General features: G+C 38.6%; 5 protein-coding genes and 1 long non-coding RNA gene across 7 annotated transcripts in view; 3 read left to right on the top strand and 3 right to left on the bottom strand.

Moving 5' to 3' along the window:
• Positions 1 to 396: 396 nt before the first annotated feature.
• rasl11a (RAS-like, family 11, member A) lies at positions 397 to 5,012 on the top strand. 2 transcript variants are annotated; one of them, XM_082162665.1, is made up of 4 exons: positions 397 to 909; positions 1,228 to 1,284; positions 1,574 to 1,656; positions 3,336 to 5,012. In XM_082162665.1, exons 1-4 carry the CDS (start codon positions 759 to 761, stop codon positions 3,819 to 3,821), a joined length of 777 nt encoding a protein of 258 aa, XP_082018791.1. In that variant the 5' UTR covers positions 397 to 758; the 3' UTR covers positions 3,822 to 5,012. The 2 variants fall into 2 exon arrangements, with proteins under 2 accessions (XP_082018791.1, XP_082018792.1); XM_082162666.1 differs by having other exon boundaries at positions 398 to 909; positions 3,351 to 5,012.
• Positions 5,013 to 12,047: 7,035 nt separating this feature from the next.
• gc2 (guanylyl cyclase 2) lies at positions 12,048 to 29,341 on the top strand (the record flags this gene model as incomplete). Its single annotated transcript, XM_082162547.1, has 18 exons — positions 12,048 to 12,801; positions 13,856 to 14,160; positions 14,242 to 14,590; positions 14,683 to 14,767; positions 14,876 to 14,972; positions 15,054 to 15,179; positions 15,973 to 16,053; positions 16,183 to 16,359; positions 17,051 to 17,207; positions 17,315 to 17,464; positions 17,805 to 17,953; positions 18,832 to 18,995; positions 19,136 to 19,328; positions 19,495 to 19,669; positions 19,756 to 19,854; positions 25,000 to 25,094; positions 26,450 to 26,535; positions 28,126 to 29,341. 18 exons carry the CDS (start codon positions 12,048 to 12,050, stop codon positions 28,244 to 28,246), a joined length of 3,363 nt encoding a protein of 1,120 aa, XP_082018673.1. The 3' UTR covers positions 28,247 to 29,341.
• Positions 29,342 to 31,327: 1,986 nt separating this feature from the next.
• Positions 31,328 to 66,623, top strand: irs4b (insulin receptor substrate 4b). The gene is made up of 2 exons (XM_082162287.1): positions 31,328 to 35,091; positions 64,273 to 66,623. The coding sequence occupies exons 1-2, from the start codon at positions 31,614 to 31,616 to the stop codon at positions 64,275 to 64,277; spliced, it is 3,483 nt and encodes a 1,160-aa protein (XP_082018413.1). The 5' UTR covers positions 31,328 to 31,613; the 3' UTR covers positions 64,278 to 66,623.
• On the bottom strand, positions 50,702 to 52,833 carry LOC309493142. The gene is made up of 2 exons (XR_014203815.1): positions 52,473 to 52,833; positions 50,702 to 51,408 (listed from the first exon to the last, which is right to left on the bottom strand). It is a non-coding gene; the product is annotated as an uncharacterized lncRNA (long non-coding RNA).
• A 9,461-nt stretch (positions 66,624 to 76,084) lies between the features above and the next one.
• Positions 76,085 to 130,484, bottom strand: part of col4a5 (collagen, type IV, alpha 5 (Alport syndrome)) — an 82,267-nt gene continuing 27,867 nt past the window's right edge. The window contains exons 2-49 of the mRNA XM_082162643.1: positions 128,537 to 128,596; positions 123,707 to 123,796; positions 123,537 to 123,581; positions 123,415 to 123,459; positions 120,615 to 120,677; positions 120,450 to 120,503; positions 120,311 to 120,337; positions 120,128 to 120,208; positions 118,666 to 118,728; positions 118,446 to 118,481; positions 118,316 to 118,357; positions 118,143 to 118,235; positions 117,491 to 117,544; positions 116,041 to 116,097; positions 115,893 to 115,937; positions 115,757 to 115,810; positions 115,221 to 115,265; positions 115,011 to 115,104; positions 114,294 to 114,329; positions 113,894 to 114,145; positions 113,695 to 113,784; positions 113,257 to 113,327; positions 112,922 to 113,113; positions 109,886 to 110,054; positions 90,781 to 90,873; positions 90,565 to 90,669; positions 90,176 to 90,273; positions 89,167 to 89,317; positions 88,910 to 89,023; positions 88,353 to 88,520; positions 88,139 to 88,228; positions 87,897 to 88,043; positions 87,271 to 87,369; positions 87,037 to 87,126; positions 86,796 to 86,935; positions 86,405 to 86,711; positions 86,257 to 86,307; positions 85,951 to 86,136; positions 83,036 to 83,169; positions 82,578 to 82,650; positions 81,465 to 81,536; positions 81,247 to 81,375; positions 81,021 to 81,119; positions 79,978 to 80,190; positions 79,696 to 79,873; positions 78,570 to 78,684; positions 77,538 to 77,710; positions 76,085 to 77,435 (exon numbers count right to left, since the gene is read on the bottom strand). Coding sequence (XP_082018769.1) covers positions 77,354 to 77,435; positions 77,538 to 77,710; positions 78,570 to 78,684; positions 79,696 to 79,873; positions 79,978 to 80,190; positions 81,021 to 81,119; positions 81,247 to 81,375; positions 81,465 to 81,536; positions 82,578 to 82,650; positions 83,036 to 83,169; positions 85,951 to 86,136; positions 86,257 to 86,307; positions 86,405 to 86,711; positions 86,796 to 86,935; positions 87,037 to 87,126; positions 87,271 to 87,369; positions 87,897 to 88,043; positions 88,139 to 88,228; positions 88,353 to 88,520; positions 88,910 to 89,023; positions 89,167 to 89,317; positions 90,176 to 90,273; positions 90,565 to 90,669; positions 90,781 to 90,873; positions 109,886 to 110,054; positions 112,922 to 113,113; positions 113,257 to 113,327; positions 113,695 to 113,784; positions 113,894 to 114,145; positions 114,294 to 114,329; positions 115,011 to 115,104; positions 115,221 to 115,265; positions 115,757 to 115,810; positions 115,893 to 115,937; positions 116,041 to 116,097; positions 117,491 to 117,544; positions 118,143 to 118,235; positions 118,316 to 118,357; positions 118,446 to 118,481; positions 118,666 to 118,728; positions 120,128 to 120,208; positions 120,311 to 120,337; positions 120,450 to 120,503; positions 120,615 to 120,677; positions 123,415 to 123,459; positions 123,537 to 123,581; positions 123,707 to 123,796; positions 128,537 to 128,596 — 4,965 coding nt within the window. The 3' untranslated portion in view covers positions 76,085 to 77,353. The remainder of the gene's footprint in view (positions 77,436 to 77,537; positions 77,711 to 78,569; positions 78,685 to 79,695; positions 79,874 to 79,977; positions 80,191 to 81,020; positions 81,120 to 81,246; positions 81,376 to 81,464; positions 81,537 to 82,577; positions 82,651 to 83,035; positions 83,170 to 85,950; positions 86,137 to 86,256; positions 86,308 to 86,404; positions 86,712 to 86,795; positions 86,936 to 87,036; positions 87,127 to 87,270; positions 87,370 to 87,896; positions 88,044 to 88,138; positions 88,229 to 88,352; positions 88,521 to 88,909; positions 89,024 to 89,166; positions 89,318 to 90,175; positions 90,274 to 90,564; positions 90,670 to 90,780; positions 90,874 to 109,885; positions 110,055 to 112,921; positions 113,114 to 113,256; positions 113,328 to 113,694; positions 113,785 to 113,893; positions 114,146 to 114,293; positions 114,330 to 115,010; positions 115,105 to 115,220; positions 115,266 to 115,756; positions 115,811 to 115,892; positions 115,938 to 116,040; positions 116,098 to 117,490; positions 117,545 to 118,142; positions 118,236 to 118,315; positions 118,358 to 118,445; positions 118,482 to 118,665; positions 118,729 to 120,127; positions 120,209 to 120,310; positions 120,338 to 120,449; positions 120,504 to 120,614; positions 120,678 to 123,414; positions 123,460 to 123,536; positions 123,582 to 123,706; positions 123,797 to 128,536; positions 128,597 to 130,484) is intronic.
• Positions 105,137 to 108,094, bottom strand: LOC309492914 (uncharacterized protein; the record flags this gene model as incomplete). The annotated part of the gene is made up of 4 exons (XM_082161954.1): positions 105,137 to 105,797; positions 105,876 to 106,235; positions 106,319 to 106,360; positions 108,085 to 108,094. 4 exons carry the CDS (start codon positions 108,092 to 108,094, stop codon positions 105,169 to 105,171), a joined length of 1,041 nt encoding a protein of 346 aa, XP_082018080.1. The 3' UTR covers positions 105,137 to 105,168.

Genomic DNA, 130,484 nt, shown 5'->3' with positions numbered 1-130,484 from the left:
CATTCAAATAACTAAAAAAGTTTTTCAATAATTCGCAAATTCTTTTAAATTATAGAACATAATAATAATAATCATAAGCATATCTATTGAGGCTCATTTCCACAACTGAATAAAACAATTTAAAAGATAATTGCGACATTTTTTTAAATCTCAGTAGCGTACTGACTCCCCCCCCCCCCCCCCCCCCCCGCAATTTCCTTTATTTTTTTATTTTTTATTCTGTGGCGGAAAGCTTCCATCAACGTTTTACTTTACTTTTATTATTATAGGCTACATTTAATTCACAAATTTTATCCAATCCCATTGATCTTAAAAAGTAGATTGAGTGAGTAACACTGGTTTATTCACGCCCCTCCTCGGCTTTCTTCTTTTTTTCTATTCTTTTCTTTTTTTTTTTTTTTTTTTTTTTGTGGCTGAAGGCGCAGTTGAGGTCTGTGTAAGGGATCTGGCGATCAGGATCTTCGGGATGTGAACTGTACAAATTTAGCCTACTTCATTAGACTTTATTGGTTACTTCATTAGAGGGCCGTTATGCAGAATTAACATTCATGTCGTGCAGAAGCAGAGCGAGCGTTTGGGGTGCACTGGATGTCTGCACTTATTTAAAGCGGTCGATCAAGACCTCTGTCTGCCGAAGTAACGGAGGACTTCTTGCGTTATGAGGAGGACAGCTAACGTGTGGAACGGGCTCGTGTAGCGTGAGAAAGCGGAAGAAAAGAGATGCATTTCTAAACAGCCTAATAGTTACAGCTTTCTAAATGCGTCTTCTTATCGAGCAGCCAAGAACAATGAGCAGTGGCTCTAGCAACTTTTTGCTAGTTCCTATACCGGAGTACCCTGTAATAGACTGCGTGCCTAACAAAAACGTCAAAATAGTTGTTCTTGGGGCAAGCAATGTCGGAAAAACAGGTAAATGTACCAAATTATGTGGCTTTTAAGATATAACCTATATTTAAAACAGTTTTGTTATTTATTCCATCATGCATATCATATTTTTATGTCATAGAACTCATTCTAATATGACTCGTTGATTTAATGTATATGCATTCATTGTGTATAAAGTCTGAATGGTATGCATTTTTCTAATCCTGAAAAATGATGCTGATAATATTTTAGCCATTATAACGCCAGGGTGCGACATACACTGACTTATGCACGAGCTATGTGACATTGTTATGCTTGCTTGTAATGCTGATGCAAAAGTTTCCATTTGGTTTCTATTTTCAGCCCTGATTGTAAGATTTCTTACTAAGAGATTCATTGGAGACTATGAAGCCAACACAGGTAAACATTATAATGAAATAAAGCTAAAAATCCTATACTGAACTATAACAATGTCATCATATTTTACTCGTCACAATCATTTCTGTTATTTGTACTCAATCTTATAAGTTTTGAGACTTTCAGCACGGTTTTCTTCATCAGTAGCCTAATTAAAATGAATTAAAATGGCTGAAAAGTGTCATTAACTATAGCCTACTCAGAGCTTTAAGCAAATATTTAAGCAAATACACGTAAGTTTATAATTTTACTTGGTGATTTTTTCTTTTTTTTTCTTGTTCAACATTTCTAGGAGCCTTGTATTCAAGGAAGATTAATTTGGATGGGGAGCAAGTTTCTTTGCAAGTGCAGGACACTCCATGTGTCTCATTGCAGGTACCTTCAAATCACACTATACCAATGCTTTCTTCCATCTTTAAGCTAAACCTCCATCAAAAGTAGTGTGCCCATGCTGTATTATCACAGTCATTTAGATCACTCAGTCATTGCCAATGGGATTCCTGCATGCTTCAGATGAACTGTGGGGAATATTAGTTCAAACATTTGGCCTGTAAACAAAGTATGCAGTGCAGAGGAGATAAAAAGGGTGTGTTCAGCCATAAGCTCATTAGTCTGACTCATGTGTACTAAAGGGCTCTCTTCAACTGAATGAATCTGATCCTGGCTCAAGCACAGTGTATTTATAGGTGTTATGATGATTGAGAATTTACTTCTTATAGCTGTCATAACTCATTGGTAGTCAGTTCCATTATTGGTGAAAAATATTAAACATATTATAATTGCAGCAATCAGTAAAATAATAATATTATGGTTATTTTAATTGCTCAATTGAATAAATAGATGAATAATGTTTTGAACACTGATTCTCGTTTTTATTTACATTAAAATGATCAGTTCACTTCCAAAATGATACTGTATATAAATATAGTACAATTTTTTTATCTTTTTGAAAGAAGTCCTTTATCCTCTCCAAGGCTGCATTTATTTGATCAACTATACATTAAAACAGTAATATTGTGAAATGTTTTCTGTTTTGAATAAGCCTATATTTAAAAATTTTAAGCAGCAAAACTGTCTTCAATATTGATAATAATAAGAAGTGTTTCTTGAGCGGCAAATCAGCATATTAGAATGATTTATGAAGGATCATGTGACACTGAAGACTGCTAAAAATTCAGCTTTGCCATCACAGGAATAAATCATATTTTAAAACAGTAAAATAGAAAACAGTTGTTTAAATATTTCACAACATTACTGTTTTTACTGTTTGTTGATCAAACACATGCAGCCTTGGAGAGCAGAAGTGACTTCTTTCAAAAACATAAAAAAATTTCAAAATTTTGTACTGCATATACACACATAATACACTGACTATATATACATTAAAGGACAAGTTCGGTATTTTACACTTAAAGCCCTGTTTACAGATTGTATCTGATGAAATTTGGACACATGCTGCTGTCCCGAGAATTTTAGGTTTATTTCGCTTCACCCCCCCACCCCCACAATGGTTGTCTATGTGCACTGGAAGATTCCGACCTAAAAACACATTAAACTTTCGTTTACAAAGACGTGAAACTCACCGAGTGGTCAGGGGTGTTCACTGATATGTTCCCTCAAAAATCGCTGAAAAAGATGCATTCCAACAGGTTTTATCGTAGTTTTTGTCCAACTCCATTGACTTAATAGGACGTGCTGTGAGACCGCAGCACCTTTACGGTATTACTTTATTACACCTTTATTATTCTGCTTCTTCTGTGTATTCAATGAAATGCCCGTGGTTTGCTTGCAATTGGCAAAGGTGCATTATCGCCACCAACTGGGCTGGAGTGTCTATTATTCAAGCTCTCAACGGAAGAATCACGGGTGTGACGCGTTTGGCAAAATAGGTCCACAAAAGCGAAATAAACCTAAAATTCTCGGGACAGCAGCATGTGTCCAAATTTTAATCTTAACCGTTCTATTTCATCAGATACGATCTGTAAACAGGGCTTTAAGTGTAAAATACCGAACTTGTCCTTTAAGTACATATATAATTGGAATAAAAACAACAGTTTTCTCAATTCCAGGATGATGCAGAGGGTCTTTACTGTCAGGAGCAGATCAACCGCTCCATTTACTGGGCAGATGGTTATGTGCTGGTCTTCTCCATCACTGACCTCAACAGCTACCGTACTATCCAGCCTCTCTACCAACACGTGCGCCGAATCCATCCCAGCGGCAACATCCCCGTCATCATCGTGGGAAACAAGAGCGACCTGCTGCGCGCCCGGCAGGTCCCGGATCATGAGGGTAAGGCGCTGGCTGATGAATTGGGAGGGCCCTACTTTGAGGCTTCGGCCAGGGAGAACCATGAGAGCGTCCAGGCTGCTTTTCTGCACTTATGTCAGGAGATGAGCCGAGCGCTGGGAGGAGGAAATGGGGAGAAGAGAAAAGGTGGACTACACCTTGCCAGGCCAAAGAGCCCGAACATGCAAGAGTTGAAGAGAAGGTTCCGACAAGTGCTGTCATCCAAGGTCAAGTCAGCTACGGCACTATGATGATGAAATGATTGACAAATGTGACCGTGGAGGATTTAGAAGGTGTTGACAACATACTGTTGCTTAAGTGATTGTGAAACACAAGGCAAAACTATGAAACTTGTCAGTTGTTTTTGCAAGTAGATGAGTGATGATATCACTGCTCTCTGGGTGAACTGTAACATGTGACTCCCGGCACTGAACTTTAAATCTAATGGTTTTAAGGTCATCAAGTCTGTTTTTGTTTATTTGTTTTAGCTGCTGTCATGCAAATATTTCCTGGTTTTCCAGGATTATAATGACTTTCTCTAATTAAATTCCTAAATAATGATTTTCTTGTATTATAAATGTATTTCCTTAATCTCTTTTGATGTGAAGCAAGGATAAACTGATTATTTTTGACCAAGGCCATTTATTATACTGAAAGTAGCAAAATAAAACAAACATATCGAAGGGCCGTTAAGTGGACATTGCAGTCGATTCCTAAGATTCACATGTGACTGCGGGCAGTTTTGCAAAATGCTATTCTAGGATTATCCCAACTTTTCCTGACATTGAGATCATTTAATCCAGCTATGTTGTTTATAATCGTGGGAGGAAGAGGTTGTTGACTGGTGGTTCCCATGACCTTTGACCTACTTACACTGTGTCAAGGATTTGATTGTAGGCCTACTGTGGAGGTTCATAGAGGGGCTCTTTGGCATGCTTCTTCCAGATGTCCCATTCGCCCACTCGAATATAATGTTTGTATATCTTTCAGCACAGATGAAGTACCAGTCCTCTGATGCAGGTCTGGAGATTCCTACACTGAACTATTGCATCTACAGTCATTGACCTCTCTAACCTTTCACCTCTGATATTTTCTTCTCTTCACCCAATTGCCTAATGAAAAGCAGATTCAGAATGTGACCAGCCTTCCATGCTCTCAGAAAGTGAGAGTATGTCCCATTTCATTATACCTAGACAAAGTAAAAGACTAGTAAAATATACTGTATGCTTTGGTGATTTAAATTCTTTCTCAACAAGCCTTTGCTCTATCTCTATCTTCCTCTTGCTTTTACACCAAATACTTTTTTGTGTCAACATCACCATTACATTTCAACTGAAATTTTATCATATCATTACAATCTAGAGAACTCAAAACTTTTTGGTCGATCACCAGAAGTCCCCTAAACCATTACCAGATTTTGAATAAACATTAGCCTAGTTTTTTTTGACTCCCTTGTTACTTATAAATGTGCAAATGTAATTCAGCTGTGGTATATCCCTGAGGACTAAATGTTCCACAATTATAGTAGTTTCAAAAGTATTTCTGATCAAGAAAGGTTTTAAAATAAACTTAAATATGCTCTTATATATATATTTGAGTGACATTCAGGGGTCATTCACACAGAAAGTGTTTTTCCATTCCACTGCGCTACTTATTTTTCAATGCAAACACACGATACAGACAGACATAACCATTGCACATACAAGTTAGTTCTTGTATGCAATGCAATGTTAAACAGAGCATATTTCATGTGTTATATTTTAAATACACAATGGAGTTAGTTCTGTTGTGTGCATTGCAATGAGTGAAGAATTCGTACTAAGTGAGAATATGTATTGCATTTTAAGTTAGTTCTTGTATGCAATGCAATGAAACAATGATCTTCTGTGCACAAGTCAATAAGTCAGGTCTTATGAAATGCAATGCAAAAACACAAAGTTATGTGTTATCTCTCAAAGAAATAAGTAAGATATTTTATGCAAATGCAACAGCACATGTATTATGTGATATCTGTTCAACGCACAGCTGAATAAGTCAGGTCTTGTATTCGATGCATTTAAAAAGCACCTGTGTTATATAATGCACAATGGAAGTTAGTTCTTGTATGCAATCTAAATGAAAAATACCATATTTGATGTGTTATTCTTAAATCAATAAGTCAGTGGAATGCAATGCGAAAGCACATATGTGTTGTTTCTTAAATGCAAGACGCAATGAGTCACTTGTATGCAATGCAGTGGGCTACAACAGCACCTCTGTTATGTGTTTCTTTTGCATCGTCTCGTGCATGACACGGGAAGGTAAAAGACGTTCAACCTTAAAAAAACGCGTCTTTCAACTTTGCGTTGTTTGTCGTTCCACTGATCTGCGTTGCATTTTTGCTGTCAGAAATTAGCGCACTTGTTAAATACCCATCAAGCGCATGTTTACATTGAAAAACAATGGAATAGTAGCGCAGTGTAATGGAAAAAAACTCACTCTGTATGAACGTTTCCCATTCCAATGCACTTTTCCATTGTTTTTCTATGTAAACACACACTATACGGACGTGTATAACTATTGTGCTTGTGTCTTGCCTTGCGCATGACACAGCGTTCAAAAAAAGTGGCGCTCAATTTAAAATCAGTTCAACTTTTAAAAAACGCACCTCGAGACCTTGCATTTGCCCCCATTCCACTGCCCGAGTGCCTGCGTTCTGTGTGAACGACCACGAATGAAGGAAAAACGCAAGGTCGTGAGACGCGTTATTTAAAAAGTTGAACTGATTGTATAGCGGAGGATCTTTCCAAATTTTAGATAAGACCCGCCCTCTCCACTTTTTGAAAAGTTTGATTGATTCACCAGAATGATTGACAATTAGGAGGACCAACAGTATAGGTTACCCACCAGGAAGTAAAACATCCTCCGCTATACCTTAAGTGTTGCGTTTTTAGATCGCCGCGTCTTGCACGAGATGCTTCAAAAGAAGCTAAATGTCCGTCTAGCGCGTTTACATCGAAAAACAATGGAAAAGTAGCACAGTGGAATGGAAAAACGTGTTCTGCCTGAATGGCCCAAAATGGAAATAGTTCCATTTTAGGCTACTTGATAAAACAACACACAGACCTATTTTAGCCTGTCATTTTAGACAGCAAAAATACACATAAACATACCAAATGTAGTCTGTTTCTCTAAAAACATTTTCTCATCAGGAACCCATCTAAGAAAAATATGTTCTAAGAACATTTTGCTAATGTTCCCACTAAGTTCCCATTAAATTATTTCTGAATGTTCTCAGAATGTTCAAAGTATCCAAACGTTTTTTTTTTTTTTTTTAGTCAAATGAATGTAAATGAAAACATGAAGGGAATGTAGGCCTACACCTTTTTTCTACTGACTTCCATTTCATGGCATGTGAATGAGAGAGACCGGAAATGCAAAACTCATGCAAAGAAATTTCTCTGGAATATTTGATTCCAGATGGGGGGTAAGGTTGCGGGTTTCGATTCTCAATACTGGCAGGAAATGACCCCCAATCGCTCCCTGGGTGCAGCAGTGCTGCGTGTGTGTGTGTGTGTGTGTGTGTGTGTGTGTGTGTGTGTGTTTTATAGTGTAACTTTTAAGAGAATATACAGGTAGAATTATAAAATATTTAAACTAAAATAAATATTTTGCACATATTTATTTGGTAAGTAGCCATGTAATAAACTTACCAGTGCTGCACATTCATGCATGAGTGGATAAAAAAAAAAAAACTTCAGTGTGAGTAAAGGTTTTGTGAGTGTGTAAGTGTGAGTCACTCTATTTTAATGCCTGTAATCTGGCCTGACCTTAACATTTAAGTACAATTATAAAAATCTGAGGCTTCTGCTGATGGATTAGACCATAAGTCTGAATCAGTGGCGCCTCTACTCTAGTTTGCATAAGACAGATTTAATAAACCATCTCTCTGACATTACAATTATAAATGGCTTCCTGTTTGCTAGTATGGTCTGCTAAACTGAGAAAGACAGGAGTACTTATTTTGCCCTCTGACTCATGAAGACTGTGGAGTATAAACTGATGTTTGTCCAGATTACGGTTCATTTGGGAAAGCTGGTCAAAGAAGTTTGAATTCTCAGCAGAGTATTATTAGAGGAGAAACAGCTGTGATGTGAAATGGCTAGAAACTTTTTCTCCATCTGAGCTCATTACGTTATCACAGCCACAGGAAGCATGACCAAGACAATTCCCCAAAGAGAATGGGGGTGGAAGACAGAAAGAGAGGGAGGGAATGCAGCAAGTCAGGAAGTTAGAGGGACAGAAAGGAGAGATATTAATGAGATCAAAAATGAGGAGGATAAGTCAATAAAGAAAGATGTTTTACAGTAAAAGGCTTAGACATTATGCGTTTTGCTAACGTTCCCATTAAGTTATGAAAACGTTATTTCTGAAAGTTCTCTTAATGTTCAAAACATAGTTTTTTTTCTGTTATGTGAAGATTAAGGGAACATTCCATTTGATAATTTTGCAAACATTATATGAATGTTACCCTTAAATGTTCTGAAACATAAAAACAAAAAAATTTATGTTAGATTAAATATTCAGTTTTGGATGGAAGACCAGTGGCGTTGTGGTTTATAATCCGTGTGCATGCGCTAACTACTTTGAAAGATTCACCCTATTAATCTTTGATTTAGTCGCTGAGAAATCTCTCTAAACTTTCTGTTCACCATGTAACTGTTTCTGTCCTGTTATGTTTAAGTCATGGCTTTTTCTTGATGGTTTAAAAAATGTCCAGCTCACAACAGAGGTGAAAATTCTAACTCAAGATTCAGACATGTTTCAGTTCAGTGATGGGGAGTCCGCAGAAGCTATTTTACCACAGGACGCACCTGGACAAATAAAATGGTCTCGTATATATTCCTGCATATACCATCATGCAAAGCGGTCATCATCAGCCCTAATGGCTCCCCCGATAAGGCTATCCATACCATTACAGATCACCCACTATGTTTAACAACTGTCTATACAGGTGTCCTTTTTCAAACATGAACCATCTGGATTTAGACCACATTACGTTTTCCTATTGGTCCAGATTTTGTTCAGTTTATATGAGGGTTATGCTTCATTGCATGTTACATTGCATAATTTTCTCCTAATAGCCTATCAGCCAAGCAGTTCTGTGAAATTAACGCAGAGTTCGTAGAGACTAGGTCAGAGAGGTTCCGATTCAGTTTTGGATTTTTTTCCAAATTACTCTGGAAGTCAATGGAGACCCATCAACTGTCCGGTCGACCTTCTGCAAAATATCTTCTTTTGTGTTCAGCAGAAGAAAAAAACTCATAGGTTTGAAACAACTTGAGGTTGAATAAATGATGACAGAATTTTCATGTTTGGGTGAATTATCACTTTAATAAAAACTCACCTCATTCACCATTTGTAATTGTGCTCTAGTTTCTTCAAATGTGATGTAGTTTCTACACACACACACACACACACACACACACACACACACACACACACACACACACACACACACACACACACACACACACACACACACACACACACACACACACACACACACACACACACACAGAACTGGATCACTGGGAAATGTCTAGAGTTGTCTACTGGTTACTACAACAACAAAGATTCATAGCATATCATTGAACTCCATCTGTTTTACTTCTAAACTATATGTGGCATCCAAGTATTATAAGCCTCATCTTAATTCTAGAATCTGGAAGTCTGGAATGATTATATTGGTTTTATTTGCTATTCTAGAAGGCATGTAGATAAAAAAAAGAACTTTTTTTTTTATCCAAATCAAAATATCTTGAATTTTAACTAAGTAGATCTAAATGCCACATCAAGACCTGCAACTTCTCTAGTCTGTCACCAGAGGTCATGCTTTCCACAATATTATGAATCATTTTCATCACGACTGGCTCACATGGAAGCTCCTCTGTCTGAAGGTTTGGGTGGCAGCGAGGGAATGTTGTGAGGCAGATCTGCCACAGTCTTTCCATATTCCACAGCACAAACTCTGACATGAGTGTGACACATTTCTCGTTGCCTTTCCCTTATTGAAATGTCCTCTGGATGACCGCAGTGATGCTAGGTCATGTCATGGTGAGTGAATTATGAGAATTATGGATGAGGACAAAATTTGCTTTGATTGTGAGCACATAAAACATAGAAAAATGGCACATGGGAAGTTTTTAAGACAAGGCTTTACTAAAACATTCTGATTGGTCCAGGATTTCATCTCGTTCACTCACTGCATAAGAAAGCAATTATCTGGAAAGGGAAAGTATTTGTTTAGGATTGCAGAGTGGGTGAAGGGGACATATGGAGCAGATGATGAAAGTGAACCGCATTGTAGGCTACAGTATGCCACTTTTGTTCCTAAAACTTGGCAAACTTTACCAAAATTAAATGTCGATAACAGAGCATACAGGCACTAAGATAATCTCACACAGCTCTAGGTCACAATAATATCCGTCAGGAAGAGACAACTGTTGGGAAAACATACTCATTGGATTCTACTGCCCCCTTTAGTATGTGTGGGTACGGCATCTTCTTGGCTGCATCCGAAATAGCATAGCCTACTTCCCTACTAAATGGGCAAAAAACAGCACGTGACAAAACTTTTGTCACAAAAGAAGTATGTCCGAATTCACAGTAGGCCTACTCATAAAAGAGTAGGCAAGAATTACCTACTTTTTCTGGCGCGACTCTGAAGTGCATACTTTACTATCCCATGAGGCTTCGGGAGAGGATTTATGAAAGTCAGTGAAGCGACACAACGGACGCGGGTCACATGATAATGACGAATGTAGTAGGCTATGCCCAGATTGTATCCATGCTACACACATTTAATACTAGAACATACTTTTTTTCTTAGCGGTCATGAAGAAATTACTTATTCAAAATAAGTACCAACTAAAGACAGAATGCAATTTCATATGCAACCTTTCTTTCTCCTTTGTCGGTGTCCTGACATGAATCCTATTCCTACCATAGACCATCAAAAATTATTCCTACCCGTCAAAGTGCCCTACCAGGGCTTACTGGTAATTACAGAGCGCACATCAATATTTAATATTTATTGAAAAAATATATGCATTGTTTTAAGAGTAGGTTTAGGGAGGTATGGATGTTAATAAAGCCTCAAACCACATACATATGACGCTGGTAGCTCAGCCTTATAGGTAGCATTTTTCTTTGTCGAATTGTGCTACCTATTGTTTTAATGGGAGGTAGCCAAATCTGACAAAGTAGGACAAGTCGATAGAACACCTGCTTGCAGAACTTTGGAGTCCCACAATTACACAAGGATAATGAAGTTATATTGCATTTTTCTAAATCTATCCTATTCATTATATCGACACTTTGTGTAATAATAATAATATGTTTGTTTTTTTTGCAACAATTACCAGCAACTGCTATATTTGGAAGACCATGCACAACACTACAATGTGTCCATCACACAGGCTGAAAATTGGATTGATATAATCTTCAGGTCGTTTACTGAGGTCAGCAGTGGCATGGTGCACAGCAGAAGAGAAGATTATAACTGTAACTCAGTTCTGGATAGGCCTTGATGATCGTACTTGCTGCCCATATTTGGATTTATTTCTAGGCAGATTTGCAAATAACAAGAAATAATTGATCACACTGATTTTTGCATGTGGTTATAGTGTTTCCATCAAGAGGACTTGCAATGAGTTATGGAAATGAGCAATCAGACATCACTTTGCCAGAAAGAGTAGGTAAGTCAAATCCAGTGGTTAGTTAAGTAATTGGTAATGCTAGACTGCGGTTTTTAACACTGACAAAAATAACACTCAAATTGATCGTATATTAGGTACATATACGTTTAAAAAGGTTTGCTTATCTAGATAATGAATGTCATTGGTTGTTGTTTGTAATACTGTCAGCTTTTTTTACTTTTTCACAATTAAATTGGTTTAATTGTTCATTTCTGTATTTCAGCTGTGATGGTCACAGTAAACTCAAGTAGCAGCACAGACATACTTGGATAATCACATTTAAAGTCCCGTAAGTTTCATATGGACTCTCGTTTGATTAAGATACCCAGTATAATGTTGGACATACAGTAATGGTTGTATTTTTGGGTGAACATGATAATAGTAATGTTTTATTTTGATAATGGTGAGGTGACCAGCCTAAGCATTACTGAATTATACTGTAACTCTCTTAACAGGATTTCAGCAATCCTCTCCCTTCAAATCCTACACCACTAATAACTAGCACAAATGTATAGATTTAATCTTATGCACTTTCTTCATTAATGCATTTTTGCTGTTCTGAAAGCATTTTTACCACATACAATGCTAATTAGTTTACACTCAGTTTACCTATGTTTATTTTTCTTAGTTTGCTGTTGCTGATGGAATGATTGACATTAAGGGCATTTCTCATGTGACAGTGAAGGAGCTCCACTGTGTGCCAACTCACCAGTTGCGTGGCTGACCCGTTATTTAGCAATGCAACGGTCATCCAGTGCCTTTCACAGCTTACTTCCAGCATTGGCCACCAGAGGACTCCAAACCCCTGACCGAAGACACCATTTCTCTAATAATCACAAACATACCTATTTATGTTTCTGGCTATTGTGGTCCACTGTAAGCCTTCTGTGCCTCTTCCCTGCCACCTCTGCTGCCACTGTAAGGATTGGGGTGGTGGGGCCTTGGTCATGTGACCCCCTCTTCACCAAAGCCCAGCCCGGCGTGGCTGCGCGGTTAGCTGTGGAGCACATCAACAAGGACCCCTTCCTCTCACAGGGCATCACGTTCGATTATGTCATCCTGGAGGAGGACTGTGAGACATCTCAGTCTTTTGCCCGTTTTCTTGGTTACTATAAACGTGCATCTGGGTTTATAGGTCCAGTTAACCCAGGCTACTGTGAAGCTGCCTCTCTCTTAGGAAAGAGTTGGAATAAGGCAGTGTTTTCCTGGTCTTGTATTGGAAATGAGCTGGAAGACACCCGCAGTCACCCTACGTTCGCCCGAACCATGCCCCTCCCCTCCCTTGTGCTGCTGAGCTTCATGCGCCACTTTAGTTGGGCACATGTTGGCATCATTTCATCAGCTGAGGATGTCTGGGTGGAGGCGGGTTTAAGGCTGGCCAATGCCCTGCGTGGTCATGGAATGCCTGTTGGCATTGTGGCATCTGTTCGTAATGACCACACCAGCGTGCGTAATACCCTGGTCAAGGTCAAGAAAGTGGCAGAGCTTCGTTGTGAGTTTAAAACACTGCTAATGTCAGATGATAATGTATCTGCTCTCATGTTAAACAAACTGTATCATTTACTATTGTTTTGGACACACTAGTTCCATGTTATTCCCTAATTTACACTCCAAATGAGTTTACTTCAAAACTTTGCTTTGATACTGATACTTTCTCAGTATTTAAACTACTTTCCAAAAGGTACGTCGGTAAGATTTTTTTAATGTGTTTGAAAGAAGTCTCTTATGTTCACCAAGACGGCATTTATTTGATCAGAAATACAGTAAAAACATTAATACTGTGAAACATTGTAGTTTTCTATTTTTACATATTTTAAAATGTAATATATTCCAGTAATGGTAAAGCTGAATTTTCAGCATCATTACTCCAGTCTTCAGTGCCACATTATCCTTCAGAAATCATTCTAATATGCTGATTTGCTGCTCAAGAATTTTATTTTTTTCAGGATTCTTTTAATGAATAGAAAGTTCAAAAGAACAACATTTTATACATTTGAAATAGAAATCTGTAACATTATAAATGTATATAATATCACTTTTGATCAATTTAATGCGTCTTTGCTGAATAAAATGATACATTTCTTAAAAAATGAATTAAAAAAAGAATCTTACTGACCCCAAACTTTTGAATGGTAGTGTAAAGTGAGATCCAAATGTCTAAGACCACTAGTGAAAGGCTTCTATTAATTAATTAATTAATTTAATATAAAACTTTTAACTACAAATTATATTTGAATTTGATTTACACAATTATAGATTAGAATTATATATATATATATATATATATATTTTTTTTTTTGTCAGTAGTTTTACTGAAAAGAAGTTCACATGAAAAATTTGCTTCTGTCTTGATTAGCATTACCCTAAAAACAGTTTATCATAAAAGTCTTTGGGGGAAAAACATATATTCAGTGTCATCTCAGACAGTTGGATCCCACTGTATTTAATATAATGATATAAAATAATATACAATAAGATATTACAAATGATTGCTGGTTTTCCACTGTGATTTGCTGATCTCTTCTTCTCAATGCTTTTGTTTGCAGTGGTCATCCTCGTTATGCACTCGGTGTTGATTGGTGGAGGAGCCCAGAAGATGCTATTGGAGACAGCTCATGACATGCGGATGACCGACGGCTCGTTGGTGTTTATATCTTACGATACTCTCTTTTACAGACTGCCCTACCATCACATTACCCAGCCATCCCTGCGCTACAACAGCAAACTGCTACGAGCCTACGATGCCGTGCTCACCATCACTATTGAGTCCCCAAAGGAACAGTCTTTCTACCAAGTTTTTGAAAAGGCCCAGGAGCAAGGAGAGCTGCCCAGGCACCTTAAACCACAGCAGGTACAAAGATGCTTTACAATGGGGCGTTAAATGGTTTCAAAACTATGCTAATAACTAATGCAAAACCTTCACATTCTACAGGTGTCCCCATTGTTTGGCACCATCTACTCCTCCATCATGTTCATGGCTCATGCTGTGCAAAGTGTCAGGGCTTCCGGTCAATGGATGTCTGGGGGGAACATCGCCCAAAATGCCCGAAACCTGCTATTCAAAGGTGTTAGCCTACAAGCAAACTCTTCTGACTTTGGCATGCTGGACTATGTGGTGCTGGACACAGATGGCTTTTCTTGGGAGTTGAAGCCTACATATCGTATAGAGATGCAGACAGATATGGTGCGCTTTCTGGGTCGGCCGATTCATTTTCCTCATGCGGGGCCACCGAAAACTGATTCCAGCTGCTGGTTTACACGTGGGATCATCTGCCGTGGAGGTGAGTGTGTATGTACATGATACCGTGTTCACTAACACATCGAAATGCATGCATTTTAATGTCATATGTAACAATCACCCTTTGTGTTACAGGTGTGAATCTTTTCAATATAGTTTTAATCTTCCTGTCTGGTTTTCTGTTCTTCTTCTTCTCGATTGGCTGTTCTTACTGCATCAGGTAGCCCTGTTCATCAACAAATTATAACCTAAATTTATCATAAAGTTTGTTTTCAGAGTGTATAGACTGCAACAGTTTCTTTACAATATTTCGAAACTTTCTCTATAGGCGTAAAATTAATAAGATCCGACTGGTGCGGGGACCGAACAAAATTTTACTGACTTTAAATGACCTCACTTTCATCAACCCCTCCCTGAGCAATAAGGTCAGTAACACGCACATGTGCACACACACAAACAAACATTCACATGCTCTGATAATTAATATTTTAACCCAAAAAAAACAGAAGCTGAGCTTGGATGACAGCAAGGCCGGTGACACGAGAATGAGCAATTCAGAGCGAAGCCTCAAGTCTCCGTTCTCTAGCCAATCGCCAGCCACCCATGAAAATTCAAATATCGTCATTTATGAGGTAAAAGAACAACTCAATATGTTATCCAAAATGGCAGATTTTCCTTCTTACTTTAAAATGAGTTCAAGATAGAGTGTTGATTTAACATTCTCAACCGAAATATCCCTCCCCAGTCCATATAGACCATTTATGAAAACAAAGCTGCAAATACGAGTCGACGTCATTAGAAAGTGTCATGGTTACGATCGATGTTGTAACCATTAACCGTGACCGCCCACAGTTACATATCAATGTGATTTCAGTATTCAGCAGCTTGAACAACCTTGTTGAACAACAGTGTGAACTACACTACCTTTTAAAAGTTAACTTTAGGGTCAGTAAAATGATTTAAAAAAATTAATTAATCCTTTTTTTCAGCATTAAATTGTTTAAAAGTGACAGTAAAGGCATTTACATTGTTACAAAAGATTGATGATAATAATAAAGAAATGCTTCTTGTGCACCAGCATATTAGAATGATTTTTAAAGGATCATGTGACACCGAAGACTGGAGAAAATTCAGCTTTGCCATCATAGGAATAAATTACATTTTAGAATATATAAAAATGGAAGAAAAAAAACGTACCGACCCCAAAGTTTTGAACAGTATTATGCATGTAGATTAGTCAATCACAAAAGAGGTCATTTACATATAGAAATCTTAAAAATCAAAACAGCATTTTTTTCTAAGGGCCATATGATTGGTTAAAAATGGTCATGTAAAACATGCTAAAGTAGACTTCATATAAAAATGTGTGGAATACTTCTTTAATGTATACTACTTTGAACATTTACAATGTTTCTCATCTGGCAGGGTGATTGGGCATGGCTGAAACGGCTTCCGTATGGAAACTTCCGGAGCATCACTCCTAATACCTGCGATGTTTTTGAACTGGTTGGTTTTGCCACTGATTTTACGTAGTCAAACTTTAGGTGTAGTACTCCTTCTGTTGGTAGAACCACATTCTGTGTTCTCTGTTATTGGTTATTACAAATAATCCTACAATTGTTCTTTATACTCCAGATGAAAGATTTGAGGCACGAGAATATTAACACCTTTCTAGGCTTCTTCCACGACTGCGGAGTCTTTGCCATAGTAACAGAGTACTGTTCGCGTGGCAGCTTGGAAGATCTGCTGGTCAACGACGATGTCAAACTGGACTGGATGTTCAAGTCCTCTCTCATTCTGGACCTCATCAAGGTACTCTTGCTAAGAATGTGATTAGTTGAATTTTTTAATTAAGAATGCCTTGTAAAATATATCAACATTGAAATAAAGCAAGAACACATTTATAATGTCTTCTGAATTTATACATAAATCATGTCACAAAAAGAGACAATGAATTATAATATGAATATATATATATATATAGATATTTTTGCAGTGTTTCGTCAGCAGAACAGTCCAGAAACACTCTATGTCTATAGAATGTCTATCCCTCACAGCCTCGCTTTCATTCCCGTTAGAAATCAAAAATGGCACTGCTGTGAATAAGGTCTATAACGTCTGACAGGAGAGGAAAGTTTGTTTTTCTGAGATGAGAGACTTTTTATTTCGTTACAAGTTACGAAAATAACATTAGAATAATGGCACTGACATATAGCCTGACAACATCTCATCTGACCGCTGATACTGAATCAGGACAATGCGTTTTTCTCAGGCACACTCTGCTTAAACTGAGTCAACAGCTTTCATGCACGTCTTTCAAAATAAAAGTCTTGATTCAGAAAAAAATATGTTGTTTCTTTGACTGAACACTCCACGACCCACTTTTAGCTCACGACCCACCAGTTGAGATACACTGCTCTAGTGTGTACATTTTTGTTACATAAATTAATTTGCAGTTACATAACTTGCATGCTTTGTGTGTGTGTTTATGACTTGCATGCAGGGTATGAAATACCTACACCATAGGGACATTTGTCATGGAAGGCTTAAATCCAGGAACTGTGTGGTTGATGGGCGTTTTGTGCTCAAAATCACAGACTATGGCTACAATGAGGTGTTGGAATCTCAAAAGTTTCCTTATGTTGAACCGCCAGCTGAAGGTAAGGTTTATTGTGAGTCTTTTCTTATTATTTATATGCATTTCCATATTCTTTTTCTTCTACATAGCATGTTCATGTTTTTTGTTTTGTTTTTTTTACCCCAATAGACCTGCTGTGGACCTCCCCTGAGATACTGAGAGGGTCCCACCCTGGTTTGTATGGCACTCACCATGGTGATGTGTACAGTTTCTCAATCATCATGCAAGAGGTGGTTATGCGAGGGCCTCCGTTCTGTATGCTGGAGCAGTCTTGTGATGGTAAAGTCACATGACCCCACCATCTATATTAAATGTCTTTTATTTTTTTTAACTTTTTGATGACACAGACACACAAATATGATGATCCCCTTTCAAGGACCCCCTTCCTTAAATCTAAAAGCTGATGTATGTTATCATGCATAAATATATTATAAATGTTTGTAAAATATCTGTAAAATATTTGCTTTCAAATAATTTAACACTGTATTAATGTACAAGTTATAGTAATACTGTATCTGTACTGTAACAATTATTTGACTATATTGCTAGATTGTTGCGTGAACAAGTTATTATAGTTATTTTACAATGTGTAAGTCTTTAATATATCTGGATCATGCAGAAATCATCCAGAAGGTCCGGAAGCCTCCTCCAGTGTGCCGGCCCATCGTGTCTGCGGACCACGCTCCGATGGAGTGTATTCAGCTCATGAAGAATTGCTGGAACGAACAGCCAGAGAAAAGACCCACATTTGAAGAAATCTTTGACCAGGTGAACATCCGCAACACTGCCAGACCATCACCGTAAAGTCACATGATATTATTACTATTCTCTCACAAAAATCAACAGTTCTGTAAAAAATAAATCCAGAAATTCATTGTATTGTATGGCCTGTATATTTTACAACTAATCATATATTTCATTAAGTGACATCATGTCAATACTCTAACCTACTTACCAGAATCTCTTTCTTTTTTTTCTTTTTTTTAAATGTACTGATAACCACCATTAGTTATACAGGTGGTAAAATAGAATCAGAGTTCATCATAAGTGGTCTGTCCATAAAATACTCATACAACATCAGGGTAACACACAACACTTAACCATAAGACTTTACACTTAACCAAGGCCATAAACATTAACTAAACAACATGAAATATAACACAAATCACCCTATAATGTATTGTACACGATTCATAACAAAAATGAGAAGAAACATCTTTTCTTAAATAAAATGTAATAATATATGTAATATCACGTAGGAACTTCTGGGAATATCCTTTTGTTTTTAACTGTAAAATGACATGGTAATTCATAGTTTTTACTTCCAAAAACAATAAATTTGACAGTATTTCACAGTAAAATTACATATGATGCAATGTTCAACATTTTAAATTTTTTATATGGTAAGTTAACTTCCAGTAACAGTTTTTTACTGTAGCATTTTTCTATAAAATTACAGATATTTTTACAGAGCAATTATTAAAGGTTATAAGATTCAAAACAGAGATTACTGACATAGGTTCCTGAATAACTACAATGCAATGGAGACAAATTGCAGAATGCTTTGGTAAGCTGTTGGGATCACTTTAGAGCTCAGTATTCTTATATTCTCTGCCTTTCTCTGTATCCCTCTTATCTCTCTACAGTTCAAGAATGTTAATAAAGGGAAAAAGACCAACATCATAGACTCCATGTTGCGAATGTTGGAGCAGTATTCCTCCAACCTGGAGGAGTTGATCAGGGAAAGGACAGAGGAGCTGGAAATAGAGAAACAAAAGACTGAGAAACTCCTCACACAAATGTTGCCCCCGTAAGCGACCCATACACAGTCACAGTAATGACTTTACCATCACACTAAGAAATAATTAGGGAACGACTTTCATTCCCTTATTTGAGTAAACTTGTGCAGTTTTAAAGTGTCTTTTGTTCTCGTTACCTAATCCTCTGTAGGTCAGTGGCAGAGGCTCTGAAGCTGGGCACTACAGTTGAACCCGAGCATTTTGACAGTGTCAGTCTCTATTTCAGTGATATTGTTGGCTTCACCACAATCTCAGCCAACAGTGAGCCTATTGAGGTGGTTGACCTCCTCAATGACCTTTACACAACATTTGACGCTGTAATCGGCAATCATGATGTCTATAAGGTAACTTGCATTTATTAAATAGCTTTTTTTAATTGTTTAATCACTGTATAAGCAAATGTGTTTGCTTCCACAGAGATTTCCTTTGTTTTGTTGTAACCATGTAACATTGTTGTCATGAATATCATAATCTTTCAATTTACTATATCTCTGTCTCCATTGCGTGCAGGTGGAGACCATCGGTGATGCTTACATGGTGGCATCAGGTGTGCCCGTGCCCAATGGAAACCGGCATGCAGCCGAGATTGCAAACATGGCCCTGGACATCCTGAGTGCTGTTGGTACCTTCAAAATGAGGCATATGCCTGATGTACCGGTCCGCATCCGAATAGGACTTCACTCAGGTCAGGCGGATCCATGCCATTTGGTTTAAGATGAAATGTAAAAAATGTTGAACATTTCATTTACGTTATGTATGCTTTCTTATTAGGTCCCTGTGTGGCTGGTGTAGTGGGTTTGACCATGCCGCGGTACTGTCTGTTCGGGGACACGGTTACCACTGCTTCTAGAATGGAGTCTACTGGATTGCGTAAGCATGTGACACTTAGGGCCCTATCTTGCACCCAGCGCAATTGACTTTGTACACCGACGCATGTATCATTCCTATTTTGCACCCGCGCAATGCGGACTTTTCCCTCCACAGAAGCACGTCGGTTAACTAAGAAATACACTTGCGCTTCCGGGGGCGGTTCAGCGCAAAGAGGAGGCGTGTTCCGGCGCAAACCTTCCTTCATGCTATTTTGCAGGTTTAGAAAACAATTGCGCCACTAACCAGGAAAAAATAGTTTAAAGTCAGTGGTGTGTTGCGCATGTTATTCATATGCTATTTTAAGGGCGCATGCTTGGCCATAATCAATGTAGCCTGTGCACAACGCGCATACACTTTGATTCTCTCATCTACACAGAAGCAGCAGTTTTCATTTTTGCAAATCATACATTATTACGATAGATAGATAGATAGATAGATAGATAGATAGATAGATAGATAGATAGATAGATAGATAGATAGACAGACAATTTATTATAAAAGCATTCATCTAACTTACACATTTACCCAAATTATCATACGCCTGTTTAACCGAAGTTAATTTGGGTGTGTTTCTCCCATCCCCAATGTCACTTCTCTGTGTTCTACGGCCCTGACGAGAACGTCGGTCTCCTCGGCTGTGAACCGCTGCCGGCGCGCGCCTGGCAAATCCGCCGTTATAATAGCAAACCGCCATGGAACAAGCGTGCCTGCTCTTAAAGGGAATGTGAGATGTCGCTCTGATTGGTTTATTTCACGTCCAAACCACACCTATGAATAATGAAGCTACTTCAGACCAACCCCTTTTAGATTTGCGCCGGGCACAAGAGGCATTTTTCCCGCCGGGAAAATAGCAACAGCGCCCGAGACTCGCCCACAAAGTTACTTGTGCTTTGCGCTTGACACTTGCGTTTCAGATCGTTAAAATAGGGCCCTTAGACTGTTTCTAATTTCTAAGTACGCAAAGATCGGACTTGCGTTCTCGCGGAGACCAGTCTTGCCAGGCTAGCTTAAAAGAACGAGCTCGGGAGGACACAAGGACACAGAACGCATCTTTGTGAGAATTGAGATGCGCTGTGATCTTGTTGCTCATCTGACTGTTCAGCAGTGGGACAGCACCATCCAATGCAAACTAAATAAAACATAACATCACAGATGTCATAACCTATTAAAATATGTACTTACATTATTGTTGTTTGACATTTTTTTTAATTTACATTAGTATTTGTGTAAATGAGTATGTATATTTAATGTTACGCTTTGTCAACTTTAAGATTCTTTTAAATATGCCAATTAAAAAGTAATACAGGCTTTCTCTAGGTATTCGTAACTTTATTAAAATGATGCCAGATAAAACGACAAATGTTTACTTTCACGAGCCATCACGTATTTGCAAGCTTTCAGCAGGAAACTCTTAAGTGAGAACCATGAGAACAAGCTTACCGGCTTCCGTACGTCGTCCGCCCACAATGACTTCTGGGATTTTAAATTGTTCGATTCTCTTAAGTCTGCACTCATTGCATCCTCGATATCAAGAACACGTCTGGGTACTTTCATGCATTCTCTGTTCTTGCATTCTTGAGTATTGGAATTTAACTTTGACACTTGATGATGATGTAGTACAAGAACATAAGGATGCAAGATATATTATCTTACACTTATAGGGTTAGTTCCCCCAAAAATGACATTTTTGTCATTAATTACTCACCCTCATGTCGTTTCAAACCCTTAAGACCTTCGCTCATCTTCGGAACACAAATTAAGATATTTTTTATGAAATCCGAGAGCTTTCTGAAATTACATTAGGGAGCAACGTCATTGGAACTTTCAAGGCCCAGAAAGGTAGTAAAGACATCGTTAAAATAGTCCATGTGACACAGTGGTTCAACCTTAATGTTATGAAGCGACATCAGAACAGTAGGGGTGGGGGAAAAATCGATTCTTAGATGCATCGCGATGCGGACGATTCTGAATCGATTCACAAATGTCAAAAATCGATTTTCTAAATGTTTTTTTTTTCTCTAATAACGTAATATTGACGGAACGCAAAAGGCGGAACTCAGAAGCTCGGACGGGCGATGCCCGGTCAGTCTGTTGCGTGCACATAATAGAGACGTATGATGGTGGCTGAGCGCGAAATTCGAACGGCACCATCTTCGTTAAAAGCTAACGTATGGAAAATTAGCAATTTCATTGTGACCTATTTTATATTTTTTGTATGAGAGCTGCTTTCTGTATTATTTAGTTTTCACATCAATATGCTGTAAACCGATCTGTTATACGTACATTATACGTAGGTTTACTGTACTGCCCTCCAGTCACAGTGTGTATCATTGCAATGCCAGTCACAAAAAGTTACATTTTGACTGATGTTCATTCACTTTTTTTGTATAAGCTGTTTTTGATTGTGGTATACAGTAAAAATCTCAAGTCATAACTCTTATTATTTAGTTGTGTATAAGAGCGGCTTTGTATGTTACTAATTATTCAGAATAGTCCACAAGCATTATTTTTGAATGAGAGCTGCTGGTACATAATTCTATATTTTTTAACGAAAGCTGATTTTGATTTTGCTACAGCAAAATGTTTATTTATTTTTTTGTCTGAAGGATTATATTGCTCTTTGCACATAACAGGAGGATGTTGTTTATAAGTCTATTATTAAATGCTAGAGATTCAGAATATGCTGAAGTTTGTATTCATTTACTACAAGTATACTAGTAGTACAGGCACACATTTATTTTCCTGTTGGTTCTTTGCAATGTTGGGACATATGCTGGCAAATGTAACCTTACAGTTGACTTGCCAAATCACTTCCATTTGTTTTATTAATAAAATTAATATAGAAAGTATTGGAAGTAAATTCTTTATGGGTCTTCATAAATACTTTGCTTTAAAAGTACCAAGTGGTCACCACTAGTGGCGGATTTAGCAAATCGGGGGCCCAAGGCGAAGGTAGGTAGGCTATGGGCCCCTCCCCATCCAATCTTTAAAAGAGAACGAAAAAAATATGTACCGACTGAATGGTGGATAGGCAGGTAAAGCTAATCTACGGGGAAGTAAAGGTTAGAGAGGAGAAAAAAAACGCCCCCTTTAAATCCTGCATACACTTCTTTACTCCTAAACAGAAACATGTTACAATGTTTACATGGTACAATTTCTGGTAGGCTAAGCTATGTTTTTTGTTTGTTTTTTTGCTTTACAAATTTCACCATTTCGATTCAATTCTTGTGATTTGATTCAATATTGACTCATTTGGATAAATATTAGGTAACGTTTCACAAGATAGGCATGACTTTTTCTCAAGAAAAAAAGCCCTATCAGCTGGTATAATTTAAGGTTAAAATAAGTAATATAGTACACATATTTAGCCAAATACTCTCTATAGCTCTTTTTTTTCTAGCCAATTAAATGGCTTTCCTGAGGTAAATGTTATGTGACGATTGTTCTCCAGCTGTTTTACTTCTTTCCGCGGTTGAAAAACACTTTGATTGATATTATGAATGAGGAATATACATTTCGGTAAGTTATACTGTATCTTTCAACATTGTTAATTCGTGTTTATTTACTATTAGCTAGAGATGATCAGTTCACGTGCCGCTATAGGAATCTGTCACGTCACATTAAAACGGCAAAAACGGTATTTATTGTTTGAATTTCGTAATAGAATTGACAGAATCTGAGAGCTGAGATTTTTTTTAAACATCATGATTCAATTAAACTGCTCAGTTTTGTCTGTCGATCTCCGTGTCCTCTTTGCTTCACGATTTTTCTGTGCATTGGACGTTGTTGTTCCTGATCTGTATCCCCAACAGTAGCCGTAAAAAAGTTTGTCATTTTTGGCAGCGTTCCCAAATAACGTTACTTATCAGCGTCTTTTCACTTTTTTCTTTTATTTGAGCCGCTTGGGTAACTTCGAAACTTAAAATTTTCGCGTTTAGACTCGTCTTGCTCTGTTTGTGTATTTCCCAGTCCTCCTGTTACTGCGTGTTGTTTATCTTTCGCGCCGCACACCTTTACAGACTTTTTGCTTTCCTCCCGCTTCCTCCTTTTTTCAGCACCGCTTGGATAGCTAGCCTCGCTTCATTTTTACTCTGTCTACTACTCTGTCTGTCAATCACTTCTTTTTCTCCATCAGTTTTTTGGCACAGCCTTGTCACTTTCGCAGATGCGCAGTAAGTGAGATAATGGAATAGTCCAATGTAGTGAGGCGGGGGGCCCCCTCCTGTCTGCGACACTAATGATTTGATGCCATTTTTCGCAAATGGAGTTTTAGAAATATATAATAAAAAAATTAAAACCTTAAGCATAAGTTAATAGGGCATTTTGGGGGCCCCAAGGTAGCTCGGGGCCCAAGGCAATTGCCGACCTTTGCCTAATGGTAAAGTCCGCCCCTGGTGGTCACACAAAAAAAAGGTGCATCGATAATCGTTTTAGCATTGCATCGCAGCCCTCTGAATCATAATCGAATCGAATCGCGAGGTGCCTAGAGATTCCCACCCCTACAGAACAGCGGCTCATTATTGGCTGGCTCCTGCGTCGGCATCACACATATGTGTCGTGGTGCTCACGTGAAAAGCGTCGGCCAATAGTGAGGCGGTATTCTGACGTAGAACCCGGAAGCGCTGCACTGTGTTTACTACGTGATCAGCGTAGCAGACTGACATGGAGGAGAAGAGATTGTTGAATAAAGTCGTTATTTTTGTTTGTTTTTTTACATACAAAAAGTATTCTCGTCGCTTCATAACGTTAAGGTTGAACCACTGTAGTCACATGGACCATTTTAACGATGTCTTTACTATCTTTCTGGGCCTTGAAAGTTGCAATGTCGTTGCCGCCTATGGCTGGTTCAGAAACCTCACGGATTTCATCAAAAAATATCTTCATTTGTGTTCTGAAGATAAACTAAGGTCTGATTTAACCTTTCAAAAACAGCCTTAGTTTCACCATGAACAATTCTGTTTCTGTATTTCAAAGATCAATCATGTATGTCTCATTAAATTAAAGTGATTAAAATAATTAACATCTCTATAATCAATGAAATTCAGTGACTGTCTTCAATTGTATAATTTGCTTTGACTGGCAAGGAAATTGTTCTAAAAGTGCTACTTAAATAAAAGAAGACACTTAAAGTTTGTGTGTTTGCAGCGTACAGAATCCATGTCCATTCCAGTACAGTGAAGATCCTGATGGAGATGAAATTGGGGTACAAAGTAGAGCTGAGAGCCAGAACAGAACTCAAGGTGAGTTCATCTGTAGGACAAACCAAAACATTTCATATAATTTGTCTCACAATTACTTGTTTATACACTACTTCAAAAATTTGGGGTCAGTTTAAAAAAATAAATATATATATATATATATATATATATATATATATATTATATATATATATATATATATATATATATATATATATATATATATATTTTTTTTTTATTTAGCAAGGACACATTAAATTGATCAATTGACAGTAAAGACATTTGCAATGTTACAAAAGATTTTTATTTTAAATAAATGCTGTTCTTTTGAACTTTCTATTTATCAAAGAGGCCTGAAAATGTTTTCTCGCAGCAGCACAACAAGCTTTCAGCATTGATTAGAAATGTTTCTTGAGGATCAAATCACCATATCGTTAGCCTCATAGCATAATTGCCTAAGTCATATTTCAATGTTTTTGGAAAACAAGAAAAAAACACAAAATGACTTAAGCAATTATGCTATGAGGCTAACGATATTAGAATGAATATCTGAAGAATCATGTGACACTGAAGACTGGAGTAATGATGCTGAAAATACAGCTTTGCCATCACAGGAATAAATTACATTTTAAAATATAGTGAAATAGAAAATGGCTATTTTAAATTGTAATAATATTTCACAGTATTACTGTTTTTACTGTGCTTTTATCAAATAACTGCAGCCTTAGTGAGCATAGGATACTTCTTTCAAGAACATTTAAAAAAATCGGTAACACTTTACAATAAGGTTCATTAGTTAACATTAACTAATAATGAACTACACTTATACAGCATTTGTTCATCTTTGTTAATGTTAATTTTAACATTTACTAATACTTTATTAAAATCTTGTTAACATTAGTTAATGCACTGTGAACTTACATGAACAAACAATGAACAGCTTTATTTTTATTAACTAACATTAACAAAGATTAACAAAAACAGTAACAAATGTATTGCTTATTGTTAATTCATGTTAGTTAATACATTAACACATTTTTAATAAAGGAACCTTATTGTAAAGTGTTACCAAAAAATCTTACTAACCCCAAACTTTTTTAATGGTAGTGTATGTTATGGTACTTTATATACTACAATGGTTCGGTGATGGTAAAACCATGTAATATGTAGTTGTTGTAAATCAGGCATGAATTAAATGATGTATTTTTCCCAAAATGGCAGCTGTATGGTATAATGTGCCAGTAACTAATTAGTGATATTAAGGTTTGTATCCAAATGCGGTAAATTCTCTTTTACTAGTGCAATCCAAAAAGTAAAAATAATTCTTGAGTGATCCAGTTGATGGGTTTAGATCGACAGGTCATCTGAATGGATTGGATTTGCTCTGTTCTCCACAGGGCAAGGGCATAGAAGAAACCTACTGGCTCACCGGGAGGGAAAGCTTCACCAAACCGCTCCCTGTGCCGCCCGTACTCAAGTCAGGGTAAGCGGAGGCCTTTCCGTGGCCTGTGTCCTGCAGTCTGTGTGTGTGTGTCTTCTGTTTATTTTCTCCAATGTATTTTTCAGGCAAATGGCTCATGGCTTGCAGATGGAGGAGATAGCCGCATACAAGAAGCGGAAAGCAGAAGCACAGCTTGCAAAGAAGAAAAACTGAGGTAATGTTATGCATGGAGAATGTATAACATTACTCAATGTGGCACAGGGAGTTGAGGGAGGTGGGGAGGACGAAAGGACAGGGGGTAAAGAGTCACTGCGGGAAGCTACTGCCAATTTTTCCCATTTTGGTTGGGTTCATTCTCCAATCATACACAAGACTCAGTTCTTCTACTTTCAAGTAATGTTTCTCAGATGATACTACATTATCCTACTGCTTTATCTTTCCACTATTTCAATTTTTTTCTGTTCATTTCTACAATTGTCAGTTTATACATTTGTACATGAAGTTTTTTTAATGTAAAGTTTACTTTTAATGTAGTAGATTTTTACTAAAGTAACCCCTAAATCAAAATGAAATTGTCTGTGTGTGTGATTTGGTGATGTCATCATTTCTGGTAACTTTGTACACCCTCATAGATATTTTTGGTCTTAAAGATTCATGACTTGCCTAAGATAGTGGTTATTAAAGCTCTCTCCTTCCAGATTGGATGGCACTCTTCAGATATGGATAGCCGGCTTTTCAAAATGGATCGTCGGCTATGTTTGGCATGCTGTTATGTTTCTGTTTGTGTGTTCTGTCATGCTCTGAATGTCTTGTGTGTTCTCAGTGTTTCATCTAACATGTTTTAACATAGACCAAAACAAAGTATATATATATTCACAAGTTACAGTGTTTACAGTGCTTTTTCAAGTGATAAGTTGAAAGGTTTTTTTTGTTGTTGCATTATTGTTAATTTGTTAACTAATGTAGATAATCAAAGTCCCCCTGTAGTCAATAATTGTATCACTTAAAACTCATCTTTGATCAACAAAATGCCATATTCTAAGTTTTTTCCTTGAAAAAAAAAAATCTTCATGCCTTAAAATAGCTTGAATGTAACTCTACACCCTTGCCTCATTTAGTATACATGGTTTTATGAATATGCAAATTAGCCCCGCCTCCATTCGCTCACACCAGCTCAGCGATCCACTCGTTGACAATCACACGTTGACGTGATTGGTTACAAGGTAGTTTGTGACGTCAGAAACACCAGCTATTTCAAACTGCATTCTTGAGACTGTCTTTGGCAGTTTTAAGGAGAAAATACTCAGCAATGGTGTTGACTTATGACTTTGCACATGGTTTGTCTCAAAGCATTAAAAACACTACATAGACATATAAACCACTTTAAAAACTTGATTTTCACCACAGGGGGACTTTAATGTTAACAAATTAAACCACCTTTTTATATATATATATAACAGATATATAACAGTTAAATGAAGTTGGTATTAATGTATTCTTAAATATACTTTTCTCTTTCTGCTGTTTTTGTGGAACAAACGTTTTTGACGGACAGTCAAAAACATGTGATGTCATTTGGTGAAGTTTTAGATACACTAAGGTGTGATCCTTCTTTGTTTTTCTATGTTACAGAAATGAATCCAAAGATTTTAAGGTGCTGCTTAAGAAGGCGGTGAAGAAGATCTCCACTGTGCGTCAGGTGGCTCAGCTCACCCTATCCGATGAGGGCAATGTCTTGATCCACCATCACTGATGACCTTTTACCTTTGCCTTTTTGAACCCACACCTGTACGCAGAATGAAATGGAATGTGAAGAAATGGAAAACAAGTTAAAAGAGCACCAAAACATTCTTTGCTTGTTTTCAGTCTGTTTTTCGTTTAAAAACCCCTAATGAAGCAAGCTTGAGTGTACAGTTTACTGAACAGGGACTTCTCTTAGTTATGGTAGAAAGTCAGACTTTTTGGTAAAACCAGTGCCCTAAGTGGGGCGGTGCGCACTATATTTTATTATACTGTACTATATTTTAATCTGTAGCGTACCCTCACTTTTTCTTGCTTACCGGCACTTCTGCCATGTTGGCGTTACTGTGACCGCAATTCCAACCGTTGGGAGTACCTGCACTTTTTTTTCTCTCACTAGAACATTAGAACATTTGCTTTGAAGAAGCTTTCAACATATCGAACCATATGGCTGTTCACCGTCCTGTAAGATAAACCTTTCATTTGGAGTCTTGGTGGTTCACCTCACTTTACATGTACAGCTGTAGGAAACACAAGATACATTTCCATCCCATTTCTTTATTCTCTACATGAACAACCTTTATGAAATGAACCAAAGTCTCACAAGAAGCTAAATTTACCCTGTGGGAATCCACCGCTCAGCGAAAGAATGGCGTCAGGTCCGGCTCAAAGACTTAACACATAACAAATCAATTCACACCATTCACTCTCGGATTATCCCTCTTAGAAAACATGTCTGTGACTGAAGAAAATAGTAAATATAGTATTGAGGGAAACTAGAAAATCCCACATAATTGTGCTACCAGTATTAATATGGTGCATATGGGCCTGTGATGATGATTTGAATATTATAATTTTAGATAGTACAAGTGTTCATGTGTTCCAGTGAATAACTACAGTGGCAATTTAAATGATATGATTTTTATGAGTTTTTGTTTTTTGTTTTTGGAAGTGTTTTCTACATAGATGGTCAGTTAGCAAAATCTATAATAATAGGAAAACTATGAAAACCAGCTGAGACAGAATATCAAAATATGTATTACAATGCATGAATCCATATTGTGGTTTTAGAAGCAGGATTAGTGTATGTATAGTGCAAAAAAGTTTTGTGTTGTTTTTTGAATAAATTTTTGAATAAATAAAATAAATAAAAGTTTTTTGAATAAATAAAAATAGTAATATTAAGAAATATTATAATTATATTACAATTTAAATAACTGTTTTCTGTTTTAAATAATAGTCTTCAGTGTCACATGATCCTTCAGAAATCATTCTAATATGCTGATTTGCTGCGCAAGGAACACTTATTATTATCAATGTTGAAACCAGTTGTGATGCTTAATATTTTTTAGGACATATTTTATTTTCACTTTTCTTTGATGAATACAATGTTAAAAAACTGCATTTATTTGAAATGGAATAATAGTATAGGCTACATATTGTTAGAAAAAAAAAAATTCTGACCCCAAACTTTTGAATGGTAGTGTATATGTGTAGACAAATACTACTATTTCATAAAAAAAAAATATTGAAATAAATTCCACATGTACTGTAAAAATAAAAATAATATCTGAAAATATCAGGTGTCATTTGTTTAAAAATTAGCTATAGTTTAATACTGAATGTGCTAATGTGCATGTACTGTATTATAATGTCTTGAAATACTTTGCAGTCACACTTTAGCCAAAGAAATACAGTATAACAGTGCCCTCTTGTTATGATTTCAGTAAACGCAGCAGATGGCGACCTACATTATCATGCCCTATGTGGATTATCCAGTACATAAGACTGCAGAGCCACTAGGTCACCCCTAACCAGATTACCTTTTTTCAAAACCTGTTCAAAAACTCACAGCAAGATTACCCAATACTTTATAGATAATGATTCTTAATAATTATTAACTGTATCTTTTTATTCTCTCAGTGTATCTCTCGGTTCTCTCAATAATGCATTTTAGTTTTTCCAAAGTCACACTGTTCTTCTGGTGTTTTTCAGAGTCAGTAGAAAGGTCTCTTTAATGTTATTGGACCTGTGACCTTAATTGTCTACGTCCTCTAGTGTCTTAAGGACTGTTGCAAGGTGCATGTGGATATGGTTCATTGATGAAAAACATTGTTCAAACCCTTTTCAATAAAGATATATAAAGCTTATCTGGATTTAAAATTAGCTTGCCCTTAAAAACAATTCATAACTTTTCTTATAAACATGTTTACTCCTAGTCATTGTAAAAAGACGTTTCTTTTTTGCTGAGTCTATATATAAAATAATAATTGTAATTGATAGCAATTTTTAAAGGCAAGTAGAAACTAAGTCAGAATATGAATTCTCCAAACAATGTCATTTATACTAAACAATCTTAGTGATTAGGTATTAATTTTTAGTTATGAAACTTTGCCATCATGAAACTTTACTGTTATTAATCTCTCTGCTTATGACTGACAGTTTTGATTTTTGATATTCAAGATGAAGATGTTACGAGTACATTTCCCACACAAATGTGAAGCAATTTAAATTTACAACAACATTCTTTCAGCACACACTTACAAAACACCTTTAATTGCCAGTAGGTAGTGTAACACGAGTGGCTTGCAAGTTAGTAACGTTACATTACAAATACGGACTTCTTGTGTAGAAAATACCAATCACCGCCAAAATACAATAATAATGGGATAAAAGGATGTATTCATTGGTGTTTGGTAAACACGTAACAAAGGTAATTACACAATCGGCTGCAGTAAGTAGAAAACTAGCAAGTGATACGCAATGCATTACGAAAGGGATAAACAACACCGACGATACGGAACCATGAAAACGCCTGTGATAGGACGGATGACCCTTCAGCCAAACGCTACAGCCAATGAACGCTCGATATCCTATGACGCAAACAGCTTTGCATCAAATCATTGGACACAACTCTATCAATCATCAGACGTCACTTTGCCAGTTCAATGAAACTCCGAGTAAAGCCATTGGTCAGTCACATTGACGTATAACCGAAAAGGTCCAGCGTGATTGGTCTTAGCAGCTTTCAATCACACGTTTCGCTCAATCGGGCGCCTCCTCCCACCCACAAGTGAATGACGCACGAGTCATGTGTTGTTTGTGCTGTGCTCCGTAGTGTACACACAGGGCGCAAGGAGCAGATTGGTAGCCCGCTAGGAGGATCTACCGATAATAGATCGGGTAAATGTGGTCATGTTGCAGTTGCTGGCATTGAGTTCTAGGAGCATTGACTGGGATATTTGCTTTTCATGTGGCGGCCGAGAGAAGCTCAACACTGAAAAGACTTCAGCGCGCCGCTTGAGACACGGTTCCCCCCAAACAAACATGGGGTCTCGGTCTATAAGTATGAGGTAAAGTGACCTTTAATCTCCTATCTGATGGCAAATTTCGCTAACTACCAAGAAGGCAAAGCCGCTATGTTGATGCTGGAAACGCAACAGCGGGCTATCGGGACTAACGTTAGCGGTAAACCTGCAACGGCAAACGGCGACATCTCTGTCGGGGAACCCCCTTCCGTACTGGACGTCGGCGGCGCTGCTTTTCATCAACCGAGTGATCAACATCAACAGCACCTGGAATCACCGGCGAGGAAAGGTTCCACGTCCTCGTCCTCGTTTAACCGGGCGTACGAGGACTCTGCTGCGAGCAACACACACGCTACCTCTGGTTCTCCAGCTGTGAACACCAGCTCTGCTGTGTCTGACGAAATTAGGAAGTGCGGTTATCTGAGAAAGCAGAAACACGGCCATAAGAGGTTTTTCGTCTTGCGGGGGTCGAGTCAACTGGGGCCGAGCAGACTGGAATACTATGACAGCGAGAAGAAATTCCGAAACACCCTGCGCTCGAGCGCCGCCACTGCCGCCGCCTCAGCTGGCGCCTCTCCCCCTAAAAGAGTGATCTATCTCTACCAGTGCTTCACTGTGAATAAAAGGGCAGATTCAAAGAATAAACATCTCATTGCTCTGTATACTAAGGATGAATACTTTGCAATTGTTGCTGAGAATGAGCAGGAGCAGGAGGAGTGGTACCAGGCGCTCAGCGAGCTTATGAGTGAGGGGAAGAGGGGCCACCTGGACGCGGAAGAGATTGACGATGGATACGGTACTGTGACCCCAGGGACTGACTTTAAGGAAGTGTGGCAGGTGAATGTTAAACCAAAGGGCTTGGGCCAGATGAAGAATCTAACTGGTGTGTATAGGCTCTGTCTCTCTGCTAAGAGCATCCACCTGGTGAAGCTGAACTCTGAGACGCCTTGCGTGAACTTGCAGCTGATGAATATCAGACGCTGTGGCCATTCGGAGAGCTTCTTTTTTATTGAGGTTGGCCGCTCTTCTTCTATAGGACCTGGGGAGGTTTGGATGCAGGTGGATGATTCTGTGGTGGCTCAAAACATGCATGAGACCATTTTAGAGACCATGAAGGCGCTGAAGGCATTTACTGAGTTCAGGCCCAGAAGCAAAAGCCAGTCTTCTGGCACCAACCCGATGGGCTTTATCACCACGCGACGACATTTGGGCAATCTGCCGCCCAGCCAGACAGGGCTCCAGCGGCGGTCTCGGACAGAGTCTGTGGTGGGCACTCCATCTAGCAGGAAGAGCAGTGGAGCGAACGGATACCGATTCCGCACCTCCAGCGAGGGAGAGAGCACAATGAACCGTCCCTTTCGCTCTGTGACAGGTAGCCTTATTCATCTCAACACAGCCCGTGCTAACCTGAGCCGGCAGGAAAGTAGCAGTGGGGCCGGGGGCCGCTACATTCGTGCCCCACCAGGCTCCTCTTATCATGCCCGTTCAGCCTCGCTGCCAGTGTCACACTTCCCTTCAACCACCAGTCCGATCAGCATGTCTAGCAGCAGCGGGCATGGCTCTGTGTCAGACACCATCACTCGCCCCTCCAGCGCATCCATTTGTGGATCCCCAAGCGATGGAGGTTTCAACTCATCTGACGAGTATGGCTCCAGCCCTGGAGACTTCCGCTACTTCAGAGTACGCAGCAACACCCCCGACTCCCTTGGAAACACACCACCCATCCGTGAGGAGCACTGCCTCAATGACTACATGGCTATGGGCTGGAATCGTGACGTGTTCGGAACGAGCGGGGCTGAGGCGACCCGAGATGAGAGTGCTGATGAAGATTCACGCCCGGGGTCTTTAAGGAGGCGGACGACCTCCTTCTCCAGGCAGGTTGGGGGTGCAAGTGCTGCTGGAGTAGCTGTTTATCAAAAGATGACCCAGACCACCTTCTCGCTGGACGAGGCTGTGGCTGAGAGTAGCTCTTGGAGTGGCAGTGCCCAGACTGTCTCTACCTCCTCCTCCCTCTGCTCTGACTACAGCTCCAGTTCTGAACACAGCCAGGACCGGCCCCCTAGCCTGCGGCCTGCTAACGCTCCTAAGGATGATGGGTACATGCCCATGATGGCAGGTGTGCTGCCCTCCACTAGTGATGCAGACTACATGCCTATGCAACCAAATATCTTCCTCTCTGCCTCTCCACAAATCCAAAGGTCTGCTTTAAATGTTCCTCAGCACACAGACTCTCAAGGCTATATGATGATGCTCCCAGGTAGGAGTGGGGCTGCTGACTCCCCCCTCCCCTCCAGCCCTGACATTAGCAGACGAGCAGAGGCACAGAGAGCCTCTGACTGCCCCAAGAATGCAGAATACATGGATATGTCTCAGAGCAGCTCCACAGCTAATGCTCAGAAGGTTTCCACAGATAATTATTATGCCTTGACCACTCCTGGTGTCCCCAAGTCCTACAGTCCATATTTCTCTCTCCCTCGCTCATACAAAGCACCATCCAGAGACCAGGTTGAGCATGATGATTATGTCCCTATGAGTTCCCCAGCGAAACCAGTCTACATCTCCCCCACAGCCACCCCAGATCGCAGTAGCAGGTGCCCACCTTCTGAGTCCTCTCAGCATAATAGCTTCACGGACCGCCGTGCCGTTCGGCCGAACCGTCTGCCCCTAGGAAGGCGAAGTCACGGCTCTCTGAGAGCATGTGAAGCTGCAGTGCGGCCTTCCAGCCCTGGAGAATACATGAATATTGAATTTGGGGATCGGCCCACATATACTGCCTGCCCGTTGTCTGCTGAAGGTTCTCCATCAACCCTCAGTATCAACCGGGAGCAGCGTAAGTCCCCTCTGCCGCAGGACTACATGACTGTCGAGGTGGCTGGACTTCCACCTAAGAGTCGGTCCCCTCGGCCCTCTCTGGTTGCCCCCTGGAATCCTCCTTCATATATCCGGCCCTCCTCATCCTCCCACTGCAGCGGGCTCATGGTGGGTAAGCCTGACGACTACACAGAAATGTCCTTTGGGCCTGAGGATGAGTCGAAGAGCCCTACAGCCATGCTTGAGCACCTGTGTGTTCTGGAGCAACAGTTTTTCCCTTTCAGCCCCCCGACTGAGCCCAAAGTTGTCCGTGCTGATCCCCAGGGCAGGCGGAGACACAGTTCAGAGACCTTTGTCACATCTTCGGGAGCGTCAGGGGGAAGTGGCTCAGACACCAATGGCACCGTACCTAGCAATGTTGGGGCTCAGCAGGTGGGCCGCAACAAGGGACAAAATTTTGACTGCGTTTGGATTGATAGCATGACATCCAGTAATGATGTAATGCTGGGAACCACATCAGATAGAGCAAATGCCCCCTCTGTGAGGTCTGCAAGGACTATAACTGTGGAACACCAGAATGGCCTGAACTACATCGCCCTAGACCTGAGAGATGATCTCCGGCCTGGGAATGCTCATGATGCGCTTCCCTTGCCATCCTCCAGCGCTCCTCCCCTAGAGAACGGTGCCTATGCCAGCATAGATTTAATGAAATCTGAGGAGTTTACTGCAGTGTCTAAAGGTTAGCAATCTTTAATTTGACTCTTAATTGTTTTTCTTGACACAGTCATGTCTCTTTAAAATCATGTCTCATTCCTTTATGAACAGACTTTCCATCCATACTGCATTACGATCTCTAAAAAATATTTTTTAGTAAATTAAAAGGGTTAGTTTACCCAAAAACTTGATATGCTTTATTAATTTACTCACTCGTGTGTCGTTCCAAACCTGTATGAGTTTCTTTCTTCGGTGGAACACAAAATATAGTCCATATTCTCCATACAATGAAAGTCCAATGTTGTTTGGACCCTTTTGACTTTAATTGTTGGGGCAAAACTGTCTTCTAAATATCTTTTTTGAGTGTGTAACAGAAGAAAGTAAGGCGTAGAGGTTTGGAATGACATAAGGTTGAGTAAATTACAGAATTTGTCATTTTTGGACAAACTATACAAAACTTTATTGTAATGGCCCCCCTCCTCTTGCCATCTCCTCCTTTTCCAACTCATTTGCCCAAAATGTTTCTTTTTTAAATTTTAATATCCACTTTGTTTAGGGACTGCTATGTACTTGGCTGAGTGTGTGTTGCAGCAGGGGGAGTGAGAGAATGCAGTGAGAAATGCAGTGTTAGTGAGTCAGTGTTCTCAGCAAGCTCTAGATGACTCATTTGTTTATCGTAGTTGAAGCAGAGATAGATGTATGTGTGTGTGAGAGAAAAGGTTGGTTTAAAGCTTCTGATAACTTTCTAGCATCTCACCCTCTCTCTTTTTCTCATACCTTTATTTTTCATTGGCAAACAGCACTTTTGTAGATGCATGACTCAGGTGATGATACACAGGAAACTTTATTTTCATACAGCATTGCCAGCCAACTAGGGCAGCATGATATTGAAAAAAAAACAGACATTGTAATAGTTTGTTTTTCTGTGATATACATTGCGATATGAAAACATTACTTGAATAGCTCTATTTGGGAAGAATTAATCATTCCAGAATGATTGGGTTGACTTTTTTCTTTCTTTTTTTTTGGAGTGAATCTGCATAGAAAATAATTAACAAATTACATGCATAGATAAATACAATAGAACAAAGATACAAAGGAAATAACTGTGCTTTGTTTTTAAGGTAAGTCTAACAGTATTCAGGTACATCAATTGAAAAATCAAATGTAAAATAACACAGCTTATTCTTCACTGTATAAATTAAAAACAATTAATCTTTGTTAAAGCTACAAAAGTGATTTTCTTTGTATTTTGTTGATTGATTTGTTGAACATTGCCACAGACAGCAGCAGGAATATTAGGCACGAATCCTATATAATGATACACATCTGTTTTCTTTCTCAATTGTTTAGTTCACATAAGCTAGGGGTGTCCAAACTCAGTCCTGTAGGGCCACTGTCCTGCCGAGTTTAGCTCCAACTTGCCTCAACAGACACACCTGTCTGGAAGTTTATAGTATACCTAGGAAGAAAGATGGGCATTTTGGTATAATTTGCATGTGTGTCTATTCAAGCACAAATAGACAAGGAGGAGAACAGAATTCAGTGTTTGTATACTGTCTGTGCTGTCTTTGTGTGCCCATAGAAAACAGCGCGCCAGTTCCGAATTGAGTTCTCTTTCATGTCTTCTTACACTCGAAAGGTTTAAAATAAGTTTATCATTTGCACGATCCCTATACTTGACATCACACATCCTGTGATGTGACTATCGCGGATACACACATCGCAATATTGATGCTAAAACCAGATATCATGCAGCCCTACCACCAACCATCTACAGAGACTGCTGGGTTAAGCTGTAACATTAAGCATAAATTGCATGGTATGTCATTGGCTGAAGGATTCGAAATACACTGGCATGATTCTGGGGGCACTGCAGGTAGGCTACTATGCTAATAGTCTCCACTAGTTGTTGCTGGCTAGCTAATTTCACACAAACACCAAATAGGTGTCCATCTGCCATAACTTTAAACAAACAGGTTGTCCCCACCTAAACTCACTCCATCGAGTCAATGTTGAGTAGTGCTCAGACGAAACCCATAAATGTTATACAGGGAGTTTGACATGCTGATGGTTTACTTGCAGTTGTCTCTGCACATCTTGTTGGTATAAATAAATTTACATTGAAACACTTACACACTTCATATATTTTTAATTTAGCTAATGTTGTTTGATATACACTATTAATCTATCCATCTATCCCATTTATTTATAGCTATAATGTGACCATTTATGTTGCCTTTCAAAAGTTAGCATATCATCTCAAAAGTGAACCTCAGTTTCATATAGGCCTATGGATTGCATCATCTCTGTGTGGCCTGTATGTTCATTGTGTCTGTACATGCCTGCCAGCATAAGGCCAGTAACAAACTACATAATTCCAAACCTTCTTACCTGTGTCCATACTACATGTCGGTCTGGGTAGTTACTAGACTTTACTGGATTTTTGTATGATAACAGGACTTGCTGTGATATTGTTTGTATGATTGTTAGTTGATTTTGTCTACTTGCTAGTCATGGATACTTTTTATAGGAGTCATGGATATTACAAAGTATGAGTGAAGCCAGGTGTTGGTACCATGCATGTTGTACAGTTTCATGTTTCAAGCTTGTGCATGTTTTGTTGGCTCATCCACTGGTTTCTTTGATGTGGGCTAATAGTCTCAGCATTTTGCAGCATGGGACATGTGCTGCAGGAAATGCATCAGTGTCGAAAAATGTTGTTCTTAAGCCTGCTGTGTTCATCCACCTGGAGAAACTAGGATTCAGTCCAGCCAGTTGTCTTCCTCTTAATCTCTCTCTCGCTCGTGCGCGCTCTGCTCTTTTTCACCAGTATTATTGAACTCTCTTTCAATATTTTTTTACTTTATTGTACCACAGTAGTGCCATGTTATTCTTTAAAGTACCTTGGAGTACAATGGTATGTGAATGTGGAAATCATTCAGTGCCAAAGTACTATTTTCTCTTTGGGTGCGCAGTGGTGTTCTGAAATGAGGAGGCAAAGTCCACAGTGTTATTTCATGTAAATTCATGTTCCAGTTACACGTAATATTGTCACATTTTCCAGGTTAAATAAATAAACATTACTTACACTATAAAAAAAATCAATACGCTTCTATTTTGCATTAATATTCAACAATACTGTTCCATTTTATAAAACCAAGTTTAAATCTAATCAAGCAATTGCTGCATTGTTAGATTTACTCAAAATTAAAAAGTATAAGAACACAGTATAAGAACAGATGTAATATTTCATATATATTCTATTTGCTGCTTTTTTATTTGTTCTGTTTAATAGTCGGCTTGTTTTTGGATCATCTGTCATCAAAGCTAAACATTTAATTTCACCAAGCTGATTTTGATATCTTAAGCGCGTGAGTATTATACTTTTATTTTACTCTTCCCATTAACAGCATTATTTAACTATTCATTCAGATCGCTTTGTGGATGCAGAACATGCATTAATATGAGAGTCGGGATTTATCATGTAAACAATATAATAGGTCAATCAAAGCATGATGGAGGCATTGCCTCCTCTCACATGACTTAGGGGGTCTGGTAAAGGTGCTGTTTGTAAGTTTATGACTGTACTAAAGCAAAAATACTAGGTCTGGGTATTGACACAAATTTCACAATTCGATTCGATTTCGATTCACAAGCTTGCAATTCGATTTCGATTCAATGTTGATTATTTTGGATATCAGGTACAATACAAATCTCTTAACTAATGCTGTAAACTATGGGAGTCAGTTGTAGGCTAGCCTATAGGCTTCATTAGCCTTCTATAATATTGAAGGTAAACATTAACTGATGTATACAAACACTTAAATTAGACTTTTATTTATTTTTATAATAATAAAGTTATATGAAATATAAACATTTAAATGGTGCTGTCATAAAGACCTGCCAGATTTATTCAAACATGCATTAAAAATGTATGAACATTAAAAATTATAATGAATATGTTATATGGTGCATTTATTTAGCAAAATGCTCCTCTCTAGAGTTAATTTTTCTAGCTGACTAACGAGTTTATGGTCACTGGATATGGTTTTTCTGAGGTACAGTACAGGCCAAAAGTTTGGACACATTACTATTTTTAATGTTTTTGAAAGAAGTTTCTTCTGCTCATCAAGCCTGCATTTATTTGATCAAAAGACAGATTTTTTTAAATATATTGTGATATATTACAATTTAAAATAATTGGTTTTCAATTTATTATACTTTAAATTATCATTTATTTCTGTGATGCAAAGCTGAATTTTCAGGATCATTACTCCAGTCTATCACATGATCCTTTAGAAATCATTCTAATATGATGATTCATTATCAAAGTTGGAAACAGTTCTGCTGCTTAATATTTTTTCATAACCTGTGATACTTTTTAATGATACTTTGATGAATAAAAAAAGAAGCAAATGTTTTAAAAATAGAAATCTTTTGTAACAACAATATACACTACTGGTCAGTAATTTTTTTTCTTTCTTTTTTTGAAATAAATCAATACTTTTATTCAGCAAGGATGTTAAATTGATAAAAAGTGATAGTAAAGAAGATTTATATAATTAGAAAATATTTTTTTATTTTGAATAAATGCAGTTCTTTTTAACCTTTTATTCATCAAATATATTAGGCAGCAGAACTGTTTCCAACACTCATAATAAATCAGAATATTAGAATGATTTCTAAAGGATCATGTGATAGACTGGAGTAATGATCCTGAAAATTCAGCTTTGCATCACAGAAATAAAGGATAATTTGAAGTATAATAAATTGAAAACCAATTATTTTAAATAGTAATAATATATCACAATATTACATTTTTTTTTTCTGTATTTTTTATCAAATAAATGCTGGCTTGATGAGCAGAAGAAACTTCTTTCAAAAACATTAAAAATAGTAATGTGTCCAAACTTTTGGCCTGTACTGTAAATGTGACGTTACATGACATTGTTTACAAGCTGATTTACTGACGTCTTTCCACGGTTGAAACACTGATTGAGCGATTCCATGTCACATGATACGGATTTGGATAAGTTGTACTTGTACTCTACCTTTTAACACACTTTCAGATGCTCATTTCATGTTTATTTAGCTCGGTAACTGGTATTATTAAGGCAGAAGAGAAGATCATGTGCGCTCCGCCCTGCTGCTCTTGAGCTGAGCCGCGCCAGAGCGATCTCACGCCACAGCGCCAAAACGGTATGTGTTTTTGAATTTCGTAAGAAAATGGATGTAATTTGAAATCTGAGACTTTGTTTCATATCAATAGTAACAAAGCACAAAGATCATTGCGATTTATTGGCTGGGATGCGCGCTACAATGTTACATTCATTCATCAACTAAAAACAGGATGACTAATCGATTCTTGGGATTTAAGAATCGATATCGGTTCGTAAAAATGAGAATCGATTAAAATCGAGAAATCAATATTTTTTTTACCCAGCCCTAAAAAATACCATAATATCTGTGCAGATATTTAGGAAACATGCTGAGTTCACGTATTGTTTCTCTAAAAAACACTTCTTACCCGACCTAAAAAGCCTCCGCACCCATCTAAAAATCTCTGAGCGGGAGCATTAAAACGCTATATCAACTCATCATAAATCAATAAATCAACTCATCAACTTAGTATGTAAGTCTCCTCGTATTCCATTGTGTAAATTACGCTCAGTCCTGTTGTGTGTCTTCAATCTGGCAACCCGCGTGAGCGTCGAATCTGAGCAGGAGGGGCCAGGGGAATTTGGACGGCAGTACCCATATCAACCGTGAGCTGTCAATCTCACATACTGCACTCAATGAGCTCAGAGACGCACTGCCTCTCACGGTAACTTTAATTGTTGGTGTTGCTGTTCGACAGTGTCACTTTAGAAAAATTAGTGCTTTTTATATATATATATATATATATATATTAGGGGTGTAACGATACACAAAACTGACGGTTCGGTACGTCCCACGGTTTTGACGTCTCGGTTCGGTTCGGTTCATTTAGGTGGAGTGGGGGGTTTAGAAAACTAAAATTGCTTGTTTTTTTGTTAAACAGTGCTTTAATGAACAAATTGTGTCCTTGTCTTTAAATTAATTCAATTACAAGTAAACGTTTCGCAAGGATAAAAAAAATCATCTGCTAATGCTGTAAACTATATAGGAGCCCTTACTTGCACATTACTATAACATTAAAGCGTAACAACAGAGCCTAGACTTTTAGCCTAAATTCAGTTGCTATTTATTTTTAGATATAATAATAATCAACACTCAAGTAACAAATTGTATGAAAACATGTAAACTGCACATAAGGCAGTTTTTACATTAACATTTTTACTCTAATTTATTATTGAAATATAATAATTTACACAGTTGCTGTCATTTTCATGACAGATATTTTAAACATACATTAAATAATCAAGATGTCATTAACAGGTTAAGTAAAATATAATATATAGGCTAATATAGTGCATTTATTTAGTGAAAGAGTTCATTTCCTTAGCAAACCAATAAGCTGTGGACACTGAATGACTTGCCTGAGGTAAATAAAGCTATGTGAAAAACTAAGCGTTTTATTGACGTATTTCCGCTGTTGAAACACTGACTGAGCGATTACACGAGTTATGATGCCTTTCAGTAAGTATACTGTATCTTTCAACATACCTTCAGGTGTCCATTCATGTTTATTCTGTAACTGAGGAAGAGAATCGCGTTTACTCGCGCTCCGCGCTGCCGCTTTAAATGAGGAGTCACGCCACATCAAAGAGCGCCAAAACGACATTTAATGTTTGAATTTCGTGATCAAATAGACAGAATTTGAAAGATTACACCTGGCTTATTATCGAATGTAACAAAACACTGAGCTTATTGCGATTAAATGTGGTTAATGGTGGTTAGGCAACGCTGTATTCGTTGTGTACACATAAGACATGAGGTGAGGTCCAATGAGCCGGGACAGCAGGGGGCGGGGCGGGCGTGTTCGGTACGCCATGAGAGTATCGCGATTCGTATCGTGGGTGGTGTATCGCGGTTTTTCGGTTCGGTTCGAATATCGTTACACCCCTAATATATATATATTATTTTTTATATATATATATATATTTTCATAATATTTTCAATGTCTTTGTGGATTTTTGTACTGTGGATTTTTTTGAAAGAGTGTGGAAGAGGCACTGCCTACCTTGTCTCGGGGGAAATGCTCCTGATTCTGCTGTATCACGGTCATGACTCTGCGCTTGGGTTAAGAACTCAAAGTTAGCTGAATCTGTTTTTAAACACTGCTGCTCTGAATGATCTCGCCCCACTTCAATTTGTGAGGGAAAACACCAAGTATTTCACTTGCACAGATATCCTTCACTCAAATAATTTTCCACATGTGCAAACCTTTTCACCTTTTCACACAAATGCAAGTGAAGTTCTTATATTGTTGAGCCTTGGCCAGGGTACTTGAGTACTCCAGACTTTCTCTCCTGATTAGTCTTTCTTTCCCCATTTCTATGTCTAGTATTTCTGTCTCTCCATCTCTGTATTTCTTTTATAATTTAGCCACTCCAGTAGTGTTGAGGAATCCTCAACCACAGCAGCACAAGCAGCTCAAATCAGCTTCTGACCAAATCAATTCAAAGACCTTAGCCATCATTCTTATTACTGGTAGTTTTCAAAGGTGCTGTAAGCTGTTTTCAAATGCATTCAATGTCCATACCACCTGACAGATATCTCTGAATGGGCACCTGTCTCTGTGACAGCTCTACACTGGGCAAAGAGGAAGTGGCCTGCCCCTTTTTTGCCAGTAAGAAACACTCTAAAAACATTGTACAAGTTAAGGTTTAACGAGATGTCTTTGCATGTAGAGGTTTTGGAAGGAGTTTGTTAAAGTTATCAAAATGGTGCAACTTGGTGAAATTGCTAAAAGTCTGACCTGTTGTGGGCAGGGTCAACTGAGTGTGGCACTGGTATGTTAATAAGGCAATGTTTTGGCTGTGCTGGTACCGGGGTCTGTCTGAATATGGGGTATGCACGCTCTTTGTAGTGTTGGAATGTAAATGAGCAAATGCATAGCTACACAGGAATGCGTTTTAATCACAACACATAGCGCTTTTCAGAGCTCACTCTTGGACTCACACATCACGAGGTAAACAGCCAAGGTAGCAGAGAACAGGCCCGTTTGTTCTGTACTAAATGGTCAGATCCTCCAATTGAGTGGAGAAATGTTTGAAATGGTTATTTTAGTCTCTGCTGCATATCTAATGTAGTCTTGTCTGATCCTTGTCTGCGTTTCAGTTTAAAGCCTCGTTCTGTTCATTCCCCTTGCAAAGACGTACTGTAATGGTACTAGTGTTGCACGGTGCACCGATACTTCAAAAGTATCGCGATTCTCGGAAATTAAAAACGTCACGATTCCTAAATGTATTAGTATCGATACTTCTAAGAATGACCGCGTTCCAGATTTGTAAGAGATGTAGGCCTATTTCATGTTGGTGTGTGCATGCGCACGCTTCCAGTGCCTCCCTATGGACGTCTGTGTTTTTTCTCCTCACGCACGCAGCAAAGAAGCTACAGCTGTCATGTGACAAACACTACAGCGAGATGGCTGCATGTGCGAGCACAAGTGATGCTGTGGCCGCCGGTCCACGACTGGTAGAAAAAGATGACGCGAGGAGTGAAATATGGAAGTACTTTGTCTACCTTGCTGACAGTGAGGGCTTAGCTACCGATAAGTCGAGACCTGTTTGTCGTCAGTGCTACAAACAAATGCAAACAAAGGGAGCCAACACCTCGAACCTGGCGAAACACTGTTTCTTATGATAACTGTGATAATGCTGCTAAATTTTTTTTTTTTTTTTTACCTTGAATGTCATTGCTCTAATTTATATTTATTTTGATATTTCATATTTTGTTCCAATGTTTAATATATCTGCTGTTCATATGTTCATTTATTAGTGTGTTATATGATTAGAATGTTGTCCCGGTTTTAAAATGAAGCACAGCAATGATATTTGAGAGTGTTTCTCCCTTTTCAGGAAAAGTATCGAAACTTGACTTGGTATCGGTATCGGTATCGAAACAATAATTTTGGTATCGAAACAATAATTTTGGTATCGTGACAACACTAAATGGTACCATGTTACAATGAAGCTATCAGATAATATTGTATCGTATTATATTATTGATGTTATTTATATGATACTTATGAATATTTATATTTATTTATATATTCACTCCCCTCGTATTTATACAGATTATATATATATATATCTGACACGCTGCATATTTCAGAGTAAAGCCAAAGCACCCTGTTAATTTTCAGTTTCGATTTACAGTCAATTTTACTCTGCAAGTGCTGTGTTTGAGTTGATGATAATTTGGATTTGGGAATGCAACATGCGCCAACCATCTTCCAAAATTCGTAAAGAGAATCGTTTATAAACCTGTTGTCAACATAGATCAGGTTTTCCTTCTTTTTTGTCTTTAGCTGATCACATGCCTGCATGATTCTTTGTCTAAAAACATGGAATTACCATAGTAATGTTTTAGTTAGTGTCTGTTTGTGAACCTTTATGAAAATGGCTTTTATTGGCTATATTGCTGCTGGAGCTACAGTCTGATCGATCTCAATGTGCATGTATGGCTGGTAATAAGTGATAGTTACAAGTTCAACACTGTAACTATTATATTTTAGTGTTTACTAGGAATCCATTCTATTTAAATTTTTTTCTCAGTTAGCTGAATTGATCATATTTGGATCAGAATTAGCAGTAGAATTTTATACTCCATTTTGAAAAGCATACTTTATATTTACTCTCTAATAGGACTTAATTACAGGTACAGTATTTTCTTTATTAGGCACAGTTTCAGGTGTCGTTGTTGAAATGTGCTATTAGCGGGTGGCATGATTAGTTTGTCCTGTAAGCGAAAATGTGGATACTAGTGGAGTTACTTGGGAAATCCCCTTATTTAGATAATTATGTGCATATGAACCCCATGAAGTGACGCACTCCATATAGTTTAAAACTGCTTTTATTGCTCCACAATGTCATGGCTATAGTCTTTACCTCATTGAAGTAACCATAGTTTTATTTGAAAGTACTATATTATTTCTTTTTTGTACAAGTTTTTAATATTGGCAAAATTACTTTTGGATGCAAAAAGAGTCTAAAAGTTTCATGTATATAATAAAGTGCGTTTGTGATGGGAGATCTCAGTCCTCTGTTGAGAAATGAGCTGTGCTGGGCTAAAGTCCTGCTCAAGAGGCATCATGTCCTGTACATCACATATGCCTATATTTACAGCGTTATTTTGAGAGCCCACCTTATTTACGACCATGGCATGTGCTGAACAGTATTGCTCTTATTGCAGGAAATGAGGACTGCAGGTAACAGGATTCTTTTCCTGTGTTAAATTCTGTTCAAACACGCACAAACTTGCATATCCCTTTCATGCTTTACAAAGCGAATGAGAACAACTATACACAGACCTTATTGTAGAAAATGACTTTTTATCTTTCTTTTTTTTAAGTCTTTGACACGTTGTATGCAATTGCAATCTGCTATGGCATAAACATAAGAGAAGCTCCCTTGTCAGAATGGGATTTTAACCAGAAAAATTATATAATTATGTATTCCGCAAATGACTTAGACTAACTTAGCATTTAAAAGTTTAGGGTCAGTAAGATTTTTTATTTATTTATTTATTTATTTATTATTAGTAGGCTACTTGTGTCCTTTAAATTATTAAAATGTTATTACATTGATCAAAAGATACATTTATAATGTTAGAGATGCTGTTTATAATGCTGTTCTTTTGAGCTATATTAATTAAAGAATCCTGGTTTCCACAAACATTAAGCAGCATCGCTGTTTTCAACATTACATTGATAATAATAAGAAATGTTTCTTGAGCAGCAAATCAGCATATTAGAATGATTTCTGAAGGATCATGTGACACTGAAGACTGGAGTAATGATGCTGAAAATTCAGCTTTGCCATCACAGGAATAGATTACATATTAACTATATTCAAATGTAAAAGTTTAATAATATTTCTCTATTTTTGTTTTACTGCATTTTTTATCAAATAAATGAAGCCTTGGTGACACTTCTTTCATGAATCTTACCAACCCGAAACTATTGAACAGCAGTGTACGCTCTTTTTATATTTTTTTATTTTTTATTTTTTTTAATCAGTTTTAAAGTAGTCCTGTATAATTAGGTTGTTTTAGGTTCACCTGACCATGATCAGATGCAGTTTTTAGGGGCTGATTTTGAGGTGATGTATTGCTGTAGACCAATATTGTTTGTCAGTGATTGTGGATGAGTCCGTATCAGCCTTTAGAGTTCAACCCCCATTAGTTTACTGGTACACTGAGTTACTGATCTACGTTAAGACCGACTGAAACTTTGACCCTATACACAAGTAAACAAGTTTCCCCTCCCTAAAGAGACCTTCACCCCATGTTTGTGTGCACAAACATTAGTAGATCCATGTTGGTTTTCTTTAACTATAGACATGCATAAACAAACCCAAGCCTTGTATATCAACCTTTTAAACATTTCGCCAATGTGTTGAGGGTAAATTAGAGCGCATAAGGCAGCGGTGGATTGCAGTGCGTGATGGTGTTTGGCACATGTTGAGGTGTTCTGTTGAGTACTACATTAGCTATCACATGAGCTTTTTAAAAACCTATGGACCCAAATTAGGGTTGAGAGATGACAGGAATGTTTTAGTCCAGAACATGGTGTGCTTGGCTTGAGAGTGTTATGCACAAACACACATGCTCACACCGATTCTTCCTGCATAACTATTGTATTTATGACTTACTCGACCAGTGTTTATTGTATTTTAATATCCGGAGTGTTCTGGTTACATCAAAGGCGAATCAGAGCCTGCCTAGCAACCACATCATAAACCCCTGTGCGGCAAACTTTATTATCTGTCCTGTCTCTGTGTCTTTTTTTTCTCTCTCCCTCTCTCCCTCTCCCTCTCTCCCTCTCCCTCTCCCTCTCTCCCTCTCCCTCTCCCTCTCCCTCTCCCTCTCCCTCTCCCTCTCCCTCTCCCTCTCCCTCTCCCTCTCTCGATAGATAGATAGATAGATAGATAGATAGATAGATATAATATCTCTCTATATATATCTTCTATATCTATTTATTTATATATATATATATATATATATATATATATATAAATAGATACAATATCTCTCTATATATATCTCCTATATCTATTTATTTATTTATTTATTTATTTATAATCTTTTATCTCACTCACTTCATATAGATTCAGCTTCAGCCAGTGTGTGTGTGTGTGTGTGTGTGTGTGTAACATGCCTCAGTCCAGCATCAGTGTAGCAAAATACAAGTTGAACTTGTAACCTATTAGGAATGCATGTTTGGCCAAAAAAATATATATATTTATTAAATAATGATATATTAATGTTCATGCTAATAATATCTGGAAGTATGACTTTTTTTGTGTGTAATTTACAAGTGATTAATTTGAAAGAATACTTTATTTTTATTTTTATGAAATGTAATACTTTTTTTCAGCAAGGAGGCAATACATTTATCAAAATTGACAGTAACGGTAATATTGATACAAAAGCCTTCTATTTTAAATAAATTCTGTTCTTTTGAACTTTCTATTCATCAAACAATCACGAAAAAAATTATTACAGTTTTTGTTTTTAATTTAATACGAAATGCTTCTTGAGCAGCAAATCAGCATATCGGAATGATTTTTCTGAAGGGTCATGTGACCCTGAAGACTGAGTAATGATGCTTAAAATTCAGCGTAGCCATAATTGCATATTTTCAAATAGAAAAGAGTTGTAATTGTAGTAATATTTCACAATATTACTGTTATGTCACTGTTTGTTTGTTTGTTTTTTGATCAAATAAACGCAGCCCTGGGGGTGCATTGAGTTCTTTCAAAAACATTAAAAAAATACCCACCCCAAAACTTTTTAATAATAGTGTACATTAATGGACAACACAGTTAGCACATTACATAAAGATTTACTTATTGCAAAGATACATTCACCTTTTGCAGCTTACAGTTTGGTTCATTTACCTGCTTGTCTCTTATTTTAAGACTGTTTCCTGGCATAGGTGGCTTAGACAAGTTTAATCCCACCCATTGTCCTCTCGTATCATGAATTATGTGGCCAGTCGCCATGGTGAAACGGAGCGCCCTGCAGCAGTTTAGCTGTTTTCGTTTAGAGAACTTTCCACAGAAGGCGATTTGTGTGTGTGTGTGTGTGTGTGTGTTTGCCACATTCAGGTTGGCTGTGATTGGTGTTAGTGGGTCATTCCTGTCAAGGTGAGGCGCTTCAGTGTCTTAATCTCATGATTCGGCTCTCTGTGCCAGTGCAGTCCTACTGGACGATTGACATCCACCCTTCATAAGATCATCTACTAGTGAAAGAAGAGGCTCGCATAGGGTCAGGGGACACATCTCACTGTCATTGGCTGGCAGAACAGCACTGTAAATAGGCTGGAGCAGCAATGGTTACTTTAATCATTGTTTCCCCTGTAAGGCTGGACGATATGGCCCAAAAAATAATCATGATAAAAGTTTTCATATCAGTCGATATCAGTGATCATCACCATAAAGGACTAAGCCGGAATTTTTGCTCGTTAAAAAATAAATGTAACTTGTCAATCACGTTTACACATTGCCTCAAATATTTTTCCGTCATAAAATTCGAATCGGGATAGATTTTTCTGCGTTTTTTTTCGCATCTGTAGCAAGCATTTTGAGAGCATATGCATATGAAAAAAATACATACGAAAATTTCAGACTCAGTGTGCAAGGACCTTAAATGTCAAATCTTTTAATTCTTTCAAGTTTAAAGGCAGATTTGTGATTATTCTAAGTGGAAGTTGTTGAAACCAGGCAGTTAATTGTAATTTTAAACCACTTTATTTTCAGAACATGACAATACTTCACGCTTTTGAATTCTTTACACTTTTCCAGTAATTTTTACTGTATTCCTAGCCTGACGTCGTCATACTCAGATTCTAGTCACAATGTGTATGTTGATCATCTGTCCATCATCGTATAAACCCCGCCCTGACAATTTGATTGGTCTGAACAGCTCTGGTTCAAGCATAGTTGCTCCACAACGGTCCAGACCGAACTTCCCGACCTCAAATGTTGTGGGCGGTTCTAAGTTCGGCTGGCATCCAGGCTACTGTATTCCTTTTTTCCAGTATTTATCCAAAATAAATATCTTAAATTAATTTCTACGTTTCTGCTTCTGCTAACAGGTGATAATTGTTTTAAATCATGAAACTGGTTTGTGTTGTGACTTTGGCAGGCAGTAGTGGTGTAGTGGTGGTAGTAGTAGTGGTAGTAGTGGTAGTGGTAGTAGTAGTAGTAGTAGTAGTAGTAGTAGATTCTGACTACCATTGGTCTTCCATAGTAGCATACATTTAGATCATAACCACAGTTAAAACCACGCATATAGCACTACTATGTAAACAAACATTATTGAACATTTACTGAACTCTTGTTATCGTTTTATCGAGGACAATTATAACGCAATAATTATCGCTATCATTTTATCGCCCAGCCATAATGGCATGCCTGTAATGTCTGATTGGTATGGAGTTTGGTGCCCATGCAGATGCCATTCACTTTTTAGGACTGTTTGAGAAGATGGATGGCACAGATCTATTCCAGGGAGGTGGTTAATATATAACATTTGGCCTACCAAAAATGGCCACCTTAATCTTGTGTGCAGGTAGGGGTGGTGGTCAGGTTGTGGTCGTCGCTGTGGGGTAATGATTGCACCAAGGTTAGGAGGAACTCTGTGACCTTTGGTACCCCATCGGACCTGCCCTTGAACAATGAACCAGTGGCATTCCTGCCGCTCCAGATGCCGCCGTGCGCACTCATGCCCACATTGCCCTCATGCCCCATTGTTGGGTCAGACAAAGCCCTTTATCAAAGGCACTGTTTGTGTGCACCAGGGTCAAAGCAGGCCACCGTACAACCCCACTGCTCACCAGAGCTGTAAAGGGATAATATAGATGGCAATGAAAGGTGAAGGGCACATGGTGTTATCCTAAGATGAGACGGGTAGGACATGGTAAAATTGGGTAGAGGATGAATGTAAAGAGTCATGTAAATGAGATAAAGGTCTTGCTTACAATAGTTTAATAAGTGTTATTTTGCTGTATTGTTTCACATTCAACAACTTTCAGTATTTTTGTTTTTTCAGTTTTAGACGCACAAATGTTGAATTCTTAGAATGAACTTTATTGTATTTTATTGCAAAGGAAACAATGTATTATTGATACATATTTCAACCATAAATATGAAATGTTGCTCTCTTTTTGAAGTTCCCCAAAATTTGTGTTTCTGGGTTAACTTCCATATTTAACCACCTGGACACAAGCTTTTTGGTGGATTTATTTATTGTTTGCCCTCACTTGGTTCCTCCTTTCAAACAACCAATGTAATAAAATAATCTGCATGCAAAGCTCACGATCACTATTAGTTGATCTTTTGACACATAAAGTTGTATATAATCGACAATATGCTTAAAAGTTTTAGGTTGGTAAATTTGTTTTTAAAAGAAGTCTTATGTTCACCAAGGCTGCATTTATTTGATTAAAAAATGCAGTATTGTGAAATATTATTAATCCAAAATAACTTTTTTTAATTTTAATATGTAATTTATACCTGTGATGTCAAAGTTGAATTTTCAGCATCATTACTCCAGTCTTCTGATTTTCTACTCAAGAAACATATCTTTTAATTATCAATGTTGAAAACAGTTGTGCTGCTTAATATTTTTGTGGAAACTAGGATAATTTTTTTCAGGATTCTTTGAATAAAGCGTTCAAAGGAACAGCATTTATTTGAAATAAAAATCTTTTGAAACATTGTGAATCTTTACGGTCACTTTTGATTAATCTAATGCATCCTTGCTCAATAAGTGTTCATTGTATTTATCCCCAAAGCCTTTTTTTCCCCTTCTAATTATTGGGATTTCATTCATTTTGGACTTTATTGAAAAACTATTGACTAATTAATTAGAAGTAGTTTTTTTCCCCCCTCACCTTATCAGTGTAAGCTTCTCATAGATTTACTGTTTGTTTTGATGTGAACTAGGGCTGCACAATATATCGAAATATCGCAAATGTATATATCAAATATGCATATCGCAACAGCTTGCAATAACTGTGGTCATGAACAAAAGACAAAGAGAAAATCACTTTTTATGCTCCAGTAAACTGCTGTTCACTTTCAGTAGTTGTAGGGATGTTTTCTTGTCACAAAAATAATGTGAAACGCGTATGTAGGTTATATAATTTTAAATATATTTGAAAGATGTTTTAAGTAAATTTTACACACTTTAAAGCCACAATATGTAACTTTTTTGCTTTAAAAATAGCAAAAATCACTATATCTATGTTATATATATTTTTTAGTTGTGTACTTACATTATCTCGACTGTTTCCAACAACTTTCAAACCAGATGAAATTTGTATTTAATTCGAGAAACGTCCCGTTTCTTTATTTCCGTTTTGTCGCCGTCAATGGCGTCATATCCGTGTTGTCCCTGGTTTCCGCTCGTACTGCCATGGCAACCAGAGCTATGAACCAGAGCCCTCTGATAGTAACCAAAGCGACTGACGGTAGTTCGCAATGTCTATTTGCACGCTGTTGTTGTTTCGTTCAAACATTATGGACCATGGCAAGCAGACTTTGGATACAAAAGGAGAACTAAAACGAGAATCAATATCAGCGCGGTGTTTTCGAGATGCCTAGAGCTCCCATAGACAGTATATAAACGAGAGCTCCACGTCCGAGACTTCGACCGCTTCTACATGTACTTTATTAAACAGGTGAGCACATTTACATAAAACTAATCAATGTTTAATAGCTCAACATGATGAAATGTTAGAATATGATCTGTGTGTTATTCTAATGTTGATCTAGCTTACTGCTAGTCTCATGCAGACAAACTAACACAGAATAACATACATTCCAACAACACATTCAAATGCAGTTTAGTGTGATAGTGTAATGTTAGCCCCAGTGAAACAACGCTGCGTTACCTCACAAGTTTAATTTGTCTAATAAACTGACCTGTGACTGAGTAGTAATTCTGCACTCGCGTGTAACGTTAGTTCGGTAGAATGAAATGTCCTTATTCCTTATGCGGGACTCGCGTCGCGTGTGGAGCTGATAGCTGTCTCTTAGCAATCCCGAACTGCTTCATATCACAGTCATGATAAAAGCATCGATGTATTCAGTCTCATCCATAAACATTATTAGATCCATAGATTAGATCGGTCGGCTTGACGTTGACGACAATATCCATAATTCTTAGCAAATGTTGCGTCATCAAACTACACCTTTGTTATTGTAAATAGGTTAGCGACCCCTAGTGGCGAAAAATTCCATACTGTACGTTTAAGCATTATCATATCGCATATCGTATATCGCATTATTTAATGTTATTGCATTTTTCTTCAATATCGTGCAGTCCTAATGTGAACCTTGAAATCTATTTTGTTTGTCTTCCTGTTTTACTCAACCCAATATTATTAAGCTGACTGCAATCAAGCGCAATAAGCTGAGAAAGAGAACTGAATTTGGGACAGCATACATCTGAGAGGCGGCATCTGTGCTCACGCTTCGGCTGTGTGTCCGTCAGTGAAAACAGTGGAGTCCTTTTTCGCAGCTTATTGTGAATAATAACAATCGTGTCTAACGTGTCAACTTTTAGTACTGCAAAGGTAAAGTGTAACACTTGATATTTGATATTTGAAATTTATATATATATTTTTTTTTTTTATTGTGCAAGGGGTGAAATTACAGTGAGAACAGTGTATGTATATACAGTGAAACAGTGAAATATCAAATTGGATCTCAACGGAGCAACAGTTGAATTGTTTAAATTTCTGAATAGAGATGTATGTTTGTGTGCTCTATATAGCTAATGACATTAGCATTAATAATATTATCAACATAACAACATAACAACAACAACAACAACAACAACAACAAAAAAAAAAAAAAAAGAGGGGAAGAAAAGATACTACTGTCACCATTCCGACAACTTATGATAATGATAGTAACAATAATAAAAATGATTATATCAATAATTACTACCATTATTTCCACCAGCATCATAATATACAATAAATAACTAAAGGCAGTAGCAAATAATTATCCCAAATATCCAGTCGTGTTATGTTTTGTCATGTCTCCGCACTGCCAACCACAGCCTGTAGGATGTGCCCAGAACGTGCCACCCATCAACAAGGGAAGATACCGTAGAGCCCAGAACACCCCAAGTACCCTGGCAACTCCCACCATCGCAGACAAGCCGCTACCACCAAATTGCCAGCCTTGGCCTAGTTAATGTGACAATGTTCCTAATCTAATATGTTGCATTAAAATGAGACATGGCATGAAACACAGACCCAGGGGTAGCCAGTTGATGGCAAGGCCCGAGTGGAATTCTGACCTCTGCCACCCCTGTGCTATCTAACCTCGGTCAGAAGTAACGCACCATGCTTTCCCTGTTCTATATGTGTTCCTATGTGTTTCTATTTTTTTTTTTTTTTTTATCATTATTATTATTATCATCATTATTATCATTATTATTTTTTTTTTTAAATAAGAACAACTAATTAGATGCATTAAAAAAGACAATAGTGTTGCGGCTGTCCAAGCCCAGCCCAGAGCACCCCGGGAGCAGGCCCCACAGGCATCCCCACCCTGAGAAAAAAAAAAAAAAACCCGGCCCAGGGACCATCATGTCTATAGGATAGCAGGACGGAGACACGACAAAATTTTGTATAATCAATACGATTACTTTAGTAATACTATTTATGATAGTAATAACAACAATAACAACAATAACAATAACAATATCAATAACAAATAATAACAATAATAATAATATCATTATCATTAACAACAACAATAATAATAGCTGTAATGGCATCATGGCAGAAAAAAAAAAAAAAAAATTTGGAATCCTATAATGAGAGATAATATAGTAATAAATATGTCAATAAGTATAGAATAACTAAGGTCAAATAAATAAATAAAATAAGATGTCAAAATAAAGCAATAACAATAACAGTAATATATATTTATAATCATACTTATATAACAATAATCCTTATAGTATAGTAGTAGTAATGCTTCTTATAATAATAATAATAATAATAATAATAATGATAACAATAATAGTCATTACTACCATCCTCATCATCACTAATAATAATAGTGTATTATTGAGAAATATAATTGAATGTTTGTAATATTTATTTTAATCATATACCATAAATAATTAGTTACGGTGTGCATCTTGTTTTGAATAAATATGTACATAGTAGTATTGTTATCGTATTATAATATAGTATTATAGTAAATATAGTATAGTATTATTAATAATATTGTAGTAGTATTATAGTATCATTTCTTCTCTTGATAGGAATGTGAGAAGACATGAGGAAATATATGTAAGAATGTTTAAGAATGTTCGTGGCATCAGCTTCAGTTTAGGTCGAGGTTGAAATAGTTGAGGAATGGTTTCCAGTTTTCCCTGAAGGACGGTATGTCACCGTTTTGGAAAGTTGTGATTTTTAGTAAAGTTATGAATTCCAATAGTAAATTTTCCCAATGGTTTAAACTAAGAATATTTTTGGATTTCCAGTTTTGTAGAATTGTTTTCTTGGCGATAGCTAGAGAAACTAACAAACTGTCTTTGTATTTGATTTGTAAATGTATTATTTGTAGGTCTCCCAGCAGGCATAGAGGCGGAGAGAGAGGGATTCTACAGCTCAGAACGTCTGAAAGTTTTTGTGTAACTATCGTCCAAAAGTTGTAAACTGGTGTACATGCCCAAACTGCGTGGAAGTAATTGTCAGAAACACCCATGGTGCACTGTGAGCAGATGTCAGTAGTTGCAAGTCCCATTTTATATTTTTTATATTGAGTGATGTGAGTTCTATGGATGATTTTATATTGGATTAGTTGTAAATTAGTGTTTGTTGTCATTGCAAACATATTATTACATATGTCAGTCCAGTATTGGGAGGTAAGAGGGGTGGATATATCTTGATTCCATTTAGTTTGTGGTACGTGTATTAAAGTGTCTGATTTAATTAATAATTTATATAATTTAGAGATCAATTTATTATCATTTCCGATTTGCATAATTTCTTCTGATATCTGTGGGGGTGTGAGAGTATTATTACTAATATTTGAAATTTATGAAACGATGCGAATCGGTTGAAGATAGAATCGTTATTCGTGTGTAAATCAAATTTTTTTCCCCATCCCTAACAGCCACAATTTCATGCAGAAATCCTTTTATTTTAGTACTATAGCCTATATGTTATTAATTTGTAATTTCATGGCACAGAATCAGCCCTCTTAATAGTCATGAATGATGTAATGCTCACTACCAATACCGGGCAATCTGGGGCTTTGGTCTTGCTAGACCTTTGCTCTGCATTTGACCTGGTCGATCACAACATTCTCATATCACGTCTAGAACCATGAGTGGGCTTTTGGGGCACGGTGCTACAATGGTTCCGTTCATATTTAACTAATAGGAGTTATTCTGTCTGCATCGGGCAACAGTCTTCGTCTGAAATGCAGTTGGGCTCTGGCGTTCCTCAGGGCTCTATTCTTGGTCCGGTTTTGTTTAATCTTTATATGCCCCCTTTGGGTTCTATTTTATCTAGACATTGGGGTATCTTTTCATCTGTATGCTGATGACACACATTTACTTGCCTTTTAAGCGTGATGATAAGCTTGCTTTAAAGCTGATATTGGACTGTTTGGATGAACTAAAACTCTGGCTCGCTAGTAATTTATTGAGTCTTAATGAGAGCAGGACCTAAATTATCTTGTTTGGTTCAAATGATCGCAGTACTCATGATTTTGATCTCCAAACGCTGTTACCATACAAGACCACCTGTGTTCGGAATCTGGGGGTTTTGTTTAATGACAACCTTAAATATGATAAACAGATAAGTGCTGTGGTTAAGTCCTATTTTTATCTTCTTTGTCTTTTAGCCAGGGTTAAACCCTTTTTGTCTGCTAAGAACTTTGAGACTGCTATGCATGCTTTTGTGACATCCCGATTAGATTATTGTAACTATTTATATATTGGTGCCTCTCAGATGTGTATCACACGCTTGCAATTAGCTCAAAATGCCGCAGCACGGCTCCTCAAAGGGAAGTGTAAAAGTGAAGACATCACACCGGTTTTGATCTCGCTTCATTGGCTACCGGTTAAATACAGAATTGATTTTAACGTTTTGTTATTTGTTTTTAAGTCTTTGCAGAACCAGGCTCCACAATGCCTACCTGAACTATTACATCTGCCCTCACAGTCAAGATCACTCAGATCGGGGGACTCTGATCTACTATCTGTTCCTAGAACTTTTCTTCAAAATAGGGGTGAAGTTATGGAATAGTCTACCAGCTTTCATCAGATCCGCCAAAACGTTGTCAATTTTTAAATCCAGTTTGAAATCTTTTATTTTAATTGCTTTCAATATATCTTGAGTATCATTTTTATTTTATTTTATATTTTACCTTAGTTCATAGGTTTTCCATTTTATTGTTCTTTATTTTGCTTTACTGTTTTATGTGTTTTCCATCTTATTGTTAGTTTCCTTGGCTTTTGTTAAGCGCTATAGTCAACACCAGTTGTTTTTAAATGTGCTATATAAATAACATTTTATTTTATTGTATTATTATTATTCCTGTTATTTTACCTGTATACCTTTCTACCTTTCTTGTGCTGGATCACTTAGTGATGATGAGCTGCTCCACCTGTGGTTGTGAACTTTTTTTTATATGTAGAGAGAAGAAAGGTGAGAAGAATGGCAAGAAAGAGAGACAAATAAATTCAACATTAAAAGATACTGAGACGACAACACAGACACAATGTCTGTGTTGTCGTCTCAGTATCTTTTAATGTTGGTCTTTAGGGGACACTTAATTTAGATGCCCGTTTAAATTCATCTGAATCATTCTTGAGTGCAACACTACATTTGCGAATCCGTTTCTTCCAGAAGCTGCCATATAGAGTAGTGAATTGCTCTGCAAGCAAAATGACAAATTGTGAAACAAGTCAGCATACAACATTTGCTGTGAGCTTATATAGCATCCCTGTTGCTTTCTGGCAGAGATGCTCACAAGTCTCTGAGCTAGAGTCCAAGTCAAGTCTCAAGTCTTTGAGCTTGAGTCCAAGTCAAGTCTCAAGTCTCTGAGTTCGAGTCCAAGTCAAGTCTCAAGTCTATTGTGGTTATAATAAGTGTTGCATCAGGTACAGCGACCCATCCAGGCTACTTAGAACACTGCATAGCTATATATAAGGAATTCAAAGCATGTAATATGTTATTATGACTCCTTTATTTATTACAGTATCAGCTTTGATTTTGGTATATAATCAATGTAAACAGGCTATTGCAACATGACAAAAACACCAAGAATGCTTTACTTTTAAGTTAATATCTGTATTTTGCCTTGTAGCATGAACATACAGTACAGACCCCCCTTGTCTGTCGCTGAATTATAATGAAAGGCCTTGGCTCCTATTGTGCTGGCTCTGTGGGGCTATAAGACCAAATATATAAAAATGTTATACCTTACACTTACAGTACTAAAATTGACATACTCCTATTTAGTGCAAAACATCACATTGTAGCTAAATGCAAAACACTATTGCAACGAACCAAATGATGTGAAAAATACTATTATAAAAATATACTTTAATTGACCCCTTTCCGTGGATGAAAAACACTGATTGATCGATATCATGTATGAGGAATATACATTTCGGTAAGTTGTACTGTATCTTTCAACAGTGTTCGTGTTTATTTACTATTAGCTAGTAGAAAGGGTCGGTTCACGTGCCGCTAGGGATCTGTCACGTCACATTTACAAGCGCCAAAACGGTATTTATTGTTTCAATTTTGTAATAGAATTGACCGAATTTGAGAGCTGAGATTTTTTTCTATCATAAGTAACCTACTCTGTCTAGTCTGTCGGTCTCCGTGTCCTCTTTGCTTCGCGATTTTTCTGTGCGTGAGAAAATGGATGTGTGTCGTGAGAGCGTGTGAAAAGTGTCAATCGCGTGAGTCTCACGGTGAATGTGTGACAGTTGGCAGCTCTGTTGAAGTTTTTAAACCCAAAGCTTACGATGAATGGCACAGCAGCCAGTGGCCGGTGCAGTCGACATGTTTGTTGTCCTCTCATGTGTGGCCGCGCGCAGCAGTTACGTAGGCAGGTTATAGGTAACGGAGGGAGGGGAATAAAAGCGAGCTCGTCAGACGTTTCCTAATAATAAACATTGTTCACGAGTCCCGCAGCTCGAGTCCGAGTCGAGTCTGAAGTCTTTCGAGGACGAGTCTAAAGTCGAGTCTGAAGTCACGCTGTGTGCGACTTAAGTCGCACTCGAGTCCAAGTCTCAAACTCGAGTCCCCATCTCTGCTTTCTGGATAAGCAAATTTTCGTCTTTTTGGATTCTTCTTTCTTCATGATGAAACCGAGCACCTTGCTACACCGAAGGTGATCTTAATGACACAAATCAGCTCTCCATGCCAACACAGTTCTTCTGGACCAATGACGTCTGTATTAGTTCGTAAGTTCATCTACTAGTGAAAGAAGAGACTTCTGCGGGGTCATGGGCAATCCCACTGTCGTAGGCTGGCAGAGCAACTCCTAAAATAGGCCAGGAATTAAAGGGAGGCAGCAGTGGTTTGGTCATTGTTCCACTTATAGCGGTGGCCTGCTGTGGCATCACACTATGATATGCTTGTGATTTGTGTGTGGTGACGCACATGGAGTTTGGTGTTCATACAGTGACGCAGATGGTCTTGTGCTGCAGTTTACTTTTTAGGACAGAGGACGACTGAATGGGATCTCTTTGATTCTTTGATAAGGTGGTTAATATATAACACATCAATGACAGGCTCAGATTAAAAATGGCCATTTCGGCCATTTGTTTGCAGGAGTAGGGGTAACTACTTGTTGGCTTCCTTTTCTGTCTTAGATCGTTTTTGTTTTTTTGAGGAGGCACCAGTGACAGCCAGTGATATTTCTTTTTACTGTATGGAAAAGAGCATCTTTGTCATTTTGGCAGTGGGGTATAGAGTGACAATGGTGGGTAGATTTGAAAGCAAATGATCTGTGGAAGATGCAACTAGTTCCCAGCTTCAAAAACCTATTTGACTTTCTTTCCTCACTCCCTTGTATAATTTTGGTTTCATTTTTCAAGTTGTTAGTGCCAGTGTTCCCAGATTGGGCCAATGATTTCCAGCTCAAAAGCTCACCAAAACCCAACCAAAACTTTAACTGCCAAAATAATTTGATAGAATTGGATTGCTGAAGTCAAATAAAAAAAAAGAGAAAATAATATTTTATGCTGCTTATTATTTTAACCAATCCAGTGATTTGTTACTTCCCTGGCATTTTTTATTGCATACCAATCACATTTGGCAATGTTGAGTTAGCCCCACCCATGTGCATGCTGTCTCAGGGGACCTCACACCCCAAAACTTCGGTGTTTATACAGAACACATACATTTTACATTTATACATTTCCTTCAGAAATCAACACATTTCTGCAATTTTCAGCCATTTCTTTGGTAACTACATTGATATTATGTCAAATAAGAGATACATGTATTGTTTTTTGTCAAGTCAAGTCAAGTTTATTTGTATAGCGCTTTTCACAATACAGATTGCATCAAAGCAGCTTCACAGTATTAAATTAAAATAATACAACAAAGTTTGTTTCAAGAGGAATTTATTGATTGATAAAATTAAATTAAATATCCCCAAAATATCCCCACTATTTTGTGTATGAACAAATAGTACTTTACCATTTTTTATTATTTTCCTTTAAATGGAAAGATGAGTTTTATTAGCTTGCGTTCTAAGGTAATCTCTAGGTCAAACCATTAGCCTTACAGAAAGATAGACTGCCAAAGAATTAAGCATGTGAACTGCAAACAATAAATGTTTTGTGATTCATTTTACATTAATTTACAAATAGATACATCATAAATTGTTTTGTAGAGGAGATTCTTTTTATAAATGAACTTTTTTGTAAGATGGGCTTAAATGGTACAGCGCCACAAAACGCATGCAAACTATAGCCCTAGGAGGCCACTCCCAAGCCACGCCTACCGGTAAGAACGCAGTTAAACAAGTCTAGGCTACTAGTGAGTCTCCGTGATGAGTCTGCCCGGGATTTTGAGATCGCCCAAAATGTCCGGGATTCGGCTTTTGCGTTCTACAGTCGCCATTCATTGTTTACTGTGGCGAGCAGGATGAGGCTGAGGGGCGCGGGAGAACGGCGCGAGGCCGGTGGCATGATTACTTTTAGACGCACCGGTCTCGTATCTCTCACGGAGGAGCGGGAATTTTCTCAGCAATGTTAAAACGCACTTTTTTTTTTTTCACCTTAGAAACATTGCTAAGCTACGTAATATGCTATCAGTTTCTGATGCAGAAAAGTTAGTTCATGCATTCATGACCTCGAGACTGGATTACTGTAATGCTTTATTAGCTGGTTGTCCTGCATCCTCAATAAACAAGCTACAGTTAGTCCAAAATGCCGCCGCTAGAGTTCTTACGAGATCAAGAAAATATGATCATATAACACCGATTTTATCATCACTGCATTGGTTACCTATAAAGTTCCGTATTAATTACAAGGTATTGCTACTGACTTATAAAGCCCTATACGGCTTAGCTCCAGTCTATTTAACGGATCTTCTATCGCCCTATAATCCATCGCGCTCTTTAAGATCACTAAATTCAAGGCTTTTGGTCATACCTAGGATATCCAGAACCACCAAAGGAGGGAGAGCATTTTCTCATTTGGCTCCAAAACTCTGGAATAGTCTTCCTGATACTGTTCGTTGCTCAGACTCGCTCTCCCAGTTTAAAACTAGATTAAAGTCGCATTTCTTCAGCCAGGCATTCATATAATCTTACAGTTCAAACTACAATCCGTCCTCTAGCTCATAAATGCCAGAGGAGAACTGGCCCCCGACTGAGCCTGGGTTCTCCCAAGGTTTTTTTTCTCCATTAGGTCACCTGATGGAGTTTTAGGACACCATTAGGTCACTTGATGGAGTTTTTCGGTTCCTTGCCACTGTTGCCTTTGGCTTGCTCAGTTGGGGATATTTTGGGGATATTTAATTTTGTTTTATCAATCAATAAATTCCTCTTGAAACAAACTTTGTTGTATTATTTTAATTTAATACTGTGAAGCTGCTTTGATACAATCTGTATTGTGAAAAGCGCTATACAAATAAACTTGACTTGACTTGACTTGACATCAACCGATCACTTGTTTAGCGTTCATGTAAACACTACATTCAGATTCACCGATCGGAATGAATTCAGTTAGATTGAAACAAAAGGTGTGCATGTAAACAATGAATGGTGACTGCAGAAAGCAAAAGCCGAATCCCGGACATTTTGGATGATCTCGACGGCCGGACATGTCCGGGAAAAGGGGGTGGTAACCCCTACTACTCCGCTTTCTCCACAGAACAAGAGCCTGCTTGCTTAGCTTCCAAAAAAAGATGGCTGACACTATGTGTACATTCTGTGAGTGAAATCCCACCCTCTATGGGCGGGTTGAAAACATGCGGGACAGCCCCTCCTACTGGCTGTAGTCTTTAGCCTCTGGCCACAAAATCCTCCGATGATGCAATATGACGATTTTTGCGTCATCTGAGGTTTTTTTCCAGACAAAAAATACATAAATATCTCCTCTCAGGGGGATATGAGGGTGGAAAGCACGGTAATTCGAAAATACTACAGGTTTTCTACTAATACAAAGCTTAATGCTAAATCCTGAAGTATCCCTTTAAATATATACACAGCTACAAGTTATCGCGCTAAAAACCCATCAGTCATGAATGATCACGTCTGCCTGCTGATCGCTGATTGGCTAGAGTGTAAATCGTCTGCAACGTCAGCGCCAGCCGACTCTTCGGTTGGCCTGTGTGTTTAGTAACGTCACGATGACTGATTTTATGGAGTACATGCAAACTTGAGTTTTGTTTATTTACCAATTAGACTATAAAATTGAGATGTTTGAAAACTGCTGAACTGACCCCAAAACAGCCCAAATTTTGTCCACCTGCCCAAACCAATTTTTACCCGCCCAATCTGGCAACACTGGTTAGTGCCATATTCCCTGGCAAACTGCATTGTGGTTTGCTCCAAGGAAGGAAAAACTGAAAACTATTGGAAGCTGAAAGCTGTCATTCTCTCTTTAGGGCATGCAGGACTCAACAATAAGGATGGCCCACTGGCCCGGGGCTAGTTGACCGATCTGTCACTTGCCCCTTTGGGGCAATGATGCGATGCCACTGAAATTGTTACATTCATTGATCTTCTACATTGATTTTTATGCCATGCACTTAAGACTGATTTGAATGGATTTAAACAGGCATCTAGATAAGCAGTCCCTTAGTCGTCTCAGTATCTTTTACTGTTGTATTTATTTGTCTCTCTTTCTCCCCATCCTTCTCACCTTTCTTCTCTCTCTACATAATACAAAATGTCACATCCACAGGTGGAGCAGTGATCCTGCACTAGAAAGGCAGAAAGGTATAAAGTAAAAAACAGCAATGATAAAGTAAAACGGTTATACAGTACTAAAATAAAAGGATTTCTGCTGGTGATTGTGGTTGTGTTGGGTTATGTGTAAACCCATCTAGGGCACCATATCAGTCAGAATGTTTTTTCAAAATTCTTTAATTTTTGTTCTATGTTATGAGGCCAAGTCCAACATGAATGACATTCCAATAATTCCAATAATTAGAAAAGGCTTAAATATAAAAAGCTAAACATAAAAACACTTTAATTCAGCAAGGATGCATTGAATTCATCAAAAGAGAGTAAAGACATTTATAATGTTATAACATTTTTCTAATTCTAATAAATGCTGTTCTTTTGAATTTAAAAGTGTTTCCAAAATAGGAAGCAGCACAACTGGTTTAACATTGATAATAATAATACATTTTCTCTTGAGCATCAAAACAGCATATTAGAATAATATCTAAAGGATCTTGTGACACTGAAGACTGGAGTAATGATGCAGCTTTGCCAGCACAGGAATTATATTTTAAAGCAATCAAATATAAAGGTTATTTTAAATAGTAATAATACTTGCCAATACTACTGTTTTTACAGTATTTTTGGTCAAGTAAATGCAGCTTTAGGGAGACTTCTTTCAAAAACATGAATCCTCTTACTGCCCCCTGATTTTTAAACTGTAGTGTGTATATATTTTAGCAGATATTAAAATGCATTGGTATTTAAACATTTTAGCATTCCTTTGTGGTGGGGCCAGTGAAAATGTTGACAGGGCAATGTTTTTGTTGAGCCTTGGACTGGATCAGATATTGGATTATATGAAGGTGGTTGATATGTAACATCTAGCCGACCAAAACTGGACATTATTAAACTTCTAAAACTGGTTACCTTGATCGTGGTCTGCTTTGTGTGTGGGCAGGAGTGATGGCAACTTCTGTCTGTCCTAAACAAAACTTGAAGACTCATATTTCTAATAAACAGAAGACGACACCCATGCTGACTCCAGTAGATGAGGTTTTTAGTGGCTTCTCTCCTGGTAAACTCAGGTTGTGGCTGTCAATGTGGTCGGGAGGAACTCTGTGACCTTTGGTACCCCATCGGACCTGCCCTTGAACAATGAACCAGTGGCATTCCTGCCGCTCCAGACGCCGCTGTGCGGAGAGCTCTGAAAGTGGTGGCATTGTGCCCCCACCACCATTGTTGGGTCAGACAAAGCCCTTTATCAAAGGCACTGTTTGTGTGCACCAGGGTCAAAGCAGGCCACCGTACAACCCCACTGCTCACCAGAGCTGTAAAGGGATAGAGATGGCAATGACAGGTGAAGGGCACGTAATGTTATCCTTAGACGGGACGGGTAGGACGTGGTAAAACTGGGTAGAGGATGAATGTAAAGGTAGTCATGTAAAAGAAAAAAGGTCTCGCTTACAATACGCAAGCTGTTACTGTACGCTGATGTATGAACGAACATGACGCACTGGCCGATCCCAAACAATGAGTGTGTGAATGTAGCCTAAATGTCCTTCCAAGTACATTTAAATGCAGAGTTTTGTTACGGACAGCTCAGCTTACAACTTTTTTTAATCCCATCTCTCTTTTTCTCACTACAGACTAAGGACTGTCCCATCAAGCTCCTGCAGAGATGCCGGATAACGTGCGAGCCCTAGCACACAACCCTGTGACACAGCAAAAGGATCCTGAGTTTTGCTTTAATGGACTCTTATGGTTATTTTTATTTGTTCGTGTGCCGTCTCAGAGCACATCCATACGTTCTGTCTTGTATGAGTTCAGTGCTTTGTGATTTGTATCACAATGTTTTATCCGCTGCATAAAAAGGAGGTTCATCTTACGAAGACACCATAATCCACAAGTCTGGTTTAGACAGGTGCATGCTGTTTACAAGCATCACGCGTATGTACAAATTGTATTTATTTCCCATAAAGATTTCAGGTGCAATTACAGATTTTAGTGTTTATGTTTACCGTTTGCGTAACAGAGAGAACATGTATCGGTACAGTACAGACTGCAGATGGGATGTGACTGTACAGCAGTGGTGTTTTTTTTTTTTTTACGAATGTCTGTCTCCGTTAGGTCCTCACTTAACGTTTCACGCACATCTTCAGTTTTGGACCGTAGAAACCTCCTCTTTTGTACTATCAACACTGTTCTTCAGTATCTGTGAGTGTCGGGCTAGTCATGCCGTGTCAGTCTGCTTTACCCAGTGCAGGGCCACAGGTGTTTTTCACCGTGCCTTTTTGGCATGTGGCGCAGCCCAAACTTAGCCTTTTCGTATCTGTTCCCGTACTTATTTTTGACCAGCATCATCTCCTCTTTGCCAAGTGTGCTGTAGAGAGGGAGGACAAGAGGAAGGGTCTATTCTGGGACTCCCCTGATGAAATCTGCTGCAGTTGCTAAAATGGCACTCAGATGAGCACAGTTAGTGATTTATATCGTCCCAATAAATATAAATTAGTTCTCGAGTTATGTTTTGGTACCCACAGTAAATGAACTGTAAGGGGAGCTCTTCTTCAACTTAGTGAACAAACAGCACAATACGAAGGAACGAAAGCCCTATTTTGTCTGTATAAAACTTTATGCATGCTGTTGGCAAGATCGTAGGATCTCCTTCAATAGACAACATTAAAACAGCCTCAACATTTCATTAATATTTTATTTATAATTAATTATATTCAATATTTTAGTATTACCAATCAGCTGCTCTTTGTTCCATGATACTCTTCTCTCAGTATTGCGGTATGTCCTGTTTTGATCAGGCTGTTCTTTCAGGAAGTGAAGAAGTGGGTACAGTTCATCGAACTGATTTCTGCATTGTTCTCTAATATTTTTTCAAAGGAGTGATATGCACAATACACCATCTGGTTCAAACTTTAGGTACAGCCTTCCTTTTTGTTTTTACATTTCCCTGTTGCTACACATTGTTTTAAAAGACAAAATCACATGTGAAACTTGTCGTGACAAAAAAAGAAAAGAAAAAACTGCGTACGGTACGGTCTTCATTGTTATTCTGTCAATGGTACGAAAGTGAATTTTGTCGTCTGGTAAAAGGATTCATTCCTCGTGGATTTACCAAAGCAAGTCTTAATTAGCACAGATTGCCCATTAAAGCTCAGCTGTGGTTCTGTGAAAACAAGGTTTTGCTCAATGTCCAAAACTATATCTAAAACCCAAAATTGCCTCGATGTGGTAAATGGGACATTGGCATAAAAAGGGTACAGCTTAGTCTTTTTCTTGCTAATGTTAGCATAACATTTGTAATTGTGAGAATGATCTCTAAGAGTTACACTGAAACAAATTATTTTTGAACATAAAAGCTTTAAATCAGCCACATAAATGTATTTGATATCAGCCTTTTGCTAATGTATGTGATCAAGCTGACTGCTTTTTGCCATGATTTTCATTGATTAGTAAAGATGAGCAGTGGTACAGCATTAATATGTTTTACCCCAAATAGTTTTTTTTTGTTTTAATAGCTCAGATCTTTTCTTTTGGAATGTTTTATGAAAGGCAATTATTTCATTTTGGTATCATTTCAAAGTCAAAGAGACGGGAAGTTTGTGCATCCCCCTCGTCAGTTTTCGTGTATTTGTCGAACCTCATTAGTATGTTTTTGTACACTTGTCTTCTGTTCGCTATTGTTTTTGAAGTCTAAGCTTGACAGATGGCAAAGTTCAGGTGTGGAGGTCCGACGGAGTCTGAGAAAATTCAAAAAAGGAAAAACTTTTTATGGTTGTGTCCATGTGTGTACATACTGATGCTTTGATTTTTCTTTTTTCTTTTCTTTTTCTTCTTTTTTTTCTGCAGTTGATAGACTTTCCTTTTTCCTCTGGTGGGAAAAAGAGAGTGAAAGCAGGCAAATCATTTGAGCATTGCTTAGTGTTTGTATTTATCTTTTTTTGCTTTCAATAGAGCTATTGCAATAAAAAAAAAAAAGTTCCTGTAACACGTTTCAGTTCCATTTGTCTTTTATTTGTATGCCTGTGAATGAAAAAAATGTCCACCATTGTTGAAATTGATTGTTTGCTTCTGTAACATTGGCTGCGTTCCAGTCCAAAAATGTCATGGCCTTCACTCGCTAACTTCCCTCCATCTCGTTCACTCGGATGTGCGTCGTTGCATGAGTGCCCACTACTGGCGGAACCTTTGAACGTGCAAAGCCCTTGATCACTTAGAATCCACTATAGGGTTTATATATATATATATATATATATATATATATATATATATATTTATATATTTATATATATTTATTTTATTTTTTTACGAAAATTGTTTAATGCAGCATTTAATAAATATATAGGTGTGTTTGAGTTGTAAAAAAAAAAAAAAAATTAATATCGAGTGGTTTGGTGGGGTAAATTAAACGCAATATGTGTTGACGTCACAATCGTGTTGCATTGTGGTATATGGAGCTGCCTGAAGTGTACATATGAAGTAGACTTGCTCCCTCGGTCAATCGAGGGAGCGAGGGTCTGTCCATATACAGTATCTCACAAAAGTGAGTACACCCCTCACATTTCAGCAAACATTTTAGTATATCTTCTCAAAGGGACAATACTATAGAAATGAAACTTGGATATATTTTAGAGTGGTCAATGTGCTGCTTGTATAGCAGTGTATATGTACTGTCCTCTGAAAATAACTCAACATACAGCCATTATTGTCAAAATAGCTGGCAACAAAAGTGAGTACACCCTAAGTGATAATGTCGTTTAACAATGCAAAGCCACTTGTCCTATTCATCATGTTCATGTTTTTGTCTGCTTGACAGGACCGTACAAATTTGTGTATCTTGTATTAGAGCAGTTCAAATTTGGTGCTTTGAGTACAATTCTCTGACACTGACCACTGGATGTTCAGCATGGCACCTCATGGCAAACAACTCTCTAAGGATTTGAGAATTAGAATTGTTGCTCTCCACAAAGTCGACCTAGGCTATAAGAAGATTGGTAACACCCTGAAACTGAGTTACAGTACAGTGGCCAGAGTCAAACAGAGGTTTCCCAGGACGGGTTCCACTTTGAACAGGCCTTGCGAGGGTCAATCAAAGAAGTTGAGTCCTCGTGCTGTGCATCAGGTGCAGAAGCTGGTTTAAAAAAACAGACGCATGAGTGCTGCCAGCATTGCTTTAGATGTTGCAGAAGCGGAAGGTCAGCTTGTCAATGCTCAGACCATACGCCACATACTGCAACAAGTCGGTTTGCTTGGCCGTCGTTCCAGAAGGAAGCTTCTTCTGAAGCTGACTCACAAGAAAGCCCGCTAACAGTTTGCTGAAAGCAACCTGTCCAAGAGCATGAATTACTGGAACCATGTCCTGTGGCCTGATGAGACTAAGATCAACTTGTTTGGCTCAGATGGTGTCCAGCATGTCTGGCGATGCCCTGGTGAGGAGTACCAAGAACACTGTGTCTTGCCTACAGTCGAGCAAGGTGGTGGTAGCATCATGGTCTGGGGCTGCATGAGATGCTCCTGGTACTGGGGAGCTGTATGTACTGCAATATGTACTTCGACATTCTGAAGCAGAACATGATGCTCTCCCTTCAGAAACTGGGCCGAACGGCATGATAACGACCCCAAACACACCGCCAAGATGACAACTGCCTTGCTGAGGAAGCTGAAGGTGAAGGTGATGGAGTGGCCAAGTATGTCTCCAGACCTGAACCCTATTGAGCACCTGTGGGTCATCCTCAAGCTGAAGGTGGAGAAGCACCATGTGTCTAACATCCAGCAGCTCCGTGATGTCCTTATGGAGGAGTGGAAGAGGGTCCCAGCAACAACCTGTACAGCTCTGGTGAACTCCATGCCTAGGAGGATTAAGGCAGTGCTAGATAACAATGGTGCTCACACAAAATATTGACACTTTGGACACCGTTTATGTTCACTAAGGTGTACTCACTTTTGTTGCCAGCTATTTTGACAATAATGGCTGTATGTTGAGTTATTTTCAGAGTACAGTAAATATATACTTCTATACAAGCAGCACATTGACTACACTAAAATAATATCCAAGTTTCATAGACCTTATGTAGCCCCGCCCCCTTTCAGCGCTGCGCTCGTTGTCTTTTGACTTCCGGTCTGTATTTTCACAGCGTTTTGTGTGTTTATTAATGAACGGCTCGTTTTAAAATCTTCCCGGTTGCCTGACATTTGTTAAGTCATCTGCTTTAAACATTACAGTCCTCATGATAACTTTCGTTAACTTTACATTAAGTAAGTCCACTTCAAAAGCTAATTACTCCTGGACAGCAATGCCATAGAAATATACAGAGCGACCGCAAAACGGAAGTTAAAAGACAATATTCTAAAGATGGCGGCGCCCTCGTTTCTCTGGCGCATAAGGTCTATAGTATTGTCCCTTGAGAAGATGTTTGCTGTTTGCTGAAATGTGAGGGTGTACTCACTTTTGTGAGGTACTAACTTCCCTTGTCCACTTCATGCACTTCAAAATTGTGCTTAGGGAAGTTTGCAAGTGCTTGTCTAAAAGTGGACTGGAACGCAGCCATTGAGTGACCCTTCTTTCTCACTACCACTTCAACATTACTTGGACATATTTGACAATATTATAAGATGATGCAATAATAGTGGTTTTCAATTTTGTTTCTTGTTTTTCTTCAGACTACTACTTTTTTACTGATTGCATGATTAGATGTTTTTCTCGCAATGCCAGTCAAATATTCATAATTCATTGATTCTCCCTACTACTATATCTTTTAAATGTTCCTTTCTAAAAACACCTACTGCTTGTATACGTTCAGAAGGTCTTCCAGGTTTGTGGAATTGCACACACAGACCAGCCACTGGTCATGCGACTATCACTGAAAACTGAGCAAAACACAGCAAGCGATCATTGGATTTACAGAAATCATTTCACTTTTAACAAGTGTTTTCTAACTTTGCATATATAATCTGCTCCTGATTAACACATTAATTATTATTAGAATTATCAGTGTCAGTGAGTTATTTAAACATGCATTAATGTTTTTGGAAGCCTTTTGTCTTTCAAACACATTAAAATGTACAAATTCAGTCATTTTATATTTACATGTAATGCAGGGATTCCACAACTTTTTTTGTCAGCTTAAATTTCTTTGACCTAATATATTTACTTGAAGTTCCCCCTGAGATTTTAATTAGTAAGTTAGGTCAATAATAAAATTGTCACAAAAAATAAATAAAAATAAATAATCCAAGTCCATGGTTCTCTGATGTTGGTTAATGGTCACATGGCATGCAGGCAAATAATATTTATTTATTTATTTATTTATTTATTTTTAATCTTTAGCAGTGTTGCATTTTAGTTTTTATTTTAGTTTTTATGATTTAATTATTAATAGCTTTTCATTAACCTCACCAACCCCAGTCTGGAAAACCCTGACATAATGCAATATTTAATGCACTTCATATTGTTTATAACAAATAATGGAATATATTTTCTTTCTCTTTGTATTTTTATATCAATATGGTACAAGATTATTCTACTCAAATCAATGCAATAATAAAGTTAGGTTAAATGTAATCCAAAAGTAGTAAATGTAAGGGATTACGTTACTAATTAAAATTGTTGTCATGTAATTGTAATCAGTAACCAATTACAATGTGTAAGTAATGTACCCAGATATATATAACTGTGTGTGTGTGAAATTAATATTGCCAAATCTGCTCACAATCTCAACTGGGTGCTGGACGATTACTCTTTAAATTATAACATTCGATATTGTGATGTTTCCAGCAGGCCAAATTAAATTTCAAAATGAAGAGGAACAATAGTAAATGTTCATTAAAAACAAAATCAGGTAAATTTAGGAAATAATCAGGCACCAAAACAGTTGGGCGATGTCCAACATTGTCCATTATGAATAATGAATATCTCATGCAGAAAGAATTTTTTCTACATTTTCTGAACTGTAGTTTAACTTCATGGACTTCAGTCAGACAAGCACACACATGTATTCGTCACTAGGTGCACACCATAACACACCCCCTCTCCCCGTCTCGTCCCATACGTCTGGGTGAATTCAGCATGCTTATGCCAGTAAGCAGTGTCAGTAAGTAGCTTGGGGAAATTAAAGCGGATAACTGACTATTGCAAGTGAACTTTTCAGTGGGGGGTCAACTACTTTCCCAGAAACTCCGAGCTTATTTGCCCATGAACATGTAGCAAGACACTTAAACTGGGAAACTATTATCTCCTTAAGGAGCTCAGACCACTGCAGAATTCCACCCACATTCATAGTAATGTCTAGGGAATGGTGCTGTCCTTATACGCACAGTGGCCATGTCATCCACTGTTGCTCCGCCATAATGACGCTCTTAATTGGATTCTCAGTATTTAAAGGTAAGCTTTTTTTGGCAATGCTTGCTAACGTACAGGATTAATCCACTGTGTCTGGCACCTTACACCTTCATTGACAGCAGGATGCAATAATATTATTTGATGTGAAATGCCAGGTCCAAATATCATGGTTAAACCTACTATTGTCATCATGTAAGATCATACACCCCTTCATGAATGTCTAATGCAGTACTTTATTATGAAAAAGAGCAGGAATTTTTAAACCAGATATTCTATACTTGCTGTTTAAGTTTCAATTTAGCTTCCATACAGACTGTCGATAGGTGACGAGAAGATTAGCTGCATCTGAAATCACATACTTCCCTACGATATATAGGTGTAAAACAGTATATCACAGTATTCATAAATCAGTACCCGGATGAATTAATACTTCCGGCGAGATTCTAAAGTGTGTATACGAAGAACACTTTACTATCCAATGAGGCCAAGAGTATGCGATTTTGGACACAGCCATTGAATCATTGACTCAATCGTTTTGTTCAAAAACACTAATTGAGGGAGGAAAAACACGGATGCATCCAAATATTCTTTATTATATACTATAGTAGGCAAAAAAAACAGTTTGTGAGATGAGTAGTATGTTCGAATTAACAGTATTCATCCGATGGACACTTTAATATCCCATGAGGCCATGGGCAAGTTGTGAATGGCAGCGAAGTGATGCTGTAAGTCACATGACAATAACAAAATGACACATGTATGCTACACACATTCAGACTATAGTAGGCTACTACAGTCAGGTTCTGAAAGTAAAAGTCGAATTTTTTTTCTCCATAGTGAAATTGATGCGAGTCAGTCTCCGTACATTCTCAAACTACACTGTTTTCAACCGTAATTCGTAATGCTTCATGCAGTTCTTCGCCTCATTAAAGCCGTTCACAGTCTTGTATCCGTCTTTTTGCCCAGTTTTCAAATACTTCAATTCAAAGTTTGAAATGATGTGATTCATCTTGTCGCTGGTCAGTTTGGTTCATGGCTCAACAATTTGAACAATTTAAGACTTTTTTTTGTAAATACCAATGAGAAAAAAATGAGTTTGGAAGATACAGAGGAACCAAGGCCCCTAGAAAAGTGGACAGGCCCTGTTGCACTCTATGTAGAGCGTACTTTTTTAAATCACTAATTAAGTACTCACTCAAAAGAAGTACCTCCTCAGAAAGTATGCGATTTTAGAACTCAGCCTTTGCTATGCTGCTTGAAGATGTGTGATAGTTCATTTTACTTTGGCTTTGTTCTGAACTATTTTCGTTGGTGGAAGTAAAAAGTCACAGTTATTGGTAATATTGAAAGTTACTTCTGCAACCTTGTACAGCTGTGGTGCTGACATTAAGAGCAACAGCAGCACTCCCGCTCATGTGATTTCGCTTAATTTCATTTGATTGACGGATCCGTTTTTAAAAGAGTGAGTCAGTGCAGTTTCCCAAAGCATTTCTTACAACCCTTGCTGGAATGTAGTCTTGGCTGCACCACTGCAGAAGGGGAATCCTCCTCTGACAGACGTGTGTGCGTCATTAGGAGCTGAGGTTTCTCAATTCATTCCAGTAGCATTTACAGTATGTGCACAAATGTAGGTTGCATTAGGGCTCAGACTGCATGTGGACCATGAGCTCAGTGGCAGCATGTAAAGGTTTACGTCTAATTCTACTGTGGCCAGAGTATCCAACTCAATTAAGGGATGTAGTATTTGCCAATAGGTGCTCATGTTTCAAAACAAACTTGAGCAGTGATTCCTTTTAAAAGCTCATTAAGGAAAAGGATATTCTCTATATCATGCAGGTCATCTGATATGCACATAAAGGGAGAATTACCTGGAAATAAAGCTTTGACATGTCTCGTTCCCTCCTTCCAAAGACACAAATAAACGAAGTTAATCCAGACTCTTGACTTTAATGGCTAACTTAAGGCATATATATTTCAGAGTTATAGGCCTATATATAGGCTAACTGTATGTTTTGGATACATGTTTATGACACAGCCAGCCATCAAAAGTTGCTATCTGTCTATTCTTGTCCATCAATGTTAAAAACAAAAGCGTCTTTTCATAAGAAAGGACCTGCTTTCAAATCACAATTCTTTGACTCAGTTGCACAAAAAGTGAAATTTCGGTCCAAGCTTTGATCATTCAAAACCACTGTTGACCCTTTTCTTTGGTTCTTTCTAGAAAAAACACAACTTAAGTAGTTTTTTGTAAAGAGCTTGGCTTGACCTTTGCCCCTTGGTCCTGTTGTTGCCTGGAACAAAGATCATTATCTCAGTGGCAATGGGATTCACTGTCATCTGCTCACTGATCCTATTGAGAGCTTAGCTGTTGCCAAATATCAACACTGAGTTTGTGAACTAAATCGTATATGGACTATTTAGGTCCTAATAACCACTCCTAAGCTCAAAGCTTAGTCATTAACCAATCTGTCCAGGATAACAAGCACATTGTTAGAATCAGAAAGAGCGGGATGGAAGGAGGGAGGGTGGTACTAACAGGAAAATTACAAATGGAGACAGAAGTTTACATCCACTTAATCATGTTGTGATCGAATCATCATGGATTACTACACAAAAGCAGAGTGGCTACAAATCTGCAAAACATTGCTGAACTGTATGTCCATCTAATTGGCATAGATGTCTGTAAGGGAAAAGACAGCGGATTGCTGCAGCCCTACAGTCCATGTGACTCAGTTCTCCCTCTAGTGGTCAAACACAGTGGCGTGCAGTGGTGTATTTTTTTTTTTTATAAATCATGTAAATTCATGTCCCAGTTACACTTAATGCTGTCACATTCTCCTGGTTAAACATTACACAAGAAAGAGAAACCAAATACCATTCTATTTAGAATTTTTACATTAACTATGTAATGTTCTATTCATTAAAACCAAGTATAAATCTCATCAAGTTAGTGTTTTTAAGCATTTTTTATATTTATTGAAAACTGAAAACAGAAAACTTTTAAATGCGTTCTGGCAGTTCATTTACATTGAAAACGGGTTTTGAAAGCGATACCGTTATCATCTCTGTGTAAAGTTCAAAAACTTGAATCTGTGAAAACGCAGACACATGCGTGTTATGTGTTTATGGGGCCTTCACGTGCTATGGTAATTATGGTAAATACCAAAAGCCGACGTGGAAAATGCACATGAACACCCCCTCATGTGGTATTTTCCACTGGGCAACTCGTAGAATATTTTGATGCACGAGTTGCCGAGATGAGATAACCTTTGACCTTTTCAAAATGGCGGAGAGGAACGCAAGGGTCATGAATAAGCATTGCACACAACTAAACGTTTTTTGCTACTGTTAGCGGATAGTTTTTGTAGCCTATACAATGTTGTGCCATTAACAATTGTAATATAATGCGTTAACACTCAGTGTCAGTTTTAAAAATACCGTTATGGTTTGGTGTTACCTACCCTGAGCAGATGCTAGCTAGCAGTCAATAGGAGTCTCCTAGTAATGAGCGCCGGTCAGGCAATTTACTCACGTGAATGTATTTTGTCTGTAGTGTACGCCAGCGACACCATGATTTACTGACTTAAGCAATCTAAAATTGTTTTAGCCAAATAACAGGTCTGGATCTGTGAGTCCAATTTTTTTACCTACATTACGACAACAAAAGCACTTGAACACAACACACTGGTAAATACCAGTTCACAAGTGGAAAATATAATCTTTTCCATAGCACGTGAAGGCACCATTAGTCTATAGGCATGCACGTTTGAATGTGTATGTGCGCAGGCATGTTGTCTTTCTTTACAAAGTGACATTGCCAATTACTTGTCTCACATGCATAATAGTTTTTTTAGTTGATGCGTGTGAACAGGAGTCATTTTGTTAAGTTTTTCATCTATACAGAGGGAAAACGTTTTGTCGTTATTTCGTCATGTCGATGTGTTGTGGTCATGTCTAAGCGCAGGTCCACCATCTGATCTGGATACGGCTGACTACAGTAAACCACGGGATAAACAGAGAGACTAACATTAGCGTAGATGCCATTCTTCTTATGATGTAACGGGTACTTCGGGTGTTATTGGAAGTGTTTCCAGTACATGATTTGAATTTTAGAAATTGATAATGTGCTATGTGTATGCCAGGTTAAAGAGATGTGTTTTTAGTGTAGATTTAAAATGACAAGAGTGTGTCTGCTTCCTGAACAATGCTAGGAAGACTGTTCCAGAGTTTGGGTGCTAAATAGGAAAAGGATCTACCGCCTTTTCGGGTATAGTTGATTTTGATATTCTAGGTATTATCAACTGGCCGGAATTTTGAGATTGCAATAGACGTGAAGGACTATAATGCTTTAAGAGCTCGCTCAGAATTTGTGAACTTATGTTCAACTGTTCTTTTTAATAGTCAACTTATTTTTGGATCATCAGTCATCAAGCTCGGTAAACACTGGTCACAGACACAAAGATGTATCTTTAATTTCACCAAACTGATTGCTCACAAAAAAAATAAAAAAATAAATACAGTCATATTTTCAGGCCATTTCAAGTTTGATTTGACGTGACATTAAACATCTCAACCAATTCCATAACACTGCTTTCTTACTTTTTAATAAGTTCCCATTAACTTCCCATTTTATTTATCGCACAAACTAATCATATCCAATCATAGTGTGGTGGATGCATTGCCTCCTCTCATGTTTTTTTCCCCTTCATTCTCAATTATCCCCCACCAAACCGCTTTAGGGGGTCTGTTAAAACTCAATGGGCAAGGCAAGACAGACGTAGCCTCTTGCTGTAACTATAACCACTGGTGTCGCACAGTGTTATTTAAGAAAGATGAGTGATTTATACACCTTTTAATGTTACATTTTGTAATATTTTCATTGTTTTATTTTTGGAATATTTCTCATCCAATTGGTTTGGGGAGGCACTGCCTTCCTTGCCTCCTCAGAGGAAATGCTCCTGGTCCACCATCATAAAGCTATTTTTTGTTCCCATGTATCAATAATTGATGCTTTGGATAAGGAAACTGACTGACTGCAAAGAAAATACAACACTTTTGTAATTAGTATACCATTGCATTGTAATTTGTAAAATAATCCCACTCTAAAAAAGTTCACCTTGTTTGTTTCTTTTATTTCAGTCATTTAAGTTTATAACAACTTCTGGATACTAAACATAAAAGAGCGAAATTATTTTGAAATACACATTGTTTCACCCCATGATGACTTGCAAGATGTTCACTGTTTTCGATTAGATAAATCACTGTCGGTCAGCAAATTTTAACTACAAATAACTATAATATAATACGCCAAAATGTGGTTTATGTTCAAATTTTCTTAGAGACAGTTGTTCATCTAATCTAAAACAGTGATACACCACACTGTGGCGTAATGTAACTAATAAGAACCAAAGAAAGGTTTACAAATTCATAACACTAGTATTTGATGGGTTTTCACAGAATTTTCCTTGCTGTTTAAATGAAATCAGAAGGGAGAGATCTGTAAAAACAATTACATTTACTTAACAACTACTGAATGAAAAAATATCCTCCTACAGCCAAATCAAGTTTCTGGATATATACTTTCTTTTTAATATATATATATATATATATTTATAAAATACTGTTTCATTTAAAGAAAGTTCTTTGTACAAATGTCAGTGTAAATGAATGTGGAGCTAATATGTCAATAGGAGTGAGTGAGCATCTGACAAAGAACCCAGAAATTCATTAAAAATATCCATTTTGTTTTATACTAAAAAGGTGTTTTACACAATATACACATTTTATTACTTACAAAAAGAGATAAATGACACATTTCTAAAAAGTCCTGATACAGCATTGTTAGTACCACCAACAAAGAAGAAAAAGTGATTGGAGAAAAATGATAGCCTTTAAAAAAGCAGTCCCATTAATGTAACGCTTCAGTGCATTTCGTCTCTTTGATGTTCAAAGTGCCGATTTGGTAACATGGAGACAATTCCACTCAAAAAAAAAGAAAAAAAAAGCGAGAGCATTTCTCCCAAAAAATGTACCATTTGTGTACCAACATCAAAATTTTCATAGGAAAATATTACATGAAAAGAATCTCTAGAAAATCTCATAGGAAAAAGAGAAAAATATCTAATGCACATTGTGTCACAACTGCCATGGCACCTTGCTGGATCTGTATTTTTCTTTTGAGGTACTTCTTTGAAAAATGAAAAAAGACTAATAAATTCATTTATTTTGTTCAGTTTCTTTTGCTGTGTCGCACAGTAGCACCATAGAGTTAAACGTGAAGATACTGCACCAATGAAACCCCACTGGTGATCAGCATGATGGCCGCAGTCGTTGTAGGTGATGGCTGATCCTCAACAACCGACTGCACAAAAGTCACTACGTTACGTCCTCTTCATACACACAATACAGCGGCTCACACGGGTCTGCAAGTTTCCAGCTTTCAGTGTCTCTGACTGTGGCTTTCTGTTTGGGCAAAGAAAGAACAATACTCTATTGATAGACGTCTTTTCATTTTAAGGACCCAGTTTTTCAAGAACGTTTTTGTACTTTTCAATGAAATTTTACCTGAACATTTCATTCACGTCCACAGTGGCCAGCCAGTAGCTGTACGAGTTGGTGTAATAATTGCAGGTGCCTCGACCGTGGCACTCGATGAACGGAGAGGAGCGGAACTCCTCCAGACAGGAGCCGGGAGAGGCGAGAGCCTGACCCGAACCCTCGGCACCTGCACTGGTGTGCTGTGACACAGACAAATCAATGCCAGTCAACAGCAAATAAGGATGTCTGAGATGTTAACAAGGTGTCTTTGTATTCATGCTCTTTTCATTTCAACAAAAACTTATCAAGAGGTGTTATAGGTAAAAAGTACTATGCTTAATTACATGAAATGCAATCCCATAAAAGCGCCGATGGGAATAGAAAGTTCTCCAGGTGATTTACTGACAATACGCACATTAAAAAACACAGATGCAGCCGGATCACTTCAATTTCATAATAAAAACTTTAAAATAAGCTAAACAACTAAAATTAAAAAAAAATTATATTTCTTATAGTGAAAACGCAGTTATTGTAAAAGTGTGATCTCTAGACCTGGAAAAGTCATGTAAATTAATCAAATCTTAATACAACATAGACATTTTTATATACTTATTTTTTTTTTTTTTTTTTTTACGGGTAGAAATTGTAAATAAAAAATATTTCCACAAATCCTTATCTTTAATCCTTATCAAATAATGACTGGAAAAGTCATTCCAGAGTGAAGACAAAATATACACTACTACTACAAAATAAATTACTAGTTCTGAAGAACAGAACTTAAAATATTTCATTTGAATTATTTTACTTATTTTAATCTATGGACACTTAGTTTCTGTAAATCAAAAAAAGTTTTAAAAACAAAAGTCATTATAGTAGATAGTAGGTACCAGAGGAGAGAGGAAGTCCCCTATATTGGGGACTTCAAATATTGTTATGGACAAAGGGGGTGTTGCAGTCAAAAAGGTTGAGAACGTCTTGTCTAAAAGTTAATGGTTTTTTCTGTTAATGGAACATTTCAAGTTCCCCAAGAGTGTCTAAGACCTGTGGTACTGTACATACCATCATGAAGGAGTAACCGATCCAGAGCATTTCCCAGTTCAGCGGGCAGGGTGGCACCTGAATGGTCTGGCTGTGTATAGCAATCACCATGGCTGGAGCTTCACACACAGAACACCTACACACGCACACACACACACACACACACACACAATCACACATGTTGTATTTTCATATTTTATGGGGACTTTCCATAGACAAGGATTTTTATACTATACAAACTGTTTATTTTAACCCCTAACACTAACCCTACCCCTAAACCTACCCATCACAGAAAACTTTCCGCATTTTTACATTTTCAAAAAACATCACTCAGTATGATTTATAAGCTGTTTTCCTCATGGGGACCAAAAATGTCACCAAAAGGTCAAAAATTACTAGCATTACTAAGTTTGTGGGGACATTTGGTCCTCAAACCCCATTAATGCTCTGCCATGACGCTTTAAGCTTGACGTCAACTAGTTGCTGATCATGGCCTATAGAGGGCGCAACACGATAACAAATCTTTGAAGTCCACTTTTACGCTCCGTTTCCATCAGTTAATATGACAAATAAATGCATAATCCGAAACATTGCTCAAAACTGATCAGGTAAATGCATGTTTTTAACAGCTTATTGCACACGTAAATTAATCGCCATTCTAAACTAATGCGTGCTGCATTTTAACACACATACATAGCTCACACATCATGTGCATATTGCGCACACAGAAACATTCAATAGCACACTGTTCTGTGATTTATCAATAAAATAGCTCAGAAACTGAAAAGTTCTAGCATATTTTTCTTAGTAACTAAAACCCACAGCTTCACTGTTTTAGTAGAGACGCTGCCAGGTAGAATTAATTCACACACAATTGCTCTCTCACTAATGCATTCATATAAATATTATGTAGGAGCACTAGCCTTGTGGGCAGCGCTGTGTCATATGCCATAGCTGTACACAATGCGACCCGCGTTCGAGTCTCAGCTCGAGGTTCAGGCTTCTCAAGCAAGATCAAAGTTTGTTCATTAATGATGTCATAGCGACTACAAAGTTGTTCAACCCCTCACACACACACACACGAAGCAATGCATTCAGGTCCCACTGAACCACCTAATCATCATCTGTTAGAGTGACCGTCTCTTACCGACTGATGTAAGGTTTGATGGCTTCTCCAGTGATGAGTGCCATGCTCATGGGCATGGGCTGGGGTGTGGACAGCCAATAGGAGTAGTCATTACGGGACGCGAAGTTGCAAACATTGTTGATGTCACAGAACATGAAAGGCATTGTGCTGAAACGACGTAGACAACTACCAGCCGTACCTGATGTTTTTTAAATGGAGAAAACGACACAATAGTAATGATCTATGTGATGCGAGAAAAAACATGATACATGCGTGTGCTCTGTGCCTTTTACGGCTACTCACCCAGGTCCTGTCCATGCGCCCTCTCGTTGCCTTGCACATAGAGTAAAGAGTAGCCATCATAGATAAGGCCTGTGCCATCTGGACATGGTGGCACGTCTGTGGTCTGACTGTGGCGAGTGATCAGAAAACCATGTGCTGCAGAAGTTGGTCCTGAGATACCAGGAGGGCCCGGAATCCCATCTGGACCAGGAGGGCCGGGATAACCACGCTGACCTGTACACAATTACATCATGTTGATTGTGAGGCTGATACATGGAATTGGAGAAAATTCAGGCACTGTTTATAAAGCCCCCTGCTGTTCGTGAAAACCTCGGAGCCACCAATATCAAGGACAATCCTTAAAGGAATAGTTTTGGACAAAAATGTAAATTTTGTCATCATTTATTCACACTCATGTCATTCTAAACCCATAAGACTTTAGTTAATCTTTTAAAACACAAATCAATATATTTTTTATTAAACCTGAAAGGTTTCTGTCCCTCCATTGAAAGTCCAGGTAACCAAAACATACAAGATCCAACATACAACATAAAAGCTCATAAAGGCATTGTTAAACTAATCGAGCGGTTTAATCCAAAGCTTCTGATGAGATATGATCGCTTAATATAATGAACAGACCAGGAACAGGACCAATGAGGTTTGTTCTAGCGCACAATGCATGCTCTATATGCATGTGTGTTTATGTGAATAAAAGGCTCAATTAAATCTGTTCATCATATTAAGCTGTCATTTCTCTTCACAAGACTAGGATTAAACTGCTTGATTCATATAGATTCATTTTATATGCCTTAATAAGCTTTTTGGATCTTCTCAGTTTTGGTTAGCTGGACTTTCAGTGGAGAGACAGAAACCTCACAGGATTCATAAAAAATATATTGTGTTTCAAAGATGAAGCAAATTCTGATGGGTTTGGAATGACATGAGCGAGAGTGATAAATCTTTTGGCTTTAATTGGACAAGACAGCAGAGATGTGCCAAGTGTTTGAAAATGACCTGAGCTGGATCTGAACTCGGGTAGGCCACATATTGGACCCTAACATTACCTGTTTGTCCAGCTTGTCCCATATCTCCCTTCCTTCCAGGTGAGCCGCTAAATCCTGGAGTTCCCATTTGACCTGGGTCACCAGGGTTGCCAGGTGAACCTAGAGGATGAAGGGACATCAGATATGAGGAGGAAGAAGACCAGACCAGGTCCTATAGTCTTGACCAGCCTTTGCAGGTAAAGAATCTTTATTATCTGTATTGTCTAGTCTCAATGTAACCACTAACCTGGAAGACCCTGTAATCCCGGGGGTCCTAGTGGGCCTCTGCTGCCTGGGTTTCCAGGTGGTCCAGGTGGACCACGCTCGCCCTTCACAACAATAGGCGATGGAGCAATGCCTGGGTCACCAGGAAATCCTGTGATCAAAAGAGGGGAGTAAGTATTAGAGAACGCATTTTTATCAGATTTGTAAAGGGAAAATCATCTGTGTTTCAAAATGACACACCTCTAGTTCCAGGGTCCCCACGTTGTCCTGCTCTGCCGTCAGCTCCAGCAGGGCCAGGCTGTCCTTTAGGTCCTATAACATGCAGAAGTTACGTGGATAAGAAGAGACTTTTATAAATAAGACTTAAAAACAAGCTTTAACATACAATTTATTATTGAATCATTCTGATGTTCCAAACATATATGCTGTTATTTCTTTTGTGAAACACAAAAGGAGAATTATTAAGAATGATCATGGGTTTCTTTATATATATTATATCCTGTACACTACCATTCAAAAGTTTGGGTTGGTAAGATTTACGTTAATGTTTTTGAAAGAAGTGTCTTATGCTCACCAAGGCTGCAGTTATTTGATAAAAATGAAACGCATGTGTCGTGGTGCTCACGTGAACAGCGTCGGCCAATAATGAACTGGCGTTCTGACATATAACCTGGAAGCGCTGCACTGTGTTTACAACGTGATCAGCGTAGCAGACTGACACGGAGGAGAAGAGGAGAAGAATTGTTGAATAAAGTCATTACTTTTTTTAGTTTTTTGTGCACAAAAAGTATTCTCGTCGCTTCATAACGTTAAGGTTGAACCACTGTGGTCACATGGACTATTTTAACGATGTCTTTACTACCTTTCTGGGCCTTGGAAGTTGCAATGACGTTGCCGCCTACGGCTGGTTCAGAAACCTCACGGATTTCATCAAAAAATATCTTCATTTGTTACAAAGATGAAAGAAGGTGTAACGGGTTTGAAACTACATGAGGGTGAGTAATTAATGACAGAAATTTCATTTTTGGGTGTACTAACCCTTTAATGCATGCAGCTATTAATTTCTATAAAAAAAAATCTTGCTGACCTCAAACTTTAGAATAGTAGTGCGTATTGAATAATGTTGCATAATGAACAGATCGAAATTTAAAGTGGGATTCAGTGCAGAATCATCCCCTCTGCTGTTGTACTCAAGTGTCATTCTCCATACAGCATATTAGAACTGGCGTAAACACATAAGACATCCAAGAAATATGTCACTGCGCTTCATACGCCATTTTTAGAGTAAATAATGACATACATTGTAATTTGTGGGTAAACAATTCCTTCAGTGGTTATAGAAGGATAACTGACCTGGGAATCCAGAAACGCCTTGAGGTCCCAAATCTCCTTTCAGACCACTAGGCCCTGGATTTCCTGGAGTACCCTTGTCAAAAGCAAATAACAAACATCATTATCTAACAGAATATAATAAATATAAATGAATAAATAAATTAACAACTATTTATATGATTTAAAATCATTTTATTATGTGAGAAGAAGAAAAAAGCAGAAAGACTCTTAAGTTTACTAAAATGGTTTAACAGTCATTATCCAAAAACAGATCAGAATCATTTATTCCACAGGGCAGTGCAATAAAACAAAATGTCCTCTTGTCTTCTTTTTAGCAAAATCACATAAAATTTCAGAACCCACATTAACCAAATGCAGCCTACAATGTTTCCACAAAAATGTTTCTACGAATGCAAAATATATGAATCCCTTTGCTAACAATAATAAAACCTTCTCATTAGAACACATTTAATAGTTACCGGAAAGCCAGGGGAACCACTATCTCCTTTCTGTCCTGGTGCACCAGATATCCCAGGGATTCCAGGCAGGCCCTTCTCACCCTTCACTCCTCCACTACCTGGAGGTCCACGGGGACCCTCAGGGCCAGGAGGACCTTCACATTCACAGAACAGAAATCAGTTCCTCAGAATCAGATCAAAACAGCATGCATCTCATATCAGGAAACCATTGTCAATATTATTCAAACAAGCAATGTGTGCATGTTTATCATGTATATTGTTGTAGTATATAGTGTGCTGAATGGTTCTGGGATGATCTATGAGAAGGAGAAGGTACAAAAGAGCAATCAACTAAAGTCTCAGAACTATATTCCTAGAATTGGATAGGGATATGAAAGTTAAACATAAAAAAAATCAAACATGAACATGAACCATCCCAGTCCCACCTAAGGTAAATCATCTAATGACTAACGGAGGTGCACAGTATGACACAGGTGAGTATCAAACCAAGTTGTCTAACCTGCAGGACCTATAGTGGGGTCAAAGGTCAACGGGTTCCCAAAAGTCCAATAAGAGGAGAAGCAAAGAACAAGATAAAGGTTTAAAAAAAGGGGCACAGCAGCACAAGTATAAAATGTGGTAAGGAACAGAAAAGTTTAGAAATGTTTAAAATTCTGATATATTGGTTGTTTTTACTTCCAGTTGCTTTACAGAATTCATTACTGAAGAAACAACTTAGCATATCTGACATAGCATTTATATTACCATTGAAAAGTATAGGGCTAGTAAGATGAAAGAAGCAAATTAACACTTTCATTCAGCAAGGTTGCATTCAACTGATCAAAAGTGACAAATTATTTCTGAAGGATCATGTGACACCTATGTGTGACACTTAAGACTGGAGTAATGGCTGATGAAAATTCAGATTTGCCATCACAGGAATAAATTGCATTTACCAGTTATTTTAAATTGTAATAACATGTAACACTATTACTGTTTTACTGTATTTTTGATCAAATAAATGCATCCTTGGTGAGCATAAGAGACTTCTTTTCAAAACATTAAAAAATATTACAGACCCCAAACTTCTGAATAGTAGTGCACATGCACATCCTCATTATGGTTACATGCTCAACGTGGAATAAAGCTGTTAAGATTGTTAATCACAATCTGAATAATCAAGACATGCACATTCTTTCCCTTCTGTTTTCTTCAGGAAATACTTGCTCTTAGAATTTTGGATTTATCAAGTTTGCTGCAAATGGGATAAAACATTTACAAGAGACATTCATAATCGTATTATGAGCAAATATTCTTGTGCATGTAAATTATATCAACTGCTCAAATACAGGTAGCAAATGCAAACTGTGGTAATACTACTTTTTAGAAGTAGGTTTATTGTGCAAGCTGACATAAAGCAGTAATTGTATAAATCTTTTATAGCATAGCATAGTATAATTGACTAAATGTCTAGACACATAATACAGATGAATTACAAATTATTAATAGGTAGATTCAATTTAAATTATTTCTAACACAGAGTTATGTATTGAAGCATGAAAAAAATAAATAAATCTATAGCATGAAGAAGCTGACCTTCTGGGCCTGCAAAGATCCCATGTCATCAGGAGGAGCAGAACCATGCCGCAAGAAACAGGAAATGCATATAATACCCAGAATGCACCTGGGTAAAATAAGCCTAATAGACACTAGCCAAAATGGTCTCCTTCTTCATCAACTTTAAAAGCTTTTGGTAAGATACTTATCAAACAGCTCTGATTTGATTCAATTATATATTAATTGTTTTAAAAAATATCAGCAGAATTCATGAAAGTTTTTGCTCTTTTACACCAAGGTGGAGATCATTTTAGATAGTCCTGCAATGGCTTTTCATTTTATTTCAAATCAGCACATCTCCCATGCAAAAGTGCCAGATGACCACTAAATTTGGTCACAGACATAGACAGCAACCTGTGGAGGACAATGGAGCTTCCACTGCTGAAGGGACGGGATGGGTGGAGGAAAAGACACACAAGGGTGAATGGATGGGTGAACAGCTAACCGTGGATAGGGGAAGCAGACACTGTGTGTAATACTATAGTGCCCCGACTGGGCAACTGTGAAACACTGACAGCAAAAAAACCTCTGCATGCATGCAACTCCTTCACTTTTCTCGGACACATGACAAACTGGCAAACAATGAAGGAAGGGAGTGAGGAGAATAGAATATCCCTTGCAGTGAAGAGAATGCAAAGAGTGTGTCTTGTGCTCCTTGATCTGAGAGTGTATTTGTGACAGTGACATGGATGTGGCATAATCATGATTGCCTGTGTAATATTCCATGCAAATCAGTCAAACAAACAAAATCAAAGCCAGTATGCCCTCTGGTTCACAATTAAAATATTACTTTTGCTGATGAAGTGGTTCCCAAACAGGGGTACTTTCACCTGATTTTAATTTTTCTAAGATAAATCTATAAAACACGTTTATGACATGTAGATACGAATGTGTGTTAATGCATTCAGTTCCTGAATGTGTAAGTTGTTGTCATTTACCAGACACATATCATTATCTTCTCTTGTATAAGTTTCCATGATAGTCAGATAGCCTAATCTAAATTGATGGGTCTGTAAGCGTACATCAGAAAACAACAAACACTGTAGTAAAGCAGAGTATTAATTAATAGGAATATGCAGCGAAGCCATTATTTGTGTCTATATTTCCTGGGATTACAAAATCACGTGTTTTTTGGGCCGATTTAAGTACTGATTAAAATTTGTTTTAAGAGTTTGTTCTTTTTTAATTAGATATTCTACTCCAGGCTACTCTTCATAAAAATAAATGAACAAATGCAAATATCAGCTTGATGTGATCATTTTGACATTGTGAAACCAACAGGGCAGAGCTGACCAAAAGGGATGAGATGTTTAACTTACCCGATCTTCCAGGGGGACCAGGTGTGCCTTGGCTACCTTTAGGCCCCTGCGCAGGCAAGCCTGGAGGCCCAGGTGGTCCTACAGTGCCACTCTGACCAGGCAACCCAGGGAATCCCGGGTCACCTTTCGGACCAGGAAATCCAGGACTTCCGGGAGAACCCGGAAAACCAGGGTCTCCTTTAAGCCCTGCGACATAAGAAAAACAGTAAATTATGTTAAATCTGTTATGAAAATTATAACGAGGAACTGTTCGAATTCTTCTGGTGTAAAAATGAAGACACATGAACAAAACTCTCAGCATTTCACCTGGTGAACCGGGAAAACCGGGCGGGCCTGGGCCACCAAGGCCAGGAGCACCTGGGTAAAACGTTAAAAAGAAATTATTCCAGATACTGTACACATGCTACACTGAGCACATCTTGCGTACTTTGATTTCCTCTGTATTCAGACTAACCTGGTTCACCCTTTTGTCCCGCAGGTCCTGGAATACCATCACGACCAGCAAGACCTTTATCGCCAGGATTGCCGGCTGGTCCAGGTCGTCCAGGATCTCCTGGTCTTCCAGGTGCTCCACTAAGACCAGGAGGGCCTGTAACACCATCCAAACCTTTAGGGCCAGGAATGCCAGGTGACCCTTGGAATCCTGGGAGTCCCGGATCACCCTTTGGTCCAGAGCTACCAGTCAAGCCTGAAGGTCCTGGAGGGCCAGCTTGGCCTTTCAGCCCAGGGTTTCCAGGGAATCCTGGAGTGCCTGGTTCACCCTGGGAATTTCAAAGCATTTAATAGCATTAAATATTAAAAGCTAATATTCTCAATTCTGAAGTAGTAGACAATATATTTTTTACCTTTGGCCCAGGATTTCCTGGTAATCCAAATCCTGGTGTGCCAGGATCACCTTTGGGTCCCGGGAACCCTGGGGATCCTGGGGATCCAGGCTGGCCTGATCGGCCAGGTTGGCCAGGAGTTCCTTTCATTCCAGTACTTCCTATAACAAAGAAGACTAAGTCAGTCTAGCTTCAAGGTTTCAAAGCTACTGAAAAATAACAAAGGTTTTGGTTTAGAGCCATATGGGAGTGAGGATCTGACCTGGAAATCCCATCTCTCCCATGCTACCCTTCAGTCCAGGGGCTCCTGGAGACCCTGGAGTTCCTGGGAGACCAGAATCACCTTTGGGGCCTAAACATGAATACAAAATAAATTTAACTGGTCAACAAAACCCCATTCATTAGTCTATATACTTTGCAGTACACGACAGAAGACTGCTTGATTGAAGATGCTTTTGATGGCTCAAATTCAAATATGTGTACTTGTTTGCTTTACCTGGGGACCCTGGTAGTCCTGGCCTTCCATCTTGCCCAGGGAAACCAGATTCTCCAGGGATACCGGAAACACCCTTTGCTCCTGGTGGTCCGCTTAAACCTATATGACAAACAAAGAGAATCGTAGAGTCACCAAAATACATGAGGAGATTAAATGTTTCCTTTTGTTAAACTTTGAGTACAGAAAAACATATGTTGAGGAGGGACCCTCAAATATGTACTGATGACAAGAAACAGAAAATGCATATAATACCCAGAATGTCCCTGGTCAAATTAAGCCTAATAGACACTAGCCAAAATGGTCTCCTTCTTCATCAACTTCTAAAGCTTTTCGTAGGCTACTTATCATCCAAGCTCTGATATCAATTTCATATTAATGGATATTAAAATATATTAAATAAAGATTTAGATATTAAAAACATATCTATTTTATATGAAGCTCTGCAGAAACCCATTTTAGGCCATTTTAGATAGTCCCACAATGGCTTTTAATTTCTTTAATTTCTTTCTTTATATATTTTAGGAAGGGAGTCCATCACAAGGGGATCCTCATATTTTGGGATCCTTGACATCACCAAAAAGGCCATAATGGTGTGATCAAGGTAGCAGCTAACAGACTTGTCTCACCTGGAACTCCGGGTTCTCCTTTTTGTCCTTTATATAGCTGTGGACGTGAAATTTGGCCAGGTGGGCCTGGAATGCCTGGGTCACCTCTGTCTCCCTTAAATCCACTGGAACCTGTGCTTCCTGGTCGTCCTGGGATACCGTCATCTCCTGCAGGGGAGCAAAGCACAATAATATTTCACTCTATGACAGACTTTATGAAATTGTTTCAGAAATGTGAGCTGAAGCACAAAATGGTATTAGACCTTTTGGTCCTTGAGAGCCTGGTCTGCCAGGGTTGCCAGGGCCACCTGGAGGTCCTGGAGCACCCATGCCACCCATGTCACCTTTAGGCCCTGTAATAATTATATAGGATTAGTAGAGAAGGACCAGGATAAAGAAATAAGATATATATTGTATACATTCAACAAATGCAGTTAAAATTGCGAATATTAGTAGATATTGCTATCATCATATTACCAGGCAGTCCCGATAGGCCATCTTGACCAGGTTGTCCTGGACCCCCAGGTGGACCAATTGTGCCAGGAGGTCCAGGAAATCCAGGGCTTCCTCTGTCCCCTTGCAACCCTGGAATACTCTGACCTGGGGGACCACGGTCTCCTTTCTCTCCATTCGCACCAGGGACTCCTGAAGTAGAGAAGACAACAATGGTGTCATATAGTGAAACACTACTTAGTCATATTACTAGTACTAGCATTTGTGTTTGATAATGCTTGAGAGATACGCTTCACCTGACACACATTTTAGTTATGAGGGTCATAGAATTGTTACAATTTCTAGACTTAATAATATTATTTTATTTAAAATTATAAATTGGTGTGGTTTATAATCATTAAAATTGTGTTTTCTTAGACAAAGCATCTCCCTGTGCACATAAGGACATATTAGTTTGCATAAAAATAGTCTAGAGCTCGCACAAGATTGCATTAGACTAGAAATAAATCTGGCAAGCATATCTCTAATTCAAGATCCATTCTTCTCTGAAGAGAGTTTTACTGAAACAACCATAGACATACCAGGAGACCCCATAGATCCAGGAGGTCCAGGAGGACCAGGGGGGCCCTGAAGGCCAAAGGCAGGGGGCCCTGGGGGGCCACGAGAACCAGGACCACCAGGAAAACCACCATCACCTAAGTGCAAAAAGAAAATGCGAAGAACTTAGATCAATTGTTTTATATTTGTAATACAACTTCATGTTAGTTCAAGGCATCTCTTTTGTGTCTAGTGCAGCATAACAATTTTTTCTCTGTTTGAACATGAAGTAATTCTCTACCTTTAGGTCCAGGGGCACCGTCGCGACCTGAACGACCTGGTGCACCAGGACTTCCAGGGAAACCAGAATCACCTTTAGGACCGGGTGTACCTTTACTGCCTGGGGATCCTGTAGGACCTGAAGGGCCAGGTAGACCAAAACCAGGATCTCCCTTTGGGGACATAGACACTCATTGGAGCACATTCCTAATACAGTTTACTTATTTATACCCCTAATGCATTTTTCATCTGATAAAATTTTTTAAATATAGCCATCCAAAATATATAGTTCAATATTCTATATATTGATACTGTACAGTATATTCAGTATTGTTTAAAAGTCTGGGGTCGGTAAACTTTTTTAAAGTTTTGGAAAGAAGTCTCTTATATCTCCTATCATCAAGGCTGCATTTTTTTGATCGAAAATACAGTAAAACAGTAATGTAAAAAGTTGTATTATTATTTATTATTTAATATATATATATATATATATATATATATATATTTGTTTATAATAATTGTGCAATTTTATTAAATTTAAAAATATTTTTTTCCATGTTTTAATATATTTTAAAATGTTATTTATTTATTTTATGGGAAAGTTGAAATCATCAGCCATTACTCCAGTCTTCAGTGCCACATGATCCTTCAGAAATCAGTTTAATATGCTGATTTGGTGCTCAAAAAACATTTCTTATTATTATCAGTATTGACAACAGTTGGCCAGGATACATACTCTGATTAACAGAAATGATAAAAAAAAAAAAAACAGCATTTATTTGAAACAGAAATATTTGTATAATTCTTAACACTTTTGATCAAATTAATGTATCCTTGCTGAATAAAAGTATTATTTTTATTTTTTTATTCTTACTAACCCAAAATTTGAACAGTTGTGTATACAATGTGCAATAGAATGATTTATAAAACTGATTATTAAAATATTTATCACATAAATGTAACATACTCGTATTATCTTTTAGTGAAGTTAATAATATTATATTGTATTGTGTGGGTTAAATGTCTCATACTTTGGGTCCAGGTAATCCAGGCTGACCAGGTAATCCATCCAAACCTGGTCGCCCAGGAATGCCAGGTCCACCAGGGGAACCAGCAATACCAGGAAAGCCTGGAGAATATCAACAACACTGTTAGACATATGGACAAAATAGTCCCTCACTACCTAAGAAAAAAAAAAGTACTTAAAAAAAGAGGGAAACAGGGAAAGAATATGTGGAACAATACATGCACCTAGTGAAAGTCAGATAATTCATCCAGGCCAATTAATTAGCAAGTATTTGGCCAAATCTGATTTTTTAATGAATACTGCCCATTTCCTGTGAATTGGAAAACACTTAGCAGTTGACAAACTACTTGTGACAGAGTCTATTAGTGTTTTAATAGCGGGAATACATTGTACCTTTAGTACCAGGGGGTCCTGGCAAACCAATACCAGGAAGACCAGGATCTCCTTTGCCTCCAGGTGGGCCTGGGAACCCAGGCTGTCCAGCTTGGCCTGTATTACCTGTACAGATTTACCGGTCACTGTTAAACTTTGAATACCCAATCTGCTCCATATGCATTCAAGACCACTAAATGTGTGCTGACAAAGTGTAGTAAGTCATTTTGTCTTTACCTGGACTTCCTGGCAATCCGGGATCTCCATCACGCCCTGGAGGTCCACGCTCACCTTTTTCTGGCACAGCCAACCCAGGTTCACCTTTCTGACCTACATTGAGATGATGTAATGTCCAAGTTACTCATCATTCAAAGTAGTTAAACTTCTTTTAAGTCAAAAAGTTGTCAGCTACACACATTGAACATAATCACACATACTCAATCATGACAACTCTCTGAATAGTTTTAGCATGTTAAAGAAAAAGACAATGTTAATGTATTTGGTATTGGCATACTAGATCTGCTTATGAAGCCTGCTGCTGCAGAGCAAGTACGGACTTGCTACTTCCAATAGATACACAGACACGCTGCTTTGAGAATGTAAAATATGCTGCTGCTGCATGAAGACATTCATAAATCCCGTAGCGGATCTAGACAGATGGAGCTGGGGGAGGAGGAGGATGAACTCAGATAAGGCGCTAGTAGTTGATATGACGGACCACCTGTCAAAAAATGATTGATTGACAGGTGCCACGCCCCTTCCGGTGACAGGTCCCGCCCCTTCCGGTGACATGTCCCGCCCCTTCCGGTGTCCCGCCCCTTCCGGTGTCCCGCCCCTTCCGGTGACAGGTGTCCCGCCCCTTTTGACTTTTGATTGACAGTTTGACAGCTAGTTTTGACTTTTGATTGACAGGTTGACAGTTAGTATGACTTTTGATCATGTTTTGACAGCTAGTTTTGACTTTTGATTGACAGTTTGACAGCTTTTGATCATGTTTTGACAGCTAGTTTTGACTTTTGATGTCTTTTGAAGTCTTTTGATATTGACAGAAAGTGTTATAACAATATGTGATGGTATCTGACAGCTAGTTTGATGCCTTTTGAACATGACAGTTAGTGTTTTTGAAGCCTTTTGATCGTTTGAAGACACTGTGATTAAATAATACGTCATGGCTATATGACAGCTAGTTTTAATTGTTTGAAGACACTGTTATATATCAGGACCCCTCCCTCCCTCCCTCCCTCCCTCCACCCCTCCCTCCACATTCCTGAACAGTGTATATAAATGGGGTCAGTGTGTTCTACAACCACCAGAAAGAGAAACATGAGTTACATGAGCATGGACGGTTTATCCTCCTCCCCTCAATCTCCAGAGGCGGGGCTGAGCAGCAGGATGATGGAAAGTCTGACTATGGCGCCGAGAAAACCTTTCGGTCACATCCGTTTGACAAATTTTCTCCATGAAATTTCGGAATGGACTAAAGGCGAATTTATGATGTGTAGTAACCGTGTATTCGGGTACAAATTTCACAAACCAACTCGAGTTGTTACGCTCTACACCACTGACGGTGTGGGCGAGTTTCAGGCTGGGGAAGACGCGTGCGTGGTATTTCCTGAAAAAGACTGGTCTCTATTTTACAAATTTGTCTGGAGGGACCTGAACGACGGCGGCGAGGAGCCTTTGTACATCGCGGAGTGGGACGGGGCAACCCCGAATGTCCGGTACCGCGTGGTAGGTGACCATACTAAAAAGAAGCCGAATGATTCTGTTTACATATTCTGCTGTAAAGACAAGACAAAGCTCAACAACACACGGTTTGGGGCCGTCCTGCCTAACGAGCATCACGATCTGTATGAAATGCAATTTTTGTTCAAGTGGTGCGATCTGGATCTGCTGAATAGTGTTTTTTCAATCATCAACAAAATGTTCAAATGGTGCGACATGCATGACGAATACAACAAAATTAAAGTGCAGCTGTTCCACCCTGAGAGATGCGCGCGCAGCAGTACATACGCTCTGCCGTCCACGCCCATTCACTACAGCCATCATAAAGCTCGAAGGTCAGCCCCTCCCAAACGTCGTTTATAAATCACAGCTGAAGTGCTACAACGCCTCCCGCCCCCCTTTTACTACAACGACCATAAATTCCAGCGACCAGACCCTCCCAAGCAGCATTTATAAACCATGGCTGAAGACGGCGTTTCAGAACCCGCTCATGTGTGCAGCTGCGGGATCTCTTTCGGCGGCATTCTCGACGACAACGCTACCCTCCATACTCTGACTGACACCCACGGACCATCGGACCTCCACAAAGACTGGGCTCCGGCTAAAACTACCAAACGTCGCATAGACTTGGAATCGTGCTTTGAAAACGATTGGGCTCCGGGTAACATTATCAACCCTGAACCATCGGACCTCCAAAACGACTGGGCTCCGGCTAAAACTACCAAACGCAGCTTAGACTGGGATTTGGCGGTCGAGTGCGATTGCGGTTGCACTAAACCTTCACCTCCACCATCCAACAACCTGACTTACCTCATCAACCCTCGCAAAGACTTGGAATCGTCCGACGATGAATTCGACTGCGGTCCGGGTAACCATAACAAGCCCCAGAAAGACATGGAATTGTTCATCCAATGCGATTGTCCCCACGGGACAGCCAAAAATGTCAGGCTCCATAACGATCGGGAATCGGACGACACACCTAAAATCGTCAGCACCGTGTCTCTTGCTAATCATGGCTTCGACGTCACAGACGGATGTTTCAGTGACGTTGGATTCAAAATCATAAAAGCCGCGACCGTGGTTTTGCTGCAACATCTCATCGCCGACAAGCTGAAGGACGACTGCGAGGGATGTGAGATTGATCATCCCAGCCAGCTGCAACATTCCTGCCTGTTTGACCCTCCCAACTACTACTTCGACACACACTTTGACGAACTTTCAGGCAAGCTGTTTAAACCCTCTTTTCATTCCATCATCGCTACTCTCCTAGAACGGTGCGGGTTAAAATCTCAACCCCACCGTATTCAAGGAACAGTCGGGACTATTCTGCACGAATTAAAAGACGAACCATTCATCGCCGCTAAGCTAGAAGAAATCAGGGTGAGACTTCTGGACAAGCCCTGCAAGGAAATCATCTGCGACGTCGTCGATCTCTGGCAAGGTCTTCCAATCGTGAATGGCGAGTGACCAAGCCACCTCCAACATGGGTGCAGCCTGTAGCCTAAAGTGTTGTATGGAATTCATGTTTAAAGATCATTACAGACACCAGATGACCGATCTGATGAGCAAGATTATCATGGACGCATCCCACCCCGATACTCCGTGTTATGACACTGTGCGTGAGACAAATCTCAAGAAACATATGGTGCATATAAGAGGACTGGCTAATTCATGGGACGATTTGACGGACAAATGTGTTGACGGTAACGATCCACCCGGTGTAATGATAAAAGAGGTTCTAGATATGATGTGTGAATCACAATGCCCTCTTGGGATCACCGATGTGTTGTGTACTTGTACGTATGTGGCGGATGTGTGTACCGAGCTGGTAAAGAAATCAAAAGAATATGATGAGGATGATGAGGATGACGTTGTCAAAATTGTCGAAGTGATTCAAAACGTTGACAAAATCGTTGTAATGTATGTCGATTACATCCTAGATCGTAACATGATGGCCTGCCGCGACTTTCTTTTCTGGTTAGATTACCACTGACGTTATTATTACTATCCATTTTCTCTGTTTTACTTAGATTTTGTACTAACATCATTATATTCATTTTACATAGCCTAGATTTTGTACTAACATCATTATATTCATTTTACATAGCCTAGATTTTGTACTAACATCATTATATTCAATTTACTTAGATTTTGTGTGTTGTATTAATACCATTATATTCAATTTACTTAGTATTTGATTTATTATATGCATGTTTACTATCCTCTATTATAACCATTTTTACTTAGTGTTTGAATTATTATATGCATGTTTACTATCTTCTATTATATCCATTTGACTTGTATTATATCCTGTAACGTTTTTTAATAAAAGATTGATTCAAACCACTTGTACGCGTCATTCTTTTGCAACGGTTGAAACGGCAGCATGTCGGAGCTCATGAAAAAGGCTTATTATACACCCTCCAACCCCGGCTCTTTAGGGGGTAAAAAACGATTAAAAGATGCCGTCTTAAAAGATACCGGGGTCCGTCTAAGCGATAAACAGGTTTCAGAATGGCTGGCTGGTGAGGACGCTTACACATTACACAAAACAGCGCCTATAAAATACAAACGAAATAGAGTGGTGGTGTACGGGGTCGATACGCAGTTCCAGGCCGATCTAGTCGACATGATTGCCTACGCCAAGGATAATGACGGCAATAAATATCTGCTGACGTGCATAGACGTATTTAGCAAGTACGCCTGGGCTCGTGTGTTGAAGAATAAGAGCGGCGCCGAGGTTACTAGAGCGTTCGAGTCTATACTCGAAGAGGGCCGTGTGCCGCAGAAATTGCAGACGGATCAGGGAAAGGAGTTTTTTAACAAACAATTTCAAGATGTAATGAAAAAGCACGACATTAATCATTTCGCTACAGCTACCGATTTGAAAGCCAGCGTCGTGGAACGATTTAATAGAACGTTAAAAAGTCGTATGTGGAGATTTTTAACGGCTACAAATTCCCGACGATACATAGATGTTTTACAAGACATCATGCAGGGGTATAACACCAGTTATCACCGAAGTATCAGAATGAGACCTGTGGACGTCAACAAAGTAAACGAGGGTCAAGTGTTTCAAAACTTGTACGGCGATATAAAGAAGACAGCGAGACCCGTATTTAAATTCAAAGTCGGGGACGTCGTCAGGATTTCAAAAGTGAGAGGCCCGTTCGCCAAAGGTTATGAGCAGAACTACACGGAAGAATTTTTCACCATATCCGCGTGTATTCCTCGTCAACCCCCAGTCTACAGACTCACAGATTTTGATGGTGATGTCATTCAGGGGGTTTTTTATGAAAAAGAGTTGCAAAAAATAATTGTGAGTAAAAACAAATCTTTTAAGGTGGAAAAGATTTTAGGTCAGAAAAAACAAGGGAAATCTACACTTGTTTTAGTGAAATGGCTAGGGTGGCCTTCAAAATTTAATAGTTACATAGATAAAAAAACTCTGGTGGACTTACAATCTCCTTAAAACACACCGTCGTTTAACGGGTGAGATCATACGAGCGAAGGACCGCCATGGACGATCACGGGTTCTACGTCACGTTGCCGTGCAATGCATCGAGGTCGGTTTATCCTGAAAATCGCATATCCAGCTATACAACCAGGTTAGCAAAAGCTATAAACTTGAAAGGACAATGGGAGGTGGGACTCGCCGAAATCGAATATCCTAGAAGTTGGTATAACTTTAAGGATGAAGACGGGTATTTCACCCTACATACGGCCCCCGAAGATGCGGAATCGTTTAAAAAAGACTTATCCGAGTTTTTTATATCGACGAAATTATACATAAGAGGTGGGTACTACGCAAACATTCGTGCGATCCTCCGCGCGATAAATCAACTTCTCGCACCCACGGCCGTATTGCATCATGAGGAATTAAAAAACAAAGTGTTTCTGGTCGCGAAACCCAACATTTCAGTCAGCTTCCAAGGCAGACTCGCCACTATTTTGGGAATGATACCGGATGATGCTCTCGGACGCTCGGCCTACCATGAAGGAGCTGATTTTACTACGAGCGTCATCACGTACGCACCTCATCAAGCCGATATCAACGCCGGGTTCTACACATTGTACGTTTACACAGACATTATCCAATATCAAGCGGTCGGCGATTCTTACGTCCCCCTTTTAAGATGCGTACATATATCGGGAAAAGGCAACGAGACGGTCATTGCTAGATACGGCACCCCGCACTACGCATCGATCAGCAAGGATCACATCACCGACATCACCATAGAGTTGAAGGACGATCAAAACCACGAAGTACCATTTTCTTACGGAAAAGTCATCGTAAAACTACACTTTAAACCAAAAAATGGTTTATTATAAACCTGGAGAGACCGCGGACTATGTAAGCTACTACCAAAATCAGGCAGGTGGGGCTTTACCAGGCTATGCCGGGGGACGGGTTATGTATGGCGCGGGGTTAGGGGGTCTTTTCAGAGGTTTGTTCAGGATGGCCGTACCTCTGTTAAAAAGAGGATTTAGCATCGCGAAACCCCACCTAAAATCGGCCGCTAAAAATATAGTATCCGACGTCGTCTCAAACGTATTGACGCGTTCGCATAGCGATAAAGCTCAAGACGGATCCGGTCTGATGGTCATGGCCCGTAAGAGAATGACTAAACCGCCGGGTGTGAGGAGGCGGGGTCAATGGGGAGTGAAGAAGAAGAAGAAGAAAACAACGAGCGGATCAAACAAGCGCTCACTCGTACGTAGGAAGCGCAAGAAGTCTGTTAGTCGAAACGCGTCGGTCAAGAGAACCGTAAAAACCATATTCTAACATGGCGTTACTGCATCGTATGTCGGGAGAATGCATCAAGTCCGAGTTGGACTTATTTACGGTCCCGTTGACACAGACCGTTATTGAGAAAAACGGCTATTTAGAAGTAGCCCCATTATCGGCCATATCGGACTCTGCGCCATTGGAGTTTTTTATCGCAGGCAACGGCGATGATTATGTGGATCTCAATAACACGATGCTGTATCTACGGGTGAAAATCACGCAGCCTAACGGAGACGAGATTGCGAACCCGGCAAAGGTGGGGCTGATAAATTACCCGGGAGCGACTATATTTTCACAAGTCGACGTGACCCTCGGCGACCGGCTGATATCGCAAAGTTCCGGGACTTATCCGTATCGCTGTATCGTTGAGAGTCTGATCAACTACGGTAAAGATACGCTGGAATCTATTTTCAGCGCCGGACTGTTTCACAAAGACACAGCCGGTCACATGGATGTGCATGACCCCGCAGGCAATAACACAGGGTTGACCAAGAGAGCGGGCTACACCAGCCGAAGCAAGGAGGTGGAACTGCTCGCCCCCATACACAGCGATATATTCTTCCAGGAGAAATTGATGATTAATGGAGTTGACCTTAAGCTACGATTTATTAGAGCGAAAGATGAATTCTGTCTGATGAGGTCCGACGACGTGGCTTACAAATTAAATATACTGGCGGCTTCCCTATTTGTCAAGAAAGTTTCTGTATCACCGCCGGTGAGACTGGCTCACGCCCAGACGTTACTCTCGACAACGGCCAAGTACCCCGTCGATAGGGTCAGTCTAAAATCGTTCTCCATACCCGCCGGCTCTCGTGTTTCGAATCAAGAAAATCTGTTTTTAGGAACGCTGCCAAAGTCTATCGTTATCGGTATGGTCGACAACGATGCATTCACCGGCTCCTACACCAAAAACCCATTCGCGTTCAAACATTACAATCTGGAATTCCTAGCCGTCTACGTCGACGGGCAACAATACCCCGCCAAGCCTCTACAACCTAATTTCGAAGCCGGTTTGGCAGTACGCGAATATTATCAGTTGGCGATGACGACCGGGAGACACCTTAAAGATCAACCGCTCTGTATCGGCAGGAATGATTTCCTGAACGGATACACGCTTTACGCATTTAACCTCACGCCCGACGAAGACTGCGGTCAGCACATTTCCCTCATCAAGTCCGGGAATATCAGAGTCGAAGCTCGTTTCAGACAACCGTTGCCTAATACCATTAATTTAATCATTTACGCCGTATTCGACAGCATCATTGAAGTGTCTAACCGCCGACAGGTACTAATCGATTACTATTGAGAGATGAACACGCTACAACTGACCGCTATCTTGGATAAAATGGCATGCAGGACTCATTTTCTCGGCGTTCTACCGAGCGATCAACTACCCCAAAAACCGCTGAGGATCTTACCGTCGTTCTGCATCATTAATACCCACCCTGCTCGATTACCGGGTGAGCATTGGGTCGCCGTTTATTTAGCCCAAGAGGGGCCGGCTTGTTTTTTCGACAGCTTCGGCAATCCGCCCGACAGCCCACGCTTTCCGATCAGCATCAATAACTTTCTAGCCGCCAACGACGTCGACGTATTATATTCCGACAGACGCGTCCAGGATTATTCATCGGATACCTGCGGCCAGCACTGTGTGTTTTTTCTATATCATTTAGCCAGAGGTTACGACTATAACCATGTGATGAAACTATACACCGATGATTACATCAAAAATGATAAAATGGTGTCCCTCTTTGTGAAGAGATTAAGACCCTATGTTTGTAATGATAAAATGTTATCCTGCGTTCACTGTGTGCAGACATGTTTGACGTATAAATAAAAACTCTTAAAAACCATTATATTTCTTATCGTCTTTTATTTAATCATGAGATAAAATAGACATTAAAATTTCAACCATGCTCTTCGATCGATGACCGGTGATTTAAACACTGTGTCTTCGGACTCTGGAACCACGGGTCGTGAATATCTTCGTGCTTTTTTAGGAGGTCTAACACGGGGTGGGGAGGGGATGCCGGGTTTACTCTTTAGAGAGTTAATGGTGCGTCTGACCTGCTGATTCGGCACTGTAGAAAAAGGAATGTTTAATTCGGCAAAGGCGGTTAGAAACTCCGACCATCCTGGAGGTCTCCGGTCATCCCTAACCTTTTGCGGGGCCGTAACATTTTTTAACAAATCGAGCATGTGTGAACCTTGTATGGCTTTACCCCTGAACACAAACTCCCCCGATTCGTTCCACGTACTTATTCCTTTAGCTTTAGACATCTTGTCTAATATGTATCTGCTGTTTTTCACACTTTTCGAAGGTACATTCTTCAGAACTTCATCTACAATGTCCTCCCCCTCCGCTCTGCCGACTTCGACGTTAGCAGCAGCCGGTGGTTCATCTTTATGACCGGGGTCAGTATTGGGTAACGATAGCGTTAAAACACTGCTCTCACGATCGCCTTGTTTAACGATGGTCAAAAACCTGCTCAGGGTATTGGTGTAAAGTTTGACTTTTTCGTACGGGTTCAAATCGGTGCGTCGTAAAATATTTCTTATGGCATCATCCAAATCGTTCTCTACGGTCTGCTGAATGTTCTCACGAACATTTTCGCTCTTGATCTTATCCAGTTGATGGTGCGGGACTAAATACATCTTCTCGGCATACTCCATCCTATCGATTGGCTATCAAGCTCGAAAGAAACGGTACGGCGACGCTTAACAAGGGCAAAAGGAATCCACCCTTCTGGTTGAAGACTCGTTTCTTGGCCGCTAGGCCAATTTTTTTACTGGCTACAAATTTGATTTCGGCTTTTCTCTTTTTCAGTTTCCGGTACTGTTGTCGGTTGACCGGGATGGTACCGTAGAGGATGTTAAGTGCCACTTCACACAGCGCTAAAATGAATTCGTCGGACGCCGATTGTAAAATAAGACGTCGCTGTTTAGGATTGGCTTTATGTAGCAGTTTTAACACCGGTAGATGTTTACGAAGTCTGGCGGACATGGTGATGATTTATAGCGTTCTTCTTTTTTTCGGGATATAAACCACTTGACGGTCGGAAAGCAATCCTGTTCTGAGACGGTACTGCTCTGGAGTTTTTGCTTTATAGTCTATCATTAGGTAGCCGAAAGGTCGGTCGACCGCGTCGTGATAACACTCCATAAAGTATTTTGTGTTTCCCGGGTACATTTGACGTCCTAGCATCGCCACTTGATTGACGTCCCGAGGATTTTTAAACAGAATCATATAATTGGCGTTTAAGCTGATGGTTCGGCTGGACTTACCCTGTGCAAATAAATTTTGCACTATGTAAATAGCGCTGAGATTGCGGTGGTGGCAATATTGTGTAAAAACCCGTTGGAGTTCCAGGTTAGCACTAGCTTGTTCCATCAGGTCATCCACGATGAGAAGGTTAACCGTGGTGACAGGTAGTAAATCATCATCATTCAGACTCTGGGGTATTCCTTGCACAAATTTAATGTCGTACAATTGAAGTAAATCATCGTACAAAGTCTGCCAACAATCATACAACCAAACAATGTTTTCAATTTTCTTGGAAATGATATTCAAACCTTTTTCCAACAAAAGTTTTACAAAATAAGACTTTCCAGAATTGGACGGTCCAGATACGACACAACTGAAAGGATGTTGAAGTCTGAAATCAAAATCGGAAACATCCTGAGACCCTCTGTGCATCATCATCATCTGATCAGTAGCCATAAGGAAGTGTCGTGAAATCTGGTAGAAGTCTACGTTTATTATAGATCACCTTAAACCTTTTAACGACTGATTTGTTGTGCAATGTGAGAGACTTCTTATCTCTGATAATGTTTTCGGTCTGAGCCAGGATGTATTTGGTTCTATCGTGCGACGTCACATAGCTGTTAACCAGACCAATCAGGGATTCGAGACAGATAGCTCGGGAATTTTTAGCATTGAGCGTTATGCCCTTAGCTTTCATGCACACTTTACCTTGGGCCGTTTCAAAACCATACGATTTGGGTCCACTAGACGAAAATTGAGTTATATAATCATTATCGTCTAATTCGCTCGTCAGCTCCCCTAAATGATCACCCATAGGCGGCTCCCAGTCGCCGTCCCTAGACACGAATACAACGCTGTCTGTGTCAGAGTATAGCAGTCGGTCGCCGAGTCTGTCCATCAATTCGTACAATTCCAGTCGGGCGTGCGCGGTGGTAAAGGCCCCTATAAAAAGATTCACGTCGCGCGCCTTGCAAACATCCTCTTTGGGGGGTTTATGCTGGACGAGGGCTACGTCATCTGAGACGAATGAGAAATACGTCAACGTGTCGGTATTGCCAAAAACGATTCTGGTGAATTCTTCGGGATGGTTCACCAGAGTCGTTTGAGGTAAGTTCTGTCTTAAAGAGAAGCGTCCCCACAAACTATTCAAAAGTAGTTTGTTGATTGCCCTCTGGGCGGCGTTGTACTTGATCTTTTCGGGGTCGAGTTGAATCCCCTCTTTTTCAAAATACTCACGAATGTAAGTCTCTTTTTCAGCGTCCGTGACGACATTTGACGGGTAACCCGACGCTTGTTGTTTCAAACGCAAAAACGTTTTTACGTATTCGGCAAACAACGTGTCTGACCTCTCTGGAAAATGCCAAACCTCGTCTATCTTGGCCACCACATAACCCTTCTCGACGGCTTTTAAAAGCTCGATACTGACCCAACACCCAGAGAGCGATCTTTCCTCGTCCGTGTGGGCACAGCTCGTGGTCTGGTTTTGGTCGTGAGCGCAGGTTCTACAAAGCGGAAACATGAGTTTTCCTTGGCACCTGTAAGGGAGAACCGGGTGCAGTAATTTGCGGGGAGGGTACACGGTCGCTTTGATCAGACCGTAATAGTTTTCAATCGGTTCAAAATCTTTGAAAATGATTTGGGGGTGTTCAATCGGGTAGCTTTTCTTAGCCTGGCAGAATGGATAGAGACTGGTAAAGTCCAGATACCTTATTTTCTCATCCCCGGTCACTTTGTGATAGAGTTTATAGGCATTCGTTCGCCCCCCGTACAGTGCGTCTCGTGGGTTTAATCTCTCTGGGGCGGAATAATCGGTCATAAATTCTATCACAGAGGGATCTGTCTTTTTCATGTTGTTCCATTCGCATTCCCAAAGGACTTCGATTTGCAAACCGTACGCGTTCCGCAGAATTTCAACCTTATCATCAAACTGTCTCCTGAGAACCCCATAGGGTACTCCTGACAATGGGTGCTTCTGATGGGGTTCAAAGCGACAGCAGTGCCCGTGGAAGATACACCCCGCGTATTCTAAGCCGTGCCTGACACCGTCCTGCTCGTAGTAGCCGTCTAAAAAGTACTTACCGATCGATACTTCGCCGTGGTTTACGGCGTGGTGAACGTCCACGTTTCGAGTCTTTTTGACATACTCGAGCCATTCGATCGAACCGCTTGAGTAGGACTTATTCTGATGGACGTACGCTTTGTTATGCGTGAGGGCGAGCGTGTTTCTGGCGAGATAATGTGTTTTGAAGACCCCCATCGAACAGCTGGCGAGCGTCGTGAACCCAAAAGGGTCAAGTTCGGTGGATTGTATAAATGCTTCGCGGTATTTCATGCACCCTTCGCGCAGTAAGACGACGTCGTTGACGCCGTACGCGTACAGTTCTTTCTTGAAGTCAAACTCCTTACCCTGAACCGTGCGGTACCACGCATCGAATTTTTCTCTGTCTTTATCCGACATGTTATCGTAGCCGTAGAACTTTTTGCCGGGGTGTGGTCCGACATAGTTCTCATTTTCCGCCCTGTTGAAAAGATGGGGGAAGTAGCCTTTTTCAGTCGTCGTTAAGTCTAACGCGGCGGGCATTTTGGCAAGAGCCATAGGAATGAAAGAGTAACTATCGATGTATCGTTGTGCAAACGAGTCATCGTACATGAAAATTAATTTGCACCCTTGCATTATGACATCAATTGCAATCCCGGCTTTGCAAAAATACTCCAGAATTAGAAAGGCGTCGAATCTGGAGGCGTAATGAGCGATGAAGCAGTAGCCTTTATATCGGGGGTGTCTGAAGCGGTTGATTAGCTTAGCGATGCAGTCGGTACCCTGGGCCGTAAATTTCTCCCCTTTGAATGTGATGGCGCAAACAAAATTAGCCACGTGCCTACCATTGTCGTAACGCGTTTCAAAATCGTAGAAGATGTATTTCTCACACGTTTCCTTAGGTGCTAGGGGCTGTATGAAACATTGGTGCTCCCCCTCACCCGCAAGAATTTCGCGACAATGCACGCATTTGTCTGGGGCGCATTTGTGTTTGGTTTTCTTGGCGCCGGGTTTAGCGTTGTAACGTCTGTTACATAGTTTGCAGTATTTAATAGTATCACAAGAGGGGTATTCCTGACCGGAAGGTGGTTTTTTATGCATTTCGAAACAATAGCTGGATTTACAGTAACGCAAACAGTCGGGGCAGTGTATTGTTCTTTTAGGGAACGTGTAACAATCAGGGTCAAAACACACATTGCATACATGCTTGCATTGATGGTTTCTGCGACTGGTGTAAGATTTGTAGCAAAATGGACAGACGTAATCCGAGCCGATGAATGCCGTCAAATTCAGTATCATGTAGTAGTGATCATTGTGCAGATAAAGGAAAACCGTTTTTGGGTGGGGTTCGTCACAATTTTTGTACGTTTCTAAGACCATGGCATTAGATCTGTGAAACACAACGATTTTAATGTCTAGCGCTCGTTCAAACGATGCTATGTCGCTAAGAGCGATTCGGTCTTGGATTGAGAAGCCGACGCTGTTTTGGATGGCGGCAGCCAGTTTTTCTAACTCGCTCTCGGGTAATTGTGGCTTAAGAAAATGAGCTAGACAGATGGAGAAGCACAAATTATTTGAAATATTTGTGGGACAGAATAAACTCGTCTTTTTTCTTTTGATGACCTGATCAACAGCGATATCTATAAGTTTACGGCGAACGCCGCCTTGTCTGTTCATGGCTAGAGAAGCATCAATTTCAACGACATCGTCGGATAGTAACTGATTGTTGCTCTGTAAAACTTTTTCAAATTGGTCGAAAAGCGAATCCACGTCGTAATTATTACCGGGGGTTAAAACGGCGCTGACAGGTGTTTGTAGACTGGGAGCCGAGATGGTCATATTGATTACGGGAGCATGACCACCGATTTCTCTAGCGAAGGTTACAGTCTCGCTCAGCATGTCGTGTAAGTGGGTGTGATAAGAGGCTAAATCTGTAGAGTTAATCTCTCTCAGATTCATAGTCCTTCGCAATGTCACGCTATTGAAACGAGGTCGTGGTAAAACATGATATCCGTTAACGTCCCCACCCTCGCGAATCAGCGTATCAATGTCCGTACGGCTTAATCGAGTCTGTGTGGTAGGGTCAACATTACCTGCTGCGGATGTGGATGGTTGTGAAGTATCATTTGCGGGAGGATGCTCTGTGTGGTCGCAGTCAGGATCAGCGGCAGGATGCTCAGGGGGTTGGTTGTTTAAATCCCCGCCGTATTGTACAACAGGATCGTTGTCTACGTTTAGCACATGATCGAACATATTCATATTTGGATTTACGGCTAATTCAAAAAGATCCAAATTAGCAGGGGGTTGTGAAGATTCTAGATTAAACAAATACTGTTCTGAAGAATCCAGAAACATTAAAAGTTCGTCCGGCAGCATACTTAGCATTTCAATCTCGTCCGGCGACAGCTCTGTGTCGTCTGCGCCAAAGCTTTTTGAATCATCCATTTTAGATTTCAGACCAAAACATGAAATGTAAAAATGTAAAAATCACAGGTTATATGTAAAACAGCATAGATGAAATATGTAAAAAGTATAAAAACAAATCAAAGCATACATGGAATCACAGGTTATATGTAAAAAGTGTAGATGAAATATGTAAAAAAATCACAGGGTATGTGTAAAAACAAATCAAAGCATACATGAAAATCATAGAATATAAAAAATCAAAGCATACATGGAATCATAGAGTATAAAAATCAAAGCATACATGAAAATCATAGAGTATATGTAAAAAGTACAGATGAAATATTACAAAATCATAGAGTATACTAGATGATAGGTAAAGAAAAAACGGCTACAACCGTAAATTTACTCCGCTGTTTCATCTAGGATGACGAGTATGAGATGATGGATCAAAAGCACCAGCTCACGATGGTATTCGGTGAACATGCGACCGCTTCTATCAAAATCCTCACAGATGGCTGCCTGCATACTTTGGATACGTCTGAATATTTCATCGGACAGATTTTGAATAAAGCGATCCTGTGTGTCAAATCGGCTACGTGTCTCGAGGTGATAGGCCCGAAGCTCACTGCGCAATGCGTCTAATCTGCTACGCGTTTCGGTTTGTGTCTCACTGCGCAGCGCAATCAATTTGGTGATTATATCGTCTTGTACGTCACGTAGCTCAATGTATTTGTTGTTTATATCAACCTGTGCGTCACGAAACTCTTGGCCTAATGTCTCTATTGCATTAATGAGCCTACGGGTCAGAGGACTATCGTCGAGTGGTTCGTCAGTCGGGTGAGGCGCAGCTGGCACTTCTTCAACATCTATGTCTTCTTCTTCTTCCGGCGGCGAGTGAAAAGGATACGGTGATTGATCAGCGTTTGTGGTTGTCACCTCATCATGCTCGCTTGTCCAAGAACTCTGTTCCCAAGCGATGCGTTGAGGCGTATTCCAGCTAGTTGCGGTGTCAGGGCTTCTACCGGACCCAGCTGTGTAGAAATATAACACAAAATCTTAATGGTATAGCTCAATTTGAGTTTAAATACAAATAATGTTGATAGTCTTACCATAAAGAAATAGGCTGTCAAGACTCGTCGCAGGACTGTTCGGTGGCGTCGAGCAGAGAGTTCTCCTGTCAGGACTACTCTCAGGACTGATCGCCGGGGTAAAACGAGCAATTTTTCTTTCAGGACTGTCTGGTGGGGTAGAACGATCCGTTTTTCTAGTCTTCTTTCTCAAAGACTCTCCACTTGGTCCGGGGATCTGGTCTATAGCCGCGTCGTTAGGAACTACGTGATCCTCAGCATGCGTCGGAGTGGGCTCAGGTACGGAGTGGGACCTATCTGTTACAACGACGGTGAGGTCTTCATTCTCTTCTTGAGCGGTGTCAAGCGGGTAGCCGGGTTGAGTAATAAAATGAATGAAATCTGAAATAAATAAATTAATTAATTAATTAGATTTCTCATAAACATTAAGAATAACATTACGTCGGCGATGGGTCTTGTTTTACCATCCGTTGCGCTGTCTGCATCAATCACCGGAGTAGCTGTTGCTGCGAATTAGAAAAAAGAGAGAGAGAGAGAGTGAGAGAGAGAGAGAGAGAGAGAGAGAGAGAGAGAATTAAAATACGTTCATTTTATTTATTTATAAAAAAAAAAAAAAACATTTTTTTAAATTAAAAAAAAAAAAAAACATTTATTATTTATAAAAGAATAGAAAAAGATCAGTCCTCACATGCATCCACAGCATTGCTTTCAATATTTGCACCTGGGAGGGAAAAAAGCCTGTTATGAATGGAAACAGTTGTGAGTCATTTTATATGCTTGACAGACAGGCAGATGCTGAAAAAAAAAATTTCATTAAAAAAATAAAAATTATATATATATATATATATATATATATATATATATATATATATATATATATATAATTCAACATGTTATATCACTATAACAGACTGTTATAGTACACCGGGGGCTAGGGGGCACAATTTCACCATAACAGGATGTAGTTTTAACTCCGTGGCGCTAGGGGGGCAGAATTTCACCATAACAGGATGTAGTTTTAACTCCGTGGCGCTAGGGGGCAGAATTTCACCATAACAGGATGTAGTTTTAACTCCGCAACAGCAGGTGGCGCCGGAGAGCTGATTAGTGCTTGTATCAAAAACATGCTTGGGATGATGTGTTTAAGACAGTGGCTAAAACAAGCTTTTATGTTTTCAAATAATCTGCCAATATTTCAAAAACAAACCGATCTGCCTTGTGAAACAGATACACATCGAAACTAGTGTTTGATAGAGCATATCAAGCACATTTAAGAGCAGTTAGCAGCGTAGCATGAGCTGCCAGCTACAACCATGCATTCCTAACCGGGAGCGCTAACAGGAGCGCGGCACTGTCTTAGTAAAATAGACATGGATAACGCGATGGCAAAACATCGATTTAATGTAGGCAGAATTGATCAAATATACATAGTAAACAGAATTGTAGCATGGCTGCTAAGCAGCTATGCTTAGCAGCTAAGCAGTCACCGGACACTTCCTTGTCCGTCTTTTCATAATAAAAGCCGCGCAATGGTGAAAAAGTATCACAATATAATGTTTTCTGAAAAACATATACATGCCAAACAAACTATACATGCCAAACAAAATATATAATTTTCTGAAAACATATACACTGCAAACAGAATTGATATTGATCATAGAACAGTATGTTAAAAGCAGTGAAGCATACTACGAAAAGCCAGCGGTTTCAAAATAAAAGCGCGGTTAGAATATGACTTTTGCTGCAATGAAATAATGACTTGTGTCTCAAATGATGTTTTAAATAAAACATCACTGCAGATAGAACAATCCTGACAAAACATTTATATTAAACTGTTCTATAATATATTCTAAAATAATAATGAATGAGTGTTTAAAATACATAGATTATGTTTTTAAATAAAACAGTGTTTAAAACACTATACCAAGAATGAATGATTAAAACAGTAATGCAGATTTTAGTTACAGCAGGTATAAAAATTATTTGTGATATGATTTAAAACAGCATAATAAATGTTGCAGATTTTTATACACCATACTTTATCATAAATTAATAAAGTAGATACACATATCTGTATCAGCAGATCAAATTACCAATAACATGTTTAAAACACTAATGAATTATACTTGTGATATGGTTTAAAACAGCATAGCATAATAAATATTGTAGATTTTAAAATCATATTACTGTAGCATCATAGCATAAAATATAGAGAAAAAAAAATACTCACCGTTTTGCATTTTTGATGACCCAGAGAGAGAGAGAGCTGAGATGAGCAAAAGTGTGTCCAAACTTTGATGATTATGCCCAGAGGATGAATGCCAGCTGTATATATTGACCATGACAAGTATTGGAGAAAAACGCTATTGTGTGTCCAATAGATGGCGCCATTGCATTATGAATTTTGGTACCTTATCTGTGACTTCAGTGTCTTATCAAAGCCTCACGGGCTGTATTTCATGCTAGACTCCCTACGGATGAGATAACCGGTTCAATAGATTATAATTGGACAATAAATGATTAGCCAACACACTAGCCTTTGTTTTTGAGAGACATTATGGCCTTGTTTATTTTAACTAAACGTACAAATCTGTGTGACTCTCACACACACACATACACAGATGCGCGCTCCCCACACATACCCTTTGGTTGGTGCTTTGAGAGACTCAGATCTTTATATTCTTTTAAAGAACCAAATGGTTTTTCAACGTTTGTGTGAGATAAACTTCCACAGTTTTTCAACCTTAGTTAAATGATCATTAGAACAGTATGTTTTTTCAACTTTAGTTTAATTGACACGATCATTATTTTAAAGGATAGAATGTTTTTTGTACGACATTGTTTAATCACAGTGTCTGAACAGCACGTTTCAGATGTCAGAGCTCAAAAGGGTGGCAGGGGGAATCCCGTGACACACACACACACACACACACACACACACAGAGAGAGAGAGAGAGAGAGAGACGCGCGCGCGGCCCACACAGACGATGCTTTGAGAGACTTATTGCAATTGTTTTTATGACTCCATTTTATTTAAACTTTTGGAGTGAGATTTTAGTAAGATCTTTATTTTAAATTATTTATAATAATTTATATTCTTTTAAAAGAACTGAATGGTTTTTCAACATTTGTGTGTGAGATAAACTTCCAGTTTTCCCCTTATCAGTTTCACAGTACAGCCCGGATACGCTCAGGAATATGTAGGGAGGATCGTGTGTGTGATACCAACTTCAAAAACACACACTAACTGTCATGTTCAAAAGGCTTCAAACAATTAAAACTAGCTGTCATATAGCCATGACGTATTATTTAATCACAGTGTCTTCAAACGATCAAAAGGCTTCAAAAACACTAACTGTCATGTTCAAAAGGCATCAAACTAGCTGTCAGATACCATGACATATTGTTATAACACTTTCTGTCAATATCAAAAGACTTCAAAAGCCGACATCAAAAGTCAAAACTAGCTGTCAAAACATGATCAAAAGCTGTCAAACTGTCAATCAAAAGTCAAAACTAGCTGTCAAAACATGATCAAAAGTCATACTAACTGTCAAACTGTCAATCAAAAGTCAAAAGGGGCGGGACACCTGTCACCGGAAGGGGCGGGACACCGGAAGGGGCGGGACACCGGAAGGGGCGGGACATGTCACCGGAAGGGGCGGGACCTGTCACCGGAAGGGGCGTGGCACCTGTCAATCAATCATTTTTTGACAGGTGGTCCGTCATATCAACTACTGGCGCTGCAGGACCAGCTTACAGTGAACACTGAACCAGAGCAAATGATGAGCCAGCAATCTCATTGGCTGCAGAATCAGCAGAGGCCAATTAGCTTATGCCATGTAATAATGAAATGATTGCTTTTAGACTGCATGTAAGGACCAATCAGCCTGCTCCATCTAGAGTTTCATAACTGAACTAGATATTTACCTTGATTAGTGCAAAAATATAATATGTAATTTATATTCACATATTCAATTCATTGACAGCCTTAAAATAAATTGAACATAAAAACAAGAATTGTTTTTTACCTGGAACTCCAGGAACCCCTGGTCTTCCTGAAACGCCCTGAATACCCTTCTCTCCAGGAGGTCCCTGTGGACCAAATCCTGGGGGACCACTTAGACCCCTGTCTCCTGGAGGTCCTGGGAAGCCGGGTTCACCTGGTGGACCTTGTGCACCCTTCACCACAGCCGAACCCTTTAAAAAAAATGGCAGATTGTTTTGTGAACCTTTTACTTAAGTCATGGAAAGTGCAGTTTCTCGTTTTAGAAGTGAAAAGTATGTTAACATAGAAGTCTGCATTTAGATAAATACAAATATTTATATATTTAACCCTTTTTATTTCTAACGACAAGGAAGGGACAAGATCAGAGTTGTTTTCTTGGTTGTGTTTATTGTTTACCATTTACATGAGAAGGTTTCTTTCAAACTTTCAAGACCTTCAAGTTTATAAATGACCAACTTCTAAAAACAAATTTAAAGTTGTCATGGTAAAGAAATGCTTGCTTATATGTAGCCCTGGAGCTGCTGCTGTGACGCTGTACAAACGCTTCCAGTGTGAATATTCTCGAGCGTCTGCAGCTGCAGTGACAATGAAGTTACGCTGACGAGAAGCTCAAGCTTGTGGTCTGAAAAGGCCGTAAGGGTCAGAGAGAGGGTGGAAATGTTCTGGTTGACTAAAGCCCTGTTTACACCTGGTATTAAAGGGACAGTTCACCCAAAAATGAAAATTAGCCCCATGATTTACTCACCCTGAAGCCATCCTAAGTGTAAATGACATTCTTCTTTCAGACGAATACAATCGGAGTTGTATTAAAAAATTTCCTGGCTCTTCCAAGCCTTATAATGGGAGTCAATGGGCCCCATCTTACACCCGGCGCAATGCAGCGCCAAGCGCGACGCAAGTGTTTTTTGCTAGTTTCAGTCCGACGCAGTTATCATTTTCACGTCCTGTGCCACGTTGTTTAATTAGCAAATACATTTGCGCCCATTTGTGCATCCATGGGCGTGCTGGTCTGAAAACGAGGTGTGTTCTGGCGCATTGTTGGCGCGTTGCTATTTTGAGGCAACAGAAATAGACTGCGCCATTGACCAACTGAAACCTGGTCTAAAGTCAATTTTTTTTTTGTTATTTAATGAGTGCGTTAGTAATGTGCGCCAATAGGCGGGTCCACAAAGAGCGTACATTCTGCTTATTAAACATACAGGGATGCACAGCAGCACACAAACATGCCAAATATTTCAAATAAAAGGATTATAATATAAAAGCTTATTATTGTGTACATAAAGATATGGTGGAATCCGGCTTGTCCTGTAGATGGTCTGCTTGCGCACTTTTACCTTGCGCATGAGCAGTTCTGTTTGCGCTCTGGAGACACGTTCGGTCTTTCCACTATTAAATTCCGTCATGTAAATAGCAAATCTGCCATGGCGCGAGCGCAACTGGCATTTAAAGGGAATGGGAGATGAGACTCTGATTGGTTTAATGCACGTAAATCCAAAAACAAACCCATTACTCAATGAGAATAGGGACAACCCTTTTAGACCATGCGCCTGGTGCGCCGACCATTTTTCCCGGCGTTAGACAAGCAAAAGTGGATTCGGACTAAGTGATCTTGTGCCGTGCGCTTTAGACCATGCACTTAGATCGTTAAAATAGGGCCCAACGGGCATATGTTTTTGGAAGTCCATCAGAGCCTATCCATCCGTGATGAAAGTGCACGAAACGGCTCTTGGGGGTTAATAAAGGCATTTTGAAGTGAAGCGATGCGTTCGTGTAAGAAAAATATCCATATTTAAAACTTTGTAGACTAAAATAACTAGCTTCTGGGAGACGGCCATACGCAAGTCGACTTACGCCAAAAGAGTAACACTTGACGATGTATGACGTAGGAGTAGCAGAAGCTTAAAAAAAAAAAAAACCTTGGGAACATTGTGTGTACAATTAAGATATGCAACTTAATTTATTATTCCAATATCCAAATAGGATGCTAAATACCACAGGGAAAAGGGCTTCTATTTGTGACGTGCTGTCTTTGCATTTGAACATTGCTCATTTTAAACAGGACACGCATTAGCTGAATAAATGTTAGCCAATACAAACATATTTATAGAAAACAGTTGAAAATGAATAGACAGGAGTCCATTAATAGCATAACGAATCACTTATTCTAAAAAGAATATCAAGTATAAGTTAGACGAATCCGACATATAATGAGGGCTGTTAACAGTAAAACGTCCGTCATTTAACGAATTTTAAAAACACGGATGGATAATACAAAATGCTTTCTGACATTTTGACAGAAAAAAACAAGCATGAACAAAATTTTTACTTAGCCCGTCAATTTTCATTTTACAATTATCTTCTCTCTCTGAGTGCGCGCGTCCGTGTTTGTGAGAGAGAGCTCGCGCAGCACTGATACAACGGTACTTTTTAATCCATAAGTAACTAACGCGCTAGTTTACATAAAAAATAAATATGTAACATAATTAGGTACTTTAGTTATTATTAACACCATAACGTAACACATGAAGGCTATGTTTCTCAACACTGAGAATGAATAAATAAACGCGTTTCTCCAGACTTGCGCTTATCAGTAATCCACAAATCACATCACTTTCATAATCACGAATCAAGAATTCTTAATTCAGAACGTACTTAATAAATGTGCTGAAGTCCCATTTCTTAGTCAGTGTTTTTTTGTTTTGTTTTTTCTCTCTTTCTTCTGCTCAATGTTTGGTCAGTCCTTAAGTGTTGCAGTCAATAAAATGACACTTTGTTGACTCCATGAATGTCTCCTGAAAATTTTATGGAAGAACACTTACAGTGGACAAAAGACACGGATTTAAACACCAGGTGTGTGTTTAACACACCTGGTCTGGGTTCGACCAAAATGCATCTTAATGCCAGGTGTAAACAGGGCCTAAGATTGTGGATAGTGGATAAATTGCAATTCAGTAGTCAGTGTATTATTATGATAAATAACATATCAGTTTATTTAACTGTATAAAAGACCCAAAACAATAAAAGTTGTACGTCTAAAGAAAACTGAACAAACACTCACAGCTGGTCCTCTGAGGCCAGGGGGACCAGGCACGCCATCACGACCAGGTCTTCCGTCGAGTCCCGGCAGACCAGGAGAGCCAGGAAAGCCTGTGTCTCCCTTGTCTCCTTTCACACCCAGACCAGAGATGGCATCGCCTGGGTCGCCCTTTTCTCCAGGGTATCCAGGGGGACCCTGAGGTCCTTGTATTCCCTAAAGGGTAAATATATCACTTAAAAGTTATTTACTAAAATGTCATGGAGACCTGGTGAAATATAAAGTAATTATATTTCTGAATATCTCTGAAGCATCTGCCACTTTAAAAAAAAAGTGAGGTACTCTAAGGAAGCACTCACAGGAGAGCCTATGAGCCCTTGTCCTCCTTGGTATCCTCTTTCTCCTTTAGCTCCAGGCAAACCAGGAGCACCTGACACAAAAACAAGTGTGACATGCAGCTTGAAAAGCATCTGTACTTTATTTATTTTTTTAAATTGTGAGATAAAAGTTTTGTTCTTTAGTCCTGAAAATCGTGGACAAAAAGTACTGTACATTGGTATATATACTATACTTTTGTACTGAAATGTACCATGTTATTTACTTGGTACTTCAAAGAATACTGTGAACTACCTTTTGGTTTTGGACCTGAGCAGTACCTTCCTACCATGTTTTATTGTAAATAGAGATGACCGGAGATTTCGATAAATTATATATATACTGTATATTGCGCCTTTATTAGGTAAAACATCTGCATGACACGTGAAAGGTACATATGAAAAAAATTACTTAAATCTAACCTTGATTTCCAGGAGGACCTGGAAACCCTGGGGGTCCTGGGACAGGGTTTCCATTACTGAAACAATTCACACATGTCTCTCCTTTTTGACCTGTGACAATTAGCATTAGAGAGTATTAGCCACAATGTAAAAAAAAAATACAAATAATTTTGTGTTGTTCATACAGATTTTGTTTTCTAATATAAAATGCATGGCAAACCTTGCAGTCCTCTTTCTCCAGGAAATCCACGCTCCCCCTGCAGGCCTGGTGGACCAGTAAGACCACGACTACATTCTACATCGCCGTTGAATATTCCTGGGGGACCAGGAGGCCCTTGGAATCCTTGGGGACCTTGTTGACCTGGTCTCCCAGGTGGTCCAGGGAGCGAATTTCCAGGCAGTCCCTCATCACCCTTTTCTCCTCTCTCTCCGGGTAAACCTGGCGAGCCGGGAGGACCTGGACCTCCAATTCCTATGATTAAAGATTTCTTTAATTTAATTAACTGCATGAATTAAATTAACATGAATCAATCATACACTGAAAGAATTGTAATGAAAATATGTATGAACTACAATTGCATAAAAAAAATATTATTAAAATATTAGGTTTTAATGCTTACCTGCAAGACCTTGTGGACCAGGTGGCCCCTGAAAACCTACCAAAAGACAAAAATGCATTGACCTCTGATACAAATAATATTTGTATGGATAAACAGTGCATAAATTATAGTTCTGGCCACTTTCTCCAAAGTCTGACCAGGCCACAATACATGACCTTACAACTGCATCACTGAAATGTTCTGTTCTGATTCATGACAATAGCTGTTTCCATCCACCTATTTTTATGCACATTTTGGGATACTGCATAAAAAAACGCTGGATGGAAATGCCAAAGTGCACATAAATTAAAAAAAATGCACACAAAAAATGTATGTGCTCAATTGAGGTGAATAAATGTCTTATCCATTTAGAAATCATGCGCTAAAAATCCCTCGATGCGCAACAGACTTCAACAGAGGATGTGATTAGACAACTGGACTAACCAGCAGACCAATTTCATTGCACAGCATCTCAAATGTTGGTTTGATCATTCTGAAATGCCTGTGCCAAAGTGCCATGACTGACTTCCATTGTATTTTTTTCCCCTATACTTTGGAAGTCAATGGCGCCCATCAACTGTTTGGTTACCGACATTCTTCAAAATAACTTTTTTTTGTGTTCAGCAGAAGAAAGAAATTCATACAGGTCTGGAACAACTTGAGGGTGAGTAAATGATGACAGAATTTTCATTTTCGGGTGAACTATCACTTTAAGCTTGACCTTTAGTGTTTAAATACCTGGAAGTCCTCTATCTCCTTTAGATCCAGGTGATCCTGGCTCACCACTGTCTCCTTTTGGTCCTATTCCGCCTATGCCTGAGAACTGCCCTTCCTATGGGGTGAAAAGGTTTATTTTTTAATTAAACTAATGTTAATATATAATAAATAATGATAAACATCAGGCCTATGCAAAGATGACAGAATAGAAGAGAGAAATATTCAACATACCCTGAATGATGGAGGTCCAGGAGGCCCTTGATTACCTTTCTCACCCTAAATGTGTATAACAAAAGCATATATGTATGATTTCGAGCCAGGGCATTTTCTCAGAGGAGGCAAGGGAGCTAGTGCATCCTCAAAACTTTTTGGATGAAGACATACTTCGTCCTTCATAAAGTTGAATAAATATGTTATGACATAACATGAGATCAAATTAAGAGCAACGAAGTGACACAAGCAGATAAAGTGTATTCTGGGGTCACATGTGCGTGTAGGCAGTTCCATCACAGTGTTTGGCTGATCATGCTGTCTGTGCGACATTGTCCATGTTTAATCACAACATGTATGCAATTCTACCTGACAACAAAATTCTAATTTAAATTAATTTGAAATGAAAAAATTATCTGTGAGTGAGCTGATTTTTCATGAACACTCAACTCAACCACATTAATACTGCACCTTTGTGCGTGTGATCATCATTAGACAGTGTTTACTAAGGATTTGATGTCCTAATGTTGTGTTTTGATGACACGTTCAGTACTTACTCTCACACCATCTCGTCCAGGTAGACCAGGAGTACCTGTATTTCCTTTCTCACCCTGAGAAAGAGATGTGACAACAGCATTAAAGAATATCATCATTTTGGTGAAATGTACTAAACGTCTATTGTAGACAGCTTACCAGATATCCAGAGAGGCCTTGTTCACCATCTTTCCCGTTTTTTCCCTTATGAAAATAAATATATAACCGTATACATGTCATAAAACGCTGTCTTTTGTAATCTGTAAACATAAACAAGTAGTTGGGGTTTCAGTAGACATTAACTCACCCTCTTTCCAGGTTCGCCAGGTTCTCCTTTGTTACCTTTCTGGCCCCCTTGCGGACCCTGTCAGACAAAGACAGGAATGTTCATTATAAATGAAAATAAGCAGGTAACACTTTAGTTTAGGGTCCAATTCACACTATGAACAAGTTGCTTATTAGCATGCATGTTATTAGAATATTTGCTGTTTATTGGTACTTATAAAGCACATATTAATGTCTTATTCTGCATGACCATATTATACATTCCTTAATCCTACCCCATATCTATAGCCTGGAAATCCAGACCTAAATCTAAAAGATTAATGGTCTGGTGTTGATCAATGAAAATCAGCCAGCTCGAGGGGCGGCACCAAGCATGCATTTGAAAATCTCACAGCACGCAATTGGATAACACTACGACCAATCACAACAATAAACCCCATACGCTTAGCTACCAGGGGAGCTAACTGGTAGATTATACTCTTCCGGTCGGCAAAACAGCAAAAACACCCTACTTGCAAAGAAACGATTCGAGCGCCGTCTTCTGTTCCTCTTTTGGGAAAAAGCCAAGTCTAACTCGTTCATTGTAGCGGCCAAAGCCGTTTCAAACCACTGCTATTTATCCAATGTTTACTGATGACTTCGACGTCACAACGCTGTCGTCATCTGTTTAGCTCGCCTCTGGCCCGCCTATATCAGATAACCCGATGTGATTGGTGCAGCTCAGATCGAGGGGCATATTTAATGAGCTCCATTGCTCGACACCAGAGTAACTCGCTGAGCAAATTCAACTTGTGCTCTCGCGAGAACTCTGGTTTACCAGGGTACCATATCTACACATCATCCTCGCAGTTTACAGTTCAATCATCAAAAACTAAACTTGTATTCAGATTGTGAATGGGTGATAAACAGAAAGCAAGAGAAGATCTCTTCCTTTATAATCACTAAGGCTGTGAATCTCTAAAGCACAAGCTCACTGAATTCTGCACTCTTGCGAAAACTCCTGTTATAATAAAAAAAGTTCTTAATTGTACAATGAATTTCTTATTTATATTGTGTTTACACTGCTGGTTTTCAGAGAAAGGATTCACGAGCGCGCGGCACGCATTGAACATTTTCAGTGGTGTTGAGCAGATTCTGACTAACTTACCGACTAGCACCTCTAATTGGCCATTGCATTCACAAGCTCAACAGATATGATTGTGATTGGCCACAAACGCTTGTAAAAACACGCTGTAAATAGAAACATTTGACGCTCAGAGAGCACTCAAACAAACACGAACGAGAGCGTTTTAAAAGCAGCGTCTATCATCGGGTACCGAATATACCAGATACTCGGTACAACCAGTACTGCAGAGATGCAGGTACTGGCAACTTTTTTTTAGTACCGACTGGTAACTATAGTACCGGTATGACGACTCTAGTTTTAATGAGTGTGGAATAGAATGAAAGGAAACAAAAAGAAAGATACATACAGGAGGGCCAGGGGGGCCTGGATAACCAGGATCTCCAGGTGGGCCGACATCACCCTATTAAAAGACAAACAACAAAACATTCATCAAAACACATATGTGACCCTGGATCACAAAACCAGTCTTATGTTGCACGGGTATATTTGTGGCAATAGCCAACAAAACATTGTATGGGTCAAAATTATAGATTTTTCTTTTATGCCAAAAATCATTAGGATATTAAGTAAAGATCATGTTCCATGACGATATTTTGTAAATTTCCCACCTTAAATATATAAAACATTTATTTTTGTGAATGGATGCAGCACTATCGCCAATAGAAATGGACAACTTTAAAGGCGATTTTCTCAATATTTTGATTTTGCTGCACCCTCAGATTCCAGGTTTTCAAATAGTTGTATCTCGGCCAAATATTGTCCTATCCTAACAAACCATACATCAATGGAAAGATTATGTATCCAGCTTTCAGATGATGTATATATAAAAATATATTTGATGTGACCTGCTATCAAGCAATGTAACTCAAGAACATTGTACTATAAAAAATAAATATATATAATTTATATTGTCATGATAAAAATACCTTTATATCAGATATTCTTATTTGGGCTGTGAGTAAAAAAAAAGAAGAAGTAAATAAATAAATAAATGGTACCTTTTCTCCCTGTTGTATGACTGTATCAGGTAAGCCTGATACTTCGCCAACCTGACCTGGTGGTCCTGGAGGTCCTTGTAATCCACGTTCACCCTTCACACATAAACATATGCACATTAAAAACCCAACTGTTAATAAACCTGATGTATATATTGTTTCACAATGGTGCGTACCTGCGCTCCTTTGGGTCCTTGAAAGTTCAATCCCATGTTTCCCTTCAAAGAAAAAAAAGACACATTAGCACTTTGGCAAACCTGAGATAAGTAAAACCGGACAGTGTTTAATTGCAGCCTTCAGACTTACCTTCGGGCCTGGTGGACCAGGAGGGCCTGGGCGACCCTGAAAAAGAGTGGAATTTTACAAATGAAATGAATTATAGTATTGCAAAATACTAAATCTGTATAAGTCAGCAGTATAAAGGGTAACATAGATTCACAGCCCTTCATCTTAAATGTGTGTGGTGGAGTTTAAATCACACAAGCTTAGAGCTGCACAAAAATAGAAACTGCAATCAGTGTCTTACCTCAAACCCTCTGGGACCAGAAGGACCAGGAGGACCTTGAGGACCTGGTGGTCCGGGATTCCCCTATATATGGTAACCAGAGGGTTACTGTATGAACTAGAGTCATTTCACATTTATTTATTGACAATTCAAGAAATCCAAATATATATCTCTATCATTTATTGGTATAGTATGAAAGATATCTATTTGTGACTTTATATCCAATAAATACAGTCATGATTGTGACAAGTCTCAACTGTGAGATATCAAGTCACAATAATGAGAAATTCAATTTGTTATTTATTTTAGGGCTGTCAAAATTAACACGTTAATGACGCATTAACGCAAATTAATTTGAACAGCACTAATATTATTAATGCGTGATTAACGCAGCGCACATTGTCTGTTTGACCCGTGGCCTAGTTGGAGAAATGAAGATGCAGCCATAGACAGTAAAGGATGCAGCAGCAAACAGAAACGGAGAAAGAAAAAGGTCTTCTGGACAGAAAATGTAAATACAAAACGATGTCTGATGTCTGACGATGTCTGATGGTTCTTTCGACAAGACAAAAGTTGTCTGCATTTATTGTCGATGTGAATTAAGTTATCACCGCAGCACGTTGAGTATATGTTGAATATCACTTGATGATCATTTTGGTCCATCATTTTGCGAGCAATTGTTGATAAAGGACATTTTCGCACAATATTGGAAATATTCACATTTTAAACCAAGAAGGCGAGTTAGTGGATATCACACAAGCAATGTGCAAACTTTGCTCTAGAGTTATGCCGGTGGAGAAGTCTCAAACAAACCCCAGTCAATTAATCACTACAGAAAGTGAAAGTAAAAACATCTGACGCTGAATTACCGGTGCATATTCTCTCAGAGACAATGAGAGCTGAATCTACTTCAACGTGCTGATAATGGTATATAACTGTCTTAATTTATTTTCTTAATATTTCTCTTGTGGCCCATAAGTAGTGAAAAATTAGAAGAGAAGTATTTCGTCTTAAGTTGTTTTTGAAATGAGGAGTAAGCTAAAATATAATTCTCGAAGCTCGTCGGTTATGGGGGGATGCACTATAAAATTATTGCGAGGAAAATTTATTGTAATATTAATATAATAATAATAATAATAATCTAATACATTAATTGGAAATGTCAAATCCTCTTGATAAGCCCTAAGTTCCTTGGAAAAACATCTATGATCTTTGAAACATGCTATATGCCTTCATGCTATATGTTGAGTATGGTTTCACTAATAATAAACATACATTTGCATAAAGCATCCATATTTTTCCATGCCCATGTTGATTAAAGTATTAAAAACTCGGAAAGTATTAATTTAAGGTACATTTAGAACAGATAAAAATGTGTGATGAAGTTGCGATTAATCACGAGTTAACTCATGACAATCATATATTGATATGAACGATCCTGAAAAAGTCTGGTTCTGTTGCTGATTAATCTGTAAATGCTCACCCTTGAGCCTGGTCTGCCATCAATGCCAGGATCCCCATTTTCTGAAATTCTATTTCCATATAAGACTTCCCCAGGGTCCCCCTACAGGAGAAAAGAGAAGGCATTTATAAACATAATTTCACACATATCCTTCATTACGGATACGTAATATGGCTAATATGGATTATGGAATGAAAAAATTGCCTTTTGTCCCATAGGACCTGTTAGACCCTGTGGACACAAGAAAGTATTAATTATTTAGAGAATAATGAGTTCAATACTTCTGTGAGTGAGTGCATGATAGTATGCTTGCAAATTTGAAATGTGACAAAGCAATACTTACTATTCGACCCTCTAAACCTGGAAGGCCTGGACTTCCTGGGAATCCTCTTTCACCCTGAAAAGAAAAAAAAAAGGTTTATTTATATTTGTTTGCTCTTTTTTAAGTTTTAATCCATTCAACCTGTCCGTAAACTGATGAAGGCTTGTTGTTTGTAGTGTTTCATACTTTAGTTCCGTTACAGCCTGGAATTCCTCTGGGTCCAGGTGCGCCATCCTGTCCTGGGAGACCCTGTCAGTCAAAAACAGCACATACAATCTTATAACTATTAACATTTAGAATGCGAGGCAAGAAGTAGACAGACGACAGTAGATTGACACACTTACTGTATGTCAAGAGAGCCTTACATGATTTCAGAGACAGTGTTCGAAAAAAATACAGCCCATTTACCACACATGGTTCAAAAGTTTGAGGACAGTAAGATTTTTTTTTTAAATAATACTTTTATTCAACAAGGATGCATTAAATTAATCAAAGTAAAGATATTTACATTGCTAGAAAAGAATTCTGGTTGCACTTTATTTTACAGTATGTGCACTTACGTTTACTTACAGTGTAATTACCTAAGAAAGTACTGGGTAATATAAGGTAAATGGGTTAAGGTTAGGTTTAGGGTTAGGTTCAGGATTAGTACCTAGTTATTATCCAGTTATTGCAATTACTATAATAAGTACATAGTACGTTCATGGGTAACAGGACTGTAAAATAAAATGCTACCAGATTTCTTTATCAAATAAATGCTGTTCTTTTGAACTTTCTATTCAAAAAAGTTTTATTTCTATCCTGAAAAAAAGTCGTTATGGTTTCCACAAAAAAAAAAAAAAAACTATTTTCATCATTGATAATAAGAAATGTTTCAGAGCACCAAATCAGGATATTAGATTGATTTCTGAAGGATCACGTGATCAAAATTATTTTAAAATTGTAATAATATTTTACAATATTATTGGTTTTACTGTATCTTTAATCAAATAAATGAAGCCTTGGTGAGCATAAAAGACCTGTTTCAAAAACATTAAAAAAATCATACTGACCCCAGGCTGACCACAAACTGAATGGTGTGTACAGTATGTCTACTGTATGTCTGTCTAGGGCTGCAACTAACGAGTGTTTTCATAATCAATTAATCGGACAGAAGAAAAAAAATTATTTACTAACATGTTATTCTACATCCTGCCAAATGTTTCCCTCCAAACAATGTGCAAACTAAAAGTAAAAAAAATATAAAAACATATACATCTGTCTGCTATATATTCAGTGCAGAAAAGTATATACAAAGTAAAATATAAATATTACAACATAAGTTTACACAGCAGATGTTTAACAAAACAGACATACTCACTCTCTGATGTATTCTGGTTTAATAATGGCAAATTGGTCTTTGCTGTTGGACAAACTGTTTTGCCAAATGTAAATACATGCCACATTAAAATTTTCTGACCACTCTGGGGTCTAATTTTTCAAATTAGTTTATTCCATAGCAATGAGTTTTTTTGCAAACTATGTCAATAATGGAGACATAATTTGATGATTTGATCTACACCACGGTGCACATTTAAATAGATAAAGGGTAACTCTCGCCAAAATGCAACCTAGAGTGTTTTTGTTAATCTACCCGAGGCGAAATTTCGTTTAAAAGCATAATTAGAATGGAAACGTCACTTTTAAGTTTGACCGTATTTTCATTTTTGGTCAAATAGCCTTTTGAATGGGAGTGCTTGGGGCACTTCTATGATAGCATAAAAAAACGCTATTTTTAAAACACTAAGAAGGCTCGACACAACATGAAACTTTACTGGAAGTATCACCAGGGGCTCTTCACATGAACTCGAGCATTGAGAACATTGTTTGTGTACACAGAGTTTACTAAAAAGAAAAGTTTTGAACAACTCACTATAGCTGTCAAAAATAGTCGATCTCTGAATGCAGCGTAACAGGGAGGAGAGTAAAGATGGAAAGCTCATAAAGCTTAGTTCCATATAAATTCATGGATAATTTGTTGTTTTGTCGTTAGTGAAAATCAGTAATGACCTTGTATGTGAAAAAGGATGCTCATATAAGAAGCAATACTAAAATTCACAGTAAGTTCATTCACATTCGGAGATCGACTATTTTTGACTGTCAAAATGCCGGTGGACACAGAGACAGTGAGATGTTCAAAATCTTTCTTTATAGTAAAAGTTTGCTCGAAGTATCACAAGGGGCTCTTCACATGAACTCGAGCATTGAGAACATTGTTTGTGTACACAGAGTTTACTATAAAGAAAGATTTTGAACATCTCACTGTCTCTGTGTCCGCCGGCATTTTGACAGTCAAAAATAGTCGATCTCCGAATGTGAATGAACTTACTGTGAATTTTAGTATTGCTTCTTATATGAGCATCCTTTTTCACATACAAGGTCATTACTGATTTTCACTAACGACAAAACAACAAATTATCCATGAATTTATATGGAACTAAGCTTTATGAGCTTTCCATCTTTACTCTCCTCCCTGTTACGCTGCATTCAGAGATCGACTATTTTTGACAGCTATAGTGAGTTGTTCAAAACTTTTCTTTTTAGTAAACTCTGTGTACACAAACAATGTTCTCAATGCTCGAGTTCATGTGAAGAGCCCCTGGTGATACTTCCAGTAAAGTTTCATGTTGTGTCGAGCTTTCTTAGTGTTTTAAAAATAGTGATTTTTGATGCTATCATAGAAGTGCCCCAAGCACTCCCATTCAAAAGGCAATTTGATCGAAAACAAAAATACGGTCAAACTTAAAAGTGCCGTTTCCATTCTAATTATGCTTTTGAACAAAAGTTTGCCTCGGGTAGATTAACAAAACGACCCTAGGTTGCATTTTGGCGAGAGTTACCCTTTAATAAACTTCACTGTCAACTATTTTCAATTTGGATGTATTAATTACTTTTTACGGCTAAAATAAGGTGATATTTTTAAGAAAGCCCTCATTGATTCACTCACTGGGATTCCTGGTGTTCCTGGGAAGCCCGGCAATCCAGAAGGTCCCTGCAAAAACACAGTCAGTATTTGCTGATAACTGTGGATCCATTATGAGCCAGAGGCTGTTACTGAGAAACTCTCACTCTTATTCCTTTGCTCCCCACTGGCCCTGAAGGTCCATCATCACCCTGTGAAAGAAAGAAAGTCCAGTCTTAATAGAAGCAACAGTATAGCTGATCAGTAACAGATTCTGGTTGAACAGCAATTATTATGCTTATGATTATATTAATATCATAATGGCCTGACCACTGACCTTCTCTCCACGAGGTCCAATCGGCCCCTCTGGTCCAGGGAAACCTGGAACACCTGGCTGGCCTGATAAACCTGGAAACCCTCGATCACCCTGTCATTAAAAGTTAGGCAAATATTTAAAGAACAACATAAAAGAGACCAAAGACATTAAGGATGTACAGAGAAGTTCACATCAATTACAAATTTTTTTAACATAATGCACATAGAAAAAAAAGAAAGAAAAAAAAACCATAAGAAATATTGTAAACATTAAAGAGATCCAATCAGACTAGTGTCTAAGGGCGTGTTTACACAACAACAATGTACTAATAACGTTTTTCCTTCGCGTTTTTCGCGTACAGAAGACAATATTGTCAAAATGATCCCCGTTCACATGGATCCGCGGAAACGACTAAAAACGATGTATTATACATGTCAGGCCAGTAGTTGGCGATGTCACTTTGCAAAGAAACACTACGTGCCTAATAGACTGAACACGCAATATGCATGAAATTTACCTTCTTTTTTTTTTACTTTTTTTTTATTCTTTATCCTTTTGAAAAAAAAACAAAAGACAAAAAACAAATAAAACTAAACAGAAAAACAGAAAGAAAAAAACAGCAACTACAACATACAATCACATCTAAACAAGACAGAACAATCGGTCACCCATACATTCTTACATAAAACAACATTGATGAAACTGGTATATGTCAGATGATACATTGGTCAATAAACATGTCATGAAGTCCTGAACACAATCCATTTTTCCCAATACTGCAAATACTTATCCATCTGTAGGTTTAAAGCGAAAGTCATCCTCTCCATATTTTGGACACTGGTCATAATGTCCAGCCATTCAGCTTTTGTTGGGGGTTCAAATTGTAGCCACTTTCGTGTTACAGCTTTCTTGCTGGCTGCTAATAATATTTTTAAAAGGTACTTGTCTTTCATCATCAAATGAGCTGCTAAGTTGCCCAGGTAAATTGTAGAAAGTGAGCAGTCAATTCCATCACCGAAAATAAAATGTATTACCTCCTGTCAATATGACTGAATGGCTGGGCAGCTCCAGAATACATGAACATTTCCTCCAACATAGACCACTTCCCCACTCGCAATTCTGAATAGATTTTAACTTGGGGGTTACAAAGTATCTAATAAGATTCCGCCAACAGAATTCTCTCCACACACCCGAGCTGGTAGAAGTCGCCTGTACAGAACAGATATTCAGCCAGTCTTCCTCTGAAATATCTAGACCAGATTATTTTTCCCATTTTAATCTAACCTTATTTGTTGATTGTTTCTTTATAGATTGAATGGCTACATTTACATTTATGCATTTGGCAGACGCTTTTATCCAAAGCGACTTACATTGCATTATCCTATACATTTATACATAGGTATGTGCAATCCCCTGGGATCGAACCCACAACCTTGCGTTGTTAACGCAATGCTCTTACCACTGAGCTACAGGAAAGAATGGCTACTGGCTAGATATAGTTTTGAGACAAGTTTCCTATTATCTTTATTTTTTTATATGTCGATAAATAGATCAGTTAAATTGGTGTCATGCTTCTCCATGTATCGTATCTCTTTATTAAAATAAGTCCTAGTTTGTAAGTACCTAAAAAAATTTTTTTTCCCCAGACCATATTTATCAGAAATCTCCTGAAAGCTATCTAATTCTCCCTTTGATGAAATTGAACTAAAAGAGGTGATGCCAAGCCTATACCAGAGCTGAAACCTCCCATCAGCCCTCGCTGGTTTAATGTCGGGGTCGAAAGCAACCCATCTTAATATTCTAGATTGTCTTTCAAGTAACGGTGAATGAAATTTACCTTTTTTACAAATTTGCGTTTGTGTGGTTCACACAGAGACAATAACGATATCGTGAACGGCCAAAACGCATAAAAAGTTTTCCATTTTCAATTGAAACCGGTGTCGTGTAAAGTCTTCAAAACCACTAACATCTAAGCATAAAGTGATACATTACCCAGTGCAGCACTTCGGGAGGCACAGATTAAAATGAAAAGAGTCAGGCTTATGTTGAGTTCATGTTCAATTCATTTTGACAAATGAATATAGTAGAGCTGCACGATTCTGGATAAATTGAGAATCACAACTTTTTTGTTTTGAATAGAGATAACATTATTCTCTCATGATTCTGAACAGACAATTAAAAAAATGACATGCAATTTACTAGAGGTTCTAATAAAATGTTAATTGCTGCCTATTTAAAAATATTTAATTAATTTGAAAGAATTATTTTAAAAAATCAGTTTGAATGAATGATTCAATGACTCACTCAAATACTTTGCTTGTTTCATTAATGGAAGAATCAGCATTTATGAACAAATCTATTTAATGAATGATTCAATGATAAATATATATTTTTGACACAATGCCACCTAGTGGCATAACAATGTAATAATATTATCGTTAGTTGCTTTTAACTCTTTCCCCACCAGTGTTTTTTTTTTTTTTAAGTTGCCAGCCACCGCCAGCGTCAGAGGCCGGCCACTCCCTATTAAGTCCTATTGTACCGAATTTTGGTTGTAGTTCCACCAGAGTTCCACTGGGGGCGATCGCCCATGAGTGCAAAATGAATGGGAGTCTATGGGGCTAGACGGCTAAATTTGTCTCCTTCACCCGATTGCCGTTGAGAAATCTCAGATTTGATTGTAGGATTTGCAATTTCAACATGGGTTATAGGTTGAAAGTTGAATGAACGAGTACTTATGTCCTTTCGATTTCTTACAGGTTGAGTTGTTGTTGCCCATAACACGCTAGCATTCTGCTAATGAGTGCTGATTGGTCAGTGAAGGACTGATCCGAAGCGGGACCAGAATGTTAAGGCGGACTTTTTCGGCCAAGTTTTTTTTTTCAACGCATCAACTTTTTTTTTGGTTGCTGCCACTTTTATCTGCCTATGGTTATGTATGTAATGTGAAATTTACACGGAAAATAAATTGAATTTGAGTACTTGTTGTGTTATTCTTGTGTTAGGAACTACAGGATACATATGGTATAGTATTGCCACCTTAAAAAAAACAACAACAACCAATGTCCCGCCACTCAATAGTGCTACATATCAATAAAAACTGAAAAAGGAGAAAAATGCCTCGCAGGTGTGCAATGATAAATTGTTCTAATAGTGGGCAAAGGGCTGTCCTATTTCTCGAGAGAAAAGAAAGTGCAGAGCGCGAAAGCACCAGAGTGACTGAAGGATTGCCGTAAGCAGTATCTCTGGTCGTACGATGTGTATGATGTCATTGACATTTTAAAAGACTTTTTAAAGCAAATAAGTGACTCTAAAAAATCGAACACCCAGCAATGTGTAATTTCTTTGCATCTCCTTTCGAATACAACATTCAAATTACTAGACAAAAAATTATATCCTGAGAAAAGTGGATTTTGAGAGGTATAGCGCTATAGACCTCCATTAATTCTGCACTCGTCCTGTGAGCGCCCTCATATGGAACCAGAGTGGAACTGCAACCAGTTCAGAAGCCGGAAGTTTACTGAGAATGGAAGTTCTGCCCTTATTAGACATTCTCTGGCCAGCATTTTTGATCATTTTCACAAAATGTCATGGCCCCCGGAATATTTTGTTGAATGAATATCTTAACATGCTATATATCAAAAGAAAGAAAAATTTTTTTTTACATATGCATATGATTACATATGATATCGCTTGTTTCTGCATCGTCTTCGCATGGAGATTCAGTCCTCTTTCAGAAGATGCATAATAGCGCCCCCCACCTAAAACACGGATACTCTGAAAATTCAGTATTTGGCAGGGTAAGAGTTAAAAGGTGATTTTGATAGCTACCAAAGCTATTTATATCCGAACTATAAACTTTTATCCCAGTGCTTCTGTAATCATTTGAATATTTGTAACAGAAATAATGATACTGTGTGGTTGAAAAGACTGTTTGTGAAGCGGTTTCATACCTAAACATGACAATGGCAGATTTGAATGTTCTGGTATGATTTTGTCAAAGGTTTAATAGACAAGCGAATCATTGTCATTTAGGTTTAAGATTGTGTAGGTGTTTGAATCGAGATCACAATCTTTTAACGATTAATCGTGCAGCTCAAGAATATAGCTTGGCCTAGAACAACATTCATGCATTAACACATTTATATGAGCCTATGGACATCAGTCTACAGGTGCGTTCCATTCGACCATAAATGCCCTATGAAGTGGACTTCACAGGGTATTCCACCAGTGAGATTCTAATCCAAAGGGATTGTACATGTTCAGTTAGAAGGCACTGTAAACGACATATGGAATAGGGGCAAATCATATCACTTAACAGGAAGTGAAGAGGGAAATTTATCCACCAATTATTGCACATCACGCAAAAAGTTTGACTAAAATAAATGCAGTTAAAATTATTAGAGGCTACAGCATTTTTATTGAGTTTATTTAGTCCAGGTGTAGTTTGTGTACGTAGTTGTGAGATGAGACCGTTACAGTGCAACCATCATGAGTTAAATCTAATGAAAAGTTGCATACTAGACATCACAATAGACATTTATCACTCAGTTTAGTGTTTTCAACTTTGACAATTTATATTAGGCCTAATTAATAATAACTAAACATTTGTATAAAAATGTACATAGTACACATGGATGTACAGTACATTAAAGTATGGTAAATCTTATTAGATTTATTTAAAGAAATATATTATGTCATCATACCACAAACTTTTTTTGTCTGAATGTGATGATGTTGCACAGTGTCCGAATCAACACATTTTATCAAGTGAAGTGAACTTCAACAGATATCCCATCCTCAGTGACGAATGGAACGCAGCTTATGGTTTATTTATGGATAAACACTCACCTTCTCTCCTTTCACCCCACTGCAGTCACACTTCGATCCAGTCCCACAGCCATGACACGCCTGAAGACACAAAACACAATTATTCATATCATATCCACATATTTTGGAGACATATACTAATACATAATATGAAAAGCTTGTAATAATTACGATTTTTTTTTACTAAAGAATACTCTTATGCCTCTAAGGCCACATTTATTTGATAAAAAATTATAATTTGTTAGTAATAATAATTAATAATTTGATAACATAAATGCAAGCTTGGTGAACATAAGATACTTCTTTCAAAAACATAAAACACTTTTGACCGTTAATGAATGCACATGAAATGATCATTAGCTATAAAATCCACTTCAGTGTCATAAATGAATTCTTTGTTCAAGATCCATTTAAATGAAGTTTCACAACTCATAATCATCAGAAGATCACTGAAGTCATCAATCCTGATACAAATAATGAAGCTTCCACAAATGTTATCAAACAGATGTAAACCACAATACCAAGTGACTACAGCCTTCACAGGAAAATACCATTTCACGGAAAATAGAATATGTGTGAATACCGTAAATCTGCAAAAGGTACATTTCATTTTCTATTATACTGACAGAGTTAGAAAAGAGGCAATAGTGTTAACTGGAATTTGCGTGACATACTTCCACCTAGTGGTGTGGACACAGCAATATACAGAATAGCTTGTATTATGCAACTGATATAACTAGTGAACATGATTTTAAACGTTAATCAAATGTAATATTAATTTATGTAGTTCTTTAAAGTTGGAAAAATATCAAGACAAATGTGCAGAAGACTCATTACAAAATGGAAACTCTGGAAAATAAATACAAAACATGTCTACAGCTTTATGAGTGATATCCACTGCATATCAGAATAAATGATAATTAAAGCACAGCTATTAATTGATTGTACATTGTGGTTGCTTTCTTTTTGTGCTATAAAAGACACATGGGGATTTTTCTTACAAACACTAGATGGCGCTATTTGCTTTCTCTAGAAATAACCACTAACTCTTAAAACAAGATTACCAAACAGGAACATAAGAAATTCAATAATCGTCCTTAAAATTTAAGTTTTTAAATGTGAAATACTTTTATTTAAAAAAGGATGAATTCAACTGATCAAAAGTGAGAGTAAAGACATTTATAATGTTACAAAAGATTTCTATTTCAAATAAATGCAGCTCTTTTGAACTGTCTATTCATCAAAAAATCTTGAAAATAATGCATCACAGTTTCCACAAAATATTAAACTGTTTTCAACATTGATAATAATAAGAAGAAATGCTTCTTGAGCACCAATGATTTCTGAGGGATCATGTGACACAGAAGACTGGAATAATGACTGCTAAATAAAAAAAAGAGTATATTATATTCATATTATATAATAACTATCAATATTATTAGAAAATTGTATAAATATTTAACAAAAGTACTGTTTTATGGCATTTTTGGTCAAATAAATGCAGCATAAAAAAGATGCTTCTTTTAAACCAATGAAAAAATCTTCCCGACCTTAAACTTTTGAACATTACTAAAGTACATTTTGAGACAGACTTCACGTCTTGTGTGCTCCTGTTCCTCAAGTCAGGCATCTCATTAGGTTTTGAGACACAAACAATGTTTTACAGCCTGTGTTGAAAATGATTATTATTGCAAATGAGATCACTGCTTTGAGAAGTACAACTATCTGTTTATTATTTTTCTTTCTTTTTGTGAGATTGTGTGAAGAGGACTCTTTGATATGAGACCAGAGACTTATGAAAATGTCCTAAGCAACTTTACATAGCGAACTACACTAGCAAAAGCTACAAAGAAAATGTCGGCTACATGTTTGAGTGCACAAAGAGAACAGCAGTCCGGCGTTTTAGAGCTCAAAACAGACGAGCCGAGTGAGTCTCCTGGCTCCTGGCATTTTGCTTAGGTCAGCAATG

This window comes from Leuciscus leuciscus, assembly GCF_965113295.1.
Source record: "Leuciscus leuciscus genome assembly, chromosome: 2".
Lineage (NCBI taxonomy): Eukaryota > Metazoa > Chordata > Actinopteri > Cypriniformes > Leuciscidae > Leuciscus > Leuciscus leuciscus.
Note: the sequence above shows the minus strand (reverse complement) of the source record. Positions and strands in the feature narration are given on the sequence as shown.

Coding starts and splice junctions, on each gene's coding strand:
- rasl11a (XM_082162665.1), top strand. CDS start 759: ATGCGTCTTCTTATCGAGCAGCCAAGAACAATGAGCAGTGGCTCTAGC. Junction 910..1,227: donor AAGCAATGTCGGAAAAACAG/GTAAATGTACCA, acceptor TTCTATTTTCAG/CCCTGATTGTAAGATTTCTT. Junction 1,657..3,335: donor CTCCATGTGTCTCATTGCAG/GTACCTTCAAAT, acceptor TAAAAACAACAG/TTTTCTCAATTCCAGGATGA.
- irs4b (XM_082162287.1), top strand. CDS start 31,614: ATGGCAAATTTCGCTAACTACCAAGAAGGCAAAGCCGCTATGTTGATG.